General features: G+C 40.0%; 1 protein-coding gene across 4 annotated transcripts; it reads right to left on the bottom strand.

Annotated features, from left to right (window-relative positions):
• Positions 1–9,490: 9,490 nt before the first annotated feature.
• On the bottom strand, positions 9,491–83,556 carry lrfn5a (leucine rich repeat and fibronectin type III domain containing 5a). Of its 4 annotated transcripts, XM_079832450.1 has the most exons (4): positions 82,781–83,526; positions 47,742–47,889; positions 21,285–22,692; positions 9,628–11,264 (listed from the first exon to the last, which is right to left on the bottom strand). In XM_079832450.1, the coding sequence occupies exons 3-4, from the start codon at positions 22,670–22,672 to the stop codon at positions 10,280–10,282; spliced, it is 2,373 nt and encodes a 790-aa protein (XP_079688576.1). In that variant the 5' UTR covers positions 22,673–22,692; positions 47,742–47,889; positions 82,781–83,526; the 3' UTR covers positions 9,628–10,279. The 4 variants fall into 4 exon arrangements, with proteins under 4 accessions (XP_079688577.1, XP_079688576.1, XP_079688578.1 ...); XM_079832451.1 differs by lacking the exon at positions 47,742–47,889 and having other exon boundaries at positions 9,491–11,264; positions 82,781–83,556; XM_079832452.1 differs by lacking the exon at positions 47,742–47,889 and having other exon boundaries at positions 82,635–83,544.
• Positions 83,557–144,179: the final 60,623 nt, after the last annotated feature.

The following is a 144,179-nucleotide window of genomic DNA, read 5'->3' on the forward strand; positions in this document are numbered from 1 at the left end:
ACAGAACAGGGAGTATATATACACATAGTAAATGAGGAAACTAAGACAAAGATTAACTAATCAGTAACCATAGAAACGAACAGGAACTCATACAGACACAAAAGGAACAGCTAAACAGAACATAATTGTGACAGTAGGCTACATATCCAAATAAATCAATATTGAATTGAGATTGAAATCGAATCACAAGCTCATGAATCGAATTGTGAAAATTGTGTCAACATTGAAATTTGATCCACACGTGTAAATTATTTTGGCCCATCGTATAGGCTATAAAAGGGCCTATAATGCAGAAATGGATTTCACATCTGAGACATGCACATGTTTTTTGTGCGAATGTACGTTTTCTCCGATTTGACAAATGATCTTAGATCAAATGTTGGAGGGTTCCTACACAACATTTTATAAATGAGGCCCAAGGAACATAATTAAGGTCACATTTGATGTTGATGCACTGAGAACAGAAACTTTGCCTCTGACTTGATTTGACAATTGTAATATTTCCCTTTACTTTTTGAACTTACAAACTTTTTGGCCACGACTGCATTCCTGTGTTGAGGTACTGACAGTGCAACACCTTAGATGTCTCACAGACTTAACGTGGATGCTGTGTGTTCATGCTGAAGAACGCTTTGAAGCACAGAGCTCTCACGGCTTTGATCCTTCCCTTATATTTGCATCCCCCATTCCCTACACGCAAGAGAGACTAACGTGGAGAAGAATGTGGTTAAATTACACTCTCCTTAAAGTGCAAATCAATGCTAATGGAGAGGAATCAGACCGCCTACTTGTCTCTATTCTCAATAGTCTCCCCAGTTCTCTGGACATGACACACCATGCAGAAACTAAACTACTTTTCTGAAGTATGTAAGTGGGGGCTTTTAGAACTCTCAGCCAAGGCTTTGGGGAAAATCATCAAAAAGCAGCATCTGGGTTTAAGTTACACTAATTGAATGATGGCTAAATGGAAACATTTTTGCTTTGTCACAAAGTTTTCTTTGATTTCCAAAAAGAAGTTATCATTTAATAAGAGAATAAAATCTCTAGGAAATTATCTATTTCAGACATGTAAATAACCTTGGTACATTTAATAAGTTGCACCGGGAGTTTGGTTTGGGTTTTCAAAAAAATCATAAGCATTTTTTCTCAAGAATTTAAGTTACTAAAATGCAAATTCTGCCATGTGTTTGTTATCAGTGCATATACATAAGTGAAATAATACTGGGTATACGAAGTCACAAAGACACCTAATCGTTTTTGTGAATTTCTAATAGAAACCCTTGTGGCTCTAAGCAAGCATGTAATTAAAAACACTAAATCTGCTCAGAAGATAATTTATTCAGAATATTTTGCTCAATTAATATTTATTTTTGCTTTATAATTTTTTTATTAAAATAAGATTTTGAAATTAATATTTATTAGCACTTTTGGCTAACCATCACACATCACTGTATGGGTGAATCTCATGAAAACAGGTCACAACTTGCGCTGCGTCACCGCTGTGGGAACGCCTCTGCGTGATTGCGTCGTAAAGCACGAATGTAAGCAGTCCAATAGAGTGACAGAACGTCATAGGCGGGTGACGTCATAGACCCGGAAACTATAAAGCACCCGTGAACACAAACAGATACTAGCTTCTGTGCCTTCAGTAGCGCTCTATGTTTCATTGTCCGTCAGATTTGTTGTCCTGTCAGTTTTTTTGTCCATTGTATTTGAGAATACTGGGAGTTTTTCACCTCACACATAAATAATACATATACTGACAAAGAGTCCACACACATTTAAGTTAAAATGGTGAGCGAACAACCACAGCAGTTCATAGAGTGTGTTAATCCCTGCCCACGCTACATCATGGGTGGGGATACACATCCCATGTGTGTTGTTTGGGAGTGCAGCACGCTCAGGCAGCTCTCGAGGGTGCTCAGGTCCTGCTGCTGCCAAGGCAGAGCGGTGGCTTCAGTTGTGGCGTTCGCAAATGGATCTGACAGCGGGGTTAGAGACCGTCGTGAGGGTGGTCCCCACCGAAGGCAGGCGGTGTCCACCTCAGTATACAGTGCCTGCTTCCTTTTGGTGCGCTCACAGAGTCGATCCGCTAACCCCGCCGCAATGCCGGGGCATGGAGAGCCCTCGCGAGTCATCCGAGGATGGTTCGTGGCCTCATGTCACAGTGCAGTCGGGCCAGTTGTTCCCTGTCGGTTCGCCACTTCAGGGCGCTGTGCTGTCTGTGCAGAGTACATCAGAGGCCAGCCCCGAGAGGCTGGTACCCTTAGTAGATTTTCTGGCAGAGTGGGAGAATCTTCCAAATATATCTCGTTGGGTCCTGCATATTATTAAAAAGCAGAACGCCATTCAATTCAGGTGTCATCAACCCAGACTCAACGGTGCTCTGCTCACAGTGGTGGACCCCGAGCAGGCTCTGGTTATGACTCAATAAGTACAGACTCTTCTGCGAAAGGAGGCTATAGAAAGGGTTCCTCCCACCAGCAGGAGTCAGGGTTTTACAGCCGATATTTCATAGTGCCAAAAAATTATGGGGGGTTACGGCCCATTTTAGATCTACACGTTCTCAATCGCACTGTAGCGAAACTCAGTTTCAAGAGGCTTACACTCAAACAGATCATGTAACAGATCATGTTCGAGGACTGGTTTGTCATGATAGATCTGAAAAATGCATACTTCCATGTATCCATCCTTCCACAGTACAGGAAGTTCCTGCGATTCGCTTTTGGGGGAGAAGTGTACCAATATCAGGTTCTTCCATTCGGTAGGATTGTCACCCCGCACCTTCACGAAAAGTGTAGACGCAGCTCTGGTTCCCAAGCGTACATGAGGCCTGTTGTACATGAGACCATTGCAGTGGTGGCTCAAGACCAAGGGGTTTTCTCCAAGGGGAAATCCATTTTGCATTATCAAGATCACGCGGCGATGCCTTGGTTCTTGGTTCAAGGCCCAGTGTTGGGAGCTCTGTGTCGTTGAGTCACTCTAACGACGGATGCATCCCGCACAGGGTGGGGGGCGGTCATGAGTGGTCGCTTGGCCCAGGGCCAGTGGCAGGACCATCATCGTTCCTGGCATATAAATTGTTTAGAAATGATGGCGGTGTTTCAGGCTCTGAGACACTTCCTGCCAGAACTCAGGGGCCATCATGTGTTAGTCCGTACAGACAACACATCGGTGGTCTCCTACATAAACCATCAGGGGGGGGGGGGGGGGGGGGGGGGGGGTTGAAATTGTGCCTGTTATACAAGCTGGCTCACCAGGTCTTCCTGTGGGCCCAAGGGAAACTGCGCTCAATCAGGGCTTTTTATATCCCGGGGTATCGAAATGTGGAAGCAGACATCCTGTAAAGGGGCAGAGGCCCGGGGAATGGAGACTCCACACAGAACAATTCTGCACCCTCGCCCAGAGCTGTGGAGACTGTGTGCTTGGCCTCTGAGGGGACCCAGCTCATGAGTTAAAGTCTCTCAACTGAGGTTGTGGAGACCATTCTACAGTCTAGAGCTACCTCCACGAGGGAACTTCATGCCTTGAAGTGGAAACTTTTCACTTCATGGTGTGGGGATCACCAGAGGGACCCAGTTAACTGCCCAGTGGGTGCAGTGCTGGACTTCCTGCAGGAGAGATTCTCCACAGGGTTAGCTCCCTCCACAATAAAGGTGTATGTGGCGGCTTTAGCAGCTTACCACACTCCTTTGGGTGGTGTAACTTTGCGGCAACAACCGTTAACTACTTGTTTCCTTCGTGGCACTTTAAGACTTAGACCTGTGGTTCGCACCAGGGTGCCATCTTGAGACTTGGCCATTGTACTTAAGGGCCTTTCTATGGCTACGTTCAAGCCAATTGAAGAAGTTCCTGAGAAGTTTCTCACTCTGAAAGTTATCTTTCTACTTGCAATTTCATCTCTTAAAAGGATTGGAGACATTCAAGCGTTTTCAGTGGCACCCTCGTGCTTGGAATTTGTGCCCGGTATGGTTAAGGCCTTCCTTCACCCAAGGCCGGGCTATATTCCTAAGGTTCCTACTAATACTGTAAGACCAGTTATACTTCAGGCCTTTTGTCCTCCTCCCTTTTGGACATCAGACCAGGAATCACTTAATCTGCTTTGCCCAGTTCAGTCTTTAGATGCTTTTGTCCACAGAGCTGCCCTGTGGAGGAAAACTGATCAGTTGTTTGTGTGTTGAGAGGGGGCCCAGCATCCAAGCCGAGAATGAGCAAGTTGGTGGTCGAGGCCATCTCACTTGCTTATGAGGCGGCCGGTCAGCCTTCACCTTTGGTTGTACGGGCCCACTCTACCAGGAGTATGACTGCTTCTAAAGCTTTGTTATCAGGGGCATCCCTGCAAGAGGTTTGCAATGCGGCGGGTTGGTCCTCGCCACATTCGTTTATGAGGTTCTATGATCTTGACCTCATCTCGACTCCAGGAGCACGGGTGCACGTTCCATAGACAATGACACAGACGGGCATCTGGCTCATATGGGGACGTGGGTATTGTCGTTCCCACAGCGGTGACGCAGCATCTCATTCCCTATTCAGGGAACGTCTTGGTTACATATGTAACCTTAGTTCCCTGAATAGGGAACGAGACGCTGCATCACCCTGCCATACTCCGTACTCCACTCCATGTCCGTGAGTGCTTACTTCAGGCTTTTTCAGAAGCTAGTATCTGTTTGTGTTCACGGGTGCTTTATAGTTTCCGGTTCTATGACATCACCTGCCTATGACGTTCTGTCACTCTATTGGACTGGTTACATACGTGCTTCACGACGCAATCACGCAGAGGCGTTCCCACAGCGGTGACACAGCGTCTTTTTCCATATTCAGGGAACTAAGGTTACATAGGTAACCGAGACGTTTTGCAAACGTCTCTTTTGTGTCTTAACTCTTTAAAAAAAAAAACTTGAAAGGCAAATGTATGATGGGCAAATTGTGCTTTACAAATCCATTATTAATATGAGCATATACACTTGCATGCATATGTTTCATTATTCTCTTGTGCACATACAAAGCTCAGAGATAATACATGTGGGTTTTAAGCTAACAGGCACATGTGTGCATATTGAATGGATTTCTTTTCAGAAAATACATTCTCTGTCCAGCAATATAGGACAGATAGATTTAACGGATTTCAATCTCATGCATTTTTCAATCATTTATCATACGTCAAACCTATCACTCATCCATCCCTGATTAAATTAAAAGTTAATTAAAGGATGCTACATTATTTAAGAAACAAAGCAAACTGGCATCTTCCTCTGTATAATTAAACAATTATTTCAGCTTGGCACGCAATATATGTGCCTTCATGCATATATCTGTCTATTTGCCATTGTCTTGTTTTAGGTCTTACAGACAGGGGGATGGAGAGTTTGATTTTGATTGTGTTTTGATCCAGTGAATCTCTACTTTGAGCGAATTTTTCACCAGCAGCTAGCAGAGATTATTGGTTGTTGGTGTAGTTGTGATAAAAATAAAATTGCAGTCAAGGTTGGCTCATGTCAGAGATTCTGTGTAAAATGCATCTGACGCAAGCCTTGACAGAATCTCCAACCTAACATCAGCAATGGAACCAAAATACATATTTTAAGAGTATATAGCTGTATAATGTGCTCTACTGTGTATACTTCTTATTTATTTAGTGCTTACTTTTCAAAAATGTGTTTTAGTCTGATGTCAAATTTATATAATAAGGGATCAGGTTATACCATCATGAATTTTCTCTATGAGAAAAATGTTAAAATGTTTTATGATACACTTTACACAGAGTACACAGAGGTTTGGAATTATAATATTTTTTACATATATACATACATACGTACACTCACCTAAAGAATTATTAGGAACACCATACTAATACTGTGTTTGACCCCCTTTCGCCTTCAGAACTGTACGTGGCATTAATTCAACAAGGTGCTGAAAGCATTCTTTAGAAATGTTGGCCCATATTGATAGGATAGCATCTTGCAGTTGATGGAGATTTGTGGGATGCACGTCCAGGGCACGAAGCTCCCGTTCCACCACATCCCAAAGATGCTCTATTGGGTTGAGATCTGGTGACTGTGGGGGCCATTTTAGTACAGTGAACTCATTGTTATGTTCAAGAAACCAATTTGAAATGATTCAAGCTTTGTGACATGGTGCATTATCCTGCTGGAAGTAGCCATCAGAGGATGGGTACATGGTGGTCATTAAGGGATGGACATGGTCAGAAACAATGCTCAGGTAGGCCGTGGCATTTAAACGATGCCCAATTGGCACTAAGGGGCCTAAAGTGTGCCAAGAAAACATCCCCCACACCATTACACCACCACCACCAGCCTGCACAGTGGTAACAAGGCATGATGGATCCATATTCTCATTCTGTTTATGCCAAATTCTGACTCTACCATCTGAATGTCTCAACAGAAATCGAGACTCATCAGACCAGGCAACATTTTTCCAGTCTTCACCTGTCCAATTTTGGTGAGCTTGTGCAAATTGTAGCCTCTTTTTCCTATTTGTATTGGAGATGAGTGGTACCCGGTGGGGTCTTCTGTAGCCCATCCGCCTCAAGGTTGTGCGTGTTGTGGCTTCACAAATGCTTTGCTGCATACCTCGGTTGTAACGAGTGGTTATTTCAGTCAAAGTTGCTCTTCTATCAGCTTGAATCAGTCGGCCCATTCTCCTCTGACCTCTAGCATCAACAAGGCATTTTCGCCCACAGGACTGCCGCATACTGGATGTTTTTCCCTTTTCACACCATTCTTTGTAAACCCTAGAAATGGTTGTGCGTGAAAATCCCAGAAAATGAGCAGATTGTGAAATACTCAGACCGGCCCGTCTGGCACCAACAACCATTCCACGCTCAAAATTGCCTAAATTACCTTTCTTTCCCATTCTGACATTCAGTTTGGAGTTCAGGAGATTGTCTTGACCAGGACCACACCCCTAAATGCATTGAAGCAACTGCCATGTGATTGGTTGATTAGATAATTGCATTAATGAGAAATTAAACAGGTGTTCCTAATAATCCTTTAGGTGAGTGTATATATATATAATCATTTTAAACAAATATGATTGTTTTGTGTGCTTGTTTCATGCACTATTTTGTATTTGTGGAATTGAACGGTCTTATTTTAAGTATTAACTGAATTAATATAAGACGTACAAAAAAACAAAACAAAAAAAAAAGTAAGGAAGTCTGTGGAATATAAAGACATCTGACATCTGTCAATTTTTTTGGCCAAAATGTTTAATTTACAAACAGAAGGTGATATCTTGTGGTGTCCCCCTTGGCTTGATTTTGGGCCCATTATGTTTTTTTCCTGCTTGCAAGAGACGTTACTCATGGGTTTAGCCATAACAGTGGCAAACCAAGTAAGGCAATGGTCAGAGAAACGATTGAAAAGGAAGGTTACGACAGCATCAATGCAACCAACATCAACCTATGCGCTAAAGACTGCCACTCACAAATCAGACTGCTTAGCCACAGTCGACGCTGCTCTAAATGATGACTATACCCAGGCACATCCATTGTGGTCTTCGACAGATGGAGCTGAAGAAAGAAGACTTTCACTTGCCAGTATAATTAATTGACATGCCATTTGTCATTGGTATGCAGATGATGTGCAACTCTTGTATTTATGTGCATACAGTATATGGCATTTTGTAACAATTTGTAATGTATACAAATTTGTAAATTATGTTTTTATATCCATAAAGTTCATTATTATGAGTAATAGTAAAGGTCCTGTATTTACATTTTATTCAATTTTAAAATTGTGAAATTTGCTCATTGTACCTACGTTGAATAGACGTAGTAAAATGGTAAATAATGATTACGCTTTAATTTCCCCCAAAAGAGTTGCAGTTAACTGTGTGTGTTCGCCTTTACTCTTGCCTCTAATGAGCTGACACATGCCGATTAAAGACCTGTGACAGAAAAAGTGGAGTGAGGGTTGTTAAAATGTCAGTGCTCTTGGCTAAATCTTTATGGCAGATCCACATGGGCATTTTAACTTGTGAGTCTCCCTATGAGACAATAAAGCTGAAGAGGGACGTAACGCCTCTGGAGCCCGCCAAACGGAAACTATATGTGGTCAAAGAGATCTTCCTAAAGCTACTTACCATTAAGAATCCAGGGCTTAAAGGGGCCACAGCAAGGACATTTTTATTTCAGCTTCTGTCGCTCTAAGTCACCTGACCCTTTGTAAGGAAGCATTCAAGCAACTGTAAGGTTTTGTTTGAACATTGATAAGGACCTTTTTCTATAAACCTACCAAAGCAAATATGTCTTTCATATTTTTCTATAACAGCTCAGGAAGTCTTGAATCAGATACAGCTGTCAATTCACTCTGGCAATCCTCAGCTTTAATTTTGATCAGAGCCTGTGAAAAAGACTTAGGGGGTAATTCATTGTTTAAAATATCTTAAGATGTTAGCGTCACTTCTCTATTTATATCATTTTATTAAAATTACGAACATTCTTTGCACACATTCCTGACATGTCTCATAGGCCAGTGTGTGAATGATGTGATGCAGTGTCATCTTAATAGTTTTATAATGCAGATGCTTTAATGAATGATGAACCATAGAGAATTAGGTTCTGTTACCAAGGTGATTATTTTCTCACATTATCCTTGAGCTGGATTGGAGCTCACACTGGGGCTGTTTACATCTGGTATTAAGATGCATTTTGGTTGATCGGATCACAAGTAGACGAGCTTGTACAATTTACATATTAACGCAAAAGGAGACAACAGAAAAACATCTGGAGAGCAGCAGCTTTCATTTCTGCTCTCACAACCGCAAGACCACCGGCGAACGCTGTGAGTGCGTGTTAAAATCAGGAATGGTGAGAGAACATTGTGCTTGGTGCTTTTTTTTTATCTTCAAATCAAACTTGGGTCTTCAAATCCCATCTGGCTAGCGCACTTCCCATAATGTTTACGCATTAGGGTTAGTTGGCGGTAAGTAGGCAGGCTTTGTGGCTTTTCGAACGCATTCGACCACATGAGTGTTTACACCACGAAAGCAATCCAGTCGAATGTGTTTTCGATTACCTCTGTAGGTGGTTGAAAGTGGACAAGCTCAAAACCTTTTAGACCCCATTTGCATCCGTACTTGGCGTCATCCACTTGTGATTGGATTGACGAAAACGCTGCTTAATCTCAGCCAAGTGATGTTAACAGGCTAAAAACACCACCACACTACTATATCTACACTGTACACAAAGTAATTTCATGTAAAATAATGCTTTCTTATGTAAATGCACGTAAATGCTCATACTGTAAAATAAAGTGCAACCAAAAATGTTATCAGTTCAGTATATTATTTTGCATTATTTTAGAGGTGTTTATTCCTACTCGGTTGATTTGTTGTTCATGGAAAGGACTATTTAACCATTTGTCATAGCATCAAAGAAGATTTTTGTAGTTCAAGTAGATCATATATTAACAATGAAAATGGCTATGAAATGTATAAATATACAGGTCCAACAATTCCATCCCATAATACCTGAAACATCCCTCTATTTTTTGGTGTATTACTCAGATTGAAGCATTATGGGTACTTACAAAACATCTTCCAACATCATATTTGTTTCGCGTTCATAACGACACAAATGGAATAGTTTAATTTTTATTTTATTTTACACAACATAAGAACACAGCAGATGTCGTCTTTCTGTACATGGATTTTTTTGTGTGCCTTGAAACAAAGGCAAAATTAATGTCACTGAAAAGAAAAAGCTTAGATTTTTTAAAAAATATCAATTTAATAACAGGTCCCAGTATCAAGTCCTTATATAGTTGTTGTTTTTTTATAAGAGTTTCTCTATAATATGCAGGAAATGTCATTTCCTTGAATAGAAAGGCTTTTTTGTGAAATCTCTTATGTTTCCTTCTATCTGTGTAACTGACACAAAGCTCGTATCCAATAGGAGCCCCTGGTAAGAGGACACAGGAAGGCACCGATGCTTTCCTCTAACCGTGATGCTCACCGTGTGCAGTGAAGATGGAGGTGTGTGTCTCTTGGGTGATGGATCTGGCTATGAGCGGCTAGCACCTTCCTCAAAGCAAATATCCAGAGAAATCCATGGGTTTCCAGAAAACATTAATAAAAAGACAGCAGAAAATATGATTTGCAGATGGAAACAAAAGAAATGGTGCAAAACGTGCACATTCATACGATCACACACATTTATATACTATGAGTGCCTATGCACACACACACACACACACACTCAAACGCACGTACACAATGAGATGTAGGCACTCCATCTAGTCTCCAGGCAGTCGTACATTCACACGGTGCTCTCTAGAATCCACTCTGAACTGGAAAACGCAGTTTTCTCGCTGTCTAGATTCGAGTTTGCCATTTGGACTAGCATTCCGTTAACGGACATACTCCGCTTGCAAAACACGTTCCCCAGCTTCTGCGAGCCAATATAGCAGTGATGTTTTGACTGGTTCTCGTTCAAAGAGTACCTACGTTTAGCCCGTGCTCCTTCGACGGGCAGAGTCATATACTTGGACGAAGACGGACGTGCCCTCCTTAAAATTGGAGTGTCTTTAAAGTGGGATGGGGGCGGAGGGGTTGGGGTTGGCTGCTGAAGGGCAGTGGAGTTGTTTCGGTTGGTGTTTTGCGTCTCTGCGTTGGGTAGCGCCTCCACTTTGAGCTCGGCGGCGCTGGCCGCGGGGACAGGCTTTGGCGCTGGTTTGCGCTTTGGCTTTAGTGACCCTGAAGAGCCGGGTGTCGTCCAGCTTTGGCATACCAGGGAGGTGGAGGTGGAGCAGTCTGGAATGGAGGTCTCTGAGGTTTGGGTTTGGGAATCTGGAGGTTGAGGAAGAGGCGCGGCGGAGCTCTTTTGGCATCCCTCGCCGGCCTCCAAGCTCAAAGCACCTTGTTTTGACGCAGACGGCGTGACGGTACAGCCCTGGGACTGCGCCCCATTGGTTTGAGAGTGCACATCGGTGACTGAGGTCCCCTTGGCGGCATTGCCGCTGTTGCACACTTTGTAGCGGATCATGAGGATGATGATGAAGATGAGGACGGAGGCCACGATTATGCCCCCGATGATGATGATCATAGTGCCGCCCAAGAACTGTGACTGCATGAAATGGCAACGCAAATACTCGGACTCTGTGGTGAACTGCACGCAGCCTACAACCCGTGTGGCCGTTAGGGAGGTCATGCCGTCGTCGTAAATTGCCAGCACGCACAGATCATACTGCGTCCCGGCAGCCAAGTTATTCACCAGGAAGTTTTTGCTCGTTGGGGGAATCATTCTGTGGGTGAAGAAAAGAAGAGTGTTAGAATAAAACATGATATGTTTCATTCATCATACATTTATTAAACTGCTTTACAGCTTCTGAACAACCTCAAGAGTGGTACCAATTCATGCTAAATTTTAATTTACATCCTTTTCAGCCCAGCAGTATCCCTGAGAGATTAATCTCCTACATATATGTATAAGAAAAAAAAATATTTTAGGTACTGTTACTTGTCATTGTCGCTTAAACAGACCTGCAGTGTGACAAATGCATACTCAACTGAAAAAAAACTTTCATCGTCTCTAAATAAATAAAAAAATTGTCTTTTTTAATTGATCATGGCGTGTGATTGCTTGTCTACTACCCATAATTACATACATTGAGTCCCTTTTGTTGTAATATTATTTACTATCATTCAAAGTGTGAGGTCAGATTTTTTTTTAAAGTCTCTTAAGTTCACAGAGTACATAAAAACAAACCAAAAAAAAACACTGTAATATTATGAAACATTGTTACAACAAACATTGTTTAAAACAAATGTTTTCTATTTATATATTTTGAAATGTAATTACTTCATGTGATGGTAAAGCTGCATTTTCAGCATCATTACTCCAATGAGTCTAGTCTTTTAGGGTGCTTTCACACTAGCACTTTTGGTGTGCACCTGGGTTCGATTGACGTCAGAGTTCGGTTCGTTTGGATGATGTGAGAGCGTTGTCTTCCGAACTCGGGTGCGCACCTGCGAACCGTACCCGAGTCCATTTAAAAAGGGTGGTATGGGGTACGTTTCATGTGAACTCCGGTACGGTTCGCTGCTGATGTGAATGCAATCGTACTAAATCGTGGAAGTGAACCGCTATTAATGACGTATGATTTCATAAAACTGTGTGTTTGGGTGAGTTTCACTCATTTTCCTGGCAAGCGTGACTGACACACTGCAAGCAGATCAGCTAGATCTCATTTCTGCTCACCATCAGCGTTCTTTAGAGCATTTGCAGTACATTCGCGGCAGATAGATGCAAGTGCCATTACGTACTGAAGCTTTAGAAACAAAACCAATGGTTCAAAAACAAAAAAATATAAAATTGAGGGGAGCAACGCTATGCATTTCGTCACCTTCACGCTCGCTGTCATTACTAAGCAACCGGGTAAACAGCTGCTGCTTTGATGACGCAAACGAACTCCGGTTCGAACCTAAATAATATAATATGAACACTGTCCAGTGGGGGCAGGGGGAGGGGGGAATCAATCGAACTCTGGTGTGAAAGCACCCTTAGTGTCACATGATCCTTCAGAAATCATTCTAATATGCTGATTTGATGTTCAAGAAACATTTCTTCTATTACCAATGTTGAAAAAAAAAATGTCAGGATGCTTTGTTAAATAGTTTGTTTTGAAAGAACAGCATTTATTTGAAATAGAAATCCTTTTTTAAAATGCTTGCTGATAAAACATATCAATTAAAAAAAATCACAATTGCGAGATAAAAAGTCACAATAACCTTTTTTATTCTGTGGAGGAAACGAGCTTTCATAGGATCAAAGTCCTCTAAATGGGTAAGCAATACATAATTTGCAAAAAAAATATGGGTAACACTTTACAATAAGTTTTCACTAGTTAACATTAGTTAATGTATTAACTAACATGAACTGACCATGAGCAGTACATTTGTTACTGTATTTGTTCATCTTTTTAACGTTAGTTAATAAAAATACATTCATGGTTTGTTCATGTTAGTTCACAGTGCATTAACTAATGTTAACAAGATTCTAATAATGTATTAGTAAATGTTGACATAAACATTAACGAAGTTACCAAAATACATTAGTTCAAGGGGTCTAGAGGTATTATGTTTTTTCATGTTCGTGATTTTTTGTTTTCTCAAATCAAATCCCACATGAATTAAACAATTTTCATAAACTAAGCAGAGAGCAGGATAGAGAAGTGGATTTCACATTCGAGGGATCTGTACAGGAATACACTAGTACTAAGATATTGATAAATATGTTAATATTCAAGTTGAATTTTCATTTGTGCAGCAGACTCAGGCACGGAACATGTGGAGAACCTATTATTCCATTCTGAGCATGTTACAATAAACACGTAAAGCAAACTGTGATATCAGGACTATCTCTTATCTGTTCCGTGTTTACTCTGCTGCTGCAGGCATGTTTAATCACATAATCTAGAGAGCGTAAGTCTGGAGCAAGGCTAAATCTGCTTTGGTGCTGTATCTACAAGAAGTCCTGCTGTACCTGCAGGAGTATGGGGTCTGCTATCACTCTCTGAACCATTCACTTCAGATGTGAACAATGGCATCTCTTATCATCCTTCCCCACGCGCCCCACCTGTCTCCTCTGCAGCCTGGCAAACATTCAGCTCATTCAGCCCGCTGAAAAGCGCTCTGTGATTTCCCATGCAAACCGACTGGATTTGGAGCACAAAGGTTCTCAGTAGAAGCGGCCTCACGCCCCAGCCGGTCAGAGCGTTTCAGTATGCTGGGTGAGAGCGTCCGTTGTCATACATACAAATGAATGAACAGAGCATTTTAATTGCAGGGTTGTTCTAAGTAACTCAATGTGTGTTTAATGGTGTCAAGAGACTAGCTGGTAGGGTCATGTTTCACAATATGGCTGAAAATATTTGCATCGTTCTACCGTTTGAGTAAGTACTAATTTTATGCAGTGAATATATCCTCCCATTTCTAGATGCTTCATTGTAAAATGTAACATCTAATTAGCACACTGCCTAGACTCTATTAGTGTCACAATATGTTTCCTCTTTGTGGAGGAGTTTCTTGATACTAGCAGGCAGTTGGCACTGTTAATTTGAAGACATTGAAAAGTTTGCAATGCTTGGCAAATGGGTATGGATACTACATCAAAATCATACCAATTAAACGTCAAAGTATTCAGCTAAGTATTCGTGCTAGAGCCAAAGTAGAAAGTTTCTATATTTAATTTTTTTAATATTTAATGGTACAAAGTACTACTTAATTGGCCTTTGAAAAAGAGGAGCAGGGGATTTCTCATCAAAGTAACTGTAATGCTCAAACTGCAGAACAATCCCTTTTCACCATTTTGATGATGTTATAGTTGTTCATAGACTAATCACTGATCATCTCAAGCCAGATTCGCCTTCAATTAGGGTTATAACATGAACCGTTTTGGGTTTAACTCTGGCCACAGCTATGGTCATTCATCCTTGAGAGCAATCACATTTCACACTAGGGGTTGAACAACTTCTGATTTTTTAAAGTCGATATTTGTGTGATAACAGTCAAGTCGATGCCAACTAGTCACTGATGATGTCATTAATGAACAAATAAGCCTGGAATTCGAGCTGAGACTCGAATGTGGGTTGCCTTGTGCACAGCTATGGCATATGACACAGCGCTGCCCATGAGGCTATTGCTCCCACATAACAGCTCGTTTTTATCAGTTATTTTGTCTTTGGGTCATTATATTTCTCACAGATTTATGTTCGTTAAGATTACCAGTAAAGATTACCATTTATATGAATGCATTAGTGAGAGAGCGATTGCATGTGAATTAATTCTACCTGGAAGCGTCGCTCTACTAATAGTGAAGCGGTGGGTTTTAATTACTAAAAAAGATATAGTATGTTAAGACTTTTCAGTTTCTAAGCTAGGAAATTAACTTACATGTACAATAAGCTGTTTAAAACGTGCATTCACCCTATGAATTTTAAGCATCAAGATGGTATATCAAACATATCTTGTGGAGTATGCATTTATTTGTCCTTTTAACTGTTTGGAAATGAAGCGTAAAAGTGGACTTCAAAGATTTCTTATCCTGTTGCACCCTATATAGGCCATGATCAGCAACTAGTCGATGTCAACCTTAAAGGGTTAGTTCACCCAAAAATGAAAATTCTGTCATTAATTTCTCACCCTCATGTCGTTCTAAACCCGCAAGTCCTTTGTTCATCTTCAGAACACAAATTAAGATATTTTTGATGAAATATGAAAGGTTTCTGAACCACCCATAGGCAGCAACGTCCTTGCAACGTTCAAGGTCCAGAAACTACCGTAAAGACATTGTTAAAATAGTCCACAAACAAAAATAACAATAATATTTAACATTTTCTTCTTGTCATCAAGAAGAATCATCAAAAATATCTTAATTTGTGCTCCGAAGATGAACTAAGGTGTTATGGTTTTGGAGCGACATGAGGGTGAGTAATTAATGACGGAATTTTCATTTTTGGGTGACCTTACCCTTTAAAGCGTCATAGCAGAGCATTAAAGTCAACTAATTGACTAGTCAGAGCAACCACTATTTCACACTGATTTTTTTTTTAGTTTAAAGTAAAAAAAAAAGAAAGACATGATACTTGTTAGTTCAGTAAGACAGATACAAATATAGCTTTTTTTAACAGGGTAGATGTATCATGCTGAATGGAGAAATATATGCTCTGTACTTTGAAGGTTTAAATAAAATTACAAGTAATAAACTTTTCTTTTTTTACTAATATAGGTGGTGAAAATTAAATATTTATTTCCTTAACACACATTCCTGGTGTTAGTATGCATGATTCATCGTCAGTGCACCTTATTTCAAAGCAAAAACTATTAATCTTCATAATCTTTTATCTAAATGTTTCTCCTGTGAAATGACCTTCTTTTTCGACTGAAATCACAAACCCCTCTTACACCAGACTACTTAATGCCTGCATTGCAAGATCCAATCAATTTCTCATTGAATATTCTGTATAACTCAGAAATACTTTGTATGATAGATTGAATTATGAATGACATTTCATATTTACTTAAAGCTCAGGAGTGATAATCGGAAGGTTTCAGAACGGCAATAATCAAGAGAACATACATCATCTTTGTGCCCATGAATAAGACACTTAACCCCAGGTTTGAAAAGGGGTTTAAGTTCATGGCACTTTTCTGCAGCTTTATCGCAGAAACAAATTCTACTGGCCCTGTATTTGTGGCGAAAATGTGATTATAGTCTATGTTTCATTGAGGCCAGTCTGTTGCTAAATGTGTTAAGAGTAGGGAGCACTTGATAACAACATGGGGTATCAGCCAGATGCTTCTCTTGTAAAAAAAATAGGTTGAGCTGTATCTGTAGTCTTTCTGTGGGCTTCATTCTCATCGTTTGTGAAAAGAGCTTCCCACACAATGTGCTCTGTACACAAATGATGAGGTAATGGCTTTGCTACTGCAGTGTGTCTCATTGAACGTGAATGCTCATGGCCAGTGTGTGTTATTGTAATTAGCCGACTGTGGCTCATTTACAGCAGCCCATTGAGATAAAGTAAGCCAAAAAATGAATCTCTTTGATTCCCCCAAGCGAGTCTGCAAAGAACGTAATTATGAGAACGTATTAATGAGTACAGCATACGTGAAAGGAAATACTGTTCGAGATAGCACTAAAACAGATTGGCTAACCCACACAATGGTTTTTGAATATTATCAGTCATAAACTATAATGATAATTCAATTTTACACTTTAATAGGCTCTAGGTAGACACTCTTGCTAATCCTAATCAAAGAGGTCCATAGATTTTATTCTGTGTTTTGTCTTCCAAAAGCCCACACCTCTTTAAACCATCAAACCAGACCAGCTAAGACCAGCATTTGCTGGTTTCCGCTGTATCTTTCAGTAGGAATAGAGTGCCATTCGTCATTGGTCGGTTAAACAGATAGTCCCACCCCAAACTCACACTAATGATTGGCCAATGTTGCTAAATCAGGATGCTTTAATCCCAGCCAACATTTCCACGTGGGCCCCATGTGGGTTTTTGATGGGCTGTTATTTGGTCCCTGCATGGGCAACCCAAATGGGGCCCATGGAAATTTGTCCATCGGCACCACATGGGCCCCCATGTATGTTAACCCATAGGGGCACATGATGGGTCCATAGTGGGCTCTAAGTGGGGCCCATTATATGGGCTCTAAATGGGGCTCCCTTAACAGAAGTTCTAAAGCACGAAACTTAAATAATGTAAGCTAACTCACCACACAATAACATGCAATAGATGTTTTTAAAAATACCCATTATTTTATTATATTTCAGCATAAACATAGACAGGTAATGAACATAATCTAGCTAACATTTATAATGTATTTATGGCTAAACTGTTGCATGTATATGTAACAAGCAAAGTATTTGTCATAATGTAATTTAAATAACATTAATAGTTAATGTCAGAAAGATATCAGCTCTGCTGTTGTTTATAAATACCAGTGATGTTATAGAATGAGGACGTTGTCACGACGGCAGAAATAGAGTCATCAGTGTCCCAATGTCTAGTGAGCCAGTGTCCTTTACTCTCCTTACCAGTGCGGTAGTGCCGGACTTTGTGAACATGATATACTGATTCACGAGCTCGGGAGCAAGGAAGCAAGGGAGCTGATTGAGATGCACGATGCTCCATGGTTTTGTGGCGGCTCGTCTCTGCGACCTGTGGTGTTGGGCTTCCCCCAAGTGCACATGACCGTGTTAGTCGTACCAGCGTTTTTTAGTAGCGCATGTTTGTGTGAGCACGTCTTTTGTAAGCACGTGTGATACCATCGCGTGTATTGAGTGTATGTTTGTTTGTATGAGTATGTGTATGCGTGTTGAGATTAGTCTGTGTTATTTTTCCATTTGATTGATTTAATTCTTTCTAATTTTCCTTGGTATTTTTCTTTTTTTCCCCTTCCCCTTCCCAAATGCTGAATTATCCCATGGGATATTGATATTCAAGATACACTTTTACAGGTGGCAACTGGATGGTATCAGGATCCTTTTTCTTTTGTGTAAACGTTATTTGTAATTTGTGTATTTTGGTGTCTTTTGTATGATTATACTACTAGTCTCCACCCAAATGTGCATTGTGGGACTATTTAGGGAACGAACGTTTCAGTGCCCTGGAAGGATTCCCTGACTACTGAACTAGGGAGCTGAAAGAGACTAATGCCGGGATTCACAGTAAGATTTTTTTTGTTGTTGTAGATACATACATAATATTAATCCATGATCATTGACACATTTATTTTTATTTACATTAAATTATTATATATATTTTTTTATTTTTAAACAATTATGGCAGTTACCCAAAATGGTAAACCAAATCAGCTGCAAAAAAATAAATAATTATAAATATATCCCAAATGTGTCCCATATGGGACCCTCAAATAAACAATATGGACATGTTGGCAGGGATAGAGCAATGTTTTGATAGTGACATTTTGATTCACATCAACCTACAGGAAATCAAACCTACAAATGTCTTATAGTTGTCTCCGAATATTAAGCTAGGAAAATAAAATAAATTTAAACCATTTAAAAGGACAACGTTTAAAATAAAGTAATACAAACTAAAGGCTAGGGTACACTATGACAGATCACAACCACAAAAGACAAAACTATTGCACAGTCTAAAACCCAGGATACAAAAACAAATCACACAAATACACCAGTATTATTCATCTAAGAGAAAATTAGAAATGGATTTCTATTCTAGCATTTCACATGAACAAAAAGCATTGATCCATCCATCCATTAGAACAAAACAAACTGGTGATGGATTTTTGTGCTAATGTACTGAATATAAGATCCTTTTTCGCAACTGGCCTCTTTAACACCTTGCTGTTGTCTCAAAGGGCCAAAGTCAGCTTGTTCATGCATCTGTATTGATTGTGTTTTTTTCAGCTGCCCCTAAAACCAATTGGTTGCTCTCTCTTTGCCGGATGGTCTAACTGTCTATTGTTTTGTCTAATGTCTAGTGTCTATTGTTAAGTTGTTAAATTTCAATCTACAATCTCATTATTTCAAACCACATAAACTGATGTATCTGGCTACTTTCCAAATGTTTGTGCTTTATTATTTTACATTATAAAAATGATGATGTCCAAAATCAGAAATACTGATGGGATTTTCATGTTTACTTCACATTGCTATTCTATTATCTACTAAATTACAAATCTGAAATGCTAAAATCTTATTCGAAATCAGCATTTGAAAAGGGGTGCATAAGTTTCAATAGTAGAGGCCCTTTTGCTTATAGATCTAAAACAATGCAAAAATTTGTATGCGTCTTGGCCGTTCATTTACATGACAATGACGTTTTGGTGGCCTGAAAATGCAAACTTTTAAATACAGGTTTCAAAATGCAAGTTTTTGAAAATTAAATAGTTATTGTCTCCATGTAAACGACAAAAACACGAATGTGTGAAAATGGTGACGGCATGCACATGTGTACTACGTGTTTAGTCTATAGGCATGCGCGTTTAAATGCGTAGTCTTTCTTTACAAAGTGACATTGCCAATTACTTGTCTGGCATGCATAATTAGAGATGCTCCGATCAGCATTTTTGGGGCCGTTCACCGATTACCGATCACCAAGATCATGATCTGCCGATTGCCGATCACTGCCGATCACAGAATGGCAGGGGAATGGAAATCTTTTATCTATAATCTTGCAGAATTTGCACCATTTGTAGAAATGAAACTAACTCTACATTAACTGTATTGAGAAAAATACTGTAGAAACAGGCTAGAGTCAAGATCTTGAAGAACCACCAAGTGTTTATTTTAGAAAATGAGATAACTTAAGGCTACTGTAGGCCATCTTTCCCAAATAAATGTATATAATAAATGTATATAATCATCTCACCTAAATATTTGATCATGCAGTGCATTTTTGTTTTTAAAGACAAATTTTCAGGTAGGTCTAACATTAGTATTGAGGTAAGAAATACTAAAGACATTTAATAAGAAATCTGTATTCCTGAATAAATTAAATTAGATTAATCCTTACACTTAAGGTTGCAAAAGTTAGTCATTCAAGAGCAGTGAGTTTCATAAAGGTTCATCAAACAACACAAAACAAAGAGAAACTCAGAGACAGCAGCAGTTTATTCGACAGCTGTCACCTTAAGAGCAAACACGGATACGGTTACATGCAGTTGCACAAACGTTCACTCGCGAGTCACGACAGGGTTTACGTGCATACTCGTCAAGACGGGGATTTAATACATACATTTGTGTGTATCTGACCATTTCAGCGCAATTTGTTCTCACAAGCTTTTTGTGAGGTGGCCTGTGTATGTGTGTGTGTGTGCGCGCTCACGGTCTGGAGAGCGCGTGAGTGCTGAGCGGTTTGAACTGTATTTTTTTACAGTCTATGGTTTGAACACTGGCAAGGCTTAAAAATAAATGCAAATGATAAACTTTAGTGACGATGCGACACTGCCTCGATTGTGCAAGTGGCAAATCCTGTCAACAGTGGCAAATCCTGTCAACTGTGCAGCCTCGATTTTAGTGCAGATGCGATGCGCTGATGTGAAGCCATTTGAGCATTTTGAAAGGGAGCGAGAGAGCGAGTGCGCGCACGCGGTGATTCACTCGCGCTGTTTGTGAACTTGCAACTCTCAGAAAGTTTTCAAATGACTGCGTAAGTTATTTAATATAGAAATATGAATTGTACCTCACCTTCAGCATTATAATTATTTTAACCGCGCCGGAAAGAGAATGAGACGGTGTCGCTGCATATCATGCCCTAGTTCTCACGGCAGGCACGGGGTTTTATGTGTCATCAGCATGCGATCGGTTCATGAGATCGGCCTTTTTAGAGACCGCCGATCAATCATCCCAAATCGATTATCTAACGATAGAGATCGGTTGCCGATCAATCGGAGCACCCCTATGCATAATACATCGTTTTTTAGTAATTTTCGCAGACCGTGTGAACAGGGATCGTTTTGATAACGTAGTCATCTGTACAAATATTTTTTTTTTTTCATTTTTTAGTACATTCTCGTGTAAACGGTGCGCACCCTAAGTTCACTGTATTGTAAGCTCAATTCTAATACAACTTAAGTTGTCCTTTTAATCTAATTGTCCTTATTGGATTTGTCTAAATAATGGATGTAGAGTTTCAGTCTGTGAAGTCAAATAAAATAATAAAAGACTAACAATAGCTGTTTGAAATCCACTTCAAGAAATTGATAAACATTTAATGTAGATTCAACCAACAAGTAAACATGATTGAATGAAAAGTATTTCTCACCTGTAAACAAGAGAGTCGTCATATGTTCCATTATACTGAATCTGAAACATGCGTATTCCAGGTATATTCCTCTGAAAATTAAATTTGATGAGTGCAGTGGATGAGGTGGCTTCTGCCATAACCACCCTCTTATCGGGACTGGTCTTCGCGTCGCCTGTGTGGTTGCTGCCATTTGCACCTGCCTTTGTCGAAGTGGAGATGTCAGAAGAGCCTGGGTCAGGCTCCTGGATGTTATTGGTGCTGTTGCTAATGTGCGGAAGCTTGATGATAACAAGCTCCACGGTCTGGTGGGCCTCCCCGGCAGGATTGGAGGAAATGCACGTGAAAGAGCCTGTGTCCTTTACTGTGCTTATCAGGATGTCCAGCGTGCCGTTGTTGTAAACCAGCGTGCGTGACGAGTTTGAGACTAACTTTCCATCGGGAGATATCCAGTGAATGGCAGGTTCGGGATCTCCCCTGGCTTTGCACTTCAATGCCACCCGCTGGCCCTCCAGGACCCTCATCTCGTGAGAGTGGCGGGTGATGAGGGGCGGCTCGCAGAGGAACTCCTCTTCAGGGATGGACCAGAAATAACGTCCAGAGAGATGCAAGGGTGTGGCGCAGGTCTCCAAGTCGTCCTCGCGATTGAGCCGCCTAAGCCACAGCAGCTCACAGTTGCAGTGTAAAGGATTTCCTCCAAAGCTCAGAGCGAAAGAGGAGGGATTGAGAATGCCGGATGTGGCCAGAACCTGTGCCCGCTGGAAAAGTGGGTCTGGTGGAAGCTTCTGGAGCTTGTTGGAGGTCACGTCCAAGCGATTGAGCTTCTGTAGGAGGGAGAAAGTCCCCTCAGGAATGTATTCGATCATGTTGTGGTCCAGACTAAGAGTGTGTAGGCTAATCATCTTTTGAATGGCTTCCCAGGGGATGGTCTCCAGGTTGTTGTAGGATAAGTCCAGTTCTTCGAGGGCTAGTAGGTCGTTAAAGGCTCCCATGTGGATGAGGGTCAGTTGGTTGTTGTTCAGAATCAGGTGATGCAGCTTAGACATGCCACTGAAGGTTTCGTTTGATATTCGAGTCAAGCGGTTGTGGTCTAAATGCAAGGCTCGTAGGTTCTCCAGGTCTGCGAACGCATGTGGAGTGATGTAGCTTATTGTATTCCTCGACAAAGTAAGATCCACCAGCTTGGTCATGTTGGCCAAGTCTTTTCGTTTTATGCTGGTGACAAAGTTATCAGCTAGCCGGAGCTCCACGGTGTGCCTGTCGATGTTGGGCGGAACAAAGAGCAGCCCTTTTTTGGCACAGAGTGTTGCGAGGTTGGGGGATAGAACTTGACAGATGCAGCGCTTCGGACAGATCTGGGCCTTCACTGCCATTCCGATAACCAACAAGCAGACAAGCAGTTTTTCCATTGTAAATCAGGTTTTTACACCTAGGGAAAAGAGAAAAAAAAAAGATGAAGGGCGTGATTAATATGCTACTGTGCCTTTGAACTACAATTTCAAGCAAAGCAGGTCTTTATTCAGAGCATAATTGCATTTGTAGATGTTTATCAAACAACAGTGCTTAGAGCAGTCATAATGCATGAGATAACAGCAGGCCATTGGCTATCCTGCAGTTATTTCAGGAAGTGTGATAAACAGTTCATCTTGCACAAACAAAACCCAATGTCAGATTTTTCTCCAGCAGTTTTTTCTACCCAACATTTTTTTAATATAAAAGGAACACTTTTGAATTCTATCCTAGGACACAAACACAAACTATTCTTGAACATATGCACACTGCAAGGGAGGAAAGATTTAGAAATACATATTTTATTAAGAAAACTTGCTTGCAGCTCCCAGTTTGAAGATCTCACATATAAAGTACAGTATTTTGAACAGCAGGTGGGGAGATTTGATATCTGTTATTAGTGGTCAATTTTTATTGTATTATGGCAGCTAATCACTAGCTAGTCCAAATACACGACTGTAAATAAGTCCAAAAACAATAAAACACAGCCACCTGCCCATATTTATAAGCAACTTTATGAAAAGAAAAGAAAAACAGGCCCGAAGTAGCTTATAATAAGTGCTCATGGCAACACTGTTGAAAATAGATCGATGCAGTCTCTAAAGGACTGTGGGTTTATTTCAGGCAAAACACGTGGCTAATAAACGTCATGCACACTACAGGAACTATTTCAACACTTCAGTTTATTAGAGGCCAATTAAGAACAACATTAATTCATTCTAAACCAAAATGCTCTTTTCATCTTCGATTTCAAGTGTTTTAATAACATCTCCGTGTCTCACTTTTTCACACTTCTCTCGAAGGTGTGACTCATTCTTTCCAACTGTAGAGTCCTTCACTCTCCATTAGAACTATGTGGGTGTGCAGAAGAGCGGTTTCGTAATGACCGTGTGTGTGAACAGGGAATGCTTTTGCAAGACCCTGACCCAGTGGGGCAACTGTATTATATTTAATTATATAATTACGCTAAGTTGAGTATGTAATGACACAATACGGGGTCTAACAACTATGCACTCAAAGAGAGTACTGCATTAAAAACAGCCATCATTAAATGGCAACAGAAGCTGACATCAGACTATGAAATCATGAGCACACTGTCTGAGCATTAGACCTGAAATTACCCAAAGTATGATTACTGACTGATTATGTCATATTGTTGATGATAATGGTCTAAAAGGGATAGCTCTATCAAATATGACAAGTTGTTATCATTTATTTACCCTTATGTCATTTCAAACCTGATTTTGTCCTCTGCTCTGAAGGTTAATAGCATATTCGCACTGCTGTTTTCCATACAATGAATGTGAATAGTGAAAAGGGGCTGCTAAACTCCAAAATTGACAAAACACACCATACAAGTCCATACTTACATGCTATATTCAAAACCTTTTGAAGTTTAACGATAGTTTGAATATCTAATAAGATAGCTTATCTTCCAAAACATCATTAGTTATTGTGTCTAATAGCCAGACCAAATTTGAACATATTAAAATTACAAATTGGAAAGCTGTGATGGAGGGGAAGATTTACCATAAACATGTCTAAACACAAAGCATTTTAGCTCATTGTATGATACCTTTATGGTGCATTATAGTCATTTTTGGAACTTGACCACCCTTAGCCACCATTCTCTTTAATTTTATGGTGGGGAAAATACAGTGTTAACAAGTGTTATTTAAGTATTATTTATATAATATAATAGTATTTCTTTTGAGTTTTCATTTTCATTAAGTTTTAGTAATGTTGTGCTTTTGTTACGTATTGTTGCATTTAGTAATTTTATACCTTCAACTTATTTTATTTCAGTTAGTTGCCAAAGAAACGTCTTATTTTTAAGTTTAAGTTTTCCATCAATATATTTTATTGTATTAATGTCAGCATCAGTTGCAACAAAGATGAAAAACGGCAGGATAATTGCAGCAGTTGTGACTTTTACTAAACTCGAGCTCAAAACAAAATACTAGGAATACTCCGACTAGAAAACCATGAACAGAACAACCGAATGAAAGTGCACAGAACAGAAAAATAAACTGAACAAAATACAGGGCTTCAACACCAGAGCAAATTAATCAACACAATGAATAGCAGGTGCAAATCATAATCCCAATGAAAAACCATAGAAACTATCTCAAACCCAGGAAACAGAACTAAAACTCACACTGAAACAACACGAGGGTTAGTACATTTCATTTATGGATATTCCTTTGTGTGAAAATTATGCCCGGAAAGATGACTTTTGAACATGTCTGGACAGGATTAAATACTCCCTCTCACGTGAATGACTCATCCGGTGAAACTGGTATCCAGCTAAGGAAACTCACAGGAGCACCACAAACCCAATGCTGCTGCCCAGTCACACAGAAAATGCAAAGATCATCTTCTTTCCAACACTGCAAGTTTTCACTATTGATTTTCATTACACCCTGTGGACAGGATGGAGCAGCAAGATTTGAGTGAGCGAGATATAAAGGGAAGTAAAAAGTAAAGAGTGAGAGAGATACAGAGAAATGTGATGCTGTAATGGAGACTGATGTGTTATGCATATGAACAAGGGAATAGTATGTGGAGTGTATGATTCATGCCAGTGGATCTGATTCACGAGCGCTGGCTCTTCACCAGTGCAGTAAAGCATAAGAGGCATATGTGCATTATGTTTTGCCTCAAGATTAACTGAATAATGTGCCCAATCGGAAAGCGGTTCTTAGGGCAGTGCAACTGACCGAGGGGGTCCTGCTTCCTCTAACTCACACATCAGTGTACAAAAAGAAATTTATTTTTTATAATTTTCACTACTGTATGAATAGGACACAATCCCATTCTCGTCAGCTATACTGTCTAAAAACTAGAAGTAGGGTAATAGGAATATAAAGCAGGAAGGGAGGGGCTTGCATAGACAATTTCCAGTCGTTTTAACAGCAATTATCAAAGAAGCTGTTTACTTCACTTAAGGTGAAAATTCTGCCAGCTTTTCCTGCATTACCTGTATACTTACCACGGATTTTGCTTAAACCTGTTAAGTCGTAACGAATAGCTGAGTTTTATCCCCAAATACACCAGCTAAAATGTGTTAATTTATGTTAGGTTCCAAGCTTCCTACGTCCTGGAATCTTTTCTTTCATCACCCTTCTTATCATTTATGCATGCAGATCCTAGAATTAGCACATTCGAATTTCCTAATTATTTTACAAACTAAGATCCAAGGACCAAACTACTGAACAATAGTCCCTGATTCATCTGCATTTCATGATCCATTAAGGGCTTCTAAATGATAAAAATGAACATACTACCAGTCCTATAAAACAAAACAAAAATCACAAAACTACTAACTTCCTGCAATATCGGAGGCTGCAGTTTCATGATTAATTTTCAGGAATTGTTTAGTTGTTTAATTATTGCAATTTAATGTATACATTAAGTATATTGTCCTAACCAACCCCTAACCCTAAACACAACCGTTGCTAACCCTCTTGAAAAATTTTACCTAATTTGTTTCAATATATATTGTTTCAATATAAATTCAGGTTTGCAGGAAAGAAATGTCTTATTTTTCAACACAGAAGTGAGATTTATTTTTAATGCAGGAGACTTTAAAAAAAGACAAAGTGCAGTAAACAGTAAAACACAGAACACTTTTTGTGACATAATTACTTATTCAAAGGAAGATGTACTCAAGAGAGTATGAGATTTTGGATTACCCTTATTTTGAAATTGTAATCAGGCTCAGCATCTGGCTATAAAAGGAATACGAGCATACTATTTCTGCAGTATACAGTATAGTGTGCATAGTGCACTCAGTGTGCACATTTTCTGTGTACATAGAATACCCAGATGACCCATTACATTTGGTACTTGCTGTGTGGAATATTGTATCCCACAATGCACCAGTGTAATGGATGAATCAATGTAATATCAGATGTGATGCACCTCTTTCTTGACTCATGCAGACTGCCAAATGTTAAGAGTTCTTTACATCAAAATCAAAATGCAAATTAACATTTTATTATTTATAAGATGAATACAGCATGAAAGATAGAGCTAACAATGTGGAATTCTAGGTTTTGTTTATGGAATAACATGAAGAGTTTGGTTATAAAACGCAGCAAATCCATTTAGATTAATTTGAGTAAAAATATGTTAAAGAGAGAGCGAGAAAGAGTGGAGATAGGGAAAAACATGACAGAATAATACAGTGGATATCGCATTTTGCGTAAAATTAAAAAATGACTTTTCAATACCAACCAGATACAATACAGATTTTGGCTGGAACTCTTTTTTAAATTATTTTTTTATGGCTTTTATTGCATTTTGGAACCAAACTGATCACATAACATAATCAAATAGTAGCCAGTGTAAATTAAGCAAAAATTAAAAGTAGTTTGGTAATATTCCAATCTTAACATAGCCAATTTTCCAGATGTATCATATCATTATTTAAAGACTTGTTTGGCTAAATAAAGCATGCAAAGAGAACCGCAGCACTTACAATCTTATATAAACTTCAATCTAATTATGACTTCTGGAAACCCATCAAAAATGAACAGCAAGCTCCTGACCCAAACAGTATAATTATAAAAAAAACGTAAGTAAAAAAATCCCTGAACCTATTAAAACACTATCCAGTCAGTTTAAACATACCTAACAAAAGACCACTTTGTATTAAAGTATTGCAAATGATAAGTGACCCTACTGAATATCAAGTAGATGATGTATGCGCAACAGGCACTCACGAAAGCAAAATGATAGCTACTGTAATGAGGAAGCTGTAGAGTGCTGTCAGTCACATTGACGGGAAGCAATTGCAGTGTACTTCACTGTGAAGAGCGGCCCCAAGACAAACACTTGCTAATCAAGCATGTCTGAGAGAGTATGGATGTTTCACCCACCACGGCCCTTAATGAAGTGAGGCGTTCGGTTAAACAATAACTCCGCGCTAAGATGGGAAACATCACAAACAATGTTTCGAGGGAAAAAAATATATATAATTGCTGCATGTTAAATAGCTTTTTTCTTCTTCTGTGGGATGGGAGAATAATATTACAGCACACTACTGTAAAGTGGATCGTTATTCTTGTAAGCGGCCATTTCTGACAGAAAATAAAAATTTGTACAGAAATTTCGGTTGTTTGGAATAAAAACCTTGTCTTGTCCTTTTTTTGCTTACTTTTCCATATGCATTTGTGTGTGTAGCAATTGAGTGTTGACCTGAGAGGGACAGAGCGAATGAGAAAGACATGATGCACATAATTCCATCATGCATCATTCATATGGTAAAAACATAAAAACTCTCTATAATTCACATTGTAAATATTCTACACACAATGCACACATGAATATTTAAGCACCCTTAAAGGAGATGTTTTCCGCACTGAAAATATTATCATAAATATTTAACAAGTGCCAACACAGCAGAGATGCGAAGCAGGATAAGGAAATAAAACTCATTCTGCAAAACTCTCATAAGTTTTACAATTGGTGTTATGAGGGGGTCAGGTTTTGGCTAGCTATCTTTGACATTTAACCGTATGGCTAGATGACATAACTGCAGACAAGAAGCATGTTTTGTCTCTTTGATTTTAAGCCAAAGGGTCAATCTGTGGCGCACAGACAGGGTTCCCAACTCTCACGCATTTGGCGTGACACTCACGCTTTCAGGCTCAGTCTCACGCTCTCACGCTGCCCAACTTAATCTCACGCCAAATTGCCAAACCTGCTTTTGATATTAAACAATGTCTAAGCTTTTACATTTTTTAAGTTTTAATGCGAAATTCAAACAATAAATAGCGTTTTGGCACTAATATGGCATAACAGTTAAAGCCAGAGTGTTGAAAAACAATACAGAGTTGCGACATCCTCTCTCATCACCCGGTGGCGGCGCGCGGTCACGTGCTTCACGGAGCTCAATACTTCTAGCGCTGTGTCAATACATTTGAATGGCTTGATACACAACAGCTCCACTTTACAGGTGTTTGCAGCAAGTTTTGGTAAACAGTACAGCATAGTGTGCATTGATTATTACATCAACCATACAGGATCCTTTTATAATGGAGAGTAATGGAGATGCAACAATGTTAACATTAATGTTAATGTTTTTTTATTGTATTTAGCCCTCAGGTATTCCATACTAATTGGTCACACTCATACTCATTGATGGTCAAATGTGACCATACACCTTAACTATTTTTCAATTAAATAAATGTTCTACATTTTAGTTCAATAATATTTATTGAATATTTTGAGGAGATCTTTTGGTACTAAATACTATTTGTGCAATAATTATTGTCAATTAATGACCACTTAAAATATTTTTCTTTGTATTATTTATATTACAATTAGTATAGTAATAAGGTTAAATTAGAGAATTATTATTCAAAGAGGCAAATTAGAGTCATTTTGTGGCTCGAAAAATAATAATTTCCATTTGTAATGCCATTACCCACTGGTGCCTTTATGGCTCTTTAATCAATATACATGTATCTAATCTAGTTGCTCAAAAAAGTATTGCAGTTTTGCATTTTAATAAATATTTAGATATGATCAAACACTAGATTCCTTAAAATGTTAATAATGTACATATCCTTATTTCCTTATATGTACAGTAGGCTATGAATTGATACTGAAATCGATATACCATAGTATACCGTCAAACCCAACCAACCCCCCCCCCCCCCCCCCCCCCCACTCCATCTCACTCCAACCTGATCTTAAAAGTTGGCAACCCTGCGCACAGACCTTTTACTGGTCAAACATCTTCCGCATACTCTCCCACTTTCGCTTAAGTATGAATTCAATGATATAACCGCTCATCTCTGATTTCTTTAGGATAAAATCCAGCTATATTAACAGGCTTTGAGTTTGCATAGGAAGAGAATAAAAAAAAAAAAAAAACAGATTAAAGCTAAACGGATTATTTTGGACAGTTACTGTATTTCCAATACCACTAAGCACAATGTGGCACAATGTGAAATCCCATTTCTGGCTCGTTTTCACTATAAACAGTGATGCACTGCAGATGTCAGGCTAAAGATGTTTTTGAAGAAAAATGTGGAGACTTTTGTTCCAACAGCTGGGAGGGAGGCTGACTTGTTCTGGAGGATGTAGATCCACACTTCAACAGGAAGAGAAATGGAGCTGCGTTTTTTCCTCACGCTAAGTGATGGCAGCAGCATTTTTCAGGCTGCTTATTCAAGATTAATCAGCACCTAATGGCAAAACAGAGTGCTAAAATCTCCATAAAAGAGAGAGGGATACAGACTGAGAGAGATGGATTGAAATACAGAGAGGGAAAAAAAGAAACATCAACACATCCGCAGTAGCTGCCTGGAGCAATGACCAGCCTCAGCATCACTCCCACTGACGCACACGCACATGAACACAATAAGACAGAATCCATACTAAACATCTCTCCTTACTGCATTCTCCCCATCCTTTTCTATATTTTCTTTCGGTCTAGCCTTTTCCCCTCAGCTCATCTATTGCCTGCCCCAACTTTCTGCTTCCTCCCCCACAGGAAAACACAAATGAGATATTTTGAATATCTCAGGTATTTCTTTTAGACATCAAATAAAGGTATCTTTTTACATAAAGACCCTAGTAATCTCCCCAAACAATAGAGTCAGAATCTCAATAGTTCCAAAGGAAAGATAAATTATAAATGCAAATATTTTTTTAAAGGGATAGTTCACCCAAAAATGAAAATTCTGTCATCATTTAGTTGTTCCAAACCTGTATTCATTTCTTTGGACCCACTTTATATTAGGGTGGCCTTAAATACTATGTACTAACATTTTAATTAATCATTTGATACAATGCACTTACTGTGTACATACATGTCTTTACATTGTACTTACATTTTTAAATATACCTTTATGTAATTACAAATGTAACTACATAAATTAATTACAGATGTAATTACACTGTTGACCCTTCCCTTACACCTAACCCTACCCTTAAACTTACCCATACCACCACACCTGTCTCTAACCCTACCCGTATCCCACCTCCATATCAGCAAAAGTGTTTTGCAATACAATATAAACACAGTAAGTACATTGTATTTATTTTTTGATGTAAGTACATAGTAGTTAAGCCCACCTAATATAAAGTGGGGCCATTTCTTTCTTCTGCTGTACACAAAATAAGACATTTTGAAGAATGTCAGTAACCAAACAGTTGATGGGCCCAATTGACTTCCACAGTATTTTTTTCCCCTCCATACTATGGAAGTAAATGGAGCCCATCAACTGTTTGGTAACCTATATTCTTCAAAATATTTTATTTCGTGTTCACCAGAAGAGAGAAATTCATAGAGGTTTGGAACAACATGAGGGTGATTAAATTATGACATAATTTTCATTTTAGGTGAACTAAACCTTTAATATTTGAATTGTTTCTCCTAGATGACAATAAGATTATTTGGAGTCTCCTTGCCAAGAGTCTACAAGAGTTCTGGAAAATATCTCTACAATCCCACTTAAATCCCAAATTATTTTAATATCTAAACTTTTTTAATATCTAAATTGTTCATCCAGATTGCAATGGAATTAGTCTATTTCACTTAAGTGTAATCTGGAACAAACTATATAAAAGCTACAATTTAGTATTCTGCTGCTCAGATATTTTTTCCCAGTAATCTAAAAATCATGGAAAAAAAGATTTTTCTAATTTCATAATTGGTGCTCATAATTGGTGCTCAAGACAGAGATTTCAATATGAACTTAAACATTTCTCATTAAATCATCTAAGTTACAATATCCACATATAGTTTAGGCCGATACTCATACATATATCTCAACATTTGTCTTCTAGTTTTTATTCCTCCTAAGAATTATATGAGAAACGTCTAAGGAAAACGTTGATAATGAACTAGATAACTGGGAACTTGATTATGCCTACAAGTTACAAAAGAGCATTCTCAAAGTAGCACAATTCTCCTTTGAGTGATTTATCATTTTTTACTTCCTCGTTTGTGTCTCTGCTGTTCCCTGCCATTGTACGAAAAGATGTCAAAATGAAGCAATATTTTACACCTCTTCCTGCTCTGTCAACTTTCCCCAATTTTCTGGAGTTACGCTTTAGAGGACCAGAGTGCAGCAATCATGGGAAATCTGTGCTCTGGAAAGATAACCTATTGTTCAGCACTGATCGAACCTGAGTAGGCAAGAAACCGTGTGACTGTGTGTGCGTGTCGGAGACAGGAACAACAGTTCGACAGAAAGAGAGCTGGCATGCAGGTCACTTAATTGGATGAGAAAATGAATTTCGGCATTGCATACGATGGGATGAATTTTAATAAAGCACATGAAGCTTGTGACACAAGACAGATCCTATCAGGGGAATCTCTTTTCTCTTTTGGTCTCTGAAGCATTGTGTCTGAGCATGAGCAGATTCATCTCTGCCCACTGACCCTTTTAATGCCACTCTGGTTATTACATGTAGGTGTCAATACCATCAGACAGTAAGATCCAGAATAGTTTAGTCTGTCTGAAGCCTCAAACAAATGCAAACAAATTTTGGTAACACCTTAGAATAATGTTCCGTCATTAATAAGTAACTATGCAGGACTAATGAGTAGTACTGTATTAACACTTCAACCACTACTATTAACTAACATAGAAACAAGCTTAACTAATGAGTAAGTAATATCAAATTTAGGAGTTTCTTGTTAAGCAATCAATAATTACTTAATGAGATTAGCCTCATTAATAACTATTAACTAACTGGCAAATTATAAAGAACATTATTGTGTGTCTGAGACGTATATCAATCAACATTTGTACTCTGAATATAGTCATAAAATGCATCACTAATTACTCAAGTGTTACATAGTCACTCTGCAGGAACTACTAGTGATCTGGACCATTATTTTAAAGTGAAAAACATCTTTTTCACTTAAAAATAATGGTCCAGATCACTAGTGGTCTTTGAAGAGCGAATTGGTAACACTTGAGAAAATTAGTAGGGCTGTCAACGTTAACGCGTTAATGCATGCAATACATTTTTTTTTTTCTTCAGTTTAATGCGTTAATAAGGGCAGTCTTAAATTAGTTAAATTAAGTCTGAAATGAACGTAAAGAGTTGTGACCTTAAAGTCACAGCAGCCACTAATGCTGTCTGTCATTAATGTTGATCAAAGAACAAAGATAACAGAGAAAATGACTCACTGCTCTTGACTAAAGAATTTTTGTAGCTTTAATAAGGATTCATCTATATTTATTTAATAACTTATGCAGTGCAGACTGTTTGATAACTTTATTCAATTTCTGTACGTAGACAGGTAGGAAGGGGACAGGTAAATATGACATTTATAATGGGTTTTTGTGAGGATTGTTAGCCTGACGTCGTCATACTCAGATTCTAGTCAGAGTCTGATACTGCTCCATTGGGCTGTGATTATGGGGGCGTTTCAACCGAACCAGGAAAGAAAATGCCTCTGCACTCAATTGGATAGACCTACAACCAATCAGAGCAACGGAATAAGTTACAAATGAAGACTTCAAATGCAAAAGCCTCTAAGTCCGTCTGACTTTTTTTTTTTAAATAAGCATTTTTGTATAGGTTTCTACTTAACCCTCTCGAGTTGGCCGTCGCACCGGCGTGATTGGCTTACTTTTTTTTCTTATCAGTGCCAAAGAGACTCAAATAACTCATAGTTTTTTTATCATTCAGGCAAGTGTTATACATCATTATAATCTGTTAAGTTTCTATTTGTTTGTGTACAGTCACAATAAAAACAAATTGTTGTGCTTTTTGCAAAATAAAGAAATCAAACATGATGCGCGATCTGCAGCCTCTCTGTCAAAGACGTTCATTCAGATAGTCTTCAGAAAATGACCTCTAGCTTAGTGAATACTTGTCTCACAAAAATGAGACATATGTCTAAAGAAACACTGAAATATCAGGTTTTAAACACTGTAAACCAAATCAAAAACAAAAAATACATTGTTGTGGCAGATAATATAGATTGTTTTAAGCAAAAACTCACTTCATTTTGATTTCCCCCCCAGAATTTTTTACTTATCTAGTAAATTAATCTTGATTTAAGAATTTTAAATATTTGGACTGGAAACAAGAAAAAATACCAAATAAGAAGAGCATTTTTTGCAGTGTAGTCAAATCTTTTGATTTAAAATATAACAGGCCTTTGTTGACTACATTCCAAATAAAATAAACTACAAAAAAATATATTTCCTTTGCTCTGTTGCTCTCTGTCACATAGGCCTACCTGAAGCTCATTCATTATGCAGCTCATTATGCAGCTAATTAAACGGGCTATTATGTTCTCTCAGGTGATCTCCAGCATTATTCATTAGCTATCACGCCTCCTTGCATATTGGCTTTTTGAAGAAAAACTGTCTTACAAATTGTAAATGAATATATTGTTTTATGTGAATGAGTAGGCTCAATGATTCTCACATCAGTTTAAAGAAAAAACTCTATGCAAATACACGCTGGAGTGAAAAGCCTTGTGAACACATACTGTATCTATTGTGTTTTGAGGCCTTAATTTTAAAACAAAGTTTTTTGTTTTTTCAAAAACCGTGCATAAACATTTTTCTCTCAAAAATACAAGCATGTACATACATGTTGCTCACATAGTATGGTAGCCCAGTGCTGAATACAGTGTAATTACACTTTTACCATTAATGTGTTTATAAGCAACTGAAAAAAACACAAATGTAAGAGCATGTCAAAACTTCTAAAGGGCCCCAAAAGAGCTCAGACTCCAGAGGGTTAAGTACCGGTACTTCTGAATGGGCTGAGGCTGGGATTTAGTGGGTTTGAAGTGAAAGTATTTGATCAACGTATACTATATGCGGAGAGCATTCACTCAGTATTGTTATCTCATTTTTGACCAAAGTGGCTTTTAGAGGCTTTTACATCGGAACTCTTCATATGTTGAGCGACGCATAGTTGTCAACAGAACTCAACTGCACGCACGCTGGAAGAAGTAGGAGAAGATGAGTGTAAACGATCTTTGCCAGTGTTGTAAAAATAATTTAAGGATACACGGAGTACTCAGCAACACGATCCTCATTTTTGAGAGAAATGGTAAAGGTGAATGCATATACTGATAGCTTTAAATTAGACTGTAATGTTGAATAGCTATAATTAATGTTTAAAATTGCGAGGGCAAATAATTTTCATCGAGACATGGGTATCTGTATTAGTATCAGTGATACTGGACTTCATTCATAAAAAGATGTCATTAAACAAGTATTTAAAATTTACTTTATTTATGTTTTCTATGTTTTTCTACATTAATTTGGAGATAAACTCTGAAAATATTACATTATAAAATATATTAAAAATGCATAAACACGTATGTGTTTTTAATTGCGATTAATCTAGTTTTTTTTTTCTCTAGTAATTAGTGATATTAGTGAAGCATTTTATGACTATTCAGAGTAAAAAAAGACAATCTTCAAAAACTACTAATGATCTGGACCATTATTTTAAAGTGAAAAAGAGCACTAGTAGTTCCTGCAGAGTGACTAGGTAACACTTGGAATTAGGGCTACATTTTATGACCATGTTGAGAGTAAAAAAAAGACGTTAATGTTGTGATTATTAATTAATTATTAATTCTTAATAATTTTACATGGTTACCTATTAGTTATTAGGGATGCCAATCTCATTCAGTAATTATTGATTACCTAATAAGGACCTATCTTAGTCCTAAATTTTATATTACTTACAGATTAGTACAGCTCGTTTCCATATTAGTTAATAGTAGCTGAAGTGTTAATGAAGTACTACTCATTAGTCCTGCATTACTTCCTGCATAGTTACCTATTAATGACGGACCATTAACCCAAATCTTTAACGGAGTGTCTACAGGGCCAGATTAACATGAGTGGGGCTGAAGCACGGGCCCGACCGTGATTGGTCGAGGAAATGATTGACAGCCGATCGGGAGCACCTGAACTTTTCCTGGTGGGTCGCTTGACAAACCCCACCACGCCCCCACATATTAATCGCTGTTATTTACTGGAGTGCTGCGAGTGGATGGGAAACAAACACCAAAAGCCAGGTGATGAAACGGCGCTACCTGATTAAACCGCGCACGCATCCAGCAGTCGCAGCGTGAGAGCAGCTGGATCATCTCACGCACAGCGCTGACAAACTCGATTGCCACATTCGCCACTTTATTGAAGTGATAACGAGCACCAGTCAGTCGCGTTATCCATTTGAATTTGATGCATTTTTTTTATTTTTATAAAGCTTAAAGAAAACAGAACAGAGAACGAAATTCTAGGTCTAATTCTAGTTGGGAAATAATCCATTTGGGACTATTTGCAAACAATATTTGCATTAATTTGCGTCAAATATAGGCTATTATTAGTCCCGAGATTCGTCACATTAGTGAATAAATACATAGATCTGCTGGTGACATTCGAATTCCCTAGTGATCTGGTGGTAGAATTTTTGCAAACCGTGTCAAAGGTTCCGGGTTCTAATTCAAATCCGCTCTCATATAGTTTTTTTTTTTCTTCTACATTAAAATCAAATATGTTCAATGATTGTATATTACTGGTTCAATGTATTGTCAATTATTGGTGGGGGCTTGTCCCCCTCAATGTCTATGGTGGTTACGGCCCTGATCCAGACTGAATAGCTACGACTATGTAAACTGAAGTGTTGAGGTAAACTATAGGCTGCCTACATGACTATAATCATGGCTGTAGCCAAAGGTCACCAAGGTCCGAACCTCTGTATTTTTCCGAGGTATATATAATAAATGTTGTGAAATAATTGACTAATAGAGTATTAACACTACTTTAGTGCTGCAAGGATATATTTCATCTGAGCTGCCTGTGGTCAAAATATTTGAAATGACCAATCAAATTAAAGTAGGCAGGAATTATGTTCACAGAAGCTTCTAAGTGCGAATTCGCATTTCGCAGCACGTGTCGCGAGATGTAAGTAGCTAAACTACACATTTCATATTTGACAGCTGTTTTAAGATAGAAATGAAGCAAAATAATCTTTTGCCGAGTTCGCTCTTCTCCCTTTTCCCATCGCAAATCACATCGGAAAGACATTTACTTTCAATAAAAATTAAGAAAATGTTTTAAAAGTGGAAATAAAGTGCCTAACAAAATGTTTAATAATAATAAATCTATATATTGGGTAGGGTTAGGGGTAGGTGTAGGGAGGGGTTTTATTGTCCCATTAAGGTGGCATCCTTTTAATAATTTTAATAAATATAATAATTTACACTCTATGCTATATATTGCATCCTGTTAATGTACAACAATACCAAGGTGCAAATAGTATGTATCTGTCAAAATAAAGTATAAATAGCATCTAATTACTATTTACAGTCATATTGCAAATAACTGCTACTTTTAAATGGTGTAAATAGAATATATTACTATTTTCACTTAGTGTAAATAGTATCACTAAGAAAATGATGCTATTGTCACTTAGTGTAAATAGAATATATCACTATTTGCATTTAGCGTAGATAGCATCTATCGCTAAGAAATATGCTATTTTCACTGCCAATTTTTAAATTGTCTTAAGGTTTTACCATACCTAAGGTGTACTGTTAGTACCAAAAAATCCTTAACTGCTATAAAAACACCACAGCAATATGATAACACTATGTTCCATTATTTAAATCTATTATAATAAGAATAATAACAATTACACTAAAAAAGCATAAACAAAATGCTACAATAAAAAAAAATGACTCACAAACGAAATTATATTTTTCTAATTTTACATTACTGTGAAATAATAATATGGTTCATTAACCAGACTTTATGGTTGCTAAGCACTTGGTTCATTACTATGTGCAGTCACGGGTGTACATACACATATCAGCTAATGAAAAAAGCTTTAAACATTGCTGATCCAATCTAGTTTTAGAGCCAAAACTATAATAAAGTGGTTTTCTATTATTGGAATTGTCCATTTAAAATGAAGCTGTGAGGACCAACCACTGAAAAGAAAAAAAAAACACTGGATTGGTTGTGATGTCATTTCTCATTATAGTGAATCCTACTTAGGAAATAAAAACCACAAGTGATATCTTTTTAATAATATTCTTCATCCTGAGAAAACGACCCCAGTAAAATCCCACATCTCCTCTATTGTGCTCAGATCTGCCAAAGATCAGGAAACAAAAAAACAACTTATCCCTCACTGTTGTACCTCAAACAGTAGAGTATGGCGCTAGAAATACCAAGGTCATGGGTTCGATCCTCAGGGAAAGCATGTAAAATGTGTACCTTGAATGCAATGTAAGTCGCTTTGGATAAAAGCGTCTGCCAAATGCGTAAATGTAAATAACATGCGAGTTAAAAATGGCTCACTATTTGGCAGGCATTGTGTTAAAGTCACCCTTTTTATTCATGCAGTTATAACTGCTTATTTGTATTTGTAAATGTGTTATTAGTCAATAACATCTTTCTAAACCCTTTACAATTTTACAAACCCTGCACACTTTTTTTTGTCTTTTATCAGCAGTTTCTCAGCATGAGAATGTCCAAATGTAATGATTCAAAAAAATTAATTTTCTAACAAACATTTTGATGCTCCTCGCTATAGTTTTGGAGTTATGAGTCTTTACTTTTGTGTATGTCACTCAGAAAAAAACTACTCTAAAAATGTCAGGGCTTAAATGGTTAAATTGGTATGTGCACCACTTAGAAGCAAACAAGAATTGAGCCAATGCTCTATGCCAACATGCAACCTGAGACTCATTTTGACATGACGACAAGCGTGTGCATGTGCACGCTGGCATATGTTAATAAGGTCTCTGTGTGGGATCATGTGTCTGATGACTGAAGCTCAGCAGGAGCTGTTCTGTTCTGTCTGGCTGTCAGTGTTTGACCCAGCACACACACAACCCGAGCCCTTTTCTGGTGACTCTCTGGCTTCTCGTGGCCCCCTGTAGCCTGCCTCTCACAGCTCGTTAGAAGATCCTTCACCCCCTGCTGGGCTTCCGCCCACCTTGGCCACTGATCACAACCGCAGGAGAAAGCCATCGGCTCAAGCTGGGAGAGAAGCCGGTGTGGACGGAGAAAAAGGCCTCCAGATACTTATGCTGGACTGCCACCACGACCCCGCCGCTTTTGAAGCAGAGGACCCAGAACTCTTTGATCTGTAACAGAGCATCAGTAGCACCTCTGCTGGGAAATGAGTGTGGAAAAGATGGGTAACCAGAGGGTGATAGGTTGAAATCCCTCTTCACCTTATTACGATGACACTAGTCTCAGCCTCACTGACCGCCTACAGTCTGTTTACTGTTATGTGATGCCTGTTGCACAAATAAATGGCTAAATCTAAAGCTCATTTCTGATTGGCTTACACCTACTGTGAAAATGGGCACACCTTTTAAAACTCAAGAACAAGTTCCTCTCACGAGTACGAACTGAAAATGGAACAGCAGCATACTTGAAAACGTCTCTCAATAAAATAAAACAAAATAAATCGAAATACAATAAAACTAAATATGACATAAAACAGCCCTTGCCTCTTTTCATAAAAAAAAAACCTCAAACATATTAATAGCCACCAATATGTGGTTCATGCAACACATCCATTGATTATCTTCACTGCATGTATATTTAACAAAACTAAATATAAAATACAACCCTGCCACTTTTTGTTTTCATTTTAAAAATATGAAACATATTAATATGTGGTCCAGGCAATATGTGCCTGTATACTCTGATTATCTTTGCTGTATGTATAATTTAAAATCAAATTAAATAAGACAAAACAAAACCCTGTCTCTTTTTGTTAAATGTCAGTTTTAATGAACAATAATAGCCATTATAAAAGTTCAAGTATAAAGAGCTTAACCCTTAAAGACCTAGAACATTTTTGGGGCACCTGACTTGCCTCATTTGAAGTCACAATTTTACATTTATTTAGTCTGAGAATTAATTAAATGAATATAATTTTAAGAAAAACGGCAGCAAAAAATGTGGTGTTTTTACTGTGAACTCAAACAGAACTTCATGAAGTTTGGATTTTTTCCTTTAGAAAGTTAGACTTGCTTGTTTTAGACTTCCAGATTAAATTTTGTCTACATGTAACAATCCCTCAGCAAGTATGTGGGACTAATGATCAACAATCGTTTCTGTTTGGCTCAGGGGAACAACCCACATGCGTTTCCTTGACGAATCAATGCTGCAGATTTTGATGCACGCTCCACTACGGAGCCTCTGAATGATCAATGTGAGAAATGTAATACTTCTGAAAAGCTGAGATTCCTCTTTACGGTGCATTTCACAGCATACAGATTGGATTAGCGGTTTATAAAGTTATTAAACATTTTAGAACGCTAGTTATTTTTAGCCGCGGGCGGCTGTCTCTGTGTTTAAGGGTTAAACAACAGGAAATAAAGACAAGCAAACATTTCAAACATACAAAGTCAGCACTCTAGTACAACGGTATATACAAATATATAAAGTTATGAAGTTAGCCAAAACAATATGTCCAGGAACAAATACATTCATGCGACCAAAGATTGCCCGTTAGATCTACACAAGATGAGTTATATATCATATTTAACCCTTTTAGAGACATCAGATCCAGTGGGAAATGACTGGCGGAGGTAAGGCTGTTTCAGGCTGGGTTAATGAATGCTGAGCTCCCGGTGATCGCCTTGATCTCACAACTCTGAAAACGTTGGAGCAAATCTTCAAATAGGCACTATCTTTATAAATAAACTGCAGATTTGAGCTTTAAACAACTACATTCTTGCCTGAAAAACTATTAAAACTACATTTCGTGACACAATAGCAGTAGTATTTTTAAAACTATGCAGGTTTTCTCCTTTGTCATTAGCCAAGTTTCCATTACAGATTTGCGCAAAACTTTTGCGATATTTTCTAAAAGTCGATAAAAAAATATTGCGAAATGACAGTGTTTCCATTAACTGATGTTATGCGACTAAAACAATTGTTTTCCTCTCGTGATAAATCATCCCAAAAATCATGCTACGCATGTTGTCAAGTTTATGTATATCCAAGCCACCGCACACCATTATTTGTAATGGTAAGAGACTTGCGTGTTATCCAAGCATTGATGGCAAGGAAAGCACCTTATACTTGAGCGGCACATATGAGGTGTTATGATAAATTGTGGGATTTTATATTCTATTGTTTTTTTATGAGTCTATTAAATAACTCGTCTTCTGTCCAAACATACCATCATCTGTAAAGAATGATCGACTTTTACATACACCAGGTTATTGTGACGCATTGACACATACAGAGACGAGCGAAAAGTTTGAATTTGCATGGTGGTAACTCTTTTACCACTTCATTATTTTGGCTCGGAATTTCGTTTTTTGGAAATATAAACTGAATTTAGAAATGCTTTTGAAAAGAAAAAACTTTGCGTTTAATAAACAAAGTATATTTTTGAATCGTTTGGAGTGGAGTGCAAAATAATCTGTTCCCTGAGTCCATGCCCTTTGCTGTTATCGTGAGTGTACACAAATAAAAGTAGAGAGTTTACTGTTTATAATCATGTCTTGCACTTATCTGTAGTATGGCTAAAAATGACGGAGTATTGTGAGTTTCCGCTGGAATAAGGAAAAAATCCATCAAAAGGCACCAACGACTTCGTCGGACAGAGGGTTAAAGAAAACGTAGCCTATTTAGTTTCATATAGTTAGGCTATGTCTAAATATTATAATCTTTTAATTTCATATGTTGATTATGAAAAGTGAGCAGCATGAGTAAGGCTACATAATCAGATGTGCATATGTCTGGAGACATGGATTTTGAGCACAATTGAATTGTGTTTTCTAGAAAGTCTTTCTTTAAAATTAATTTTGTTTTGTATAAATTGTATTTTAATTTTGATCAATGTTTGATCAACTATTTGGCTGTATACAGGGTCGACCCTGACCAATTTGCTGCCCTAGGCAAGATTTTACTTGGTGCCCCTTGTATCAAGGTTTAGCACTACATGTTTTCAGTCTAAGTTGCGGAAACACTGGTACTGTTTTATTTTTTTAATGCATTGATGTTTTTTAATTTTTATTGTTGTTGTTTTATATGATGTCCAGTCCATTCTACCCCGTCATTATGTTCATGATATTATTATTATTTATTTTTTTTAAAAGGCTGATGATAGTTAAACTATACAAAAATAGCACCTACGCCACATTACAGCCTAAACACAAATAACAAGTACAAGCACAAACTATTGAGAACTAGCAAAAGTGTTTGTTTTCCAGTAGATGGCAGCAAACTTCCACTAATATGCACATTCATGTTTTCACCATGAATTAAACTGAGAAATTTAGATATTTAATGTGAAATTTACATAAAATGTTGCTATTTTAAATAAACCTGTATATAAATATCATTACTAATTTCGGCAAATACTTTTTAAAATGTCCATATGTCCCCTTAAAACTGCACAACTGTAGAATAAAAACATTAGGCTATTAAAAAAGTGATATTACATGCGTTTAAAAATCAGATATGAATTTTTTTTGACAAAATACACTGTCTGTGGCCACTGGAGAACCCAGAACAGCTGCTTGCATATAGTTTAAGGTAAAACTGGAATTAATTAGCGTACATTAGTATTTTACTACTATGCAATTAAATAAACTGTTCATTCATTACACCACTTTACCTCTGTCTTTACACTGCAAAAAATGCTCGTCTTATTTAGTATTTTTTTCTTGTGTCCAGTCCAAACATCAAAAAATTCTTAAATCAAGATGTATTTACTAGTAAAATGACAGATAATTTTTTCCTTGTTTTCTGGGGGAAAAAATCAAAATGTGAGTTTTAGCTTAAAACTAGCACAATTATCTGTTTGGGACAGAAATAAGATTTTAATCAGAAACAAGATTATTTTTCTCACCCCATTGGCAGATCATTTAGCTTGTTTTAAGCATAAACTCACTTAAGAAAAAATATTATTTTACTTATCTAGTAAATGCATCTTGGTTTAAGAATTTTTAGATATTTAGACTAGAAACAAGACAAAAATACTACATAAGAAGAGCATTTTTGCAGTGTTTCCCTTATCTTGCCTGCATCAGAGGGCTTCTGTTTTTTATGACACTACAAATCGGCCATCCGTCATAAATTATCAGGCAACTTTCACCGTGTCTACACCTGTAGCGAGCGGCCAAGCACCTTAAAAAATGAAAGCAATCCTGTCTACATTAGATGCGGCGAGAGGCGACGCGACACAACAAATTCCATAAATTAAACTGATCGCGCGTTATATTCTGACGCACTTCAAGTAGCTCGGTGGGGGAGATTGATGAGGCGGACCAGGAAGAGGCGGGGGACTTAGTTAAGGTTTTTTGCGCTTTATTTGGTCATATTTCAAATTAATATGAATAAAATAGTATCAGTAATACATTTTGGCGCCCCTATGGATGAGTGGCGCCCCTAGCATTTGCCTATTCCGCCTATGCCACGGGCCGGCCCTGGCTGTATATTTAATAAATAAGAAGGAAACCAAGATCGTCGGGAACGGATTGACATGCGTAACTGGCCTGTTTCCTAGTCTTTGAGCAAGGCTGAAATTATAGCGTCTTTCTGTTTTAATACATTTCTTGAATATATGTCTTAATTACAGTAGGCCTAGATAGTTATGATATTTGTGGTTGCACCGGGGTCTGTCATTATAAAGTTACACCACTTTCCTTATTAGGAGAAAATATGTCGTTTTAACGACATAAGATCTTGTACATACTTGAGTGGAAAAAAAATTATATGTAGGCCCTTTTCAATTCGCAATTTCAATTTGCGCAATTTGAAGGGTAATGGAAACACGGCTAGTGACACTTGCTTGTTGGTGAGAGATGCATTCTGGGATACCTGGCTGTCTCAAGTTCGCATAAGTCACCTCCTGATGCATCCTCGATAAAAGGCCCGGAGCAAGAACACATCCGGAGATTTTAACTATACTTGGCTTGATGTGAACTTTGAATTGGAACAGTACTTGGGCAGCAACTGATGACGTTTCACAAGTCCACAACAACACGAGCACAGACAAGAACACATACTGAGAAACGGCTAAAGCCATGTTTACAAAATACAACGCACACTTTTGAGGGAAAAACAAAAACATTCATTGGACTTTAATTTATTGGACTCATTGTATTTTCAAATATACACACAAACAAAAATACGGTAACACTTTATTTTACAGTGTCCTTGTTATAGTGATGCACCGATCATGATTTTACATGGCCGATTCCGATACCGATTTTTTTTTCAAGCAACAAACAATAAAGAATAAAAGTATACATGAACAAGATGTTTATTTGGTATGTAATAGGCCAAATTGGCTTTTTCTGAAATTAACGGGAAATTAAATTGGGTTGAACTTATGTGAAATTAAAGGCAACAACTACATATTATGCAATCCAAACAACACAATTAACACACATTCAACAATTCAAACAAAGATGTTACTTAAATCAGCATTTGTTTTTAAATTCAGTGTAAAGAAAAAGTCTTTACCAGTGAAATTAAATAAAATCAAAGTATATAAATACATTGTTCCAAAATGTTAAATCAAATAACGTTTAGTACAACAACAAAAAAACAAAGATACTACAGCAGGTGCTTTTTGAATCAAATTAAGTCAATGTAACTTTAAGGTAAAATAAAAATGATGCATGTTCTTCTTTACAAAAAGAAGCATTTCGGCTTTGTCACAAGTTCGTCTGTTTCGTTTCTCATCCAACACGTGAGAAGCTGAGCTGAACAAATGCTCACTATCTACACTTGTGCAGGGTGCGGAGAGGTAAGTTTGCGCGATCTTCAGCGAGCGCAGGAAAGTCAATAAATTCCATTACTTTCTTTGTAATGGCTAGCGCTTTTGGACTTATCTTGCTTATCTCTGCTGTAATTCAGTTTTTTTTTAAATTATGGATTTTACCGATGGTTGAGTGAGGGATGAAGGTTTTGGCTGTTTTGCATTATCAACAGATTTTTGATACTCATCGTGTTCTTTTGGGTGATGAACTTTCAAATGTCTGATCAAGTTTGTTGTACCGAATGTCTTCGCTGTTGTTCCTCCGCGATTATCTCGTCCTTTGTAGACATTGCAGATTGCAATCTTCACGCCCTGTTTGCATATTTAAAAATACTTCACACAAGTGACATGTTCGCGAATGATTGCAATATAGGCGTATGTGCACGCGGGCGCACTTCTGGAAAAATCGACAAAAAAAACACAACAAACAAAAAAATGTCCGGTTCCGATTTTTGCCCGGTCATCCGGTGCATCCCTACCTTGTTATATATGTTAATAGTACAGTAAATTATGCATAATTACATGTAACTAACCCTCAACCAAACCCAAATCCTCCCCTAATCCTTATAGTAAGTATATGTCATTAATTATTATTACTTAGTACTTAAATGTATAGTTACAATGACACCTTAAAATAAAGTGTAAACCAATATTCTCTCATTCTATTACATTTTTGTACTTAAATAACTTGCTTAAGAGGCAATATTTAATGAATTAACCTGAGGCTTAAGAAGTATAATGCTTCAAAATGGGGCATGTATTCAAAATGTTATTTATAAGGAGCAAGCACGTATTTTATCACACCATTCGTTTAAAAATAAATAAATAAAGAGACATCTGCATATTTGCACAGACAAGAGCATTCTCTTATTCAACCAACACTGAGCAACAGAGAGTGAAATGACATAAACACTACATTAATGACAATCGTTTAGTGTTATTATGATGAATTTACAGACAAAATAGCCATAATAACTGGATCTCCAGCACTGATACACAGTATATCGGATACATGGCAGCCCTCACCATCATCAAAGGCAAAACGGCAATGGTAGATAAGATGAAAAGCATTTGTGAAGTGTGCTTTCGAACATACTGCCCAGGGCTGAAATACTTCTCTGCCATTCAGTGTGCGATTAAAGGGTGAGGCCTTCATTCTTTCCACCTGATCTGTCCGTCAGATCCATGGCACTAGGGCTTAACAGTGTCGATATCTCTCTTTCCCAGAACTCAAAGTAATTGATTCCGATTTAGGGTTTTTTATTTTTGTATAAATATATATTTTTTGTGCTACAGACTCTACTTACTTACTTATGCACAATGGCTTAAATTTTCATCTATCAGTAGTCTTTGTGTCACATCAGTGATTTTGTGTAAGCGTTTCTGCTAATGTTATATAAATGACTAATACGCAGAAATTGCTATTGAAAATGCTTTGTGTCATCATAACCTCTGCTAAATCTGTTGAGCAGATGTATTTTAAATCCATTATAGATAAAATAATCTACTCACCGATAAGAACCAACCGAGGCTCACTGCCAATGAACCGAGATGCTTTTAATGTTAAAAGTCATAATAGTCAGGAATATATTAAAGGTCTTTATCAAAACTAATTTGTCTTAGCGAATGAGTATTAAACCCTCATCTGACTCATCAGATCAAAACAAAACCCTGTAGAAATACAGTGGTGTCCAAAAAAAACTGAGATCACATAAAAAGGGGGAATTAAACCTGTAAACAAAGTTTTAGAATTTTGGACCAATTTTAAATAAGAAATGTTATGATGTTTAATTAACAATACATTTTTCAGATTCCAGACTAGGTAGCTAATCAAATTACTATTATTATGATTTTATTTTTAAATTTAATTGCATTTTAATTGTATTTATTTGTAATTCTTTCTTTTCATTGCAACTCAGTTGATGCAGAAAATCTAATTTGTACAAAAAAGGGTATTATATAAAAACAATAAGTTGGCAAAACTCAAAAAATTTGAAGTAATCGGTTACATAAAAACTTTTAAGTCAAGAAATTCAAAGGTTAAAGGTGCAGTGTGTAAATTATAGTGGCATCTAGCGGTAAATTGCAACCTCACACCGCTCCCTTTCGAAGCACATAGAGAAGCTACGGTGGCCGACACAGGACAAAGATGTCGTCGTCTGAGACAGCAGAAAGGGACTAGCACTCTGTAGAGAAGTTTGTCCGTTAAGGGCTACTGTAGAATCATGACGGTGCAAAATGGCGATTTCACTGTAGATAGAAATGGCTAATTCTAAGGTAATAAAAAAAACATATTGGTACATTATATACGGTCTTTATACACAACTGAAAACATAGTTATGTATATTATATTGCATTTCTGTCAATAGATCCTTTCCGATTTTTATTCTCATACATTTTAATTACTCTTAAATTGAAATATTTAAGTAAGCTAATTCAAACATTTAACTTAAAATTACCATGTAACCTCAACTTAAATATTTTTAATAGTGGAAACTTTGCTAGCTTTAACTAGCTAATTCAGTAAATGCTAACTTGCTAATTGGTAACACAATGATTTGATAGCCATAGCATAGCATAGCAATTGCTAAAGGAGCACGACAGTATAGAACATTCTCAAACTAAGCTCATGATCCATTCATCATCATGATGTTAACCCCCCCAAAAACCCAACACAACAGAAACTCTTCTAAATTAGCATAGCAAAGCATGTAAGACTACAAAATCATCCAGTTAACATTAATCTTGCACACAAAAAACAGCAACAACATATGGAAAATAGAAATCCCAGCCCAGTTTCAGTTAAACTTAAGTTTGTCTAAATGAAAAGAAACAAGTTCACAAAACTCAAAACAAAACCTTTCAGATTACCTAAAATGTGTCAGCTTGGTGATATAAAAAAGTTGTAAATACTCATAAGAGTTCATTTTATTGAACAAATGTGTTTAATTTATGTTTACCCTACTCAAACCAATGAATTATTTTGAGCATTAGGGTTTACAGAATAGTAGACCCCACTTTATATGATTTATTCATCAAATAGAATTAAATGTCACAATGATACAACAAGGATCACAGAACAATCATATTGTAAAATCTATGTCGGGAACACACTTCTAGGTCTTTCTACATCCACACAAACTTTGCTTTTGTGATGTGAATGGGTGGGAGTGCTTGTTTGGTGTTTTGCTTGAATGTACTTGCCATTAAAGTGTCTCTAAGTATGTAAAGTGAAGCAAGCATCTTATCTCTGAGCTGAGAGCTGGTATTCACAGCTGGGAAAGCTAGGCTTTATGAAGATCAATAGTCCTCTCACTTTCTCGCTCTCTCTCTTTGGCTTTTCTCTGTCTCACTGAAAAAAAAGAAAACACACCCAGTGAGGTGATTACCTCATGCATGAAGTTCACATCACCCTTTCAGCCAAGGAAAGCTTTATGGGATTACAAGAAAAAAGCCATGGAAAACAGGAGGATGAGTACAGGATAACTGTCTCTGCACCTCAAAGGAGAGGTTAAAGATGAAGGATCGTCTTATGTCACCATTGACATTTGGGATAATGCCGTTATGAGTGTCCCTGCAAATATTTGTAAATATTATAACTCGGTCCAATCCATTAGAAAATATGTGAAATCTAACAAGCTTTCGCAAAAGGTTAAGATCCAGGATATGCTTAAAGCGGGTTTGTTTGAAGAGGGATATCAAAGTCACTGTTCCATTGGAGTAATGGTGAACAGGTGAAAAGGTAGCTCTAGATATGTGATATTACAAAAAGTACAAATATGGTCTAGTAGCTCAGACACGACATGCCTATACAGACAGCCCACAGATGCAAAATAGCAAAAGGTTAGGAAAAAATCAATTGGCTGGCTGCTACACAATTTTCAAAGCAATACATGTACTGAACTGTGTAGAGAGAATGATAGAAGTGTCGGTCAAATGCATAAATGTAAGTGACTTGGCTGCTACACTGCATAAAAAGTTTTCCAGTAAGAAAATTAAACTTAATTTACATCGACCCTCTACATTGTGAGTAAATCATGTGATTAAATATCCCATAAATAATGAAACTGTCACATGTCTAGTCTGTCTCTGTTGTGTTTTTGCATTTAGGTGTGTTCGACATCGGCTGCGGCTGGATGAAACTGATCGGCGAGAGTAGCCGCGTGCAGGCGGGGAGGAGCTGCAAACACAGACGTGAAGTCGGACACTTTCTGCTTCCCGCGGTGACGCTCGCGCTGTGTTTGCACACTTTATCAGCTGAAGTGAAATAAATGCAATATTTGGCAATACACAGATGTTTCAGATACATTATTGTCATGTTATACTTTATGCACTGCTTAATACAGCGTGTGTTTTTACAAGAATAAAGTTCAACATATAAGCCTACACTATCAATGAAGTGGGGTCTATGTTTTTAATCAGTTATATTTTGATAAACATGACAATATAATATCGCGACTACATGAAAGGAGGTTTTACTGTTATAAAAAACAGATTTGTGCGCATTAGTGGAGCTGAAGGTTTTAGAATAAACACGAAACACACGTGATCGCTGTCATGCGGTGAATCTGGCCAATCGTGGAACGGCTGTGTCGTCATCAGAGCCCCTGCAGCCTCATGCAGTCGCTCTGGAGAAACTGCACCGGCTGTAATCGCCGGCTGCTCTCGAATCGCTCTCGCGGCACTTTGTTGACATACGTCACTGTCACGTGGCGTCGGCGCTGCCTCAAGTCGGACAAAATTTCTAACCGGCATGCACTGCTTCAAGTCAGCCGCCGATCGGTCTGCGCATCGCTGGGTGAAGTCGAACAAGCCTGTCGTCACATGTTTCTTTGTTCCTTTTTCTGCCACTCCTGTGTTTCCTTGGTTACCCTCATTAGTCTAGTTCTGTTCAGCTGTGTTTAGTTATTCATCACCTGTATCACCTGTCCTTCATTTATTCAGTCATCTGTGTTTGTATTTCAGTTCCTCTTGTTCTCTCACTCTTTGTCTGGTCACAGTTATGTAAAGTTTGTATGTTCTTTTGTGTATGGCTTGTTTTGAGATCCCTTCTCTAGTAAACTTTGTTTGAGTAAAGTATTTACCTGTCCTTGCCTTCCTTCCTGAGCTGTTTGTAACAAATGACCAGACCAAATACCGATGGCAGCATGGGCCTTTGCCTTGTACCTCAAGACCCAACTGACCTACTTATAACCATCTCCCAGGACTAGCAGCAGATCGAGGAATACGTGGAGGAGTTCCTCATCTTGGCCCACCGGGTGCCTTGGGGAGATGGTACACTCAAGAGTATCTTCTGAACTGGTCTGGATAACCGCCTGTTCCGCCAGGCACCAACACCAGCAACCAATTGCTCCCTGGCCCAATATCTCAACTATGTGCTGTGGCTGAGTGGTTCTCCCCTTACAGTCCGTGAGGTGGATGAGGACACCACCGCCATTCAGCTGCAGTCCAGCATCCAGTGAGGGCTCCAGCCCGCGACCAGCCAGCAACCTCAGCTACGCTGGGGGGTGAGGGTGGCTAATCGGCTTTGAGCGATCCTACCGCTCCAAGTCTCCATGAGCCCGCTCCACATCTCCATGAGCCCGCCTCCTGTTTCTCCTTGGTTACCCTTGTTAGTCTAGTTCTGTTCAGCTGTGTTTAGTTAATCATCGCCTGTCCTTCATTTATTCAGTCATCTGTGTTTGTATTTAAGTTTCTCTTGTTATCTCACTCTTTGTCTGGTCAGTTATGTAAAGTACATACTTTCCTTTGTGTATGGCTTGTTTTGAGATTCCTTCCCCAGTAAACTTTGTTTGAGTAAAGTATTTACCTGTCCTTGCCTTCCTGCCTGAGCCATTTGTATCAGAAACATATCCCATAGAATAAATAAAAACACTAATGTCTATCTTTAGCCATTGGTATAAATTGGTAGTCGCTAATATTAGCCACTAATAAATTGTTAATTTCACTTGCCAATGATTGAGTTAGAAGCTAAGAATATGTTTAGCACATATATTCTCACTGCATTTTTTTTTTTTTCCTAACCACATTTCATAAAAATCTAAGATGCAATTTTTTTTTTTACAAAATAACACAATGTCATTTTGTAATCTAGGATTTGTTGACTAGAAAACAAGTTAAACTGCATACATACTGCAATATATATTTTGCGTTGTATAATAAGAGCTTCAGAGGAAAAGGTAGTTCAGGGAATCTTAAGAAAATTAAGAGTTGTTTCAATCTGACCACAAAGTATACCCACATTTTCTACTGGATTGATGGACCTTTATTTGAAGGTATTGGACCTTTAATATATATTATTGCAGCATCATTGATTAGATTTACTTGTCCCCAAATGTCAGCAAACAATGGTTGGTCATTTTACAGCAATCAGCTGTCTGTAAGTGGGTGGATATTGTCCCAAATAAGCTACATTGTGGAGCAGACTCCATGGCAGTAGTCAAAAGTCTGGCTTTGGCTAGACCAGCGATGGGCAACTTCAGTCCTGAAGGGCCACTGTCCTGCAGAGTTCAGCTCCAACCATAATCAAACACACATGAACAAGCTAACCAAGGACTTAAAGAAAAGGTTTTCAACTAGAAAGCTACAGGCAGGTGAGTTTTTATCAGGGCTGGAGCTAAACTCTGTTTTTTCAGGTTTTCAGTTTAGGTCTAAACTAGATTTTCAGGTAGGCTACAGAAATAGTAATCAAAAGTGAAATTGTAAAATATCACTTCATAGTCTTCACTGTATAAATATAGATTGACCCTCATTAAAGTTATTCAGTCAAGAGCAGTGAGTCTTCTGTGAGAAAACGCTTCCCTGCCATTGACAAGATTTTCTAGCTTTCCATGTTTTCACTGTTACACGGTAGGGGGTGCTATTACACATCTCCTGGACGAGTACAGAATCTCCAGATCAAAACACAGGAAAAGAAGATGGACTCAATCTACTCTATCTGTGTTTTGATCATTGTTTTGATCATTGTTCTGAATCCCATCTGTGTGTAGTCTTTGACAAAAACGCGATTTTCTCAGCTTTTATCTCAAAATATAGCTTTTTTCATGATAGCGTTGATAAAAAAAGAATGCATGCAGCTAGAATAAAACAGGGTCTGTTCTTTCTTTTGATATATTGCATGTTCAGATATTCACACAAGATATTATGTGGGCCATGAAACTGTGAGAGGCGTGGGCGCACATTCTTATTGGTGGCATATCTGCGGCATATACGCCAATGCCGTTATATCTGCGACAGGCTCATATCGGCCGATAAAATCGGCAGACCGATAAATCAGTCGGGCTCTACTCTGGACTCTGATTCTCCTGACTTTCACCCCTGGAAATGTAAATAAGGAAGAACCTAATCATAATCCAAACCCAAATCCGGACATTAAAGAACTGTCAAGGTGTGCCAGACCTCAGGAAACAAACAAACAGCCTTATATAGATCCACCACAGGGTAATGAGCACAACCAAACGTTCACGAGGAACAACAATAAAGAAATAAATTATTCAAATCCAAACAACTGAAACTGGTAGTTCCTGTGATATTGTTTCTTTGAGTATAAATAAATTACACTGCTGTGCATGCAACAATGCACCAATATGCACAAGCTGGTGCACATGCATGCAATAATATACAGCCATGTCACACCGAATAGATCTGGTTTCACAATATGACACAGAAGAGGATGACGAATATTAGACCAACATTCTTCCCATGATGCATTTGTTAGGATCTCTAAATCCTCTTGTCTCACGAATAAGCGCTTGCAGTGCAGGGGTCATATGGTTCCTCGCGGGTATGAGGACAGCTTAACCCTAAATGTCTCCGTAGAGTTGATCATTGCCATCTGTGTGAGAGCTAGTGTTGTTTGATGCACACCCTTCAGCTATCCACACAGACATTAAAACCTGCAACAGATGGACACGCCACAGCTCTATCAAACAGAGGACAAGTACACACACAAACTCACGGCACACAATGTATGACAACACAAACATCTTTCTGCGAGCTCATTACGTTTTGATACGCCTGGTTGACTTGTCCTGGAATTGAAAATCACAGAATACTACAAAGCATCCTATTGTGCTATACTCTGAGCAATAGTCATTTGTATTTACGACAGTATAAAAAGGCTCTCAAGCAGGCTCTATGGATGTCTTAGAAGACATCTTTAGATGTCTCCTTGTTGTCTCTGAAGAGTCTAGAACAGAACGTGGGGGAGAAAATGAACAAATATCTCGTCGGAGCATGACTGGTACCAGCGTGTATGTTTTTTTTCCAGTGCCTGTTCCCTCCTATCCTTCTCTCCAGCAGGGCTCTGATCTCATTTGCCTCTCAGTATTGATTTCGCATTTAAGGATTAATGCAGAGTCTAATGGACAATCAGTCGGAATAGCACCCCACCTCCCTCTTAGTCTTCTCGGCATCAGGAGGAAGGGACCATTGAGATCTATAATCAATTTGTTTTGCAGCAATGCTTGCTGTTGTTTTTGGCAAATCATTGGCTTGTCTTTATTGCTTATGTGCTCCTCAAGCACATAATTTTCATCTGAAAAAGTTTTAGTCGTTTTGTTATGATTTTATCATTTTTATCAGTTTCTATAGTTTTACTAATTTTAGTGCTACAACTTATTTCAGTTAGTTGCCAAGGCAACATTTCAAATTTGTATGTTTTTAAGCTTATGTATAATATTTATATTTTATTTTCAATTACTAAAAACTGATAGTAATAGTTTAAAAATAACCACACTGGTTCTGTCATCTCTATGACCGTTTGACTTTCTTCCATAGAACGCAAAAGGAGATAATGTCTGAGCTTCTGTACTCCATACAATAAAAGTAAAAAGCTCCAAAAAACAATTATTATAAAAAAATAGTCAATATGATAAGTGCACTATATTTTATGTGTGGTGAGCAGATAAAGGTTAACCCTTTCACATGCAAGTTTTAAATATTCTGGCTGAGCCCCCAGCGTGAGTTTTTCAAGGCCATTCCAGAACATTCTCATTCAACGTTCCCAGCTGGTGGAACGATCTTCCCACCGCCATCCGAAACGCAGAATCATTGACAACATTCAAAAGTCAACAAAAAACTCAGCTCTTCCATGACCACTTAACCTCATAAAAAAAAACTTTATTTTCCTCTTTCTCCCCTCCCTACTCTAGCCTGTGCTACACTGAGCAATGTACACGGTCTCAGTATTTCAGGTACTTGTTGCGCTTACTCGACTCTTCATGACCAATCGCTTCCTGTACTCCCTACTTGTAAGTCGCTTTGGATAAAAGCGTCTGCTAAATGCATAAATGTAAATGTAAATGTAAGGCGACTGTTATTTAGAATGTATCACTTTATTGTTTCCATGGTGAAGCGTCATTACTTGTCACGTGACACACCATAGTAACAATAGGGGTGTACGACTGATGATCTGCTTTCATTTTTCCTTTTTATTAAAAATATTCACAAATTTGTTAACTAGCCTATAGCATGCAATATCTGATATTCCAATTGTTTAAACACCTTTATAGCAATCATGTTAGTTGAGCTATATTTTACTATGTATATATTGCCACCATTTTACTATGTGCCACAGTTCAGAGAATCAGATCTATTGGATTTACAAAACGTCAATTCATCCACTTCTCCTGAAATACATGAAAGTAAGAAGAATAGAGTAATCTTTAAAGTTACTTACACATGTTTATCTGATATGAATAGACATCAGTGTGTATTTTAAAAAACTATAAATGTATTGTTTTGCTGGTGCTTATAAACGTCTGAAACCTAAAATAAATATTTTGCGGTTGAAAACACGGAATAGTTAACTGAATAAGGTTCCATGTTTTAACATAATCAACATACAGGACAAAGAGGGTTTCCGAGGGCACAGCACAAAGAAAACCCTTAATCATCAATCAACTACATTAGTTAATGTGAAAAATACTTCTAAAGCATTCTTGTTAATTTCAACATTGACTAATAATACATTATTAAAATCAAACGTATTTATTAATATTATTTAATGGACCTGAGCTTGGTAAGTCCTCCAAAGATCTCTTTTAGGCTATGTTCAGACTGCAGGCAAATTGGATTTTTTTTCCCCAGACATACTGTCCACACTTTTAATTTCAAGTGATCAAATAAGATGTGTGTGTCTAGACATAACCAACCTGTCTGCTTGGGTTACTTTGGTACTGACGTAGGTGTATGTGACAAGGCTTTCAAAATGGATGCAGGGAAAATGGAGGTGCATCATCTCGCTTTCTAAGGCCTAATCCACATGTACATGGGTATTTTTATAACCTGAGTTTTTCCTCCGTTTTAAAAAAGAATCGCGTCCACACACCTTTCTACAAGTTTACTTTGGACTCAGTGACAGGTAACTGTACACACGGGCAGGGCCCAAGTGGACTGAAGCTTCACACACTTGCCTTACTATGTTGTATTATTGCATTCTGGCGCCTCTGTTCTGCAATACAATGAGATAACTGCGCATGTATCTTGTAATAAGCGCTGTTAGCAGAGTTATTAAAAGCTACGTCCGCCATTGCATAGACTCCACTCATGTAAACAAAAGCGATAAACGGCGCACAATCTGACGTCAATCATTGAGAGAACGGCGCACACTTCGACTTAACAAGCCAAAATCTCCGGTTTCACCATCTACACGACAGGCTGTAACCGGAGTTTTCAAAAAAGTCCGGTTTCAGTAACCGGATACTGCGTTTGCGTGTGGACCAACAGCCAAACCGCGTAGAAAAAGCTGTGGTTTTGAAAATACCTGTGTTCGTGTGGACAGGGCCTAAATAAGTGCCCTGTTGAGTCGCGGTGCAGAACAGCACAAAAAAAACACGGCCGAAATCTTTGGACATGCTGCTTGAATACCGTGCGAATACTTCCAGCATTTCCGTCATCAGTTTTGCTGTTAACAAATGACAATTTGAAATCCGATTTGAGCATCTAAACTGAGATCCGTCTGTAAAAATCTGATTGGAATCGCATTTCTAACCATTTAATTTGTGCTTTTGTTGCGATTGATCGCATCCAAAATAAAAGTTTGTGTTTACATAATATATGTGTGTGTACTGTGTATAATTATTATTTATAAATACACACACAAGCATGTATATATTTAAGAAAAGAAAATATATATTTATATATAATATAAATTATATAAATGTATATACAGTATATACATGCAAATATTTCTTAAATATAAACATAAATGTGTGTATTTATATATACATAATAATTATACAGAGTACACCCAAATATATTATGTAAACACAAACTTTTATTTTGAATGTGATTAATTGCGATTAATCTTTTGACAGCCCTAGTTTTTTTGCTGTTTTAAAAACCCATCTGGATATATAAAATATTGGATTTTAAATATAGCCTTAGTGTTTCTATCACAATGTTATGAAAATAAAATGGAGTGTAAATGAGTAAATAATGACAAAATGTTCATTTTTGGTGATCTATTCCTAGGTGAACTATTCCTGGTGAGAACTAGGGAAATGTTTAGCTCAGTTCTCACTAAAAAAGAAATCATTATAAAAGGAATTAGGCAGCAGCAAAAAATCATCCAGTCTGCACTTTAGAGCTGATGATTTTGTCTATGCAGCTTTGCATTTGTCATTTGTGCATTTTGGATTTTTTTATTTTTTATCTCTCTCTCACCCAGGTCTGGTTGAGCCGGCTGTCTCAGCTCCTCTGGGTTCTCCAGCACCTGTTTCGGCTGCACCTGGGGTCTCTGCAGATGGAGTTTCTCCCCCCTCTCCCCGGTGGGGTCTCATCTTTGCCACTCTCCAACTTGAATCTAAATCGCACTGCCCGTGGCTATGTCTAGCTTCTGCGTCTCAAACATTCCCCACGGTTTCCCCTCTAGTTCCTCATCAGCAAAGTTTGGCTGCGAGGCACGAGGTCGAGGCCTTTCTGATCAATGCTGCACAGATTGAGTGTGCTATTTCACTTTGAACCTGCCAGTGGCATTCACACATACATGCACAAACACACACACACATACCGCCAACTGTGCCAGTGGTGCAACTCAGGTCGTGCTCCCTCCTGCGATCCAAACCAAATGATGCATATCCCATTATTCAGAGAAGTAGGTCACAGTTTATATACCACTGGCTCACACAAAAAGCACAAGCTGACTATATCTGGGACATGGAGAGAGACAAAAAAAAAAAACAGTTTGTTTAAGATTTCAAGCTTACACCACTTATGTTTGGTCTCTCAGAAGATTGAAAGGTCTGGCTAGGACAGGTTTCTGTGATGTCGCTCTCAATTATGTCACAAAGTCAGTGGTCCTGTTGTGAGAGCCACCCGCCACCGTCCCACACAAACTGACTAAGGGGGCGTTCAGATCACTTGTAAGGTCCATTAGAGCCACTTGCCAAAAGCAAATTCAGTGGCTGAGTGTTCACCTACCAATGTTTTGTCTGCTCTGAAAGCTCTAATACATTCAGAGAGAATCTCTGCTTACACGGCCAGCAAGCTTTCTTGAAAGGAAGGGTAGAATAAAACGGCATCAGTCTACAACAACAATGAGAATTTGTGCTGACTCTCCACCTGCTTTATTCTGCTCTTGACCGTCATCTGGATTAGAGGTTTTCAAATGTTTTGATGCCAAAGACAACATTCCTAATATGCAGCTTTACATTTTTATAGTTGCAGACCCATTATATAATGCATTAAAAAACACTGCACTAAAGCCAAAATATTTGATTTGTATTAGGATGACAGTTTTTTTTTTCTTTTTTTCTTTTAATAATTCACTATTTAAAATATAGTACCGGTCAAAGGTTTGGAAACATTACTATTTTTAATGTGTTTGAAATAAGTCTCTTATGATCATCAAGCCTGCATTTATTTGATCAAAAATACAGAAAAAAACTAATATTGGGAAATATTATTACCATTTAAAATAATGGTTTTCTATTGTAACATACTTTAAAATATAATGTATTTCTGTTTCTTTTTATTCAGTCAGTACAGTACTTGAGACATTTTTAATAATAATAAATTAGAAAAATTTAATAATAATAAATTGTCAACAGTTGATTATTTGTATTACAATTAACAGCTTATTATTATGTTTTAACCTGTGATATATTTTTTCAGGATTCATTGATGAATAAAAAAGTTAAAAAGAAAAGCATTTATTCAAAATAGAAATCTTTTTTAACAATATAAACCTTTACTGTCACTTTTGTATCATTTTAACACATCCTTGATGAATAAAAGTATTAATTTCTTTCAAAAAAAGAAAGAACAAAAAAAAAATGGTGACCACAGAAAAAAAACACAAAAAAAACACGGTATTGATCTGACTCAGTGCATTCATCTAAGCACTGTTCTCATCCTTTCTACGGTCATATTTTTGACTCTGAATAGGCCACTCTACTATGAAGTGCCGCCCGTGATTAAAATGTAAACTTTTATTGTATTAAATAGCCCCTGGTCTGAGATGATGTACGATCCACATTCAGCTCGCTCACCATCCCTGAATATGTATATAAATATGCCATAAAATTTAATGATGCTTTACCTTTCCCAAATGCAATACACACTAGGATATCTGTCCGAGGAAGTACAACAATCTGCCCCTTTGTAAATCCTACAAAACATGAATCACGCTATGCATGCTTCCTACATGCGAACAGAATTGGTGCTGTATTTCATGCAGAATTGGCCTACATGGATTTCAGCCACTCGGTGTGGAAATGCTGACAATGCGGAAACCATTAGACAGGGAACAAATCACAGAGGTGTGTTCTCAAGAAGGCAAAACAAACAAATGCCACCCCCTTAAGGGGCTTTCTCCTTTCATTTTGTGAATTGTGGCTCCTGATTATCACAGTCTTCGTGTTTTCTGTGAAGTAGCTGATGGCTTACAGACATCTCAGTAATTATATGTATTTGTGCAGGTGTGTGTGTGTGTGTGTTGTGTGGGTGTCCCATCTCTAGAAAAGCTCTGTCACTCTGGTAAGTCATGCATAACAGTCTGACAGAGAGGAAGAGTTAAAAGCATTCGCTCCCACTGTGATGTTTTCCATCATAACATGCCACAAGCGCTCTAGTTTCGAATCATCACGCATACATGTATGCACACACATACAGGACAAAGAGGGTTTCCGAGGGCACAGCACAAAGAAAACCCTTAATCATCAATATGCTGCAGCATCTTAATGATTTGCTTCCTCTGAAGGTCAAGACAACAAGCCGCAAATTAGGGGTGATCGAGCCAACAAAGCACAATATGGAGAGTGAATGGAGATGAATGCACTCTAGATGTATCCAATAAATGCAGGGGATAATTACAGGGACATTAGGATCTAATGATACTGATGATTTTGTCTGTACTCATGCAGTATAAAACACATGAGGCAAGAAGAGATGACACTGTGATGTGTCTCTACCCTAGGAACACTTTTGGGTTCTGCTATATTTTTGTTTTTTCAAAAATATTAGTTAATTCTAACAAAATAAAATGGTAAATGTTCTATTGTAGGCCTTGAGTAAAGCTACACTATATTGGCAAAAGTATTGGGACACCCCTCCAAATAATTGAATTCAGGTGTTTCAATCAATTCCATGGCCAGAGGTGTATACAATCAAGCACCTAGGCATGCAGACGCTTCTACAAACATTTGTGAAAGAATAGGTCGCTCTCAGGAGCTCAGTGAATTCAAGCGTGGTACAGTGATAGGTTGCCACCTGTGCAATAAGTTTCCTCACTACTAAATATTCCATGGTCAACTGTTGGTGGTATTATAAAAAAGTGGAAGCAATTGGGAACAACAGCAACTCTCAGCCATGAAGTGATTGGCCACATAAAATCACAGAGCGGGTTCAGCACATGCTGAGGCGCACAGTGCGCAAAAGTCGGCAACTTTCTGCAGTCAATAGCTATAGACCTCCAAACCTCGTGTGGCCTTCAGACTAGCTCAAGAACAGTGTGTAGAGAGCTTCATGGAATGGATTTCCATGGCCGAGCAGCTGCATCCAAGCCTTACATCACCAAGTGCAATGCAAAGTGTCTGATGCAGTGGTGTAAAGCACACCGCCACTGGAGTGACGAATCACGCTTCTCTGTCTAGCAAGCCGATGGACGAGTCTGGGTTTGGCGGTTGCCAGGAGAACGGTACTTCCTTGCACAGTCCTGACCTCAACCCGATAGAACACCTTTGGGATAAAATAGAGTGGAGACTGCGAGCCAGGCCTTTTCGTCCAACATCAGTGCCTGACCTCACAAATGCTAGAAGAATGGTAAAAATTCCCATAAACACACTCCTAATCCTTGTTGAAAGCCTTCCCAGAAGAGTTGAAGCTGTTATAGCTGCAAAGGGTGGGCCAAGTCCATATTAAACCCTACAGATTAAGAATGGGATGTCATTAAAGTTCATGTTCATGTAAAGGCAGGCGTCCCAAAACTTCTGGCAATAATAGTGTATATTGATATACAGCGATCTCAACACTTATTCTGCAGAAAAAAGTACGGAAAATATGAATATCATTGCTACGGTTGGGAATCGTGAGAAATTTTCCGGTTCCGCCTAACGATTCCGGTTCCGATTCCGGTTCCATTAAAATTATTAAACAAATAGTGGTAAAGGAAAAAGGCACAATACGCAACTCAAACAATCCATTTTGTGTTTATACTTGCTCTAAAATTAATTTACAGGTTGGCAATGTCAAAAAAGTCCTGTACTGTACATATATTACAGTATTAATTAAGCCATTCTTGCAACACATTTTTTTTCAAATGAACACCTCTGAAATTGTCTTATTAAATTTTATCTCTCTGTCTCTGAATAAAACCAAGTTATAAATTATATTTATTAGTTATATTTATTAATTAGTTGTATATTAATTTAATAGTAATAATTCAGTTATTCAGTGAACTTGTAAATAATAAATTGCAATTCAGCATTACAAAGGTAATTGTGCCTAAACGCTTACCTAAACCATGGTGACTCAATGGTTGACAAATATATATATATATATATATATAGGCCTTTCACTATAAATCTGGTATAAGCCCTGAGGCACTCTGTGCTGTAGCAAATGTTTTGTCAAATTGCTAGTGCAGCCTCCTTTGCATGTTATTAACTTTTCACATGTGTTACATTTTGCTTCATTATCATTCATTCTTTGGAAATGAATCCATACTTGTGACTTTCTCTTCGCCATGCTGGTGGTTAACGAGAAAATATCTGATGCAAAACCGTAAATGTGTAGCGCGAGGGCTTTCAGGCTGAACTGCGTTACACTCCTGGAAGCGGCAGGCAACGTAATTAATATTCATGATGAGGTGAGCCAGGGTTGCCAGGTTTTTACAAAAAAAAACACACAATTGCACAATCGCTTCAACCCGCGGACATGAAACGGGAAAGCGGGAAAGCGGGAAAACCACGGACTTGGCAACACTGGCTGTCACTCGCTATGAAAGGATACGCTTCCAGCGCTTCGCACACACATTGCACCAGAACCGTTTTCGGAACCGAAACTTAGGAAAACTTAGGAATTTCGCGCGGTTCTGGTATTTTTCAAAAATCAGTTTCGGTTCTGCATAAGAACAGGTTCTCGGTTCCCAACCCTAATCATTGCATTAATAAAATATGAATAGGCCTGTCGCGATAATAACTACATCGACTTATTCCACGATATATGGGCAGGACTTTGATAATTTTTGGCAACACAATATATTTCTCATTGTTCACATAAAATCACTGCCTCTGTGATCTTGTCTCCTTCACACACAGAGTGGTACTCCGTTTTAGAGCCACAATCCACTGTTCCGGTGCAAATATAAACGTGACAAGTTGTGAAATGGCGCACACTCACTGATAGCATTGGGGACGTTCACAGAGAATGCATGTTTTTAATTTTTTCCATTGTTTTTCTATGTAAACATGCGCTAAATGGATGTTTAACAATTGCCCTTGCATCTTTTGCAGAGCCTAAATAATTATTTGATAATTGAATAACAAAATGTCAAACTGGCATATACAATTTTTGTAAGTGGTATTTGTTTAAAGAAAAATAGAAAAAAAAAAAAAGAAATATTTAGTGTTCAAACGCAGTTAGTTCATATCATGGAATGAGTTTCAGACATATTTAAGAGTGATAGGTGTCCAAATACTTGTGGAAATAGTAATTTGCTTAATTTAAGAACAACATACGTCTCTATTTAGATAAACAGGCATGTGTGACTGTACACGTGCTTTACTGAAATATCTGAAGTGGGCAGACGTTCAACTTTTTTCAAGACAGTTACCACAGTAACCAAGGCAGTAGCCATGAACAGCAAAACCTTGAGTGGATTTCACTTAATGAAACTTAACACTGCTTTTACACAGCTGGGTTTTTTTCCACTTAGCATCATTCTCACCTTGATTTAATTCTCAAAAAACACTGCAGTCTACTATCTTTATCTATGTATTATCTAAATTAGCTATAAAACAAAGTGGAGACTGAATGTAAAATGTTGGAGCTGACAAAAAAGAAAAAGTTGTATAAGGCTACAAGAAAATACAAGTACTCTAATAAAGCAATCAAGAAATAAGGTAATCAGCTGAGCAATGTGGAAATCATTACAGAGAAAGTAGATCAAAGAGAGAGAATTAAAATGCAGCGGGAGTAAAAATATAAGAGAGAAAGAAAGCCTGAGAGGAGACGAGAAAAGAACCTGGAGCCTTAAAACAATGCATACATTATGGCACACCTCCGACGGGATGTGTGACATCAAAGCTATGTTAATGCTCATAAGCAGCTCAGGGTGATGCGACCGCCACATGCGATCTCTGTCTCGTACCATCAGAAAACATAGCACTTTAGTACCTCGCTGCTTTACTGCACATTGCATATGTGTTTAGATAAACATTTGGAAATCTAAAGACTTCGATGTGGAAACCAAGCAAATGAAATTATTTCTGCTCTTGGGGGGAGTGGAGAAGTAAACTTCAACACACATTTGCCACTCGTCAACTCTACACCTCAATGGTTTCTAGTGTGATTTGTGCATAATAAACAGCAGATCTTCATGCGTGAAAGTAATTACGATGCTTTGAATTCACTACTTTTTAATTGTTATTTCACAGTTACTGGACCAAGATGAATCACTAGTCTCAGCCCCAGGATCGCTTATAGTGTGTCTAATGCATATTGCACACACACACACAAAAATATAAACAATAGCAATATCTGATCTAAGAAGCCACCATTTTGTCTGACAAAGCAGTCAGGAGAGTTCGTAGATTAATGTCGGTGGACTTGAACTTGAAAAACAGTGTGTACTGACATCTTTCCATGGTTGAAACAACATTCCTTGTGAAGTTAATTCATGTTTATTTGATACTATAAATTAACTAGAAGGAAGAGATGACTGGTTCACAAGCAGCGTAAATTGAGGTGCTACAACGATCTGTCACCACTCATTAAAGAGCCACAAAACGGTATTTATAGTTAAAATTTCTTTAAAAAATTAAACATTTGAGATTTGAGACTTTGTTTCATATTAAAGCTTGGAACATACTCCGCAAGAACAAAGAAATTTGTTCGTTTTCTCGAGGTGGCAAGAACAAAGTTCGTTCTGGCCAGGACATCCCATACTTCACGAGAAAAGCAGGTGCCGAACATTTCCGTTTCTCCGCATTAACCCTGCCTACTTTAAATTTCTGACCAATCACACAATACTTCTCGGACACCCACAAGTAAAAAGTTCTCTTCAGATGATGTGTCGAAAACAAGCTGCGAGAGCCCTGGAACTTTTTTCTCTGTTCTTGCAGAGTATGTAATGGCCTTAAAAGTAACCTGCTCTGTCCTGTCTATTGCGTGTTGTCAGTGTTCTCTTTGCTCTGCGATGTGTTTTCACTGCGTGAGAGTGCCATGGCTTGTCGGACATAGCAAGAGTAACTAAAGAGGGCGGGTCTTTGCGAATGGTCAATTGACTGTATTTATGCTATTTTAGGTAATCAGGGATACAAATTTTAGTATTTAAAAATGTACTAGGTAGCTGAAAGAAATTTTTAAAAAGCAATACTTATTTTCTTCTGAGTTCTAACCACAAAGTTGAACTTTTCGACAATTATACAACCATTCAAGGAGACATTATTTGAATGAGCTACCACTTTGCTGCATGTTGATCTACTATTTTAGAATTATTGATTTCAGATTTTCAAATAAAAACAAACAGTGTCTTAAAGGACACTGTTATTAGCGACACCGGTGGCCATTAAGTGAACCGAAGCCAGCAACTTATTGCCCATGCTCGCTCTTGTGCACATGTAACGTACAAGAGACGGAACGTGATTTAAGGACCCAATTTTCACTCTTCTCTAATTAAAAAGAAGTTGGAAATAAATTGCAGGAATATAGTTCTAGCGAACATCCTGATGCTGTCTACCCAGCTGAGAACGACGTTTAGATGAATATTTAAATATTAGGGGTGGCACGGTTCACAAAACCCACGGTTCGGTTCGTATCACGGTTTTAGGGTCACGGTTTTCGGTTCTGTACGGTTCTTGTTGTTGTTTTTTCTTTTAATCATTAACACTCCAGAAATTTACTTCAGCATATGATTTATAGCTTAATTATCCACAATTTAGGATACTACGGTGGCCGAGAGAGCTCAACGCGCTGCAAATGAAGAAAACACATGCAAATAGAAAAAACACCAGCAAATAAAGAAAACATCTTCATCAGTTTTACAACACATGCGCTGCAAAAGTTCACAACACATGCAAATAGAGAAACGCGCTGCAAAAGTTCACAACACATGCAAATAGAGAAACGCGCTGCAAAAGTTCACAACACATGCAAATAGAGAAATGCGCTGCAAATACTCACAACACATGCAAATAGAGAAACGCGCTGCAAAAGTCCACAACACATGCAAATAGAGAAACGCGCTGCAAATACTCACAACACATGCAAATAGAGAAATGCGCTGCAAATACTCACAACACATGCAAATAGAGAAACGCGCTGCAAAAGTCCACAACACATGCAAATAGAGAAACGCGCTGCAAAAGTCCACAACACATGCAAATAGAGAAACGCGCTGCAAAAGTCCACAACACATGCAAATAGAGAAACGCGCTGCAAAAGTCCACAACACATGCAAATAGAGAAACGCGCTGCAAAAGTCCACAACACATGCAAATAGAGAAACGCGCTGCAAATACTCACAACACATGCAAATAGAGAAACGCGCTGCAAATACTCACAACACATGCAAATAGAGAAACGCGCTGCAAATACTCACAACACATGCAAATAGAGAAACGCGCTGCAAAAGTTCATAACATGCAAATACAAAAATGCAGCTGCAAATAGGCCTGCTCATAATGCACATACGATCAGAATGTTAAAATAAACAAACAAACACCTTTCAGGTGCACCCCACCGAAGACTAATGTTCGTCATTTGTTGGTGTTCCATTATAACACTTTCGTTTTGGTATGCCAGTCCCGGCGCCAGGACAAACGATTTGGGGTATTATTTTGTGTTAAAAAATATTATTAATAATAAATAATATATATTTTTTATAATTTACTTGATTTTATGACTCAAATCCCAATTAATTATTCACTGCAGAAAGTGAAACTAAAAGTCAGCGATGAGAGCTCTTCAACATGTTCTGATAACACTATTTAACCTAAAATTATGTATTAATATTTCCCTTGTGGCCCATAGTTAAAAGAAATGAGAACAGATAGGTGTTATACAAGTTTATTTTTTATTTTTTTAATGAGGAGTTAGCTAATCTTATTACAGCGCGTCAGTTATGTGATGCACTATAAATTATTGTAGTGCAAATTAAAATATTAATTTAACTCTAAAAGTAGCCTAATCATCATCATCATCATCATCATCATCATCATCATCATCATTCAGATCATCGCAGAAAGGGCCAGTTCGCCGGGCCTGGAATGTGTTGCAGCACATATTTGCATGTGTTGTGGACTTCTTGCTGCGCGTTTCTCTATTTGCACGTGTTGTGGACTTCTTGCTGCGCGTTTCTCTATTTGCACGTGTTGTGGACTTCTTGCTGCGCGTTTCTCTATTTGCACGTGTTGTGGACTTCTTGCTGCGCGTTTCTCTATTTGCACGTGTTGTGGACTTTTTGCAGCTCGTTTTTGTATTTGCATGTGTTGTGGACTTTTTGCAGCGCGTTTTTGTATTTGCATGTGTTGTGAACTTTTGCAGCACATGTGTTGTCAAACTGAAGAAGATGTTTTTTCTATTTGCATGTGTTTTCTTCATTTGCAGCGCGTTGAGCTGTCTCGGCCACCGTAGGATACAGTATTAAAAAAAAAAATTTATCATGTAGAAGTTGTTTCCTGACTGGCTCTCTCCTGCTTACACTGTCTACAGAGTCCGACACATTGGCGTAACAATTTTCATGTTAATCATGTCAATTCTGATCAGAACAATGCACTGTGGCTTTAATTCAGCATGAGCAGCTGACCTGATTAACATGAAAAATAACACATTTCACGCTGTCTACAGAGTCCGACACATTGGCGTAACATTTTCCATGTTGATCATGTCAATTCTGATCAGAACAATGCACTGTGGCTTTAATTCAGCATGAGCAGCTGACCTGATTAACATGAAAAATAACACATTTCATAATGAAACCATGTAGTGAAGTGTTCCATGTGTTTCACAATCATATAACATCCAGCGCTGTGAAAAAAATTATAAAATACACGAAAACACAACACTGCCAAAAGTTTTTGCCCAAACTTCAAAGGCCTGTTTCAATTATTAAAACTAGAAGCATATCTTAACTTTAATGTTACATTTATCATGTGAACTACTTATATACAACATGTTATATGCATGTGTGTTTGGGACAGAGGGGAACACGGTCGCATTTGCAGCAGATATATGCTGCCCATTATAAATCAAAGCAAGAGACAGACAGGGGTTGGAAGAGAACACCGGAAAATGTGACAGAATGGACAATATTCGTCTGTATTTGCAATACACGAGCCGCGGTTCAGCTGCGCGAGACAAACGCTGCCAAAACGGCGCCCGCTCTCCATACGCACTGCAATCTACCCTGCCAAGTCAACGCACTGCTTGCGCGTGCGGTGTGAAGCCGGCATTCGCTGCCGCATCCTCCAACTCCGGGCAGCCTTCCTTCTCTCTCCCACTTGCCATTTCTACACATGATGTGACCTGCAGCACTCCACATTTACTGTCTTTTACTTCTTTTACTGTATGTCCACACAAAACTCTTATTTCGCGCGAAAAGGACACCCACTGTCTGAGGTAACATACGGGCACGCGGCTACATTGCGCATGCGTCTAACTGTGCGCACAAACGCTCCGAACCGAGACAAGCGAACCGAACGGTTTTTTCATGTACCGTGCCACCCCTAGTAAATATGTGCTGCACACTTTTATCTCAATAATAAAATAAACATACAAAAAAAATGACGGCGGTGAGATCTGATGGTATCAATGTGTATATGTTTGCACCAGCTCTGCAATTCATCGGCTGATGAGGTAATTAAAATTGCGCTGTTCTGATAGCTTGATTATAAAGTATATTTTCAGAATATGCAAGACTAGCCTATAGTTTGAATTACTTTGCATGACAAATTAACATTACAGTACAGTATAGCTCCTTCAGCATTATTCTGAACATTGTATAAGCATTCATTTCATATTTCATGGAAGCTTCAATAAACATTATATACTTAGATTTTACTGGCACAATTGTCCCTAGTCCTTCACATAAAAATCAGTCTATAGGCTTTCATAGGCAACCTAGAAAGTGGAGGAGGTCTTGTTTTTTTAAGTTTCACACATTGCCAATAAAAAAAATGCTTAATACATGAAAATTATTTCACATAGCCCCTTTAACATGTCATTCAGACAGCATCTACCAATCAAAATGAGTTGTTCTTTTCCAGAATAAGCTATAAACTGAACCAGATCTTATGCCTATAGTCAGAAATCTGTCTGTGTAAGATCAATCATTACTCAGTTACTGTCTAATCAATTGTAATTAGTGATCAAGTTGCTGATGGGAAAATCAGGCCTCCAATCTATAAGTGCTGTAGGGTCTTTTAATTCACACCTGCTGGCTGATTAGAAATTCACCCTTGCTCATATTCCCTGAGCCCTAACACAGAGCTTGTTAGCTCGTTAATTTGTTCTGGAACAAACTAGAACAAAGATCTGGAGTCTAGATCTGGCACCTTTTTAACTCTTTCCCCGACATTGATGGAATTTTCCTGGCTTTCCATTTTTTCACTGTTATGTGGTACGGGGGGGCACTATTACATTAATCAAAACTGCTTAATGTTTTTAATGCAAAATTGCATTTTTTATGAAACATACCCACGTCTGAGTGTTGATGAAAAAAGAATGCATGAAGCTAAAATAAAACTTTATTTTCTTTTGACATATTGCATGTTCAGATATTCATACAACCAAATATTCCGGGGGCCATACACATTTTGTAAAAATTTTCAAAAATGGCGGTGGCTGGCAACTTTTTTAAAAGACACTTGCGGGAAAAGAGTTAAGTGGATTCTCCACCATATTCCTCTGAAAGAAAGACATGCTATGACTTGTACTAATATGCACTACATTTCCAAAAGTATTGTGTTATCATTGAATCATTGAATTCAGGTGTTCCAATCACTTCCATGGCCACAGGTGTATAAAATCAAGCACCTAGGCATGCAGACGCTTCTACAAACATTTGTGAAAGAATGGGTCGCTCTCAGGAGCTCAGTGAATTCAAGCATGGTACAGTCATAGGTTGCCACCTGTGCAATAAGTTTCCTCACTTCTAAATATTCCACAGTCAACTGTTAGTGGTATTTTAACAAAATGAACGCAATTGTGAATAAACAGCAACTCATCAACGAAGTGGTAGGCCACGTAAAATCACAGAGTGGGGTCAGCGCATGCTGAGACTCACAGTGCGCAGAAGTCGCCAACTTTCTCAATAGCTACAGACCTCGTGTGGCCTTCAGATTAGCTCGAGAACAGTGCGGTTCTATGGGATTCCATGGTCGAGCAGCTGCATCCAAGCCTTACATCACCAAGTGCAATGCAAAGTGTCGGATGCAGCGGTGTAAAGCACGTCACCGCTGGACTCTAGAGCAGTGGAGACGTGTTCTCTTGAGTGACCAATCACGCTTCTCTGTCAGGTTTAAGAATGGGATGTCATTAAAGTTCATGTGCATGTAAAGGCAGGTGGCCCAAAACTTTTGGCAATATAGTGTATGTTAAATTAATTAATATAGTGGCAGTGTAGAAATATTTGTTGATTTTAACAGAAGAGATGTAGTTTTGTCAACTGCCACTCGCTTGCTAGTTCAATAAGATTAAATGGTAGATACATCCCCAGTCTTTGTTCCAACCTCCTAGTTTACAAATTAAGCACTGCTCATTAGCATGTGATAGTTATTTTATCTTCTAACAGAGCCTGTCTAACCTCTCATAGTGCTTTGACAGACATTTTAGGATCTCTAAATCCTCCCAGGTGCTCATTGTTCTCTGTGGCATCTCTAGAGACGGTGAGTGGCACCTCTGGAGTGACAGACGGCCTTTGCTCAGCTCATGCGTCTGCCTGCGCTGGGACATAAACTCATGGTGACAGCCTCCATTCAGGCCTCCCAGGTGTCTCCTCTAAAACAGCTATTCAACCTTTCAGCTCCTTAATGAGAATCAACAAAGCATCAAAGCCTTTCTAAACTCCTGTTTCCTGTCTTTCACTAAATGAATCTCTTTTTGCAGCACAGGCAGAAAGAATGTCAAACAATGAAAACGATACACTTATTTTATTGTATATGTATTTGAAATGACATGTCAAGCGTCCTGCAGTATGCCATGCAAAACTTATGCCAAACAACACATTATTAGACACAATGTCACAATTTTCACACTGCTGAATGTGTTCAAAAAAAAAAAGAAAAAAAGAAAAGAAAACGGTAATAATGCTGGTTAGAAGCTAGGTGGCGCTATGAGGTATTTTTTTGTTTAGCCTACTACACTATAGCACAAAGCAGCTTGATTTTAAACCTTGACATTTTGGATTATTGTTATTTTAATTTGTTTTTACAAAAAACAAAACAGAAATAATATCAATTCGATTCAATTGTGTTGTTCGCCAAAACCAACCATTTATCATGTTGGTTTAAGTTTCTTGTACCAAAAACATATTTTTATATGTAATTTTTTTTACATGACCACTGCGTTTTAAAGACCTCAATATGCAAACTTTTGAAAACTGGTTTCACAGTGCAAGTTTTTGAAAACGACACCGGCTCTGTGTAAACTACAAAAACGTAAATTTATGAAAACGGTAACATCATGCCCATGCGTATAACGTGTTCAGTCTATAGGCGTGTAGAGAAATCGCCAACTACTGGCCTGGCATGCATAATACAGCTTTTTAATTGGGATGTGCATGAGTACTTGGACGTGACTAGTGTTATCAAAAGTAGCGCTCACTGCGCTCACTGTTTCAGCAGAATCATATGCACCTCTGATTGCCCATTGTGTTCACGCGCTCATCGGATATGTCTATGATTGGCTACAATAATCAACACACGGGAGCATTTGAAAGCACACAGAAGTGTTTAAAAGTGTTTTGAAAGCGGAAACTGGAGCGGGAGAATTTGAAAGCACAAGCTTCCTTGGAACACTCCAGTGTGTATCTGTGTAATAGTGTAATTCTGTGTAATTCATGAATGTATATTTACAACATGTTTTTGAAGCGCTGATCATTGTAGCCAATCACAGACATATTTGATGAGCGTGTGAGCACAATGGGCACTCAACAGTGCTCAAAGTTAAACATTTCAGTACTGACTTGGTACCGACTAGACGACGATTGATCATGAAACCGATTATCGCTGCTACTTTGCAGGATTTTTGGGCAGTACCTGAGGTCTGATTGGTTAGTATTAGGACAGCATGCCATCCAGACTGCGAAATAAAGTGAAACTATAGATTTAAAAGCATGCAGTGAAGCCTGGAATCACTTTGATTATGAAAATACAGTTAAGTAAAAGATGTGCAGCGCCACTTTGCCATACACATAACATTTTAATGAGAACACCATTGTAATAGAATGCTGTAAATAACTTTTGCTTTAGTTGCCCATGTTTCAGCATTGCTGTTATGGGAAGAGTGCATCCACAATGGAAGTTACACATTCAGATAAGCAAATATTATTTTATGCTATATGTATGATTAATCTCATAGGATGTGTTTGGTTGAGTTTATTGACCTGCCAGCAGCGTTATTTTTACTTATGATATTTTTTCAACAGTAGGCCTATGTTTTAATTAAAAATAGTTTCTGGTCATGGCTTCGAAAATGCAGGGACTTCTTGAATCAATTGATACTATAGATGAAAATACAGTTAACTGAAGATGTGCAGCACCAAATTTAATTTATGTAACAGTGCATAATTAAAATATTTGGTTGCACTTAATTGTAATGTGTTCTTATTACAGTGTAATTATACAATTAGCCTAAGTACTAAGTAATATTAACTAACTACATGTGCTTACTATATAATTAGGGTTAGGGTGAAGGTTTGGTTTAGGGTTAGTTGCATGTAACTAGGTATTACTATAATATTATAATATTATGTATTACTACATGTCAAATGTGTAAAACAGGGACAAACATAAAGTGTTACCAAATATTTTCATGATCACTATGTTGGACATGCCCCGCCCCTGAGTACTCGTTTTTGAGAATTATCAGTACTTGAAAAATTGACAAAAATGCCCATCCCTAGTTTTTAGTCATTTTCACGGATCCAAGTGAAAGGGGATAATTTGAACATGTTGACTGTTGTGTAAATGTACCCTTAGAATTAAAAAGATGCTTTGCCTCTATACCTTTTGCTAATTATATAAATGACTTTTGTTAGAACCTAACCTGTTATTGTGAAACCAGTGGATAAATTCACCCAAAAATTGAAATTCTGTCATCATTAAATATTACAAAAAAAAGAAAATGTTCCTCTCGAGAGATGGAGCATGACCTGACTTTGTTAATTACAGCCAGTTATTAGTGAAAAGGTTTTACCTTACAGTAAAATTCAGTTAGTATGATAGAGCAAAATAACTGACAGCTTCTATTCATCTCATCTCAGAGGAACTTCGAAACCTTCAGCCGTTCAGTTTTTTTTTTTCATGTAAAGTATCATCAAGGCTGAATTAACTATCCCCAGACATTTAGCCAATATACTTCATATAATTTAGTAATTAATACTTGTTAGCTTGTGCCACCCCAACTTGTGCTTTCCAGCAAGTACTGTAAGTAAGTAAATAGAAAATAACCGATCCACATAGGTCACAAGAAGCCCCTATTAAACACAGGCCTGAAATAGTTTGTGGTGTGTGATAAATCACAGGCTAATGAGAGAGCGGGATGGTGGTGCATTTGTATTCCGCCCAGCTGTTGGCAGACTTATATCTGCTTTGAGCCTCTCAGGGCCATAGTGAGAGGGAGAGAGACAGCATTAAGCCATTATAGTCTGACGTTCACCCTGAATACAGATGTGCATACATCTATTTCAGTCCATCATTTAGTGTCAATATGTGCAGGAGACAGAGGCCAGAGGAGGTAATCATATATGCAATAAATGCACCTACCGAATCTTTATCTTCATCAGCTGGGCCAAGTGAAGTGCAATTAGGGTCTCTTGGCGTAGGACACATCTCCTAGCCGCTCTTTATAGTTTGTGCTTGTGTACGCCTGTAGATAAGCAGCCATTTCCATTACCAGAAACTGGTGCAAGGATACAGAAAGAGCTTTAATGTGCTCTTTACCACTTAAGTGAGTATATCTATCATGCTGGGTGGTACCGTCTCATTTTATAGTTGCTGCAGACCTCTTTTATGACTCAATATCTGCTTACTTTAGTAAGATCAGCTTACTGCAAACCAAACCTGGCCAGCATGTTTGCAGCAGGGGAGCTGTATCAGATACCGCCCACTGTATCAGACAGTGTTACAATGCTTTACTCCCTCAGATCAGCTCAGCAAAGTCACTGGTCTGCACTTTACCACTATTAAAGACCCCCTGTGGTGAAAATCAAGTTTTGAATGTTGTTTATGTCTACATTATGTGGTGTTTTTTATATGCTTTCAGACAAACCATGTGCAAAATCATAACTTAAGTCAACTCAATTGCTGAGTATTTTGTCTTTAAAACTGCAGTGAACCAATGACAGTTTCAAAAACACGGTTAGGAATCGCAGGTGTTTCTAACGTGACAAACTACGTTGTAACCAATCACGTCAATGTGGGCAGGCTTTAGCATATCATCATTACTATGCTCTGAAGCAGGGGAGTCTCAAAAGAAGCCATACCGGTATATGTTTCTGTTGATATGAAAAATTGCGTACATTTAACAATATGGTGGGGGAATTATGTATATGATGTATATTGCAATGTTATGATGAACTATATGCCTTTCTTCACTGACGTTCTATGATGTTTAAAGCGTTTCTAAGGATACTGATTTTTAGAAGGCAGACTGAGATGGCGAATGGGAACAAGGTTTATGTAACATAAGCAACACATTATTAGCTGTTTGATAATGTAGTCAAGCAAAAGACTTATCATATTAATTGCCATTATGTGTCAACGTTGTAAAGAGCGAAACCTTTGTGCAGCGTTTAATACAGTAACTTGAGTAAAAGTTGACCGAGTGGGTCTCTGAGCTGGTGTGAGGCAGGGCTCATTTGCATATTCATAGAATATTCGTGTACTAAACAAAATATTTTCTTATTTAGTATTTTTGTCTGGTTTCCAGTCTAAATATCTAAACATTCTTAAATCAAGATGCATTTGCTACATAAGTAAAATTACATAAGATATTTGTTCTTGTTTTCTGGAAAACTTTATCAAAATGAAGCGAGTTTTTGCTTAAAACAAGAAAAAATATCTGCCAATGGGGTAAGAAAAATAATCTTGTTTCTGATTGAAATCTCTTTTATTGTTTCTGTTTGTGACTATTATGTTTGTGACTATTTCGGTTTGTGATTATTTTGCTTACCCCATTGGAAGAAAATGTTTCTTGTTTTAAGGAGAAACTCGCTTCATTTGTATTTTTTTTTCCCCAGAAACAAGAAAAAATATAGTATGTAATTGTACTTATCTAGTCAAATCCTCTTGATTTTTGTGTACCAAGTATTGAAGTCTCTGTGTTCGGGTGGGTACTGAGTTCACTATTATGTAGATATGGTGTCTACACCATATCTACTGTATTATTTACTTACTGTAGATGTTTCTAAGTAAAGCCTACACTTTAAATCTGTGGTTTAATTTGGTGTTATTTTGTTTGAGTTAAAAGTATTGTAAAGAAAACTTAAACTAAGTAGAAATTACTTAACCTTTAATGGCCAAGTTCAAATTACTTATTTTCTTTGTTCATTTTATTTAACTTAGTTAAGTAGAGTTAACTTAATTTCATATGTGAAATTTACTTAAACATTTAACATCTTGGATGTGATAGTAGAGCTTATGCTGCTTTGTCATGTGAATTTACGCACACATGTGATTGATTGCACAAGTATGCGGCACCTGGACCAGATTAAGGCCATCCATGATGTGAATGGCTCTTCTATGCCTGTAATCTGATCACATCAGATAAGACCATGTCTAATGCTCAGATGCACTCATCAAAATAAAACACTTCCTTTCTCAGAACACAACAAATATTTATCCTATTTTCACCTTGTGAATACAAGATTAAATATTTGCAAAAGATTAGACATGAGACTGGCATCGCCGAAAAGCCCTATAACAGAGATCAGAGAAAACAAAAGTGTTAGGCACGTTAGTATACCCCCCCCCCCCCCCCCCCCAAAAAAAAAGGTTTTAAGCCAGTTATTTATATCCTTTGCTGTAGTGTGTCAGTAGGAAATACCAGTTTACACTTCTACACATTCCTTTTGCCATTCATTGTAATAATCCAGTGAGATTGTTGCATGCACAAGGAGTCTGACAACAGCCGGTATGCTCTGATCTCACCATCATTGAGTCATTGACTCCTTGTGCATTCAAAAATCTCACTGGATTATTACAAATAATGGCAAAAGGAATCTTTGGAAATGTAAACTGATATTTTCTACTGACAACAGAGCCCAAACTATTAGCCTAAATTCAGTTGCTATTTATTTTTAGATATAATAAATCAACACTCAAAAGCTTTACATAAGGCAGTTTTTGCATTAACTTCTAAATCTAATTATATATTTTCTTCTCCAATTCGTTTTTGGAATATAATCATTTATACACAGAGGCTGTCATTTTCATGACAGATTTATTTAAACATACATTAAATAATCAAGACATCAGTAACAGGTTCAGTAAAATATAATGAATATATAGGCTAATATAGGGCATATATTAAAGGTCCTGTTCTTCGTGATCCCATTTTTCAAACTTTAGTTAGTGTGTAATGTTGCTGTTAGAGCATTAATAATACCTGTAAAATTATAAAGCTCAAAGTTCAATGGCAAGCGAGATATTTTATTTAACAGAAGTTCCCTTTCAAAGCCTACAGCGAACGGCCGGTTTGGACTACATCCCTGTACTTACTGCTTTAATGACGTTAATAGAACAGTTTGTTGACTAACCTCCACCCACAAGAATACGCAAAAAAGGGGGCGTGGTCTTGATGCTCTCCCACGTGGAGAAGAGGAAGTGTTGCGTTTTTAAAGTGTGTTTGTCGCCATGTCGTCGAGACGCTGTTATTTTCGCATGCATCTCATATTGACGCATGCATCTCCCCGTTATGGTAAGAGGCGTGACCTTTCCGGGCAATGTGCTCTAAGCTGCTGTCGAATCACAACACGGGAACCGCTGGCACAATCAGAACTCGTTAAGTATTTCTGAAGGAGGGACATCATAGAACAAGGAAATCTTCGAGCCGTTTTTAGGACAGTGAAAACAGCGGTATACAGATAAGTAAATTGTGTGAAAAATACATTTTTTTTACACGCGAAACATGAACACGTTATATTGCACACTGTAAACACAATCAAAGCTTCAAAAACACAGGAAAAACGGGACCTTTAATTGAAAGAGTTCGTTTCCCTAGTGAACTAACAGCTGTGGATACTGAATGACTTCTGAGGTAAATGTGATGCTACGTGACATTGTTTACAAGCTGTTTTATTGTCTTTCCGCGGTTGAAACACAGATTGAGCGATTACACAACATATGATACATTTCAGTAAAGTTGTAATGTATCCTCAACATACCTTAAGATATATTAATTCATATTTATTCTTTAGGAAGAGATGATTCACTCGCGCGCCTTGCTACCGCTTGAACTGACGCGCCTATACAGTGATCAGTCACGTCACATTAAAGAGATTAAAGATTTATCGTTTGAATTGCATGATAAAATGGACTGAATACTTAATATGTTCGTGTGGGAACTAGGATTGAAGTGTGTTCCAGGCTTAAAACAAGCCGACTGTTGACTGTTAAAGGGCACCTATTATGCAAAATCCACTTTTACATGATGTTTGAACATAAATGTGTGTTGACAGTGTGTAAACAACCACCCTATAACGATTAAAATCCACCCAGTATTTTTTTTTATTCCCCAAAAATCATAAGCAGTGTTTCAGAACAAGCTGTTCTCAGATTCTTTGCAGTGTGACATCACACTGCAAAGGCCCGCCCGCAAGGTTTGACTGACACTGCCATTTTAACACAGGAGAGATGTACTGTATATGCTACGCCCTCTTCTAAAGATGGGGCGGGGATATGCAGCTCATTTACATTTAAAGTGGTACACACCAAAACAGTGCTTTTTATAGAGAGGCGTCAAAATGACATTTTCAACACGTTATAATAAATTATCTGTGGGGTATTTTGTGCTGAAACTTCACAGACACATTTTGGGGACACCCAAGACCAATATGACATCTTGTAAAAAGGGACATAATAGGTGCCCTTTAAAGATTGCATTCGGAACCGTTCACATGTGCACCGATCCGAAAGCCCTGTACCGAAAAGGTTCGGTACGAATACGTGTGTGTGTGTATATATATATATATATATATATATATATATATATATATATATATATATATATATATATATATATATATATATATATATATATATATATATATATATATATATATGCGCTACTTTAAAGGGATAGCTTTGGTTAGCTAAGAACTATTAATCTTGTTATGGATGACACCGGCTTTGCTCTATACAGAGGAAAGCAGAAGGTAGTGGCGATATGCTAATGCAGTTGACAGCTAATGCATGCTGATGATTTATTCCTAGATCAGAGAGGCCTGATGAAGCTTCAGTCACCAAAGGCTTTAAGTGACACCACCACAACAAACTGCACAGAATATCACCACTTCTGTAATCTTCTGACTCCATTAGTGCTTTGGATCACAATGCTCATTTTATGGTCTCCTCCACTACATTTAATGGAAGTCAGTGTTAATTGAGTACACAAATACGTGTGCAAATCTGTCAAGAATATACCCAAAGATCATACCCCTATATATAAAAACAAAACAATGCTAATTTTATTTTGCATCAAAGATTTTTTTAAAGGCTATTTGCATTGACATGAAATGACACATTTCAACTAAACCCACCCACCATACTCATTAATGTAATGTAGTGTTGTCAAAAATGTCATTTATCAACACGATACGTATTGATACCGAAATATCTGAAACGGTTCCCTTACTAATTTCCTGCAGTATCGAATTGAAACACCGATACCTACTGAGCTTTCTATCACTCTTCTATCCAACAGCAAGTTGACACACACCTGGTTATTCTCACTCACTATGCATAATTTTACTAATTTTTTCAAGTTTTGTGCTTATACCACCAAATTGTGCGTAATCACACAATTATGTCAAAATGCCCTTCTTGGCAAGTATTCACATAAACAGTTTTTCCATGGTAACAAAAAATGGTATATCAATATTTTTCAGGGTTTTGAATCGCAGTTATAAATGACAGTATTGTGACAGCACTAATTTAATGTTGAAATGAATGTGGATTTTTGTAATGAATTTAATTTATTGTGGTTTAAATGAAATGATTTAAAACTAAATTTAAACTTAGTTTAAATGCTTTGTATTTTTTGTTACAGTAAAGCAATTTGAAGGAAAATGTGCCTACTGTCAATAAAAATGCCACAGTGCAATAAATCTTAAAGGGATTTAACCCTAAACTTGAAATTCTGTCATAAAATCATCATATAGCTACAAACCTGTATGGCTTTCTTCTGTGGAATAGATATTTTGAGAAATGTCTCAATGTCAATGGTTTGATTACCGGCATTATTCAATGTCTATCTATGACCCAGTTTCCTCACAAATGTAGATGTGGCAGATGGTAAATAGTTTTTTCTCTGTTCAATTCTCAGTAGACCACATCTACCACTGTCCTGTATAAGACAGTGCTGCAGACACAGGGCAACACACATTTCCTCTGAACACAGAAGAAATTCTCCACTCTCCAACACATACACATAACTAATGGCATAATAGCCTCATTGGCCTTTGTGCACAGAATCTATTTCTATTCACAGCTGTCACTTTTCTCTTGCTTAAAGCAATAGGGTGGCAAGATCAAAACAAGGCACCAGAGCCGCAGTGACAGCTCATTATCACAGACAAACACCCCCTAAAGTGACTCCCACTCGAACCTCTGCCATTTTACCTCTCCGCCTCTCCTGTCACTCTGACAACAACCAGACTTTCCCCATCTCCGAACGTTTAGTGCTGATCATGACCTCACTGTGGCTATGTTGTGATTTTATGCTTCTTCAAAATCTGGCTGTTTTGACTGGAATTGTTTCAGTTTACGTCTCTCGCCAAATATTTCCTGAACGCCTGCCCAAAAGCTTTTTACATCCCAGTGACTCTGTCCTCTGCGACTCAAAAATAGCTTCCAGAAGATTCAGGTGGTGCCTCACAGCATCTGCAGAAACACTGCAGGTTTGTTTTAACCGGTGCAGACCTGTAATAAAAGAAAAACCTGGGGAATCTGAGGTGTAACTTTTTGAGGAAACCATTGGCATACAGTGCATCCGCAAAAGTATTCACAGTGCTTCACTTTTTCCACATTTTGTTATGTTACAGCCTTATTCCAAAATGTATTAAATTAATTATTTTCCTCAAAATTCTGAAAACAATACCCCATAATGGCAACACAAAATAAGTTTCTTTGAAATCTTTGCAAATGTATTAAAAAAAAAAAAAAAAAAAAAAAAATATATATATATATATATATATATATATATATATATATATATATATATATATATATATATATATATATATATATATATATATATATATATATATATATATATATATATATATATATATATATTAAAAAAATCGGGCCCCACTTTATATTAGGTGGCCTTAACTACTATGTACTTACATCAAAAAGTAAGTACAATGTACTTACTGTGTTCAAATTGTATTGCAAAACACTTTTGCTGATATTGAGGTGGGATACGGGTAGAGTTAGGGACAGGTGTGGTGGTATGTGTAAGTTTAAGGGTAGGGTTAGGTGTAAGGGAAGTGTCAACAGTGTAATTACAAATGTAACTACAGAAATGAATTACAGATGTAATTACATGCAGGTATTTTTTAAAAATGTAAGTACAATGTAAAAACATGTATGTACACCATAAGTGCAATGTATCAAATGATTAATTAAAATGTTAGTACATAGTAGTTAAGGCCACCTAATATAAAGTGGGTCCAAAAATCGCATTCACATAAGTATTCACAGCCTTTGCTCAATACTTTGTTGAAGCACCTTTGGCACAAATTACAATCTTTTTGAGTATGAATGCTTCAGGCTTGGCACACCTATTTTTGGGCAGTTTCTCCATTCTTCTTTTCAGGACCTCTCAAACTCCATCAGATTGGATGGGGAGCATCGGTGCACAGCCATTTTCAGATCTCTCCAGAGATGTTCAATCAGGTTCAAGTCTGGGATCTGGCTGGGCCACTCAAGGACATTCACAGAGTTGTCCCGTAGCCACTCCTTTGTTATCTTGGCTGTGTGCTTAGGGTCGTTGTCCTGTTGGAAGATGAACTTTGCCCTCGCCTGAGGTCCAGAGCGCTCTGGAGCAGGTTTTCATCAAGGATGTCTCTGTACATTGCTGCATTCATCTTTCCCTCAATCCTGACTAGTCTCCCAGTTCCTGCCGCTGAAAAACCTCCCCACAGCATGATGCTGCCACCACCATTCTTCAATGTAGGGATGGTATTGGCCAGGTGATGAGCGGTGCCTGGTTTCATCCAGACATGATGCTTGCCAGTCAGGCAATATTTTTAATACATTTGCAAAGATGTCAAACAAACTTCTTTCACGTTATTATTATGGGGTATTGTTTTTTGAGGTATTTCGAGGAAAACAATGAATTTAATCAATTTTGGAATAAGGCTGTAACATAACAAAATGTGGAAGAAGTGAAGCGCTGTGAATACTTTCCTGAATATCTTGAGTGGCATATCTCAAAAGTTAGAGGAGGTCAGAATGTGCACTAAAGGTTGGGATGTGACCTCATATTCAGTATCTAATCTTTTTTGACATGTTTACATTCATCTGGTTGAGTCACAGATCTATTGTGTTCAATGAATCTGTTTTAGATGACTGAATTCAGGGAAAGGACACGCAACAGCTGGCCACCCAAGCCTGTAAATACTCTATACCAATCAGAGCAGATATACTGTACAAATCTCCCACAGAAAACAACATGGATGATTGACTGAGAGAGATGATTTAACCTTAGTCCAAAGCCATACAAACTAAAGAAAGAATTATAGGATTAGCCTTTACTCAACCATGCACATATACATAGTCTTCAGGTTCCTTTCATTTCTAGGCCTGTATTTGAAGTAAAATTGCACAGGAACAAGCCAGAGACATGGCTGCTTCCCCAGGCATCTGCAAACAGAGGCATATTAGGTTTCACCTTCTCAGCACTGTTAACATGTCTCCTAATTATTAATGTGCAAAGTCACACATGTAACATCTACAGTATCTGGAACAAGCAGCTTACAGCTTACTGTATGACTATAAATCAACTTACCAGGTCTGCTGTGATTGTGGCCTGCTATAGTTGCACCATTTTAAGGAAAGCTCAGTTTTACTAGAGCATTATTATATATATTTTTTTTTTACCCTTTTCAATTTCTTACTCAAACAATCACACAAGCTGTGGGAATCATTGCGCTCTTGCTGGCTTCTTGGCTCCATCTCATCATATCATGTGTCTAAGCTCAGCAAGAGTAATTAAACAAGTCTGAAGGACTTTCTGGCATCATGGCAGCACATTCAACAACACAGCACACAGGCATTTTAGGAGCTGTCCGTGGTTCTGGAAAACATGCTAATTTAAATGTTACGCAATGAATGGGAAACAATGCTACATCTACTGTAGTAAATGTTCAAATAATTGGCTACAGTCAACTTTGAGTTCAATATGGAGACAGCTCCACAAAACAACCACACATTAAATATGTAGTTTGTTACTGTACTCTAATATGAATACCCAAATATAAAGTATATAACCCTCTTTCCTTATATACAGTGTTGTCAGCATGATAAAACCATAGTTTCCCACATCCCTATAGTTTCCCACATTCCTATCCAGAAAGACAGTGTGCTCTCAGAGCTGCTGTGTGAGCCATAAATTGAATTATAGCACCACCAGCCAGTGGAAGAGGTGCTGCAGTTCAGTTAACCATCTACTGTGTGTGACAGCTCAAACATTGTGGCCAAAAATATACAGCAGCTTCATATCAATCAATGTATCTCATATATTGGTGTTTTTGTGAACTTAAAAACAACAATATATAAGTAATTGCATTTCTTTTCAAGTAATTCAAGACAAAATTACAAAATTTTCTGTGTAACTGATGGAATTTGACTCCATTTAAAATAAAAGATATCTGTATGGCATATTATTCAGCATTTAGATATAAAATATAATTTTTAGAACATAAATTATATATCATTGATAGTTTATAGAAAGTATTGTCAAAAAAAAAAGCGATTTACAAAACATTCTAAATGCCCAAGAGAGTCACAAATAAAGCATGTGAGGATTTATTTAAAACATAATTTTTGTGTTAATTTAACTTTTTTTGTAACAGAGGCTGAGGAAGAGCAGTTCATATTGCTGTACATATTTTAGGTGTATAGCAAATGACAATAATGCCGAAATAGCAATGACAAGAATCTGTCTAAATAGCCATAAAATCTCATGGTAGGTATTCAGGATAATCAATAAGCTGCATACAACTCAAACATCTAAATATATATCCAAAGACTCCTGTAAAATGCTCCATTTCATCTCTACGGCACTTAATATCCCCTCATAATTAAAAATAAAATTATATATATATATATATATATATATATATATATATATATATATATATATATATATATATATATATATATATATATATATATAACCCAACATATAAGATATAACTAGGAAGACAACTCGTATCTATTCATTCACACACAAACGACTACTAAACATGCATTTTAGGGAAAATTACAATATAAATTATTTATTTATTTATCTTGTCTTTCTCCTTCTCCAGTAAAAGAAAATATCCCTTTTATAACAAACAAAAATAAATACATAAAAACCAAGTGCACATATGTCTGGGAAATGCCTCCTGTACCATCGAGATACATATATATATATATATGACACAGAAAATGTCACTCTTAATGTCACCATTACTTAAAATAGAGCAGATTACGGATGTGGGTGCATATAAAGGAATTGATTTTGATCTAGTCTTTCAACATAACCCCCTTCACCGCCCAACACACACACACACACACACACACACACACACACACACACAAACCCATCCATCCCATTATCTGAACTATACAAGCACTCAGACCAAATCATGGCTATATCTTTAATGCACAGAGTAGATAGGCTACAATATGCTACAATAAACCGTCTCAATGTAGCTAGTTGTTTCGCATTTTTGAGAGCAAAATAAAATATTGTATAGGCTACTCCTGAAGATATACTGACCTTGCCTAAAAACCACAGCCCGATCTGCCAAAGACATATAGACACTCTGGCAAGAGATCCGGACTCTCGGCACCGATTCTTTAAGAAGGTCGAGAAGGGACAGTTCAATGTGACAAACCATTCAATATTCAGACAGAAAAGTTTACCTAGCTGAAGGAACGCCAGTCCAGCTTGAAGTACCGAGGGTCAGAGGAACCGAATCTTCTCACTTGTCATATTTTCCCATGTTGTGCTCCATTGGACTCACACTAAATTCAAAGGTGCGCGTGATGTGAAGGCATCCAACACCCCAAAGCCCATATCCAAAACCACTAAAATCCAATGGGATTTTTTCCCCTTTCGAAGTAACGGATTGATATCTCCAAAAACGTACTGAGGGACAGTCAAATTCCTGCGCAATGTGCCCAACGCCCCTCAAGGAAGCCAAGTACTTGTTTTCCCCTCAGAAGCGCGGAAGCTCGTGCCATTCTCCTCCCGCCCGTCGACGCACCTCGCTCGAGCGCGAGCTTTCGTCCGCATTAAACCCGGGAAGTCAAATCAAATCTCAGCAGGGAGACCTTCTCACCACCGCACCTTTACAAGTACTTCCCCCCAGATTAATCCACACAGTCACTGACCGACTGCTATCCGCGCCAGCCCTCCATCCAAAAGGTATCAAAAGTGTCTTCTCCTCAGGCAGCGTACGCTGTCCACACGCGACTGAAGATGGATTAAAAACTCGAAATGTCTCCGATAAGTCGATAGAACACACATAAGATCTTAAACAAATTAAAGATAGGTATAATTAACTGCATATAAAGCGGGAAGACGGAGCAAACCCCTCATCATAACGGTCGAGCTGTTTAAACAAACTAGTTTTGCGCCAGCCTCTGCCTGGGATCATCCGTATAACGGCTGTTCTCTCTACCCTACTGTTTGGATTGGGAGAGAGAACGCAGGACGTCATCACGGATTGGCTCAGACTGACGCTCGCAATACTTGATACGTGTGTCACTCTGCGCCTCTCAGTGAGAAGTGCTGTTGATTTAGGGTTTGAAGTCGACGGAAAGGTAAAGAAAACCACGGACTATGGCAAGCCGTTTTAGTGTTTATTCCTTAGAACAAAGTAGTATTTATTTATTTTTTTAATCTTAGGCTATAGTTTTTTTTTTTTTAAAGGTCCCGTTTTTCCTGATTTTTTGAAGCTTTGATTGTGTTTACAGTGTGCAATATAACATGTGTTCATGTTTCGCGTGTAAAAAAACACTGTATTTTTCACACAATTTACTTATCTGTATACCGCTGTTTTCACTGTCCTAAAAACGGCTCGAAGATTTCCTTATTCTATGAAGTCCCTCCTTCAGAAATACTTAACGAGTTCTGATTGTGCCATCGGTTCCCGTGTTGTGATTCGACAGCAGCTTAGCGCACGTTGCCCGGAAAGGTCACGCTTCTTACTATAACGGGGAGATGCATGCGCTCAAACTACAGCGTCCCTGAAGGCGAAACAAAGGTGATTTGACTCCGGGATGAAAATAACAGCGTCTGGACGACATGGCGACAAACACTCTACAAACGCAACCGAACGCGACCATGAACGCAACACTTCCTCTTCTCCACATGAGAACAACAAGACCACGCCCCCTTTTTTGCGCATTCTTGTGGGCGGAGGTTAGTCGACAAACTGTTCTACTGACGTCATTAAAGCAGGATGTACAGGGATGTAGTCCAAACCGGCCGTTCGCTGTAGGCTTTGAAAGGGAACTTCAGTTAAATAAAATATCTCTCTTGGCATTGAACTTTGAGCTTTATAATTTTACAGGTATTATTAATGCTCTAACAGCAACATTACACACTAACTAAAGTTTGAAAAATGGGATCACGAAGAACAGGACCTTTAACTACTACTTGCTTTTTACTTGGCATTTGTTATTATTAGTCAGAATGGCTACTTATGTAGTTAAATAAAAAATCGTACTAAGTTATTTTTATTCTGACTACAGTAGTAGAATGCTAGTAAAGCTAGAATACATTCTAAGACTTGGGACGGTTACTTAATGTGCCTAAACAGCTACTAGTATGAATTTGTACGACCTCACTCATATGAATTTGTAAGATTTTTGATAAATCGTACATATTTTGTGAGTTTGTCAAGTGGGACTGGGGGAGCTAGAGCTCTAGCTAAACCCGGAGACTGCATTTTCAGGACCACATTTCTAGGACCGCAGTTCTAGGACCCTAGCAATGATTTAGTTGTTTAATTGATAAAGTTTAATTGATATATTGTCCTAACCAACCCCTAGTCCTAAACCTACCCATTGGAAATATTTATACTAATTTAAGTAATTAAGTTTAAAATGGGCGTGCCTGCTGTTTTGTTTAAAATAAGGTGGAAAGCGTTTGAATCAGGTATCCTCTGTTGGATTAAAGTTGACTAGGTGGCGCTGTCACACACACACAAAAACAAAACTAGGGGCCTAGAAATGCAGTCTTGAAACTGTGGCGGTCCTAAAAGTGCAGTCTTCGATATTGCAGGCAGATAATATTGTCCATTTGGCTCTGCAGCGAGCACCCTCTACAATTTGTATTTGTATGAATGAACTACCCATAACCCCACCCCGTCACTGGGGTTTAGACAAATAGTATGAATTTGTACAAGTGAGATAAATACATTGGATACATTGGATACCAGTAGCAAATAAATAAGTAGCTTAAATGTAATGAGAAAGTAGCCTGTTTACTAATTCTGTTTAGCTACTAATTAAATATAACTAGAAAAGGAACAAATGCAAATACAGCTTGCCATAAATGGATATGATACTGTCTGTATCTAACTACATTCAATGCAAAACCCTCAGCCCCATCCACAGAAATCCAGCAGATGGTCGGGATTAAGAACGATCCTTACGTGGTCCGAGTGCAGGAATGTTCCACGCAGTGAATGCACTGCCATCAGTGAATGGAGCTACAGCTTATTAAGCTATAACGGTTTGAGGTGCTGCCGCTGAAATACTGCTTCCACACTCATGTTGTGTGAAACAGGAGATCGATTACTTACGATCATACCAATAAAAGTGTCAACACTGCATTTACCTCTGCGCCAAGAGTTCGCTCATTACACATAGCTTGATATTTCAGCTGTCGATACCGATGCTACTCTTGCGTTCTGTGTCGTAATTTAAAACACTCACAAAGATGTCTATTAACACTACAGGCAAATTTGTGTATACAGGCCAAACATAAATACTCTCCACAAACTACTTAAGGTTGTTGAACAGTTTATGGTGATTCAGCACCATGGACAGCGATATCTGCAGTTTTTCTTCTTTTCTATTTTTGTTAATATTTTTGAGACCATACACACACACACACATTGTGCCATTGCGGAGCTTAACTGAATTGTATGAGCAGCAAGTGATAAGGAAAGCTTGGAGTATTAGGAGTGATGACATGCACCCCTTGCACATGTACTTTGAGATATTGCCTTCCTGTTGAAAGCTTAGAAGTATTAAGTGTTTGAATAATCAATATAAGATTACTTTTGTACCAGAAGCCATTCGTATCAGTAATTTGAATTTCATTAAGGACTCTTAATGTGTTTTGTATTATTTTTAGATTTTACAAGTGTTTGAAATGTATTATGAAGCATGTTGTATTGTTGTAATCTGTAATTATGCGTAACATTTTTTAATTTCAAGGTTTCTTCTATGATTACATTTTTAATGTGTTTTATGTTTATCTGGGAGTGAAGTTTGTGATGTCTTGCCCATGCCCTGTTGTAATTGCCCCTTGTATAGTTAATAAAGTGGTCAACATATCCATCACACCATCATAGAAAACTTTCTGCATTTTTATATTTTCAAAAAACATCACTTAGTATGAGTTTTCCTCATCGGGTTAAAATGTGCCCACAAGGACAAGGATTTTGGATATTGACATATTAGTGGACATTTTTTCCCCATAACGATGTACACCTGAACCACACACACACACACATACACACATTGTTTCTACAGTGTTTGTTTCGAGTCCTGGTATACCAAATGTTAGACACTGATGTAACTGTAATTCAGTTTTGCCCCCTCTCACCCCCAAAGAGATGTCTGCAGCTGTGTTTGAACTTTTCCTTTGACGCCACAGTTCAAAGTAATCTCATACCGAGGTCCTTGTGGAACAGTCTATGAATCGTAAATGATCCACCGTAAATGATGTGTTCATTAAAACCATTTGTACACGCTTGAAAAGTGTTTGACAGGTATTTGACTTTTTCACTCAGTTGATTGTCTGGGCAATTCACTATTCTTTGTGTCGTCAGCACGCTCCATAAAATAACGACCAGTTGTTTCTCCGCACTACATGGCAAGTTGAATATAGCATTAAAATGGTTTTATGTGCTGGATCAATTTATTTCGAAGCACAGCATGTGTGCAAGAGGTCTGTTAAGATGGGGGAGCTGTTGCGCTAAACACTATATTGCTATGGATTATTCAGTCCAGGACTTCCTGTAGAGTCATTTATTTGAAGCAAGGCAAAACATGTTACAGTATATGCTTTCTCTAAAGGGTGAATTACAAAATGGCCATGAAATTTACTTATTTACTTATTTTAATAGTACTTATTTGTACTATTTTATTACCATTCATTGTGGCTGTAAACACTCAGCATTAACCAGCCCATCAGCATCCGCCCAGCAAAATAAAAAGCCCCCCTTGCTGATCATCTCATAATAAAGCTTTTGGTTAGCTGAATTAGCACTTACTTTAATTCACTCTGAAAAGCCATTATGAGGATTCTGTTTAGCCAATGCAAGGCCATGTTTACAGACAGAGAATTTAAAATCCTGAAATTAGAAAATGTTAAGAGCTGAACTTAATTTCAAATCATTGAATATACAGTATATGAATTTGTATACTGATATGGACTAAAGTTTTGTCAAATGCTGTTAACTTTTGCATTGAATGGTGAAATACACTATTCTCATTTAATTATCAGCTCTCTAGAGAGTACAAATATACTGATAAATATCTCTCAGGTGTCTTCTGATGGAAATCTGTCAGCTGTCAGGACCCAACCAACAGTAATTGACGCAGCAGACAAATTAGACGGCAGACAGTCCTAGTTATGAAACGCTAGAAGGGAAAGAACTGTTTGATTTCCATTGAGACCATGTCTCTTTTTTAATGACTAATATGTTAATTAAAGGAAAAAACTTTTTTACCCGCTTCATCCAAAAACAGATGCGAGATATCCTGTACGCAATACCCATGTGCTTGTGCTCACACACGCGTGACCTGCACACTATTGTGCCATACCTTGTCACATCATCAGAGAGAATGAAACACCTTTGGTGTAGCTCCTAAGGGACACTTTCACGCTGCTGATTTAAGCTTCTGTTCTCCCAAGACTGCCTCTCTTGTAATCATGCTATGCGTCTGCACAGTACAATCTTCTGTTTTTAGAAAGACAGAGAGAGGATGCTAATGACTCTGATGGAGTGTAACTAGCTGTAATTTTATGCAGTATGAATAGAACAAAAAAGTAGTCTGAGATGAGGTTTTCTTTATGTGTTACGGATGCTCATCCTCTAGATATATTGCTCTAGGATTTAAAGGTTTCCTGTGTCATTTTCTTGTTCACCCTCATTTTATTCCAAACCCATATGCAGTATTTTATTTTCTTTTTTTCAGTGGAACACAAAAGAAAATTATTGATTAATGTTCACACAGCCCTTTTTATAAATAACACAACTTGGTAATGATTTCCCAAAAGCCAGTGTTCATTTTGTGTTCAAAAGTGGAAAAAGACATACAGGACTGGACATTTGTCTTTGGATAAAGTCCTATATATATATATATATTTATATATATATATATATATATATATATATATATATATATATATATATATATATATATATATACACACACTATATTGCTAAAAGTATTGGGGCACCCCTCCAAATCATTGAATTCAAGTGTTCCAATCACTTCCATGGCCACAGGTGTATAAAATCAAACACCTAGGCGCTTCTAAAAACAACTGTGAAAGAATGGGTCGCTCTCAGGAGCTCAGTGAATTCAAGTGTGCAATAAGTCCATTTGTGAAATTTCTTCACTACTACTAAATATTCCACGGTCAACCATTAGGGGTATTATAACAAAGTGGAAGCAATTGGGAACAACCGCAACTCGTAAAATTAAACAGGCCACATAAAATAGAGAGCAGGGTCCTCAGCACGCATGCTGAGGCCCACAGCATGCCTAGGCCCACAGTACGCAGAAGTCGCCAACTTTCAGTCAATATAGCTACAGACCTTCAAACTTCATGTGGTAGCTGCATCCAAGGTGCATCTGAAACTAAGGTGAAGAACCTTATTATGCATCAAACAAATATATGAAAGATTATTTGTTTTTAACTAGCATCAGTTAAATAACCTCTAATGTAAATAATAAAATCATATACTGATAATTTATAACAATGCCAAGGTCTCTAGAAAGAGGTTAAGTGATATTTACGTTCCACGTGGTTGAGTAAGCAGTCCAATGGCGGTGACTTCTTTTTGTGCTGGGTGAAACCACTGTTTGTGCTGGGTGACAATGCAGTGGGGAAAGGAGCTGGAATCCATTTCAACAGCCTTGAACATGAAGATCTGTGGGATGCTGATCTCCTGGAGCACCAAAGGGTCCTAAAATCTGGAACACGCAGATGAGGCCCTGAAGTAGGTGCAGAAGGTCCTTAATCTGGAACATGCAGACGAAGGAACCTTGAACTGAAGGTTTTGCTCTCCTGAGCTTAACCTCGTTGCAAATTTCCCTGTGGGTCTCAGGACTCAGGACTTGGTCAATCCACTTTTGTCTCTCTGGCATGGAGATTTGAGTCTCGGTGGACTAAAACTCTGAATGTAGTGTTTGTTAATGTCTCTTTCCTCACAGACTGGAGGCTCAGAACGTGATCATATCTGTTGCTGCCTCACAAGCTGTAGACTCTTTTGTTGTCTCTCTGGATTAACCAGAGGCTCAGAATGTTACAGTGTATCTGATATGTCTCATCCTTGGTGGACAGACTCTCAGACAGAACTTGGTAAACGTCTCAGGTTACGAATGTAACCATTGTTCCCTGAGAACAGGGAACGAGACGCTGCGTCAGCTTGACGCTACGGGGAACGCCTCCAGCGTGACTGGTGCCTGAAATCACAATGAAAAAACTTCAATCCTATTGACCGGCGACAGCCTATGATGTCATCAAGGTGCGACCAGGAAGTATATAAGGGCGCCTTGCCAACATGACAGTATCTAATCGTCTGAAGGGACTGTTTTCGGCAGGCAGGCCCTGCGGCATGGCACAGCGACGCAGCGTCTCGTTCCCTGTTCTCAGGGAACAATGGTTACATTCGTAACCTGAGACGTTCCCTTTCGAAAGGGAACTCGCGCTGCGTCAGCTTGACGCTACGGGGAACGATATACCAACGCCGCCATGCCGACGGGAGTGCATGCCCACTGGCAGTGACAACTGTCAAGACAAGCAAATTCTACTGAGATGCCTGAACCACTCCCCTTCTGGTCACATTAGGCTGTCAGTGACAGCGCTCCCTACGGTCATAGCCCAAGCTATCGCCCAAGAAGGAACCTTCACACACATGAGGTCCTTCCCAGGCCCTGCTCGAAGGCCTGGAACCAGCCCATTCGACTTAGAAGGGGTTCCTTTAAGGGAACGTGGCAAGGGAACTACGAGGGAACCCTATGCCAGTCACTATTCGGGAGGTTCTCACCGAATGCCACCAGGGAGACCTGACCAGGTGACCCAGTCTGTTATGGGACACGTAATACGGTCAACCCTGTCTGTACAGTACAGAGCCTCTGGTACTCGCCTCCAAAGAGGCATCCCGCTAGGGTGCTGCAAAAAAGGCAGTGACATCCACTAGCCAGATCTCAGAGACGGGTTATCCCGGAGAGCAGCTCTCAGCGAAGTGCTATATAACCCTTGCTAGCGAGGGGAGTTTAGCCGCTCGATCCTCGGATCTACCAAGCACCTACTTTAAAACGTGCTTAGGAGGCCAGAGGCCTTACAGGCTGATTATGCCAGGGAGGCCCCGAGGGGCCTACAACCCTTAACCAGCGCCAAGCGGCCGTAAGCTCATAGTAGACCCTCATTCGAGAGGAGCTCATAAGCCTGCCTGGTAGGTAACCATGCAGTAGGCAAACTATGAAAGTCCCCTCCCGTGGGGACCGCATAGCAGCAGTAAGTTTCGTCGTGCTAGGGTAAGAACACCGCCTCCAGGTCTCGCGAACGGCCAGAGACCGGCGCCTGATAGCGGGTGACCACTAGCTGTCAGCGTAAAGCCAGTTGTGCGTTCCCGCCAGGGGAACTCGTTCCCCATGGAGGCCGAGAGGAGCCTCCACCTGGTAACCCTTGCCGACTGCTCGCGTGTCCAACAGCGGAGCTCGCCCTCAGGAAGGCCAAACGGGCCTGAAACCTGATCGCAGTCGTGCTAGCCCTCGAGGTAGCAGGGAAGATAGGGACTCGCATCATCAGGGAGGCCTAACGGGCCTACCACCTGCAACAATGCCGGGCATTTCTCCATCACAGCCCTCTGCTCAGTGACTGGACCTATCCAGAGACCACGAGACAGGAGCGTGCCCTCAGAGGAGGCCACGTGGGGCCTACTACTCCAAGCGAATCCCACAGGGAAGCCCCGTGCAGCTTTGCCTGATAGCATCCCGTGCTACGATCCGTTACCAAACCTGGGGACCGGGGAACGATTTCAGGGAGGCGCAATGCCTCCACCTGATAGCAGAGCGAGCCGCCCAAGCCAGAATGTGCTACTCATGGCACTTCATGGTCACCGCCCCAGCGGCTGCATTAGGGGAGGCCGGTTGAGGCCTACTACCTACTAGCACTCGTGCTAGCCATACAGCGCCTACTAGCAGCTTATACCAGCCATCGAGGGACTCAATGCCAGTCGTGCCCCCTCGGGGGAGACCAGGCAGCGCCTGCTGACCACAGCAGGCCCTCAGGGAGGCCAATCGGGCCTACCATCTGAGTAAAGGTAAACCAAAACGGGAGCCTACCCCTCAGGGCGGCCTTAAGAAGGCTGGCTGCTGCGCCTGGGCTGGCGGCAGCTGTCTGCTGCTGACAAAGCCTGGAAATCCAGTTCACACCTGGGAACTCATCCCCAAGGAGAGTAGCTGACGAGGTTACTGCTGACGTCGACACCAGTGGAGAAGAGCCTCCAGGGCCCACTCGTGGGCCACGGCGTCGAGACTTCCTTGCAGGGAGGCCGGTTGATGCCTACTACCTGTTCTGAAGTCCAACTGCCCAGACTGCCGAGGCTGGCTACTAACAACCAGCTGGCTCCTATGCCCACACCTGGGCTGGCTCCATCCCAGAGGCAGCTAGGGACAACTTGCATCGCCGTGTCCTAGGGCCCCTAGGACGGCGCAGTCTCTCGGGCAGCGCCTACAAACATGGACCTAATCACATTGCCAACAGCAGTGTACTCAGCGAAAGTGCTTAAACAAAGACCCTCTAAAGCGAGGGGAGTACAACTTACGTCACCTGCCTCGGGGTGGCTGTCTTACTTTCCATGCAGCGGCCAACCATAAGTGCGAGGGCGTCAGCCATTGGTAATGCTCGGGCCTCAGGGGAGCATCCAACCAGAACCTTCACAGAGGTTTATCCGATGTTCAGTTCAACCCGAGCCCTAAAGGAGGTGGAGCAGAGACATAGAGCAAGGGTGAAACAATACCTTTTCTTTTAGAAAATATAGAACCCACCGGCCGAACATCCTCCAGGAAGAGGCCGGGGGCCGCCAAAAGATGGCGGCCACCAAGCTCTGAAAGGCGGAAACGGCAGATAAAGTCTGATCGCAAAACCAGCGAAAGACGCTTCACTCCGCCCCACGACCACTGGCAAAGTCGCTGTCTGCTGCAACACCCCGACTGCGTTACTCGTAACCCCAGAACGCAGAGAAGGGGGCGGGCCTTGGCCGGACGACTCTGTAACAAGAGGAGGCTGAAACAAGGATGCATAAACCACGCCATGTTCTCATATCAAAGGACAGGCCAGGGGCGAACAACCTTCATTAAAAGGGAACGCCCCCATCCTTGACAAAGCCTAGGCCAAGTGGTGCGGCATACCGCACTAGATCTACTCAGGGCTCGGGAAAGAAATATTATTACCTCTAATATAACACACTGAGGCCCCGAAACCCCTTTTCCCAAAGCCCCGCAGAGCTGGGCGCAGATCTTACTACAGCTCGCGCAATAGCGCGTACCCGGTCTTCAGCTACTTCCCACTTTTACGCTAGGAAAACACAGCTAGCCCTCTACACTACAAGCCCTTGGGCAAGAGCGCAAATTAAATACCCACATAGTGGGAAAAATAACACGGAGAGGCAGCAAGACTCTACTAGCAAAAGTGAGGCATTCACAGACAACCACATAATGTTGCAAAGAAGATCGTTCTTAGCTTACTCACGGGGAGCTGCAGGCCCTGCGAAATCCCTCGATGATCCAAAATTTCCCCAAGCAACCCCTCAGGGGAGTGACGGTCAAAAAGTCCTGAAAAACATAGTTTTGAAAATGTTTCGCCCTCATAGAGGGGGACTTACCAATCGCTCCTCGCGGTGCTTCAACCCAGCCATCGAGCTAGTATCCGCCCGCCATCCTGAGGGGGGCGCTTTCACCAAACTAGCCAGGCGAGCCGGCAGAATCTTACATTTTCTGCTCATCATAGGCCACCGGCCTGATGTAAAAGCGCCCGGGGGAAAACCAGAGGAAGGGAAAAAAGGCAGCGTTCATCTCCGCGCTCCTCGGGGGGTGGAGTCTGCTGCCTGCGCTGGTTCCGGTTACCAGCCCCGGCTTCCTTCCTCTTCCTGTCGCGGGTGTCCCGCCTCCCCTGCGCCCCCAGTCCTCCGCGGCGGGGCGCACGAGAGGCGACGCTGGCTCGCTATTCCCGTCTCCAGCCCTCAGACTGGGACGGGCCGGGGACACCCGACTGCCTGGGCACGGTCCCGGACCTCAGCGGAATGCATGTCCTGAATGCCGCCGAGCGCGCCTTCGCCTCTCCGAACTTTCCCACCACCGCCTCTACGGAGGTGCCGAAAAGTTCAGATGGCGAAACCGGGGCATCAGGGAGAAAGGATTTTTTCCTTCTCCCTGATGTCCAAACGGTTTAACCACAGATGTCTCTCCGTGGCCACCCTCGCCGCATCGGCGCTATTTGTACGGTGGCCCGGAGAGCGAAAACCGCAGTCCGGCGCGACTCGACTACCGCCTCAGGGGGTCCCTCCCCCCTGATCGAGGTCCCTCAGCAGGTCCGCCTGCAACACAGCTGTGGTGTGCAAAGCCGCTGCAGCGCGACCCACTGACATGTACGCCCTGCCATTCAGGCGTTTAGACCGGCAGGGTGGGAGCCACAGTGTCGCCGGCCGCCCAGAGGCGAGATAAACATAACATCTCGTCCACGGGCGGCATCGACATATACCCAGCCAGGCAGTCCTTCGACATCAGCGACATCTAGCTCGCCGATGTCGACAGATGCGGGGCTGAGTATGGTTTCTTCCATTCCCTCGAGATCTGTTGATGGAGATCTGGAAAGAATGGAAGACTCCCAGGAGTTGGGAGGTCATGGGCGGAGAGAAACCGATCGTCCGAACTGTTTGGACGCTCAGCCTTTCTCCTCACGCGCCGCAAGGCAGCTGCAGTCTACCCGCAGCGCGTTCCATGACTTCCAGCAACTCCCCGTACATGGGACAGGATGGTTTGAAAAGCTTCAGCATCTTTAACTGACTCACCCATCCTCTGCTCGAGCCTCTCGCGATCTGGATCGTCCTCAAGAACCATAACTGTCTCCAAGCGACGAGCCAGATCCATCTGGGAAGCGCATTTCAGACGCCGCTCAGCCTCAGCTTGAGCGTGGTCTTTCCCAGATGCTGAAACCTCTCCCCTCGAGAAGAGGTCCCACCGAGAGCGGAGCGTTTCCAGAGGACAACGCTCACAAATACTTTCACAAGAGGTTCGCAAACCTCTCATGCATGCTCTTCTCCCAGACAGTAAACGCAAAGTGTGTGTGTATCCAAAGCGCAAGATACACATTCAAAACACACCTGCAGAAGTGGCGTTCTCAGCACACTTCATTGTTATCCTTCTTGTAGACATTTCACGTGAAGACAGGCAAAACAGTCCCTGAAGACGAAGAGATACTGTCATGCTGGCAAGGCGCCCTTATATACTTCCTGGTCGCACCTTGATGACATCATAGGCTGTCGCCGGTCAATAGGATTGAAGTTTTTTCATTGTGATTTCAGGCACCAGTCACGCTGGAGGCGTTCCCCGTAGCGTCAAGCTGACGCAGCGCGAGTTCCCTTTCGAAAGGGAACTGTTTGTCTCTCTCTCGAGGAGAGGCCCAGAACAAAGAGTGTCTGTTGAAAGGGTACCTTTATCCCTTTCCGATGAGGAGGATATTACAATTTGGTGCTTCTCCATTCCAGTGTTGCGATTGGCTGCTGGCATCAGAGAGTGCACACAGTGTGGCCCACCCTTCTTTCCCCTGTGGAACTCATTTGCATACTGTACACAGTTAGAAGTCTTTAAAGTGTCTTTAAAGTTTACCAATGCATTTCTCACTTTCCAAACCACCACCAGAATACCCTTGGTAATATTCTAAACAAATAGACACCAAACATGATGGAAAAAGATTGAACTGTCATGCATTCATTCATTTGTTCATTAACTGCTGAATCTGTGTAAGATGTTGCATTACAAATAGCTGTCACTGAGAATACGTATTTCTCAGAATAAGTATGAAATGGATGTGTGTAGTTTACATCAGCCTTAAATTTTCCAAACATAGTAATGAATGGATTTGGATGGATCAATGTGGTTTTTACATCGTTTCACCAACTACTGCTGAGGTCCTGAGGATTTTTTATGGCAGTCACACACCCAGGACATTAGGGATTAGTCTCTAGGTGGGTGAAGGGCAGAAACTGCATGTGGACCAATGAGAAGTCCTGTCCTTCCTGGGCTTGGTACCAGAGGTGCACTTCTTGGCCTCTAAGAGGTGTCTGGCTGTTGTCTTAGCATCTTTATCTGATGGCGTTGGATAGTCTGTTTATGTTAGTCAACAAAGATCCAATCAAAATGTGGCAAACCTTAAACTGGGCCCTGGAATGTGCTGTCCACTATCTATCTATCTATCTATCTATCTATCTATCTATCTATCTATCTATCTATCTATCTATCTATCTATCTATCTATCTATCTATCTATCTATCTATCTATCTATCTATCTATCTATCTATCTATCTATATATCTATCTATCTATCTATCTATCTATCTATCTATCTATCTATCTAGTGAGAAAGAGAGAGAGAGAGAGAGAGAGAGAGAGAGAGAGAGAGAGAGAGAGCAATTATGTAAACTTGTTTCTACTACTGAATAAAAAAAATAAGAAGTTAATTGCAATAATTATGAGAAAAAAACTGTGGAAGAAAAAAACTATATAGGCTGCATTAATATTTATTATGGGTTAGGGCATTGCTGGGCATGAAATGTCAAGGGTATCATTGTAGCTCCAGCCGCAGGGCTAAGAAGGGGTTTTATGTCATAGGTACAGACGCATTGGGTGTGTGTATGTGTGTGTTCAAGTTCAGCGTGTGTGACAGGTCATGTGCTTTCTGATTGAGGGTGCTATTTGTTCACTGTGACACAGAAGCCATTTTGTTCTATTTCCTCCATGTGCAAGAAAATTCCTTCAAGCCTCAGCCCACCTGCAGGTTACCTTCCCCTTCATGCAGCCTGCAGAGAGCAACCAGGCAGAAATCTCCCTGAGTCACATCATCTCCCCCTCAACCCTCCGGCACAGCAACTCTCCAAGACAAGCAGAAAAAAGATTCCAGGTAAGAACCTGAGAATTTATTTTTTTGGGCAGCGGTCTCATTTATACTCTGCACTGTGTTATGTTGATTGTATTCTGTAGATCAAACATCTTCAGCACAGCCTAATTATTAGCCACAAATGGTAAAGTATGGCAGGTATTTGCATACTGATGACTAAGCAAATATGACATTTGAACAACATTAGCAGCAATATTACTAATTGGAAAAGGAGCAGACCATAATGTGATTTTGTTAAAAGTAAAAATTGATTCTATATTAAATTGCTGTGGACCAAAAAAAAAAAAAAAAGGATAACAGATAAACAGATACACAATCTCTGCCAAGCCAACTGAAGAGCCAATACATTTTTAGTAATGATTTTATCGATGTTCTTGTCCTGCAATAACAATCTATTGCATGGGAAGCAGACACACTCTGTCAGTTTAAATCTAGACTAAAAACACATCTCTTTACTATGGCATACACATAAAACACTTTTTCAATTAAATGATTGTTAGGCTGCATTAACTAGGTCTGCCGGAACCGGGAACACTTCCCATAACACCTGATGTACTCGTGACATCATCAGAAGAATGGCATCTACGCTAATGATAGTCTCTCTGTTTTATCCCGAGGTTTACTGCAGTCAGCCGGATCCGGGCCGTATCCAGATCAGATGGTGGACCTGCGCCCAGACATGACCAACGCATGACCCTGAAGTGTCTGCAGAGACCGTGTCAATTAGACGCCCCCTGGAATTGCCTCATCGACACGGCATCCTCAATAAACCCGTCTCCGGCGTGATGACTCTGATTGTTCGAATATTACAATTTAATAATTGTTAAATCGATATGTCATCCTCAATAAACCCGTCTCTGGCGTGTTGCCTCCGATCCTTCGAATATTGCACTTTAATAATTATTTAATCAACACATCATCCTCAATAAACCCGTCTCCGGCGTGTTGCCTCTAATCTTTCGAATATTCCGATCTATTATGACCTCTGACCTGTAAAGTTGCAAGAATAATAATCATACACTGTGTGTTAATTGGCCAGAGGAGAACTGGCACCCGGACTGAGCCTGGTTTCTCCCAAGGTTTATTTTTCTCCATTAGGTCACCTGATGGGGTTTTGGTTTCCTTTCCACTGTTGCCTCTGGCTTGGCTTGGGGACACAAAATTTTTCTTCATTTTTTCAACTAAATATCCAAATAAATCTAATTATTAAACTAAATTTACCATATAAACTAAATTACTGATCTAATTACTGATCTAAAGCCCACACTGTCACTGTATGATAATTGAAATGAACTGATGACATCACCGTTTTCTCCGGAATGGCTATACAGCTGAATAAAATTCTGTTGCATTATTTTGCTGTTTAACACTGTAAAGCTGCTTTGAAACAATCTGCATTGTTAAAAGTGCTATATAAATAAAGTTGACTTGACTTGACTTTAAGGGCAACTGTAGATATAGTGTCCAAAATTAAACCGAGCAGTATTTATGCTATTATTTCACCTATTATCAGACGAATGTCATCAGCTCTCCAGACCGCCATAACTTCCTGCGTATAAGGTCAAAATACCGGCGCGGTCATAGGTATATACATAGATGCCTCATTAGTGCCTGCGCAGATCGGTCGAATGAGGAATATACGTATATATTTCTATGATCTATGATTTCAGAGCATCTCTGAACACACAACACATCGAACCTTGAATCAGATGGGCTACAGCAGCAGAAAACACCGGGTGTATGTAATTTAATTAATTTAAATTAATGATGTAATTTTGTCGGGGATATTTTCTTGGCACACTTTGTGCCCCTTAGTATCAATTGAGCATTGTTTAAACGTCACAGCCTACCTGAGTATTGTTCCTGACCATCTCCATCCCTTGATAACTACAGTGTACCCATCTTCTGATGGCTACTTCGAGCAGGATAATGCACCATTTCACAAATTTCGCACCATGGATGTGCAGCAGACAAATTTGCAGTAACTGCGTGATGCTATCATGTCAGTATAAACCAAAATATCTGAGGAATGTTTCCAGCACCTTGTTGAATCTAAGCCATGAAAAATAAGGGCAGTTCTAAAGGCAAAAGCGGGTCCAACCCAGTACTAGTAGGTGTACCTCACTGAACAAACTGTACTTCTATCCCTCACTTTGTCTTCTTTTGTCTTAAAACCATGACCAAGTTACATGTTTGCAGGTTTGATGTAAACATGCTGCATGAGAGATATGAGGGGGATGGCCCACACAAATTATAACACTCATGGCTTTAGGAATGGAAGTGCCACATGTAAGGCCCTGATATACTCAACAAAGTTATTTTTAACTTTTCGCTTACGTGTAAAAAGAAGTTGGATGTTGAAACATTTTCAATCCATCTAACATTCAATGTTTCAAGTCATGTAGCGTTTATTTATATAGTATTTCATACAACATATTTCTTTAAAGCAAGCAGCTTTACAGTATTAAACATATAAAAAATCAATTAGAATCACAACTTAATTTATACTATAAAGCAGCTCTCCAGTGTGTTCATGTTTTTACTCATGTCTGACCTGCGAAACTGAACAGAAGAAATATAATGTCAACGAAGGCGAAGCTTCAGAGTACACCTACAGTTGCCATCAAAATTATACAAACCCCTTGACCTACAAGACATTTTGCTGCCAAGAAATTTTTATGAAAACAATTCAACAAAAGCATCTGTAAACTACTATAGAAAATGTACTAATACACATTTGTTTGATTCTGAGAACGTAAAGTTGATGAGAAATGAAAAAATCTAATTGGCTATAAACCTATAAAAAAAAATTTGTGTTCAAAATTATTCGACCCCCAAAAGTCAAATTTTGTGCTGAATCTTATAAGCTTAGAAGCTTCTGTTACCTCTCTACTGCAATCTTGACCAATTCCTCACTTGAAAAAGCCTCCAGATCACTGGTAATCAATGGTTTTATGTTACCACTGCTGTCTTCAAATTCCACCAAATATTTTCAATGAGATTTAGATCTGAAGACTGTACTTGCCACTCAAGAACATTCTATGACTGATCCCTGAACCAAGCTTCAGAAGATTTGGATGTATACTTTGGGATGGCTGTCCTTCAGGAAAGTCCATTGATCATCTCTGATGGTCTCTGCACCGAAGGCATCACCATCTTTGCCAAAATGGCTTGATACTTCAAAAAATTCATGATATCCTTCATACATTCAAGATTTTCACTTACTGCAACAGCAAAGCACCCCCAAAACAAGATTGGACAGCCTCCATGTTTGACCATGGAGACGGTGTTCTTCTGCTAATAAGCTTTGCCTCTTTTACACCAGACATACCGCTGATCCATGGGTCCAAAAAGTTTCAGTGTGGTCATATCACTCCATAAAACATTCATCCAGAATTCCAGGTCTATCAAAATGAAATTTAGCATTTTTAAGTCTGCCTTTTTATGTTCTTCTTAGTCAAGAGTGGCATTCGGCAAGATTTCCCAACATGAAGTTGATGTGTGTCTAGTGTTCATCTTATACTCTGCATTGAAATGTTTTTTTCCCTCCTTTCATCAGGTCACCTTGCAAGTCTTTAAATTGAGGGTTTTTCTCAGTTGCTCTGATCAAACATTTTATTCTCCTTAATGATATTGTGCTTTTTCTTCAAAACCATCAATGGTTTTCTGGTACAACACATTTTAAACTTATGAATAAGGCTGCCAGTTGTGTCTCTAGGAACTTTTAGTGTTTTGGAAATCTTCTTGTAGCCATAGACTTTCTAATGAAACCATTTGTTCCCTATAGCTTTTGTGAGAGCTCTTTTGATTTGTCCGTATTTAATACTCAACTTTAGCATATGCATGGGCAAAATGTCTGTATGTGTAACAGCACAAATTCAGTTTTGTTATAGAGTTATAGAGCATGTTGACTGCAACTGTGCCTATAATGTAATCGTCATGGATCAATGGTAATTTGAAGGTGTTTTCCAGCTGGTTTGAACTTTTGGCACCAAACAAACTTTGTTTGGGCCTGATTTTGTTCGAAATAACGTCATACCAATTAATTCTTCGATTTCTCTAAAAGTACAGTATATTAGTGCCTTTAAGTTAAAACAGCCTTTTTGATAAAGTGTGTTTGTTCTAGAACTTACATGGACATTAACATGAACAGCACAATATTGTCAAACAGTTTGGGAGATCAGAAGCTGCCCAGGGTTGTTACTAAGATGCTTGTCAAGCAACTGACTATAAGTGCTTTATTTCCATAAGCAACCATCAAGGCTATGTGTTGCATTTCTTTACACACTACTCAGGACTGCTTGTGGCAGAAGGTCTTATCATTTTGTCTGGTTAGCAGGGGGCAGCCGATATTATCATGCAGATGAGTGCTGGCAGGATGGAGGCAATCTGTTCGCCCTCAGTCAAAGCGGAGTCTCAACACCTGCTTGAGGTTCCTGCTCCTCCTCCCTATCTGCTGTTCACTGCGTGTCATGTCTGGGGTTGTTCACCGCCCCTTTATAATTGGATCTTGCTCTGTAACTTTCTCCCCCTGCAACCATTATTTTGTAGGAGCTTGGTGGAAAAAAATGTAAAAGAATTTACTGCTTGGAAAGTACAACAGAAAAATGAGATGTTCTTTCTAACTCTGTATTTCTCGGTTTCTGAGTCTTCCCTTGCGGGGTATACTGGAGGGATTTGTGTAAAGAGAGCAAGCTCAGTAGTTCTTAAGAAATAAAGAGACAGACATCTGGTTGTGGTAGAATGATTCCCGTGGGGCTTTAAAGATCATGTACTGAGTGTCTCTGCTGTCTGGACAGGTTCTTCTGGGACTGTTTATGTTGTTTGATGTAGGTGGACATTAGTCTCAGCCTCAGACAGGCACGGCAACCGTATGCTGCAAACAAAACTGGCAATCACTTTCTCAATTTACTAAACTCTAATCTGATTGGCTGACTTAACACAACTTAAGGGAACAGCACAGTGCTTTTTTATCACTCAGTCTTGAAGCAAAACACATTTACAAGCACTCCAATTGATACAATGATATTTGAATGGAAGGCCAGGAAGTTGAATCAGAATTTGAATAACAGGTAGAGAACTTTGCTGAATTGTAATTCAAGGTAATACAGACCATCCTGGTCTACAAAAGTTCATTTATTACAGTTTTTCTCAATCGATTTGACAAATTTCTTTGAACTCAGGTCACTGCTCTCAGTGAACACAGTAATCTGAACACTTTGTAATGGTCCTAAACAGGTTGTAAATTGTCCTTCATTTCATTCAAATTACAAATCACCTGCATAATTTTCTCAAAACACTGTGCACAAAATTCTCAAATGTTATTTAGTCAGTAGTTCATACAGCCAACCAAACAATTGCTGCTCTTTTTATTGGTTTTTATAAAAATCACAATCATTTGTACACCCTTTTTCCAAACACAATAAACAAAACTTTATTTGTTAAATTAGCTGTTGTATTTGGAATGTTCTCAATTAGCCCCAAATAGATATCAGTTAGTAATATACACAACACAGTGTTACAACCCAAAATAGGGACCAACATAAAGAGCCATTCATGAAGGTGGCAAAACAACAACAACAAAAAATCACAAAGGCCAGGGCAATAAAAAAATATAAAAATTATTGGCAACAGAAAGTAACAAAAACAAACAAAGATATAAATATACAAAAACTTAAAATAAGGACTGGTGAGCTAAATAATTTAAACTACAACTCAGAGTTAATGCATTCCTAACTCCCGAGAAACACAAAAGAACATACACAAAAGAATCTTCCGGATCAACTTACTTACCTATGCTTTCCCCAAAATGCTATAAAGGTCTGGAGAGGGGATTCCAAATCAACAGGTGGTAATATAACCCTAACCGTAAAGCCATGTTGGCCAATTAGAAGCCTGGAAAAAAGGTTATTGCCGGTTCCGGTTCTGACGCAACAAGCCTAAATCTTTTCTAAAAATTAGAGTTTTAGTTTCTAAAAATGTTCACCCTGGCAGGAGTTTTCAAAAAAGTTTGGTTTCAGATGCGGTTTTGAAAATACCCATGTTCATGTGGACAAGGGCCTCAGAAAGAAAAGAGAAAACAAGAGAAAGAAAAGGGGCTCGTAATACACAACCTAATTGTTTACACAGCTATGAAAAATTACAAATATATACTATAAAAGGGAAAACAACAACAAAAAAGAAGAATGGGACAAGGAAGAGGTGTAAGAGTGAGAGGTTTTTGAGAGGATATAGGAATGGTAATATAGAGAGGGAGAGGAACAGTGGAAGAGGTAGAAAGAGATGAGGGGAAAGGAATAGATGGTATAGGTAGAGGAGATGGAGCAATACATGTTTTTAGGATTTAGGAGAAGCAAAAAGAGCTGAGGATGTAGGAAGAGAGGTATAGGGAGAGAGTGGAAGGCAATGGTATTATTGGAAAGAGAAAAAATATAAGTAGACATGGACAGAGGGGAATGGGAGAGCAAGGTGTAAGAGGAGGGAGGAGACCCAGACGGGTTTCAAATTAAATCAGAGCCATCCTAATTGACCTTGTCATTAATTACGGTCTTTCCTTGAGGGAAGCTGGACAGAGAGTTCAGCCCAATATAAACATTGTGCCAAGTGCTGCAATAACTTATAAACGTATAAACTTATAAAGTGCTGCAATCCACTGGTGTTGTGAAACACAATGCTGTCTTGGGGCCACGCAGCACAGAAAGGCTTCTAAAAAAATGAACTCCCTTAATGAAATCCACTTTCCGCAGGCTGATCATGAGCAAAATTGTGTAGTTTAGTACAATTTCCAATTTCACCATTTAGCACTGGTGCAAGAGTGTTTTGAGCATCACCCACCTTTCAGGATGCTGTACCTTCCAGCATATTCTCCTTTTGGAGATGGAAAGTATATGATCGCAACCCTTATAACCAAATACGTCTTCAAGCGATGGAAAAGGCCTGTGGAGAAGTTGAGGCACAAGGATCCAGCATTCACAGCTTTTTTTTCCCACTATGCATGACTCGTCATATATGCTGTGATGTTGATTAAACTCTTTGACCAGATGTAAATGCAACTAAACTTGTCATTAAAGAACACGAAAAACATGAATTTTCATTCATGTGTTTGTGTATCTACAGCTGAATTTGTTATCAATATGTTACTATTTATTTTTGATAAAATGCATTACTAGAATAAAATGCAGTGCTTCATTATGCAGCAAATACTGAAATGTTTTGCCAACAAGAGCGTTTATTTCGATGTGTTTTTTTGTGAACAACTACATTCATTTGGAGAAATGTGGCAAATCGATTGAGGAAAAAAATATGGTGAAATATATAAACTAAAAAAAAAATGTATTTATTTCGTTCTTCCATATGTAACATAACATAACGTATACAGTACAATAGTACATAGTTTATTGCAGCAATGCAAGGTAAACAAATGAAGGTAAGTCAATAGTAAATTGCAAAGTTCAATGGAGAGATGAAATGGTAATCGTTTTACTGTCTTTGTAGATGCAGAGGAGATTGTGTATTTCTGGATTGGAGAGAAAGAAAGAGAACTGGAGTCTTGACCAGAGAGTGAGTAGGTGCACACAGTTATGAGGACTCCAGGGCGGATCCGGCAATGGGGGAGACCAGAGCGAAGCCGGCAGTTCAGAGGACCAGAACGAAGCCGTAAGTTCAGAGGACCAGGGTGAGGCCGGCAGGTCAGGAGGCCAGGGCGGTGGATGTGTGGAGTGTGTGCAAGTGGAAGCCAGGGAGGATGATGGAAATGTTGTGCAGAAGAGGTGACAGAGCTAGTGAACGTTACACCATCCTGGTATACAAAAGTTATTGTATTAATTATGGTCAAATATGTAAACTAAATAGTCATTTCTATGGCATTTCAAACAAGCATTTACATTTAGTCTAAACAAACTTTACTTTTCTATTTAACAGTTAAAGTTGAATTTCTTTGAACTTCAATTTATGCAATGAGCATCCCCATTTCTACCTCAATTCAAATGTAATTCAAATGCAGGTATTGAATTTCAGATTTAAAGGGCATTTTGAATTCAATTCTGAATCAATTTCATATCATCTCACCATAAACACCACTTACTGGGGCAGTCAGATAGTCTCTTCCTGTGTACTGTATGTATATAAGCTGCATTGTAGACTAGACCTAATACTAGATGAACAGGAGTTTCAATTCATAATGACATTTTCTAAAGTCCCAGATTTAATTCTAAAGAGAGTACAGCTGCACAGAATTTTGCAGCCCCATAGTGCGTGTCTGATTGACCAGAACTGACGCTGACACAGTTCTGTAAAAACTTTCAATTCCCTTTAGCGTCACCGCCCTGCAAAAGCTTAAACTAAATCTTATATTGGCTTCGAACCACAGAATGCATGTAGAGGCATTGGGAAACGTAAGCCTCGGTTCTAAAACCATCCATATAACAAAGGCAATGAGCGTGCCTACTGAGGCTGCTAGATAAGTCAGGCAGCAATCTATTGATGCACGGCATTGCAGGGGAGGATGCATCTGTGGTGATTTTTAAGGTCACGACTGCATCTTTCTGCTGTTCTGTTTATATGAATAAACAAAAACTATATATCAAGCTGTCACGTTCACTATAAAAAGCCACAACAGTTTCCTGCTGTTTTAAGAGCTCTGGCCAATGCTCCAGTTCATCTTTAAAAAGAAAAATTACTTTAACTAGCACGCTATGCCTGTTTCAAACACTGTGCTGATGGTTAGTAGGTTTGGTTTGGTTATCCCCTACTATGGCAAAAATTTTAGTCATGTACAGCTCAAGTGATTCACTCAGAAAAAGCTGGTAAGTAACACATGCAGCAGGATCCTTTCAACTACAGTTGAAATTTCACACTTCCGACTTCAAAATATTCAAGTCATGCTGCATTAATTTCTAGACAACTCAGAACTCTGAATACTCCCACATCCACTTGAAAAGAACCAACAAAACGTCACTTTAGTTGACGGCATATTGGAAATGACATCAAATTACATTTGTCACTGAAGTTGGTGATAATCAAGTTGTCTGACTTTCCAGTGATTATTTAAGTAGAAGAATTCCAAGTTCCGAATTGTCTGGAACATATATATAAAACATATATAAAACTATAAAACATGGCAAATGTCAAATCACATACCTTCTATGCCAGCAAAGATTATATTATATTAGCGAATAGCTTTCTCCAGGTATACCGACCTCCTTGGTTAGTAATCCTTCTGCAATGGATAATGGAGGATAATGTTTATAGGAGCTTATGGAGCAGATCTTACAGCTACACTCTGGAAATAGGAACAGGAAGAGAGAACATTTAGTTTCCTCAGTGAAAAATGACATATTGTGGCATTGAATCAGAGGAGGTCTGAGAACAGTAGCTAAAAGTGTGGCTTTCCTCCCCCTCGTTAAACACCTATACCCCCCTTTGTGAAGCATGGAGTCAAGGATTAAATTGTGAAGGTAACCTTCCAGAATTTCCATGAGGCTGATCTGATGAGGGATTGTAGATTGGTGCCGTATGAGGTCTGGAGTGGGGAATAAAGCATTAGAAGGGGGTGTAATAGTAAAGAGGTTTTGTGATGCAATGATATCATGGATAATCTGGCACAGCAGGTCAGTTTAGCTTTGTAGCAGCATTTAGATACCCAACACAGTAAAATCATAAGCATTAGAGTACACTGGAAATGACTCATTCAAAGGTAGCAGCATTATTTCAGGATGGTGGTGTTATCCTTATTTGTAGGTATTATAAACCCAATGAATATATATATATATATATATATATATATATATATATATATATATATATATATATATATATATATATATATATATATATATATATATATATATATATATATATATATATATATATATATATAAAATGAGAGAGCGAGAGAGAGAGAGCATTTATGGAATATCTAGTACATAAATGCAATCGGTGTCTATCCAGTTGTGAAAATAATGTATGTGTGCTAGAGCCACACTTTATGTGCGGATACCAATGAATATTAATGAGATCATGTTGATTATTTAAATGGCTGAGCCAACATATAGCAGAAGGAGACCATCTGATAATGTGGCACGGTGGAAAGGGGGTTCATGTGATGGGCACACTCATTATTAGTCCAAGGCTAGTAAAGAATGTGTGTGATGGGGCCTTGACATGCCCAATCTGTCAGGCATGGCTTAGCCTGCCTCTTTGACACTTGCCTAAAGTGTTTACAGAACAGATCCGTTTGCTATTCTCCTTGGAATAAATGCCTGATTAATCCAGTGATCGGCTCCAGACTCCTGCACAACACCAGTAAATAAACACACACATCAGCTCAGACACACACACAATCATCCTCAAACTCAAATAAGACCAAACCGCCAACTATTAGCTTTCACCTTAGAGAAAGCATTTCCTCTTATAAGTTCAGTAAACAGCTTTCTGTTTTTTTTTCTCCAGTTGATTTTTTTCCCGTTTTTGCAAACATCCTCCCATGGTTCATAAACCAGACATTTATACCGGTTTCATCTCCATGTGAGAATAAGGAGTCAAGAACTCTATTTATGCACGCTATTCTGCTTATGCTAAGCCAGTGTGCAGCAGTTTCACAGATGGATTTATCTGGATCAAAACAGGGCCATCTAGTACTTGAGCGTACAGTTTTAAATGTGAAAGATACTTAGAAAAAAAGTCCAAGCTAAGCCTATTCAAAAGAAGCAGTATATTACAATAGTATAGTATAGCAGTATATCTATCTATCTATCTATCCGTTAATAAATCCATTCATCAATCCGTTAATAAATCACCCACACACCTTTACATCCATCCATCAACCCATCCATCCATCCATCCATTATCCATCTATCATCAATAAATCCATTCACCCATCCATTGATTCACCCACCCATTCATGACCTGACAAATGTTGGCTGTAGTAGCGTTTGTTGTTATGGGAAGAAGGAGGCAGGAACCGGCGAACGTTCAACAACTTTAATTCAAAATAAACAAAATGAAAGTAAAAGCAGCAGCCCCTCATGGACGACTGCCGTGCACACACATAACAAAACATAAATAAAATACAACGGAAAGTCCAGGTCTGGTCCTCTCTCGTCCTTCACTAGTGTCGCTCGTCCTTATATGCCTCCATGCCATCATGAGAGGACTCAGAACCAGTGTCAACCTTGCCATATTGGCTTTCCCTTCAATTGATCTAATGACACACCGTATTTCATTTCAAGGTGTAAAATTAAAAGTAACAATTTTGGGTGCATATCAATAACAACAATGTATACCTACCTCTTGCATTTACATTTAGTCATTTAGCAGATGCTTTTATCCAAAGTGACTTACAAATGAGAGCAATAGAAGCAACTAAAACAGTCAAGGGCAACAATATGCAAGTGCTGCAACAAGTCTCAGTTAATCTAGCACAGAACACATAGGACAGAAAAAAAATTTTTTGTAAATAAATAAACAAATAGAAAATGAATAGAGTGATAAGTGCTATTCTTGATTGGTCAGGTGCTGCTGAAAAAGATGTGTCTTTAGATTTTGAAAATGGCTACAGACTCGGCTGCTCGAATTGAGATAGGCAGGTCATTCCACCAGGTGGGAACGGTCCAGGAAAAGGGCAGTGAGAGTGATTTCATGCCTCTTTGGGATGGCACCAGGAGGCGTCGTTCACTTGCTGAATGCAAGTTTCTGGAGGGTGTGTAAGTCTGAACAAAGCGAGTTTAGGTATATTGGTGCAGAGCCTGTGGTTGCTTTGAAGGTGAGCATCAATGCCTTGAATTTGATTTGAGCGGCTATTGGCAGCCAGTGCTGACTGATGAAGAGAGGTGTGACATGGGCTTTCTTCGGCTCATTGAAGACCACCCTCGCTGCTGCATTCTGGGAGGGTTGTCCCAACATCAGTTGCAAGGGTCTGATAGTGCATGCCGGAAGGCCCGCTAGAAGAGCATTACAGTAGTCCAGTCTGGAGAGAACAAGAGCTTGGACCAGGAGTTGTGTGGCCTGCTCTGATAGGAAGGGTCTAATCTTCCTAATGTTGTATAGAACAAATCTGCAGGACCGGGTTGTTGCAGTAATGTGGTCAGTGAATTTTAGCTGTTCATCAATCACAACTCCAAGGTTCCTGGCTGTCCTGGACAGAGTTATGGTTGATGAACCTAGCTGAATGGAGAGATTATGGTGAAGTGCTGGGTTGGCTGAGACCACAAGCAGTTCTGTCTTTGCAAGGTTGAGTAGTAGGTGATGTTCCTTCATCCAGGAAGAAATGTCAGTCAGGCAGGCAGCGATACGAACACCAACTGTTTCATGTGGTTGAAATGAGAAGTAGAGTTGAGTGTCGTCAGCATAGCAGTGATAGAAAAAGACATGTTTCTGAATGACAGATCCTAGTGATGACATGTAGATGGAGAAAAGAAGTAGTCTAAGCACTGAGCCCCGTGGAACTCCAGTAGCAAGATGATGTGACTTAGACACTTCACCTCTCCATGACACCCTGAAGGACCTACCTGAGAGGGAAGACCGATCTTCATGAGAGTTGACGGAGGATCTGGTGGTTAACTGTGTCAAAAGCAGCAGACAAATACAGCAAGATGAGTACTGTGGATTTGGAAGCTGCTCTTGCCTGCCTCAGTGCTTCTGTAACCAAGAGCATGGCAGTCTCAGTTGAGTGGCCACTTTTGAAGCCGGATTGGTTGTTGTCCAGGAGGTTATTCTGTTCAAGAAACATAGAGAGTTGGTTGAACACAACTCGCTCAAGTGTCTTTGCAATAAAAGGTAGAAGGGATACTGGTCTGTAGTTTTCTAAAAGTGCTGAGTTCAGAGAGGGTTTCTTAAGCAGTGGGGTTAGCCGAGCCTGCTTAAATGGTGTGGGGAAGGTCCCGGTGTGAAGAGAGGTGTTGACACTGTGAGTGAGTGCAGGAGTAACTGAGGAAGAAATGGCCTGAAGGAGGTGAGTGAGTATAGGATCAAGCGGACAGGTAGTAGGGTGAATGGAATGGATGAGTTTAGAGACTTCTGCTTCGGAGAGCAGAGAGAAGGAGGGGAGAGTGTGTGTGTCAAATTTCCAATCATTTGAGATGAGCAAACCAGTTCCTCCACCCCTCCCAATTGAGCGAGAGGTGTGTGAAAAAGTGAAATTCGTTGAGAGGGCCGCAGGACTGGCAGTGTCTCAGGTCTCAGTTAGGGCCATGAAACTGAGATGTGAATGAGTGGAGATAGATGAGATAAAGTCTGCTTTGTTTACAGCAGACTGGCAATTCCAGAGACCAATTGGAATGGACATTAATGTTGCAGAGGAAATAGGTACACAACGCAGATTATTTGGATTACGACGTCTTGAATATACAGAGCGTGATTTACGGCTGTTAGTAGTAATAATAGAGATTTGAAAACACACAGTGAATAGGGGTCAGAAATAAACAGATGAATACAAGCTAAACACAAAAAAACACCTCTTAGTTCCCACCTTTCTGAATGTATGTGAAACTTCATTCAAATGTGAGGGAACATGACCACTGTACAAAATGAGCAGGAATCAGAGCGTGTAGTAGGTTATCTCAGGATGACACAGTCTGGCAACCATAGAATGGCAGAGCTCTCACCACCAGTTCTTGCTCACTCACCTCTTGAGGAAAACAAAAGACCTCCTGCTAATGAGCAGCACAGGTGACAGGAGAGATAGAAAGCGAGTCAGAAATAGAGACGGACTGCGTGCGAGTACAGTCACGTATGTGTGAATGAGAGAGCGGGCAGGAAGCACACACAGCCACCTGCCACTCGATGCTGTGGTTGAAGCCGTAATGAAGCATACAAGCTGTCATGCTCTTGTAGCCTGATAAACACACTGACTGAACAGCAGTGACAGTCCCAACCCTCCCGTGAACCCTCTTCCCCTGGGACATACACACCCACGACACCGCAGTTATTGTTTTCAAAGATAGTTCATCCAAAAATTTTTATTGTCATTATTTATTCACCCTAATGTCGTTCGGAACCCCTCTGCTGGTATTTTTGAAGAATCCTCATGCAGCTTGTGAACATACAATAAACCCATTCATTATGAGAACTTTGAATCAGTTACATAACAAAACTAAGTTTGCTGACATAATTATCATAATCATGTTTACACTCATATTTCTTTCTTTGTACCAGCTGTATATTATCACCTACAAATAGTGTCTTGGATATTAGCAGGGCCGTGCAGAGAGTTCTTCAGGGGCAGGGGCTCAAATGTAAAAAAGGGGCAATATATATATATCCTTATGCTCATCAAGCCTGCATTTATTTAATCAAAAATACAGAAAAAAACAGTAGCCTAATATTGTGAAATATTATTACATTATCTTTTTATTAATCCAACAATCTTGAAAAGAGTATCACAGTTTCCATCATTGACATTAAATCCTCATATTAGAATGATTTCTGAAAAATCATGTGACACTGAAGAGTGGAGTAATGATGCTGAAAATCCAGCTGTGATCACAGGAATAAATTATATTTTAAATTATTTTAAAATAGAAAACCATTATTTTAATAATATTTCACAATATTGCAGTTTTTTTATCAAATAAATGCAGGCTTGATGAACATAAGAGACTTCTTTCATAATGCTGCATAATATTCAAAAATGGTAACGTTAATATAATAAAGTCATTTCACGTAACCATTTCGCCAGCCTACACTTCACATAATAGGCCTGTAGGTGCCGGTGGCACTTGGGTTTTGTTAACTTTGATAGTTTCATGAAATAGTAAATGGTGTATCAATATACTGTACATAAATACAAGTGAATTTAACACTACTTACCATTAATGCGACTTTTGCTGCTGCTGCATGGCTTTGTACAGTGATTTGTTTGTTGTCAGTTAAAATCCATTTTGTCAGTGATGCAATTTATAAAATGAGACAAACCGCAGGAAATCGTTCCACAAACGTTAGTTCGTCTGTCCATGTCATTTTCAACCGATTTATGAATAAGAACAGAAAATTACCGCTCCACATCGCCCAATGGAATTTGAACTTGCTTTGCCAGATCACGATTGGTTGGTGTACTGTATATACATGACAAACGGGCATTGGTGAATTGTGTAATACTTTAAAATATACAATATATATATATATATATATATATATATATATATATATATATATATATATATATATATATATATATATATATATATATATATATATATATATATATATATATATTTGTAATTAAATCAACACATTAGCTCTGATTATGGATGAAAAAAAAAATATTGGTTTACTTTTTTCCCGTAAGGCCACACACTCTCTGAAAGGACCATATTTGGCTCGAGAGCCGTTTCCGAACAGTGGAAAATCAGCAGTCAATCAAAACGCACGCAACCCATAGCAACGCGTTACGGCAACACCTCAACAGAAATTGTCCGCCTTTTGAGCTGTCCGTTACTATTGTATAAATTCTCATGTTATAATAATCATATTTATTTAGTTTTATTGACCACGATATTATCCCTGATATTTGTCTGAGAGGGGCACTTTTGATTCATTTTGAAAAAGGGCAGGGGCTTGAGCACCCAAAGCCCCCTCCTCTGCACGTGCCTGGATATCAGGATTGATTACAGCAGGAGGTCTAGCTATGCTTACTTCTCTGTGCTTTCTGAGTTTCGAAGGGTTATGATTATGTGTGTCTGTGCATGTGTGTATCGCTCCAACACAGTGTGTTTTTTTGGCAGAGTGAGGTGCGAAACAGCTGTCTTTTCACCTGCTGAGAGACTCTGGCACTCATAAACTTGTGAAACCTAGCAGATAAGAAAAAAAAATAATACATGCCCTTGTGTGATGGTAAAACACACGACAGGGGAGCAGAGACAGGATATCAGCAGTTTTTCTTTATCCTACAGACATAAATAACTGTCCCTGTGACCAAGCACTTCAGGGAGCCACGGATCTGATTTCCACCAGTAGCATTCAAAAATTCTGTCTATCTCAAACAACAAATAACAACAAATATCCAATATCATAAAAATATGTATACAGTATTAGTCCATTTATAATATTAGGCAATGTTTCTTTCACCAAAGTCATAATTAAGTTTTACACAACCATTATTCACCCCCTCTCTCTTTATTTAAAGAAATTAATACTTTTATTTAGCAAGGATGAAAAGTGCCAGTAAAGACATTTACATTGGTATAAAAAATGTATTTCAAATAAATGTTGTTCTTTTGAACTATCTATTCATCAAGGAATCCTGAAAAAATGTATCATGGTTTCTGCAAAAAAATATTACATAGCACACAACACTGTTTTCAACATGATAATACTAATACAAATAAATGTTTCTTGAGTACCAAAACTGTGAAAATTCAGCTTTGTCATCACAGGAATAAATTACATTTCAAAATACATTTAAATACAAAATTGTTTTAAATGGCAATAATATTTTATAATATTGCAATTTTTAAAAATCTAATAAATGCAGCGTTGGTAAGCATAAGAGACTTACCTGGGTTATAATTGACTAGCATCTATGCATGTGGGATGAGTAACAAGGTCTCTGTCAAATTGCTAATTACAAGTAAATGTGTCAATGCGGGATGTCATATATAACATGTTAATATTTTGATGTCCAGGGTGTCTTATTAGTCTCAAAAGTATTAGGGCAGCCCTCCAAATCATTGAATTCAGCTGTTCCAATCACTTCCATTGCCAAAGGTGTGTAAAATCAAGCACCTAGGCATGCAGACTGCTTCTACAAACATTTGTGAAGAATGGGTCGATCTCAGGAGCTCAGTGAATTCAAGTGTGGTACCATGATAGGTTGCCACCTGTGCAATAAGTCAGTTTGTGAAATTTCATCACTATTTAATATTCCATGGTCAACTGTTAGTGGTATTTTAACAAAGTGGAAGCAATTGTGACCAACAGCAACTTGGCCACGAAGGAGTCACACAGTGCGGGGTCAGCTCATGCTGAGGTGCACAGTGCCCCGAATTTGCCAACTTCAGTCAGTAGCTACAGACCTCAAAACTTTGTGTGGCCTTCAGACTAGCTCAAGAACAGTGTGTAGAGAGCTTCATGGAATGGGTTTCTATGGCAGAGCAGCTGCATCCAAGCTTTACATCAACACTTGCAATGCAAAGCGTCAGATGCAGTGGTGTAAAGCATGCCACCACTGCACTCTAGAGCATCGGAGACTTGTTCTCTGGAGTGACGAATCACGCTTCTCTGTCTGGCAATCTGATGGACGTGTCTGGGTTTGGCGGTTGCCAGGAGAACAGTTGCCAGGAGAACAGGCCTTCTCGTCCACATGTCACAAATGCACTTCTTGAAGAATGGTCAAAAATTCCCATAAACATACTCCTGAACCTTGTGGAATGCCTTCTAAATCCCTTCGGATTAAGAATGGGATGTCATTAAAGTTCATGCGCATGTAAAGCAAGGCGTCCCAAAATTTTTGGCAATATAGTGTATATCTAAAAAATAAAAATAATAATAATAATAATAATAAATAAATAACATAATAATAATATGTAATATCATAAAATAATATGTAAATATTAAATATCGGAACGATCATGACATAACATTACAAAATACTAGTTTTTTGACGCTTATGTTCCAATATTGGTGGACTACATGGAGGGGGGAGGTACCATCTGAAATGTATAATGCGGACAGTACCATCTGAAATAGTATTTAAGATTTATTTATTACAATGATTGCTTTTAGAGCTTTTTTCTGTCCAAGCCTATCATGCTTGAGATGTCATGCCCTAAACGCTGCATGTCAGCCATGTGATTATGGGATTGGATAATATAGCATCCCATGAGGATTAAAGAAAATTTAAGATACGGACACACAGCCAGAGAGCAGAGGAAGCTTGAGTGCTCATGTCAGACAGAGAGGGGAATTTTACAGCCCACTTTGGAAGATTGTAAATCGCAAAACGGGAGTGCTGGGAAGCAGTGTTCACCATTTCACATTTTCCAATATTCACAAGGCATATTCTCCATCGCTTCTCCATTCCAGGTGCTGATGAATGACCCTGGCAAGTGCAGAGGCAGAGAGTGCCCTAGTTTCCTGCACGCCAGATAACTTTACCTAAAACTGGGTGCTGTGCCCAGGCCATTTAGCTGCCAAAACACTGATTAGCTCTCTCAGTCGTTCAAGTGAATGGGCAGGTGCATTGTAGACATTAGGGCACCTCAAGGTTTACGGTTGGGTCTCGGATCTCGGATCTCAGTGAATAAGCTTAAGAATTATACATTAGCAATTCAATGTCTGCATGTATCTAGAAAAGGAGATTCAGTCATTATTGGTGTTCAGTCATTCAGAGATATGAATCAGCGATGCTTAATACTGTGTCTGCTCACCTAATGCATCATTACTGAAAATTTTATGTGACAGCATGAACTGCCTCTACAAATTACCATAAACGTATGACCTTTAGTATTCGTTAACAGATGTTGGAATTGGCCTATAATGCAAAACAGGATTTACTGAGAGCAGATAAAGTTATCTTTCCAAGTTATCTTCAAAGACAACATCAAGAGCTGTCTAGGTTTGGATTAGTGATAATAACAGCCTGTTTTTATCACTAATCCAAACCTAGACAGCTTTCACCATTGCCTTCTAACGTCGTATCACAATGTCATTAGTGACCACCTTGGAATGTTCTACATATCTACAACATGATTTTAAAATGTCCTAGATTTAAATTTTGATTGATACTTTCAAGTATTGAATGACATATGAGGTTATAATAGACATGGAATTATAATGGACAATTCTCTCACTTCACCTGTTATTAACAGGACAAATTGACTGTCTAGTTTTAGCATTGGTAGGTTGTCTTCCAGGAGACTGAAAACATTTATTTAAATGTGACAGGGTTGAGGTGACAGGATTATCAGGGATAGCTGTGCAAAACAGCTTTCTTAGAGTTGAAGACAATCTGCCAATCACAAAGGGATTTTAAGGCTCATGATACAAACAAGTGTTCTTTATGTACTGCAGCTTGGTTTGATTTTCTCATTCTACCCTTTGACCTTAGAAGCTCTCCGCACCCTCACATATGACCTCCAAGACTACATTAGACAGGGGTTGTTGATTTGTGGCTTTCTGGATGTTATAAAAGCAATAAACCATGAGAGACAGTGATTTACCTCTGTTAAGCTGTGTTGTTATGAACTGTATGAAGCGGATTTCCCCCCCTTAACCATGGAAAAAAGCATTGCAGCAGATGGCTTATTGCGTTTATAGTATCCAGAATGGAATCAAACAAAAATCAAACTCATTAAATGGCAATAAGCACAATAAACAAGCTTTAAAGAGGCCATGAATTGCATTGTTTTCTGGGGTACACTAATAATGTTAGTATGGTTTTTACATAAGAAATTGTCATAATTTAGAAATAACAGGCATTTTTCCTACCCTGATTTTTGCCTTCTGGTTTGAACGCTCTGGTCGAAGGGGCATGTCTGCTGAGAGACTTCAGTGTAACTGCTGTGATTGGCTGACATCTTTGTATTTGAAATAAGTATTACATGTGGAACTGTCTTGAAACTTTTTGCACATTTTTACTGTTACAGCTCTCAAGGTTAACTAATCGTGAACAATTTTGATTATGGCATTATATTTAGATTGTAGCATAAAAGGTTGCAGTGATGAGCATTGTAGCCGATCTCAGACATGTTGAGCATATGAACGCAGTGCTTTTGTTATTGCAACTCGATTTCTGCACTCTCGAAATTGCTTTCATCATAACTAACAGTGCAAACACAATGTTGTAAGAGTTTTGGCGAGAGTCCAGATAAACTCACACTGTTTGATTAACAGCTCCAGCAATAGAAAGGCGCATTCTTTGATCGCTTTCTATATATAGTTTAATCAGTTTAAATAATTATTTTCATCCTACTAAGAGAAACAATGTGAAATTGACCGTTTAGCACTGATTTGATTTACTGATACATAGACAAAGAACATCTGACTGTATATGAATCATTACATATCAGAAATCACTGGTCACAGATCAGGCATTAGAATTAACACAGTTATTTACATGTTGTTGTTGGCAATACTGTCAAGTCCATATCGTAAAAAAGTCTGTGTGCATGGCATGCACCGAAATTGCTGACTGATTTAGCAAAGAATCCACAGTAAAATGTACCGAATACAAATAAATAACGCTCAACTGAGACATTCACATTGTTGAAAATCAATAACCACATTCCTAACATTAGGATCCTTTGGAAGGTAATGTTAATTTTAGTCCGGTGATCCTGTACTGCTCTCTTCTCCTTGTCATCTCACTGCAATGATGAAGTAGGCGTTGATCTTCTTCTGCAGATGCAACGTTCAACGAGTTATTAAAAAATGTGTACACATTTTAAGAGGTGCATAATTCGTACAAATTTGTAGGAGCTCACTCGTACGAATTCGTAAGCATTTTGCTAAATTGCACGTATTCCACGAGTTACCCGATTCATGTGATTTTGTACGAATTACCTAACCTCAAACTCCGCCCCTAAACCTATTCGTCACTGCGGTTTAGACAAAACATACAAATTGATAAGAGTGAGGTCGTACAAATTCGTACAAAATAGCCACCTCGTACAAATACGTACAAATTGGTCATGAGATACACTCTAAAAAAAAAGTCTCGTAATCATAAGGGAACTTTTTTTAGTGCTATATAGCACCAATTTTGGTGCTTCAGTGGTTCTTCAGAGGTGCTATATAGCACCTTAGTCAAAGAACCGGTGAAGAACCTCTGAAGAACCGGTGAAGAACCTCTGAAGAACCACTGAAGAACCACTGAAGCACCAAAAATGGTGCTATATAGTACTAAAAAAGGTTCCCCTATGATTACGAGCCAAGAACTATTTTTGGTGCCATATAGAACCTTTTTTTTTTTAGAGTGTAGCATTGAGTTATTCACTGGGTTTGGGTACAATACAAGCTGTTCCCTTTCGTTCAGTCACTACGACGTACGTTAGTGACTAACGAATGGGGTTTCGCTTAGAAGCCAATCATCTTCATCGTATTCAACAGCGCCCAATGGCAGTGCCAATGCCATGGGCATGCGGAATTTGCATGCGTAACTCCGCCCCACCTCGTGGGTATATAAGGAAGTACGCTGCGAACATCGCATTATGTTTCTGCTTTGGAGCCAAGAGGATCTCTTCACTCCTACAAGCCTGATCTGAGTCATCGACAGCTTTCGAGACGAGCAGCTTTCCAGAGGCGTTGGTGTTACGGCGCGTTCCAGTGATCATCATACTGCCTGCCTGCTGATCTGCGCAGTGGTCCGCTAGACAGCTGGTGTGTGGTCCCTGGGCGCTTCGGCGTTCTCTGCGAGGCTTCCTCTCATAAAAGAGCTTACACGTGACGCGTCCTTTTCAGGATGTCTCGTCCGTGTACTTCTGGGTGTGGTCGGTTGCTTTCCTCTTCTGATGGGCACGAACACTGTCTGATATGTTTGGGCTTTCAGCATGCTCAGACAGCGTTCGCGGATGAGTCATGTTCTCACTGCGGGAACATGACCATCGCAATGTTGCGGTCAAGACTCCATGACCTTCGTACTGAAGTGAGAGTCCCCTCTACCACACCCCGATCTACTGAGTCCCAGAGGCCCAGTACTTCGGCTGGTGGTCAGGGTGACTTGACGGTTACGGTGTGGAACAAAGCCCCGACGCTCATGCCTCGGGCCACACCCCCGTCTTGCACATTGCAACCCGCGAGTGTTCAGATGCAGATCGCGGGGCCGGCTCCGGCCCCCCCGCGCATCTCATTTGGCGCTCCAGAGGAGGATGCGATGTCGATCACCGCATCACAAGGTGGGCTCGAGTCCTCTGGAGATGATGACTCGGCTGTGCTGCCGCCCTCGGGCGTGCCAGCATTGCCCGAGTCAGATCCAGAGCTGACAGCCATGTTGTCTCGGGCAGCCGCGAGTTTAGGGATCGAGTGGAACCCTCCACCCTGTCCCGAACGCTCAAGGCTCGACGATTGGTTTTTGGGGGCTCGCGCTGACACCCGTCAGTCCTTGCCCTCAATACCTTTCTTTCCCGAGCTGCATGAGGAACTCACGCGGTCCTGGAAGTCCCCGTTGTCTTCCCGTGACCGTTCGGTGACTTCCTCCGCCTTCTCCGTCCTCGATGGGGCGGCAGCTAAAGGGTACACTGGGGTCCCTCCAGTTGAACGTTCTGTTGCGATGCAACTGTGTCCTCAGAGCGCTTCAACCTGGCGTGGTGATCCTAAGCACCCCTCCAAAGCCTGTCGATTCACATCAACCTTGGTGTCGAAATCGCACAGAGCCGCGGGGCAGGCTGCCGCTTCGCTGCATGCCATGGCGATCCTCCAGGTCTACCAGGCCAGGATCCTCAAGGACATGCACGAGGGTGGAGTTGATCCGGGGCTCTTAAATGAGCTGCGTGCCGCCACCGACCTCGCTCTCCGGGCGACGAAGGTGACCGCACGCTCCCTGGGTCAAGTGATGTCCACAAATGTGGTCCAGGAGCGTCACCTGTGGCTGAACCTGGCCGATATGCGGGACACCGAGCGAACCCGGTTCCTCGATGCCCCCATATCCCAGGCCGGCCTCTTCGGCGGGGCGGTTGAGGACTTCGCCCAACAGTTCTCAATCGCCCAGAAGCAGACTGAGGCTATTAAGCACGTACTGCCCCGGCGGCCAGCTGCTGCCTCCACCCCGCCGCCGGCGCAGTCAACTCAGTCTGCTCCACGCCTAGGACGCCCTCCTAAGGCTCCCGCCCCTCCCACCCGGTCCAAGCAGCAGCCTTCACCCGGGCCGGGTCGCGGAGGAAGCCGTAGGAAGGCGTCCAAGTCCCCTCAGGCCGCCCCGCGCCCCGCTAAACGCCAGGCCAAGCGGCGCTCCTGAGACGGACGGCTCAGGGATGGGAAATTCTTTCGAGGAGATGGTAGCAGGACCACTCCTTCCCCCGGTGGAGGGCCGGGGGAGAATCCTTTGTTCAGCTGCTGGCCCCCGGGTCAGCAGCACCCTATGTTGGTCAAAGAAAGAATTAACACTCCCATCCCTGAGCCCACAGAGTCCGGTGATGACGGTGCGCGCCACCCACGGGTCCCGCCACTCGCATCCCACTCTGTCGCCAGCCTCCTGGCAGAGCAGACCCCAGTGGAACGCTGGTCCTTCCCTGGTCTCCTCTGTCAGGACGCAGCTGTCAACCGTGCCCCCGCACCGGGACGCCCCACAGCCTCCCATGTCCGGGCCGGTGACGCTGCATCGCTGCAAGCCCACACCGGGTACGTCTGTACACCGTATGACCCCGCTGGTGCAGTTTCTGGATGTCTGGCTTCAGCTTCCAGGGCTGTCCCGCTGGGTCGAGCGGACCGTCAGGCGCGGCTATGCGATTCAGTTCGCACGGGTTCCTCCCTGCTTCCAGGGAGTCCGTTCCACCATGATCGGGGCCAACGCCCCCGTCATGCGAGCGGAGATTGCCACCCTACTGGCGAAGGGTGCGATCGAACCTGTCCCTCCAGCCGAGATGAATTGCGGGTTTTACAGCCCGTACTTCATTGTACCCAAAAAGACCGGTGGGCTACGGCCAATCCTGGACCTGCGCATCCTGAACCGTTACCTTCACCGGTTTCCGTTCAAGATGTTGACAGCGAAACGCCTTTTCGAATGCGTTCGTCCACACGATTGGTTTGCAGCGATCGACCTGAAGGACGCCTACTTCCATGTCTCCATTTTGCCTCGACACAGACCGTTCCTACGGTTTGCTTTCGAGGGGCGGGCATATCAGTACGCAGTTCTACCATTCGGGCTATCTCTGTCCCCTCGCGTCTTTACGAAGATTGCCGAGGCAGCCCTTGCGCCCCTTCGGCAGCACGGGGTCCGCATCCTGAACTACCTCGACGACTGGCTCATACTGGGTCCCTCTCGAGAGCAGGTTTGCGGACACAGAGATCTGGTGCTCCATCACCTAGCCCGTCTGGGCCTTCGGGTCAACTGGGAGAAGAGCTAACTTTGCCCCGCGCAGAGGATCTCTTTTCTCGGTATGGATATCGACTCGGTCGCCATGTGCGCGCAGCTTTCGAGCGAGCGCGCGCAGTCTCTGCTGACTGCCCTTCGACAAGTCGAGGGCCAGAGTGCGGTTCCACTGAAACATTTTCAGAGGCTCCTGGGGCATATGGCATCTGCAGCCGCGGTAACGCCGCTCGGATTGCTTCATATGAGACCGCTTCAGCACTGGCTACGCGATCGAGTCCCGAGATGGGCATGGCGGTCTGGCACGCTCCGGGTACTAGTGACTCGGGCCTGCTTACAGACACTCACCCCGTGGTCGAACCTCAAGTTTCTACGGACCGGAGTGTCCTTAGAACGAGCTTCCAGGCATGTTGTTGTGACAACAGATGCATCATCCACGGGCTGGGGTGCCATGTGCAATGGACAAGCAGCCGCGGGCTCCTGGACAGGACCCCAGCGCCTTCTGCATGTCAATTGCCTCGAGTTACTGGCTGTACGGTTCGCCCTGCACCGCTTCCGAGCGTTGCTGAAGGGTCAACATGTGCTAGTCAGGACAGACAACACGGCCGTAGTAGCGTACATCAACCACCAGGGCGGTCTACGCTCCCACCGTATGTCTCAACTCGCCCGCCATCTCGTTTTGTGGAGTCAGAAGCGCCTGAGGTCCCTTCGTGCTGTCCACATCCCTGGAGACCTGAACTGTGCAGCCGACGAGCTGTCACGGTTTCAGCCTCTCCCCGGAGAGTGGAGACTCCACCCCCAGACGATCCAGCTGATATGGGAACGGTTCGGCGACGCACAGGTAGATCTGTTTGCCTCCCAGGACTCTTCCCATTGCTCCCTGTATTATTCCCTGACCGAGGGCACCCTCGGCACGGATGCACTGGCGCACAGCTGGCCGTCCGGGCTACGCAAGTATGCGTTTCCCCCAGTGAGCCTTCTTGCACGGGTACTGTGCAAGATCAGGGAGGACAAGGAGCAGGTCGTCTTGGTCGCCCCGCTTTGGCACGGCCAGACCTGGTTCCCAGAACTCTTACTCCTTGCGACAGCCCCTCCCTGGCCTATCCCTCTGAGACCAGACCTTCTGACTCAGAGACGGGGCACCTTTTGGCACCCGCGTCCAGCGTTCTGGAAGCTCCACGTGTGGCTTCTGGACGGGACACGGCAGGTTTGAGTAGCCTTCCACCTGCGGTGGTCGCTACCATCACTTCCGCTAGAGCTGAGTCTACACGACGTCTCTACGCGTTGAAGTGGAACCTCTTCGTCACATGGTGCTCTTCCCGCCAAGAAGACCCCTGGAAATGCCCGATCGGGTCCGTGCTATCGTTTCTCCAGGAGGGGGTGGAGCGAAGGCTGTCTCCCTCCACCCTGAAAGTGTACGTGGCCGCAATATCTGCCTACCACGATCTCCTGGGAGACAAAAAGGTAAGTCAGCACGACCTGGTCATCAGGTTCCTGAGGGGAGCGAGGAGACTGAATCCTCCTCGCTCTCCTCTCGTTCCCTCTTGGGACCTCTCAGTAGTCTTAAGTGCTCTGCAGAGGCCTCCCTTTGAGCCTTTGCGGTCGGCCGAGATTAAGTTCTTGTCTATGAAGACGGCTCTGCTGACCGCATTGGCCTCGCTTAAGAGGGTCGGGGACCTGCAAGCATTTTCGGTTGACGAAGCGTGCCTTGAGTTCGGGCCGGCTAACTCTCACGTGATCCTGAGACCCCGGCCCGGATATGTGCCCAAGGTTCCTACCACTCCGTTCCGAGATCAGGTGGTGAACCTGCAAGCGCTGCCTTTGGAGGAGGCAGACCCAGCCTTGGCATTGCTCTGTCCAGTACGCGCTCTCCGCGCCTACGTAGACATGACGCAGTGTTTCAGGACCTCAGACCAGCTCTTTGTCTGTTATGGTGGAGAGCGGAAGGGAAGTGCTCTCTCAAAGCAGAGGTTGTCTCACTGGGTGGTGGACACCATTGTTTTGGCTTACCAGCAGCAAGGTCGACCATGTCCCCTTGGTGTGAGGGCACACTCCACCCGGAGTGTGGCCTCCTCTTGGGCTCTAGCGCATGGCGCCTCGCTAACAGACATCTGCAGAGCTGCAGGCTGGGCGACACCCAACACATTCGCCAGATTCTACAATCTCCGAGTGGAGCCTGTGTCCGACTTTGTACTCGCCCCCCCAAGGGGCCGGTAATGGACCACGCTCAGGTGTCTTCGCTTGCTCGCCATTCCACTCCCATGACTGGATACGTGCGATATTTTCCTCAGGTGAGCTCCCCGAGAGCCCTGAGCTCCTCCAGCACTGTCGACGCCGACATCAGTTCAGTCTGCCCTTTCGAGCCCAGACCCTCATGTCCGGCCAGGTGCTCCGTGTGCATGGTTCCCCTCTGGCGACCCCCACACGAGTATTCCCACCGTAAGCCTCCTCAGTGAGCAGGTGTCTTTCCCTTGGCAAGTCCCTGCCACCCCTAGGGTTAAAAATCCACCTTCGGCTGGTACCCTAGAGATCTTCCATATGCAACCCTCAGCGGGTCATATGTGTATTCTCTAAGTCCTCCCTACGGTAGGCACCTTGGCATTCCCTCACTGGGATATGCTTCCCAGTGTACCTTGGTAATCCTGTGATAAGTGGGAGTCCTAGGGCCTTAAGTGGCGGGATCTCACACTTACGCAGGGCACTGGATGACAGCTGAGTGGCGCTGTTCTACAGGTTCCCCCATTCGTTAGTCACTAACGTACGTCGTAGTGACTGAACGAAAGGGAACGTCCGGTTACGTATGTAACCCTCGTTCCCTGAGGAGGGAACGGAGACGTACGTTTCCTTAGCCACGTCAGCTGTGTTGCCTGGAACGCGAGGAGTTCAGTCTTGGCTCCTGCAGCAGTAACATAATGCGATGTTCGCAGCGTACTTCCTTATATACCCACGAGGTGGGGCGGAGTTACGCATGCAAATTCCGCATGCCCATGGCATTGGCACTGCCATTGGGCGCTGTTGAATACGATGAAGATGATTGGCTTCTAAGCGAAACCCCATTCGTTAGTCACTAACGTACGTCTCCGTTCCCTCCTCAGGGAACGAGGGTTACATACGTAACCGGACGTTTTCTTAAATACAAAAGTTTTCAGTTTTGAAAATTACAGGATATTCTTATAGTATGATGACCTCTTATATGTCAAAAGCTCAAATAAAATGTGATTTCTCAGTTCATGATCCCTTTAAAGTCATCATGAAACTAAAATTGACTCTTTTTGACTCATTAATTTGACTAATTCATTGCTCTTTTGGTTACACTTTATTTTGATGGTCCACTTCAGACATTTTACTAACTAACTAACTAACTAACTAACTAACTAACTAACTAACTAACTAACTAACTAACTAACTAACTAACTTTGCTAACTAACCCTTTCTAGAATATTATTAGATTGTAGTAGACACTAGACAGTAGACCATTAGAAACTGTTAGGTTAGGATTAGGTGTTAGGGTCCAGGATAATTTGATATGTAGTTGCAATGTTACTGTTGGGGGAGCATCAAAATAAAGTGTCAGCAGATATTAAGCAGACAGTCTACTAATACTCTAATGAGAGTCAGTTGACATGTTTTACTCAGAATTACATTACTTTATGAACATAAAATTGGTTGTGGACACAATTTCAGCTTGATTTTAATGTTCAACTGATATGCAGTCGCACACCTTCAAATGTGGCTTAGAGCAACAACTATCATATAATGAATCTTTTTCATAGATTCACAGTCAGTTCATATCTTAGTTTAACTAGACCACAACACTGAACAAACCAGAGAGCTGCGTGTAAACCTGATCCAAACCTGGTAAACCCTATGTTATGGGGACAAAATGTTGACATTGCAGAAATGTGTTGGTCCTTATAAAAAAGCTTATAAATCATACAAAGTGATGCTTTTTGAAAATGTAAAAATCCAGAAAGGTTTCTGTGATGGGTAGGGTTAGGAGTAGGGTTAGGGTAAGGGGATAAAATACAGTTTGGATAGTATAAGAATCATTATGTCTATGGAATGTCCGCAAGAAGAATGAAAACCCTACGTATTGTTGTGTGTGTGCGCGTGCAGTGTGTGTTGTCTGAAAGGATACAGCTTGTTGGTTGTTTGAGGGTTTCCAGTAAATCCGCCCGCTCTATGTTCAGCTGCGGCCACAGGCTGCTCTTCTCTGCAGCATCTGTTCCTGTCACATACTGTAATCTTCCATGCAATGCTGACCTTAACTCATCCACAACAAACACTGGCCAGAGAGGATCTGCAGTCCAGAGGGAATCTCGTGGCCAGGCTATGGACAGTAGAAGCCCACCATAGCTAGATCCATAGCTCTCTTTTCCCTGAGGTCTTCTGGAAAACATGGCAACAGAAATGTATGTTATTTCAGCTCTTGTGCATCTCATCTTACATACATAATATACATACATACATACATACATACAAAGTAGGGACGAGCCATCTTGGCAGCGCATCATCGCGCGTCACTCCCGGATAACAGAAAATGGGCAAAAAGGCGGGACGTGGGCGGAGCTTAAGTGACGCAATGACTAACAGACAGCAGATAAATGGCTATCCACCTGTCACTCGAAATGGCCACGCCCTTAATTATGCAGAATTTTAAGGCTTTATATAATGTAAACGAATGAGTTATAAAAAAATTCACCCCCCTCACAGTTGTCATGAAGGGCAAAATTAGCCGTATAGACCAAAAGCACAATTTGTACCAGGCTGTAAACATGTTTTATTCTGCTCTAAAGTTGGCCATTTTAACATGGGGCTCAATGAGATTCTGCTCCCTTCTGGATCCTGTCCCTAGCGGCCAGTCGATGAATTGCAGTTTGAGGCACTTCCGTATTGGCTTCAAGAGAAACTGCGGGAGGTTGCCGCTTGGGTGGTACACATAACTGATGATGGTTGGTGGGTGGGAGACAAGGTTGAAGTTGATAGGTTGAGTTCACACCTATTTTTTTCACGGTCTATGGTTCACAGACACACACACACACACACACACACACACACACACACACCTATGACGCACACGCATATGCACATTCAGCGATGGTCCAACGACTTCAAAGGTAGCTTTCGCAAATTGGAAGCATAAGCGCTACTTTTCCCTCATTGAGGTGAAAGGTAAGAATATTTAAGTAACGTGCAACTTATGCCCAGGAAGAAAGAGTCTCTCCACGCCGGTGGCAAGTGATTCTGAAGCGCCTCACATCATCACATGCCACAAAATTAGTGGCTAAAGACCCAGGTGATAACGTGAGCTCCACTACCAAAGGAAAGTATAGTACTGATAATATTTACACAATATTTACACTATAGTAGGCCTACTGATAATATTTACAATAATGCATTGAATTTGATAGGTGTCTCTCACATTGTCCCACAGCAACATTACAATAGTGCACATTAATGTACAATGTTTTATAATAATAATTTATTCTATTTAGTGTCCAATTCATTCATTTAACATATCTAATATTGGGGGCATCCAAGTTATTTGACATATTTGAACATTTGAAAAAAAAAAAAAGTAACGCAGTAATCACTTTCCCTGGTAATTAGTTACTTTTATAATGATGTAACTCAGTTACTAACTCAGTTACTATTTGTAAGAAGTAACTATAACTAATTACTTTTTTTAAGTAACGTGCCCAACACTGCTAATCAGTAAGTCATATCAAATTTAGGACTAAAATAGTTCCTTATTAGGTAATCAATAATTACTGAATGGGATTGGCATCACTAAGAACTAATAGGTAACTATGACAAATTATAAAGAATTATTAATTATTTACTAATCACAACATTAACATTTCTGAGATGTGTGACATTTTTTTTACTCTCAATGTGGTCCTAAAATGCATCACTAGTTACTCAATTACCTAGTCACTCTTCAAGGACTACTAGTGATCTGGACCATTATTTTAAAGTGAAAAACCATCTTTTTCACTTTAAAATAATGGTCCAGATCACTAGTAGTTCCTGCATAGTGACTAGGTAACCCTTGAGTACCAGTGATGCATTTTATGAATGAGTAAAAGAGATGATACTGTTCTTTATAATTGGTTAGTTAGTTAATAGTTATTAATGAGGCTAATCTCCTTCAGTAAGTATTTATTACTTAACAAGGTACTATCTCCTAAATTCGATATTACTTACGGATTATTTAAGCTTGTTTCTATATTAGTTAATAGTAGTAGCTGAAATGTTAAAGTAGTACTACCCATTAGTCCTGCATTACTTCCTGCCTAGTTACCTATTAATGACGGGCCATTATTCTAAAGTGTAACCAAAATATTAAGCAGCACAATTGTTTTCAACATTGATAATAATAAGAAATGTTTCTTGAGCAGCAAATAAGCATATTCGAATGATTTCTAAAGGATCATGTTACACTGAAGACTAGAGTAATGATTCTGAAAATTCAGCTTTGCCATCACAGAAATGTATATTTATTTATATATAAGATACATTATATACATACATAATGATATATATATACAGTATATACATGCACATATTTTTTTAAATATATACATGCATGTGTGTGTGTGTTTATATACACATATTAATTATACACACACACATATATATTGTAAACACAAACTTTTATTTTGGATGTGATTAATCGATTGCCCAGCACTATTCACAATATTAGGTTTTTACTGTATATCTTAAAATCTAATAAATGCAGACGTAGTTGGTAAGCATAAGAGACGTCTTTCAAACATGTTTAAGCCCAGAGACATGTACATTTAATAAATTAACTAATTTACAAAGGAAAGGTACTTTACTTCATTTGAGAAATTTTAACTTTATTGACATAAAAAGTCCATTAAAAATATCAAAATATTCATAAATGAGTCTGGCATCAGTACAACAACAGCTGCTTCACATTATATACCATTGGAGATGAAAACAAAAAACTCGAAAATTAAATAATATTATAAAATGGACAGTTCCGAAATCGTAAAATCTCCTTTTGTGATTCATGGAAAAACTAAAATAATTTGTTCAGAATTACATGAAGGCGAGCAAATAAATAACAACATTTTAATTTGTGGGTGAACTACCCTTTAAAGCCACAACCATATGTTACTGTGTGTATTATTAAAGTGTAAAGTAAAAATGAAAGACTATAGTTCCAGAGGATTTCTGCAGGTAGCATATATTGGAATGTATAAATCAACTGTTACAAAGTCCTTGAAAAAAATAACGGAAAAGTTTTCCAAGGTGGAACAGCAAATGATACATGGAAATCACAATGTTTGGTCTAGATTATAGTATACTTTAGACTATAGTGGCACCTATTTTATTTCCATGAATAAATGTAAAACGAATTGATGCATACAAGGTATGGTAAAAAAGAATACCCAGGAAAAAGTCAGCATGATGCTTTGTATAACAAGCAAGCTACCTTCAATCCCAACCTCCAGTAGCTTCAAAATGATCAAATCCACATAAAATTATGATAATGAGGTGAATGGTTTATGTGTGAACCTCCCGACTGTTTTAGAAGTTGTGCAGAAAACTGACGAGCAGAGAGTGAAATGTCTGTTGCTCATGTCAGACAGTGTGCTCGTCTGTTTCAGTAGTAAGCTATCTGGAATGACTTCTGACAATGCAGCCTTTATTTTTTGCTTACAACTAGCATTCACGAGTTCACACTTACATCAAATTAAATAGAGTAAATATTATGCGTATTTGGCGTGCTGTCCGGGGGAGGGCTCCGGGCTCGGAATTTTGCCCGAACCCAGAGTACCCCCCGTGATGGAAATAGTCTAGAACTAGACTACATATATTAATTTGATGTCTTATGTGAGTTTAATTAAGTGAGGAGAAGGGGTGGTGGAGGGATGCTAAGAAACTGTCAACGACAGGAAGGTAAATCGGCAGTCTATATACACCTCCTATCGTTGATTTTTTAATGAGCTCCTCTTGTGTTCAATTAGGTTTAATTATCTGGGTCTGCTCCACTTAACAGTTTTAATTTCCTGAATGTGTTCCTCCCGAAATTTGTTTATAAAACATCAATTCACGAGTTCACACTTACATCAAATTAAATAGAGTAAATATTATGCGTATTTGGCGTGCTGTCCGGGGGAGGGCTCCGGGCTCGGAATTTTGCCCGAACCCAGAGTACCCCCCAAAATGCAAAAACAGAGGACAGCCACCAAATCCCCCCCCCAAATACGCAGATAATTGGTAGGCTGGCGTTTTGATGAGCCTGGTTGCTTGGCCCGGAGGGCCTGTTGCTTCAGATGGGAGCTGCTCGCGGCATTGGGCAGGCGAGCCCTACTGGCTGATGGCTGGAAGCAGCCTTAGTTTTGAACGACTGGTCAGGAAGGCTCTTGCAACATCCGATGGGAGGCCAATGCTCACTGTATCAGATGGAAAGCTTTAGCGGCTGATAAATGAAAACAGCATGGTTGGAACTACAGTTTGGGAAGGCTCTTGCAACATCCAATGGGAGGCCAATGCTCACTGTATCAGATGGAAGAACCCTACCGGTAGATAAAATAGGAGCAGCAAGGTTTGGAACGACTGGACGGGAAGGCTTTGCAACATCCAACGGGAGGCCAATGCTCACTGTGTCAGATGAAAAACCCTACCGGCCGATGATGAAAAGCAGTATAGCTTGGAACGACTGGTCGGGAAGGCTTTTACGACATCCAATGGGAGGCCAATGCTCACTGTATCAGATGGAAAAACCCTACCGGCCGAAAATGAGGAGCAGCATGTTTTGGAACGACTGGTCGGGAAGGCTTTTACAACATCCAATGGGAGGCCAATGCTCACTGTATCAGATGGAAAAACCCTACCGGCCGATAATGAGGAGCGGCGACTGGTCGGGAAGGCTTTTACAACATCCAATGGGAGGCCAATGCTCGCTGTATCAGATGGAAAAACCCTACCGGCCGATAATGAGGAGCGGCAACTGGTCGGGAAGGCTTTTACAACATCCAATGGGAGGCCAATGCTCGCTGTATCAGATGGAAAAACCCTACCGGCCGATAAATGAGAAGCAGCATGTTCAGGAACTACCTGGCCGGGAGAACCCGTGTTGCCTCTGATGGGAGCTCATAGCACCTGGCGGAACGGGCCCTACTGGCTGGTAAGTGTGGAGCAGACAGAATTTGGGGTGACCGATCGGGAAGGCCTTTGCGTCATCCAATGGGAGGCCAATGCTCGCTGTATTGGACGGGGAATAAAAGCCCTACCGGTCGAAAAAGAGGAGCACATGATTTATTCCGCCCAACCAGAGGGACACCCTACTGGCTGTAAACGGAGGGCGCGTTGTTTGAAACGGCCGGTCAGGAAGGCTCAGGCCACATCTGGCGGGGAGATCAATACTCGTGACGACAAACAGGTGAGCCCTACTGACCGATAGACGGGGCGACGCAATTTAAAAAGAAACGACTGACCGAGGGGGCCCACCCAGCCTCCACCAGGAGCATTTTCTGGCTTCAGGGGAGTGGGTCCTATCGGCTGACGGCACGGTAAAGGAGAATTGGAACACCCGGCCAGGAAGCTCTCGCCGACATCAGATGGGAGCACAATACTCGCTGTATCAGATGGGTAAGCTTCGCTGGCGGACAGGTGGAGGGTAAAGCATGCAAGTTCGCCCAGGAGAGCTTTTGCAGCATCCGAAAGGAGATCAATACTCGCGGTTTCGGGTAGCCTCGCTGGACGGCGGAAAGCAAAGTGGATAGACATAGACCTGGAGAGCTCTGTGGTGTCCGAAAGGAGATCAATACTCACGGTATCGGACAAGCAAGCCTCGTTGGATGGAAGAGAAAAAGATTGATAGCGACTTGGAGGGCCCTCGCGGCATCCGATGGGAGAACAATTCTCAAGGCATCGGAAAGGCACCCTCGCTAGTCAGGGAAAGAAAAGATGGAAGCTGGCCTGGAAGGCTTCCACGGCATCCGAGGGAAATCAGCTCGAGGTGTCGGATGAGTGGGCCTCGCCAGATGGAAAAATAGGGAAAAGGAAATAGCCACTATCAAGGAGAACTCTGCGGTGTTCGACAGGAGATCAAGACTCGCTGTATTGAACGGGTGAGCCTCGTTAGTTTGAAAAAAGAGAAAGAAAGGATAGGGTTTTTTATAAGGGTTGTTAATTAATAAGGGTTTGGTGAGCTTTCTTGATGTGGTATCGGTCGGTCCTAATGTAGCTTTGAAGCGTGAGAAGACCATCTCCCGAGAGCTTGGATCTGCTGCTTGGAGAGTCCTTTTTTGCGCTGCAGTTGTTGCCGCCCCAATGCGGAAGGAGTGGCTAGAAAAGTTTTGCGCTGAGATGCCTGTTTGCTGGAGAACAGATTTGAGCTGTTTTTTGGAACCAGAATCGTGTGATGGGTTTGTTAGAGGAGTCTACAAAGAGGGGTTCGGACAGAGATTTAGCCTGAAATCTCCTCATTTGGAGGTATGCAAGAACAGTTTGAAATGGTTGAATTGGGGAGGAGATGTTGAAAATGTAGACTAAATGGCCTTTTTTACTTTGGTCTGTCTTGCTTCGCTTGATTAAATATGATATGGTTTCATCGTCAAGTACTGATAAGTCTGAGACAGTGGGGTGGACTTTGTGGTCGAATTTGGAGGTGATTGCGATTTCTGAGCATCTAAGAAAGCCAAAGAAAGCCAAGATAAACATGGTATCCAGAGTGCGGGCTGTGTCAAGGGGTTGATATCCTGTACGAAGGGTATGAATGCATTTTGTGAGTAAATCTAGAGTTATGGGTTGTCTACTGTCAGGGCGGGTGGGTTGTGATCGCTGAATTCCTTTGATCAGGAGGGAGGTTTGGGAGTTTTTTTATCTCCGGAGATGAAGTGCCGTGAATTAATTTGTGGAAAAATTGAAGACCGCTCAGGTAGCCTTTGATGGACCCAACTTGGAAACTCTTAATATTGTTGAGATAAGAGATAAAAGAGGTAATTGAGAGGAGAGAAAAATCAGGGAACTGCAAGCTATACGAGAAGTGGAAAGCTTTAAAACATCTCCAAGCTGTCACATATGATTGGATTGTTCTGGGGGAAACTGCTTGGAGGATACTGTTGAGCGATGCGTCCAAGAGGGGTTTTAGCGGGTGATTTATGGAAATATCAGTTCTGAATAGTGAGGTACTGGAGTTGGGAAAATATCCGCCTCTGGAGCCAATGTCCTGAATTTCTGAAACAGAAAACGAGACAGAGAGTCAGCAATTAGGTTTTCGGACCCTGGGACATGTTTTGCAGTAATAATAAATTGATCACAAGCTGAGATCCAGATGAGACGTCTTAGGAATGGCATTAAAGCAGGTGAATGAGAGCGGCCTTTATTAATGCACTGGACTGTTGCCTCGTTATCGCAGTGCACTAATATGCTACTAGCCGTCCATTCTTTCCCCCACAAAAAAGCCGCAACTACAAGAGGGTAAAGCTCAAACAGAGCTGAGGACTGAAGCATATCTTGGAACTGTGGTGGCCATGGAGACGCGAACTAGCGTCCTTGATAGAATCCCCCAAAGCCGATTGAAGGGGCTGCGTCTGTGAAAAGTTGGATGTCAACAGGGGAAGAAACGAGATTGTTATAGAAAAGACAAGCCGTTCCACTGGTTTAGGAATGTTATCCATAGCCTAAGTTTGTCGCGACACGCCGTGGTTATTGGAATTTGGTCCTCCAGCGCGTGAACCGAAGATGCAAGTGAGAGAAGATGCGAGATGAAAGGGCGGCCTTGCGGAATGATGCGCATTGCGAAATTTAAGTGACCTAGCAGTGATAGGAGTTCGTGTTTAGAACGGCGGGAGTCATCTAGAAAAGTAGGTGCGATGAGAATTATCCTATCTATTTTCTCGATAGTATGTCGAAAATCTTGGGGCTGCTTTTACAACCGAACGGCGAAGTAGAATTTCTAACACATTGTGGAAATATGTTTTCATCATTTCGAGTTCATCTTATCACTGTATGAGGATGTGATTGACTATTTATGATTGAAGTATTTATTTATTTTATTTTTTTTATTTATTTAATGAGGACACATTCCCAGTTCAAATAATACACACATATTAAAAAGAACAATTGCTGGAAAAGTGCACTTACACGCTGTAATTGTCTTACACACTATATTTAACAGGTATTGCCTGTTGTTTGTAAATGAAAAATTATAGTGCTTTATCCAAAATAATTAAATAATGATAGCAAAAACAAGGTGCAAAGCAGTTTTAGACAGAGGTTAAGTTACCATATGCAGCTTGACTGTCTCTTATAATAGGTTTGAATTTAGAAAAACACTCTGCCTAACTTTGTTAGGACTCCATTGTATTTAATTTGTAAACAAGGTGATAAAGATAAAAAAGACGTAGCCTAATCAAACTACAGCAAAGGTGAAGCAAGCGACTCCTTTTGAATCGCTCTAGCGGTTCTCGAATCTCAATTTCGTTCTCGTTGTTGAGTCAAGAATCGGTTGCTGCGGTTTTCGGATCAGCAGTACACTGAACCGAGAACTGTTTATTTCGGACATGTCCGATTGAGAACCAATGAGCTGATGATACTGAGCGACTGACTGCACGGCGAGTCTCTCTGAACCGAACGAACATTTGCTGATATGAGCGTGTGTCTGTGAAACGACTCCGACATAAATGAGAAGAAAACCGTATTTATTTAATTACAAAAACATAGTAAGTGGATCGTGGTTTCTGCACTGATGAAAACTGATTTATTGATTTTATAACTGTAAAGATCGTTTGCAACACTGCATGTGTTTGGATGCTTTAGATGTAAAACTTTGTAATAAACTATCAGATTATGATGATATTTTATCTGACTGATGTTATGATTACTGACTTTATATATTTTAATGTGTAAAGTGTGTTTATCCAGCCCGCAATAGACATGACGTAATTACGTCCTTGTGAAATGACGTCATTGCGTTTGAGCGCAAAAGAACTGGTGAACCGATTTTGATCCGATTCATTGGACGAACTGTCCGAAAGAACCGGTTCGCGGAAAAGAACCAAACTTCCTATCACAACCGGGCAGGGAAGGGAAGGGTTAATCTTAGAACATAACACACTAGCATGTGCTATAGACCTGCCGACTGCACGCGAAATATTCCTGCAGCCTAGAACATCCTGCTGTGGAGGTCCGTGTCGAGAGCGACCCAGTAAGCGCACTGGTTCCACTGGGTTAGCCGCACGGCACACTTCTCAGAGAAGAGTTTGTGGTATGTGTAAAAATGACCTCCTCCATAGGACAGCGCGAGCTCGGCTATGATTGCCAGATAATCATTCAGCTCGCGGCGCATTTGGGGGAAAACTGAACATATGATGTCCGTGAAACGGAAAAAAGCAATCGAAAATTCAGGAGAAGAAAGTAAGCGGGATGAATGTGGGTTCGGGTTTTTTAAAGTGACTGAAAAGTCCCCGCAGTCTATTTGACGGTTTATGTCTGACACAGGAAACAGAGAGAGTGATGACAAATCAATGTCCAAACCTGCCAGGATCTGTGCCCTGTTTTGGGCCACTGGAGGCAGCTCAGAGGAAACAGCGTTAGCTGGGACAGGCATCTGTGTTGCTGTCAGGAGAGAGAATGAAGATTTAGTTTGCACAAGGCGGTTGGAAGAGAGAGGAACCGGGGCTGCGTCTGGAGCTTGGAAGGAAAAAATGTTAGGGGCATGAGAAAGAGAAGGATGCATCTGAGACGTATGCTCTTGTGCTGCTGGTAGAGGCAGCCCTGCGTTTGCTGGAGCTGCAGGCCACTGAAAAGAATGAGTGTTAGTAAATTGTTGATAACTTGGAGCTTGGACCGCTAGCAAGCTCGCGCTAGCATCTGCGGTGGGAGCTGGAGGCCACTGAAAATGCAAAGGATTAGGAACTGGAGGAGGAATGAGCTGAGGAGCTGAGAGGCTGAGAGGAGACCTGTGGGCCCAGCCCCAAACATCTCTGCGCCTGTAGAAGTCCATGCTAAGAAACTGTCAACGACAGGAAGGTAAATCGGCAGTCTATATACACCTCCTATCGTTGATTTTTTAATGAGCTCCTCTTGTGTTCAATTAGGTTTAATTATCTGGGTCTGCTCCACTTAACAGTTTTAATTTCCTGAATGTGTTCCTCCCGAAATTTGTTTATAAAACATCAATTCAAGGTTACATGGAAAATTCAGTCTTCAGTTGTTGTTTTGCTTTCTTTTTTCTATATTTTATATTTTGCACTCTATATAGTGTAAATTGTAATATCCATACAGTATTGTATGACAGATTATTTTATACTTAAGATAATGACAAACTCAAATTAAAACTCACTGGAAAAGTTCAGTTAAAGGGACAGTTTAAACTATACTTTTAAAACATATTTTGTATCCACAGAAGAAAGAAAGTCAAAAAGGTATGGAATGTCACGAGGGCGAGAAAATTATGACGAAGCAATTGTGACCAACAGCAACTCTATGGTGCAACATTATGGTGTGGGGTTGTTTTTCAGGGGTTTGGCCCGTTAGTTCCAGTGAATGCTTCAGCATACCAAGACATTTTGGACAATTTCATGCTCCCAACTTTGTGGGAACAGTTGGGGATGGCCCCTTCCTGTTCCAACATGACTGCACATCAGTGCACAAAGCAAGGTTCATAAAGACATGGATGAGCGAGTTGGAACCTCAACATGACAGGTGGCGTCCCAAAACTTTTGTCAATATAGTGTGTTTGTGTGTATATATATACATTATATATATATATATATATATATATATATATATATATATATATATATATATATATATATATATATATATATATATATATATGTATGTGTGTGTGTGTGTGTGTGTGTGTGTGTGTATGTATGTATATACACTGAATCCAATTCACAGTGCAATATCTTTTTAAAAGTTACTTACCATTTAAATATCTTTTTTTAAATATATTTAAAAAATACCATTTAATAAGTTGCATATTTGAAAAGATATTGCAACCTTAAATTTCTAGCAAAATAAAATGAGAGCTTCTGAACAAATCTCATTCAGTCACAGCAATTTTATATAAATGCACACAAAATATTTCTATAAAAAGTAGAACAGACACTGAAAACATAGTAAAGAACTAAATATTTGCTCTAATGCTGCGTTCACACCAAACGCGAATAAAGCGTCTGGAGCGAGTGATTTCAATGTTAAGTCAATGGAAAGGGGCGTTGACGCTCTATTCGCATTTGGTGTGAACGCAGCATAAAGACCAAGACATTAAATGCAGCGCATGGGACTTGAAATGGTAAATCGTTTTTGATCGACTCATTTACATGATCCACTGAAAAAATGCATGTGCATGTGCATGTGCATGTGCATGTGAACAGTTGTTAACCCAGCTTTCCACGGACATCAAGACGGGTGGTAGAAGCTCCTCCAAGACCAGACTCTCTCAATTGGGCGTGAGAAAATCGAAATGGCAGGGCTAGTTGGCACTCCAGGGATGCACAGAGGCCGCGTGTTGGGCATGTGAGAGAGAGGAGAAGCTGCAATGCAGACACACTCTGTTTGTTTTTAGGATTAATGTCCTGTCTCTGCAGGACTCATGTTTGCTCAGCCAGAGAATGAGTAAGGGAGTGAGAGAGAAAGAGAAAAGAAAGAGAAAGAGAGAGGGCGTGTGGTACAAAGGAAGCTATAGTACATGTGCCTTCCATGGAATACTCTCTTGCATGAGCTCAGTTGAGAGGAAAATCCTCCAGAGCATTCCAGGTGTCTGAGGCAGAAGTCTGACACCAGCAAGGATGAGGACAAACTTGAGCTGCATGGCAATGATGCTGACATGAGTATCGCACTCTGTCTGGAATTGGAATAGAGAAAGCGGAGCTGGCTGAGGAGGATGAACGAATAGACATGCATATGTGAATATGGGGTTTGCAGACCTCAGAATCTCATATAATGGGGTTATGAGCTTGCGGCTATTGAGGTTAGGAGTTAGCGCAGACTTGTTATCTGGACTCTCATTTTAGCACACGTATTAGGACAGAAATTACACAATCTGTCTCAGTAATGTTGGTTTTGTTCGATGCTGGAATAAAGATCTGATGATAAATGGGAAAAGCTCTTCCCCGTTTCTAGGCAGAGAAAGGTTTAGAGTATCCATGCTAAAAACACCGTTAATGGCTGGTTTGCTGCTAGTTTAGCTGTTCTCTAATGTTCTGGTGAAGGTGGTTGATGGATAATTTAAGGCTTGTTTTGTAAGTTAGTCGACATGAACAGAAGTTGTGAATGCCCTTTCTTCCAAGATGTGACGTATAACTAAACAAGTGAAACGACTTCTCGAACAATAAAAAATGTAGGGTGGGACTTGAATTTTGTCAATTGGGAACTGTTTGTTAAAATGTTGGAATTACATGTATTTTTATAATATATTGATCAGGCATAACATTATGGTGATGTGAATAACACCTGAAAATATGGCACCTGATAGTGGGTGGGATATATTAGGCAGGAAGTGAACATTTTGTCTTCAAAGTTGATGCGTTAGAAGCAAGAAAAATGGGCAAGCATAAAGATTTGAGCGAGTTTGACAAGGGCCAAATTGTGACAGCTAGACGACTGGGTCAGAGCATCTCCAAAACTGCAGCTCTTGTGGGGTGTTCCCGGTCTGCAGTGGTCAGTATCTATCAAAAGTGGTCCAAGGAAGGAATAGTGGTGAACCGGCGACAGGGTCATGGGCGGCCAAGGCTCATTGATGCACGTGGGGATCGAAGGCTGACCCGTGTGGTCCGATCAAACAGACGAGCTAATGTGCTCAAATTGCTCAAGAAGTGAATGCTGGTTCTGATAGAAAGGTGTCAGAATACACAGTGCATTGCAGTTTGTTACGTATGGGGCTGTACAGCCGCAGACCAGTCAGGGTACCCATGCTGACCCCTGTCCACTGATGAAAGCATCAAAACTGGACCACGGAGCAATGGAAGAAAGTGGCCTGGTCTGATGAATCCCCTTTTCATTTAATTCACATTGTTTTTGCGTGCAACACGTATGATGTATGTCTTTTATTTCATTATTTGTCAATATAATTTTAATTTATAAATGAAATTTAAGTAAACTTCATGAGTTTATAGCAGTGGCTGTTTATAATAAACTTGCATAAGTGAGCAGATAAATCTAGACGAGTATCTTACTCTTACCTGAAACATAAAAATTATATTTATTGATTGTATATGCTATTTTGTTGTGGTATCTACATTGAAACAAAATGGAAGCATGGCGAAAATGTGTGTATAAACGGTAACAAGTATGTCAAAAAACTCATGAGGAGAAGTTTTAGAATAATAAAACATCCACAATCACAGACATTCACATTCGGATCCGATTAGATTTCTCAGAGGACCGTTGAGTTTGCTAATAAATAGTAGGTAATTGTGTGAAAAAAACACTGACTTGGCATATTCGGACAGGATTAAATTCACAAAGTACATATTTGAAACATGAATTTCTCTAATGTCCCCCTGGAAAACTATTCCCGTCCGAATAGGGCTAAAGACTGAAAACTAAACATTACCGTGACATAACTGGGAAGCCCAACACAGATGCATTTAGCTGAGTGGAACCACTGGAGGAGACGGCTGAAGGGAGACTTGGGGCTGGACAGTGAAGATGTGGGCTACGTTCAGACTGTTAGCACAAATCCGATTTTTGTGCATATCCGATTGAAATCCGATCAGATCACATGAATCGCATTTCTTACTTCTATGATTGGACTTTACGTGGTTTATGTGACTTTCTGAATCAAAACTACAAAAAAAGGTGTGCACATCCCAAACACCCTGATTGGGCTCAGGTGCAGATCAACAAAATAACAATAATGAAAAAAAGAAGCATGAAGTCCGCACACTGAAAAATCGCAGCTCCAACAAATTGTATTGATCGGGCAACGTTTCACCCATCAGGTCTTCATCAGGCATAATACCCCAGTGGAATAAAATCAACTCTTTATAGAAAACAGGTGACCACCTTAATTAGACACACTCAAAAAACAGGTAATAAATGATTCAAGTCAAAATGATTTTTCATATAAATAAAAAGAGAAAAATAAATACTAACAATAGTGAATACTAAAAATAATATGCAAATAGGGATTTATTTATTCATCTGCTGTTAATATTATTTTTAAATGTTCATTTTTTTAACAATTAAGATCTTGTTATATTTTTGATACAGCTTTATAATGTAAACTTACTTGGGTTGTATATTAAATATCATTGTCATGCATGTTGACCCTATGTGATTTATGTATATTTTGTTATTGTTAGTATTTCTTTTCTCTTTTTTTCTTTTCTTTTCTCTTTTTTATCTCTGTTCTACTATTTTTATAGTTGTCACATGACTTGAATCATGTGTTACTTGTGTGTCTAATAAGGGTGATCACCTGTTTTCTATAAAAAGTTGATTTTATTCCACTGGGGTATTGTGCCTGCTGATTGCGATTGTGACATGTATAACACTTTCTGTAGATTTCATCCTAAAAGTGTGCGTGCACACAAAAGCCAGATTTGCGTATGCAGAAAAGTTTTCAGATTTATAAAACCATGCATACGCCAGAACCTGCGCAACATTCCTTTCATTAAACCAGTCAGCGAAAGATTGTGTGTACATGCATCTCCACCTCATCTCCTCCCCGAAATATCCATATACGGAGCGTACAACGCCCAGTTTTACTATGCATTACCTAATCTGCATATAATTTTCATGCATATTTTCATCCACGTAACACCATGGCTGCGTTCAGCCCCGACAAAACATTGCAAAATGTTTTTAAAATGGAAACGGTGGTGCGTTGAACACGCTGTTCTGATTACAAAATAGTTGCAACTATGGCAGCTGAGAAGGCCATTTTTTGGGTCCTTTTTGAAGGATTTTCGGAGCCTGATGAAATCGGTTTAAATACGTGTTTAATACTGCAAAATATGCTCAATGTTACAGTCAATGCCCTTACTGTCCAGAATAAAAGAGAACATCCCAATCGAGTGAAGGGATTTGTGGAAACTCTGGTTCCTAATTATTGTGATCCAACATTTGCCTCGCATTTCAGGATGAAAAGACAAACACTTCAGGTGAAGGATAATCCACTCCGAGACTGTGTTATGATCTAAATGACCGCATTATTTTTATTGTATAGAGTATTAGGCTTATCATTATTGCTGATCACTGTTGTGCTATGATATTGTAATATTTGTCATTATATAATCAGAGGGGTATAGAAAAGTTTATGAAAGTATCACTCCACAATACAATAGCAAAATATATAAAAATATGTACAGTATTTTTATGGTCCCATTGTGCGAGTTGTCTCTTTAATACTGTGTGGTTTATATACATGTTGCTGCTGATTGGGCTGACATTTTTGACACACCCACCAAACAAGAGAAAACGTATCTCAAACCTGTTGCACACCGTTTCCAGGAAACATGTAGTTTAACCCGGAAACCGTATCAAAGCGTCGTGCACCAGTATGAGCTTGAACGTGCCCCATGTTTAACAGTACAAGCAGTGGCGGCTGGTCAATAGAGGGCGCTGGGGCGCCGCCCCCATCAAAATTCCAGAAATATACATGTATACAAAAATTATATAAAAGTGAAATAAAAATAAAATAGTTTACTCATACGATGTGCTGGCTGTTATTAAGAGCCTCAGCATTTAATAAAAACTGGCTTTGATGGGTTAACTATTTTATATGTTCTTCAATATGTTTCATGCGGTTTCATGCGTGAGGGACGCCAGACAAATGGATGTCTATCTGAGTCTAAAAATATACGGGCAGCATGTGACCTGAAGCTGGTCTCTAATTGGTTCTTAAAGATCCTCCTCCGGACGCAGGTCGTTGCGTCCCTGGCGAATCAGAATTGGATGCGTGTTATTTTATCCAATCTGATTGGTTCTCGTCACCTGTCATTCAACTTTCCGTTCTTGGCCACTATAGCGAAAGTGCGCGAGCGACACAGTCACTCCGACTCCGCCAAAACCTTTAGGATGATCAGTTTCGTAGAGATGGCAGCAGTTAAATCAAATTCTTTCACAAGGCGTTCATTGGAAGATCCCGAACCGGACCAACGCGATTTACAAATCCAGCAGCAGGCCAGTGACAGGACGCAGCTGCACTCAGAGCTCCACGCGCTTGTTATGAGAAACGTAAGTTAGGTGGCTGACTGGATGTGTTGTTAGCAATGCCCTTTATTGCTTTCCCTGTCTTTTATTTCAAAGTGTTGGTACTGTAGTTTTGTGGACAACAACGGGGGTAAGAGACCTCAAATATCTGACTGAACAATGCAAACGTCATGATACTACTGAGATTACTTTAATCAGAGAGTCATTGAGAAATTTGCTGGCCAGAAAGAAAGGAGAGCAAAATGTATGTTCTAGTCAACATGCTAGTCTGTTGTGGCTGTTTTCTTTTGTTTTTCATTTCCTCATTCAATTATATGTGGGAAATGAATATGTAAAAGTGAAGAAACTGTTTTCTCTTCCATGCTCATCTCTATATACCCTATTCATTAACAACATGAATTCTTATTTCTGTGCCATAGTTATTATATTGATTAATAATAGATAGTTAGCTAATCTGTGTGCTCTGTATATGTGCATTTCTGAAATGCATAGCATGTACAAATCAATTTAAATTGTAATGTAGATGCATTTTCTGTGAAGCTGCTTTGAAATGATATGTATAAATCATAAATTTTGTAATGATATGAAAAGCGCTATACAAATAAATTTGAATTGAATTGAATTTAATGCTTTAATTTAGTAAACATGCATCTTGATACAGAAAATAATTATCACCAGCCGCCACTGGGTACAAGACATGAGGAAAATATGAGATACGGACTATGTGCCGTCATTGCTAAAAATAAATCATTACTGCCTTGTTTTAGAATAAATAGGCTAAATCAAAATTGTATTAAATACATTGAGAAAGTTTTCAAATCAGGTTTATTCTCAATCTTTCCACTGGCCAAGTATATTATTTCCTTCAAATAAATCAAATGTATGCAGTTTTTACTATAAGGTAAACATATATTTTAGGATGTTTATATATAGTTTAATGGAAACTGACACGCCTAGTTTCATGCAGTGTAAATAATTATCTGATCAGAGCACCACTGACAAAATATTTTAAAACCGTTTGACAGGTGAGGTAGAAAAAGAAAGATGGCGTCTGAAAGTTCATATTCACCAAAGCTTACTTTATGTTGCTGTAGATCATTAAACTGTTGCGCTGCCTAAGAATTCTCCAAAATTTGTTTTGTGAGGTGCCTTTGTGTGCTTACGCTGCCTTACAAGTCTCTGCCAGATTAGGCAGCGAGCCAGCAAGTCAGCTGCAGCCATTGTTGTCATCAACAACCTTCAACAGTTAACATCCAGGTTAACTGTTGCTAGTCCACAAGGTAATCCAGCACTAACCAGCATAAACCAGCTTGAACCATCATGAAATTCACTTTCATATTTTCAGCAGGGTATGTCTTAATATACACCATGAATAATTTGAAACGTGAGCAGAGACACACAGCTTCCTCATGGAAATGCTGCATTTGGTTTCTCGCCTTCCAATTCCATCTTCAAAACAATACTGCAGACATTCGTAAAATTAAACTTGAAGGTCCTTACCGTACCCTCTCAACTCCCATCAGCATCTGCCGGTGACAATACCTAAGAACTATAAGCCATGAAATGAAATAATAAAGACATGAGGCCTTCCAGGCAGGCTTGTTAAGAGCACATTTCACAAATTTGCACCGGTACTTCCACAATATTTCTGTCGAAACGCTTCCTATATGCTTGTAAAAAATCTTTGATCACATCAAGAGCTACATGTATTATGTGTGACGGTGTTTTGCACTTACAGAGCGGGTGTCTTCATTTGATTAGCCACATACTTATATTTGTTTCAAACATAAGCTACAACATGCAGTCCTCAAATATTACCCGGCCAACACATGAAACAAAAACCAAGGTCATTTCTTCCACCAATTTGAGCTGGCTGTCTATAACCGGTTAAAGGCACGCAAACGATCACATTAACGAGTTTGTGTGCTCTGTGCATCTTTAAAAAGGTTAGGCATTAATAATAAATAATTTGGACTTCAGGCTTTATCGGCACACATCGTCCTTGACTAGCGCTTTTGATTGTAATCATTCACCTGCCCTTCACAGAAACCTCAGAAAAATCACCCAGGATATAATATATGCGGTGCTAAAGGGTACTGCTCGCAAATGGATGAAAAGAGGGGAGTAGCACCCATTTTAACTTGGGGGACATGTCTTTTCCCCCTTTGATTTTGGGTTATAATCATTATATTTTAAGAGCTTTGTTATGCTTGGCCATGTTAAAAAAATGTAAAAAAGACAAAAAAAAAAACACTAACTGCATAAACTTTAATATCAAACCGAAGCCTTGGTAGCAAAAAATTGCAAAATGCTCAACTCGATGCAAATAAGTTCCCTTTCAAGGGAACTCGCGCTGTGTCGGGACGCCGTGAGAACGCCTCTGCGTGATTGCGTCTTGAAGCACTTGTGGAATCAGTCCAATGGACAGACAGAACGTCATAGGTGGGTGACGTCATAGACCGGAAACTATAAAGCACCCGTGAACACAAACAAAAACTAGCTTCTTTGCCTTCAGAAGCGCTCTGTGTGAATCTTGTCTGTAAAAACACTGGGGGTTACTTGACTCTAACCCTGTTCCCTGATAAAGCGGAACGAGATGCTGCATAAGCTTATGCAAATGGAAATGTCTTTGACATAACCAGCTGTGAAAATAGTGTGAAAACACGTCAATAAAATTAATGGTATTTATAGCCTCGGCCGGTGACGTCATAGGCGCACCTGCTACACGAGGCTATAAATAGATGAGCTTCACCTGGAGCAAACCAGATCTTCTTTGTTTGAAGACCAGTCCTGAAGCATCATCAGCACGGCCTAGCAATGCAGCATCTCGTTCCGCTTTATCAGGGAACAGGGTTACAGTCAAGTAACCCCCAGTGTTCCCTTTCAAAAGCTACACTCAATGCTGCATAAGCTTATACAAATGGGAACGAGAATACCCACGCCGCCGTGCTTGATGGTGCCTGGACCCCTTACGGTTGTGTAGGTGTGCACAAGAATGCAAGAAGACTCAGGCATTAGCCTGTGATGTCGACTCAAGGACATGAGAGCCCGGAGTGGCATGAGCATTCACGCTATAAAGTCTTATGAATGTGTGCGGAGAGGACCAACCTGCCGCATCACAAACACTTTGTAAGGGAGCACCCCTTGCTAATGCAGTAGAAGAAGCGACTCCCCTGGTGGAGTGAGCCCTTAATCCTATGGCGAAGCTTGACCGCACGCCTCATAGGCAAGAGCAGTAGCATCCCTGACCCAATGTGACATTGTTTGGTGGTGGCAGAACCTCTGTTACAGCCCCCATGGCAAACAAACAGTTGCTCTGACTTACGCCACTGGCTAGTGCAGTGGACGTAGGCCTGAAGAGCATGGACTGGACACAGTCTATGAAGTTTCTCCTGATCCGGCGTTGTGAACGGCAGAGGGCAGAAGGTTTCAAGAGTGACAGGATGTACAGTCAAGAAAGGAACATTAGGTAGGTAGTCAGGGTGGGGATGCAAAATCACTTTAACCAAACCTGGGGCAAAGTCTAAGCAGGATGGCGATATTGACAGAGCCTGCATGTCC

The sequence above is a fragment of the Gobio gobio genome, assembly GCF_949357685.1.
Source record: "Gobio gobio genome assembly, chromosome: 13".
Lineage (NCBI taxonomy): Eukaryota > Metazoa > Chordata > Actinopteri > Cypriniformes > Gobionidae > Gobio > Gobio gobio.

Excerpts from the sequence above, each read along its gene's own strand:
- lrfn5a (XM_079832451.1), bottom strand. The coding sequence starts at position 22,672 with ATGGAAAAACTGCTTGTCTGCTTGTTGGTTATCGGAATGGCAGTGAAG. Across the intron at positions 11,265-21,284 it reads GACGACTCTCTTGTTTACAG|AATGATTCCCCCAACGAGCA; the intron begins GTGAGAAATACT and ends CTTCACCCACAG.